General features: G+C 36.3%; 2 protein-coding genes and 1 long non-coding RNA gene across 3 annotated transcripts in view; 2 read left to right on the top strand and 1 right to left on the bottom strand.

Moving 5' to 3' along the window:
• LOC150107331 (uncharacterized) overlaps positions 1-24,549 on the top strand; it is a 27,189-nt gene extending 2,640 nt beyond the window's left edge. Inside the window, exons 2-3 of the long non-coding RNA XR_016548224.1 lie at positions 17,345-17,415; positions 24,489-24,549. This is a non-coding gene — a long non-coding RNA (uncharacterized LOC150107331). The remainder of the gene's footprint in view (positions 1-17,344; positions 17,416-24,488) is intronic.
• A 39-nt stretch (positions 24,550-24,588) lies between these two features.
• On the top strand, positions 24,589-42,555 carry Gycalpha99B (guanylate cyclase 1 soluble subunit alpha 2). The gene is made up of 7 exons (XM_090391795.1): positions 24,589-24,631; positions 28,949-29,640; positions 29,756-30,074; positions 37,797-37,963; positions 38,255-38,398; positions 42,098-42,252; positions 42,363-42,555. The coding sequence occupies exons 2-7, from the start codon at positions 28,999-29,001 to the stop codon at positions 42,553-42,555; spliced, it is 1,620 nt and encodes a 539-aa protein (XP_090247921.1). The 5' UTR covers positions 24,589-24,631; positions 28,949-28,998.
• An 18,513-nt stretch (positions 42,556-61,068) lies between these two features.
• Positions 61,069-128,029, bottom strand: LOC150107329 (guanylate cyclase soluble subunit beta-1-like). Its single transcript, XM_090391794.1, has 8 exons — positions 127,829-128,029; positions 108,156-108,229; positions 103,733-103,836; positions 96,679-97,898; positions 79,535-79,681; positions 78,090-78,244; positions 67,925-68,198; positions 61,069-62,004 (listed from the first exon to the last, which is right to left on the bottom strand). The coding sequence occupies exons 1-8, from the start codon at positions 128,027-128,029 to the stop codon at positions 61,069-61,071; spliced, it is 3,111 nt and encodes a 1,036-aa protein (XP_090247920.1).
• Positions 128,030-130,638: the final 2,609 nt, after the last annotated feature.

Raw genomic sequence — 130,638 nt, 5'->3', positions numbered from 1 at the left:
TGCCAGTCTTCTGACCTGGTCTAGCCAGTTCAGAAGATCCGACTAGATCTCTGAACTGCAAGAATTAACGGCATTGCCATCACTTTTATATAATTTTCAATTATGACTTAGTAGTTGGAATATGTATTTTTTAAATGTATTTGCATACCTGATCTTGCCACAGATTTTTATTTCTAAGTCATAATTTGTACGCTGTATATTGCATAGGTTAGGAGCAACATTATGCCCTTTCATACTTCGTAGTTGATTTAAATATCTTTCGATGGGTATCCTCAAGTATTCGTAATTACTATTTTACCACAGCACAATACTCGTGTAGGCTGTTTCTCCTCTGAAGTAATTCTGTTGGATAACGTTTTGTTTCCTTCATGCCTCGTCGTTTTTGCCAATTTAATCCGTCAGACGTCTTTTTTTTTCTTATAAATATGAATATCTAATATGTTCGTAAGTTAAATTCTCACTTCCTTTATTAAAACTTACTTTAAAAAGATCTGATTTGCAATTTTAATAGCAAGGTGTCAAAATATGAGCAAGATTTTTCCTTATTTATTTTTTCTGCTATTAATTTATGCAGTTAATCGAGTAAGCTAATGTATCTTTCAATGTACTTTTTCTGTTTATTTTCTTCAAAGTAGATCTCCTTCGTTCTCCCATTTTTTTGCCTTCTTTATTTTTTATCGAACTCATATAATGAAATATACAATGTACAAATATTAACATGTATAATTAATCGTGAAAGCATTTACTTGTATTCGCAGCGTTTTTTTTAAATTTTTTATTATAGATAATGCATCCTTTTAACTCTTTCGTATCTATAAGATCTAGTTGCCTGATGCCGGCAGAAAACTGATGTTATGTGTGCCACTTGAGTCCACCAGTGGCAAGTTGTTTTTGAAGCCTTTTTTTGTAAGGCTTAGAAAAAATGTGAATTAAATTTTCGTACATCATTTTATGTTGTTTTATTTCTTCATTTATCTTTGACTATTTCTTATATTAACTGTAAAATAAAAGTCAATTTACAGGCCTGGTGGTCGAAGTGAATGAGGCTTCCACTCTCCAATCGAATGATTGTGTTTTCGAATCCCGCTTTGGGCGTGAATGCCATTTAGTTTGGAGATATGTGTGGAAGAGTGAATCGGCTTGAAAAAAAGTTCCGTGCTTGAACTCGAGTGAAAGGTTTCCGGATTATATCTAATCAGCCCATCCAAAAAATAATAATATTAAAAAAAATAATTTTATAAGAAAAAACTGATTTTTTTCTTAACTTTTCATAAAAATCTTACATTTTCCTCAGTACATTTACCCTAACAAGTATTGGGTAATTCAAATTTAGTGATGTAATTTCTTCAAATGAATTTGTTTATTTGAGCAGCCAAAGGTGTTGCACGTGCGTTCATACCGCTCCTGCCTTCCCCCACCTTTTATACGTTTATTATTATTATTATTATTATTATTACGGGCAACTCCAGGGAGTCATTAGACTCATCGAGGGAGGCCCCAAATCATTTTCATCACAACTATTCGACATTCTTACAGTATCTATCATACCTCGCCTTAAACTCATTCACTGTCACAGCATCCACCACAGACTCAGGGAGCGCATTCCACTCATTCACCACTCTAAGAGTAAAGAACCCAGCTCTAACACCTTTACTAACCACACTTTTGCCCAGTTTCAATGGATGTCCCCTAGTCCTCCCACAACCAGCCCTGTTCTCAAAAATATCTTCTGAATTAATTTTATAGAAACCCTTCAGTAATTTGAATGTCTCAATCATATCTCCCCTCCTCCGCCTATCAACCAATTTTTGCAACCCACAAATCCTCAACCTGTTCTCATACGGTTCATTCCACAGACCTGCTATCATCTTGGTCACTCGCCTCTGGATCCTCTCCACCTCCTCCCCATCAAGAAGAAACCTAGGTGACCAAATCTGAGCACAGTAGTCGAGATGAGGTCTTATCAAGGCTCGATACAGAGGAACAATAACCTGCTTGTCTCTGCTTGTCAACGTATTCTTCAGCAACCAAGTGATTTGATGAGCTGATTTGGCCACTTTTGCAATGTGTCCCCTAAATTTCAATTCCTTATCCACCAACACTCCTAAATCTCGTGCCTCATCAATTTCCTGGAGCACGGTTCCACCAATGCAGTAAACTGCCTCAGATCTTTTCACCCCAAAATGCATAACCTTACATTTTGCCACATTAAATTGACATCCATTCTCCCTAGCCCAGACCTCCAATCTATCCAAATCATCCTGCAAAATTTTGACGTCATCTGCATTCACTATTGCCCTACCCAACTTCGCATCATCCGCAAACAAATGAACTGTTCCTCTCAGATCCTTTCCTATATCATTTATGAACAAATTAAACAGCAGTGGTCCAAGAACAGATCCTTGTGGTACACCACTAGTCACAGGCCGTCTTGTGGACTCTACTCCTGAGTAAACCACTCTCTGATGTCTCTCCGTCAACCACCCTCCTATCCATCTCACCAACCCTATGTCCATTCCCATATGCTGCAATTTACTGATTAGAATTCCATGTGGTATCCTGTCAAAGGCCTTAGCAAGGTCCAGCAGAATCACTGTAAACCCATTACCCTTATCCAGTTCAGCCGTCACTGTGTTATAATACGTGAGCAAGTTACTGAGGCATGACCTACCCTTCACAAAACCATGCTGTCCCCGATACAGTATCCCATTTTCTTCTATCCAATCTTGTATTTTCCTCTTGACTATTTTCTCTAAGACCTTGATAATGATTCCTGTTATGCTGATTGGCCGGTAATTTTCAACAGCAGCCTTGGAACCACCTTTGTGCAGTGGAACTATTTTCCCCTCTTTCCACCCCCTTGGGACTGACCCAGTCCTGAGGCTCAAATTAAACATAATGGTCAAGGGCACTGACAATTCTTTGGCCGCTTCACGTACGACACGAGCTGGTATACCATCCAATCCCACAGATGTATTGACATTGAGGTTCTGTAATAGACTAGTTACCTCTACCTCATTCATCACAATTCCAGTATAAGCTGTTGGTTCCTCCTTTTCCGCAAAGCCACCACCTGGATGATATACTCTTGCAAAGTGCTCGCTCAGTAATTCCACAACATCGACTGATTCAGTTACCTCCCTACCCTCAGCATTTTTTAAGATCATTCTACCATGAGCATTTTTCCTTTTACTTGCAACATATTAAAAAAAATGTTTGGGATTCTCTTTAGCCTGCATGGCCAATTTCCTTTCGTAATCTGCTTTTGCTTTTCTTACCACCCTTGTTACCATCCTGGCCTGAGCTTTATACTGTTCATGCACCTGATGGTCACCCTTCTCCTTAAATTCCCTCCACAATTGTTTCTTTTTTTGCAGCTCAAGCTTAATAGTGTTATTCATCCATTTAACCCCTACCTGATTTATTATTCGGACTCTTGGTATACAGTCAACCATTGCCTCCTGCAAACAGTTCTTAACCACCTCCCATGCACCATCAACATCCAGCCCTTGCAGTTTTACATGCCATGGCATTGAGCCAAGCACACACCTAAGCTTGTCATGCTTACCAGCCCGGTAATTCCACATATACCCTGTCTTAATTGTAAATTCGACTCCTTTAGCCGAAAGGAAGGACTTATTTTTTTATATAGGTATATTCTCCAAGCCGAGAGCTATCTACTCATACTAGTCGTGTACGCGTAAGTGTAGTGATAAGTGATTTATGACAGTTTTCTTCTCCTGCTGTACGAGTTCGTATATATCTTCAATTTGGACGCCATAATTCCTTCTCGGACACCTGCACCCCTCACCTGAGGCTATAGCCGGCGAAGGATTACCCGCCATGGCAACTGCACATTCATGTACTATCAAGGATTTAGCAATTCAAAGACCTCCTACGACTTCGGACCCGGAAGGAAGAGCAAAGTTCACCGGAGCTATGTACATGGAAAACAGGTCAGTCAATTCAAAATCTTATGCTAATGTTGTATCTAATGGAAATATCCTATCGTCCCCCAAAACACTGATCTCACACACGAACGCCTCATCAGCCAGCAATAAACCGATTAACGCAAAAATAACTACCACTGTTACGAACGTCATTTCCCGAGAAAATGGGATTGTTATTTTCGCCACCAAAGAAAACATCCCATTAGAAGATTATCTGACGGCGATCGCCAAAATTGTGTCCGCAAAAAACATTACTGACGCTTCCCGCGTAGCTGGAACTGTGCAGGTATATTTTAGCCATATCTCATGGGCACAAACGGTACTGCAAAATGGAGTCGATATTGGCGATTATCACTTCGAAGCAGCCCCAATAGCACTGGCCCCAACAAAAGTAACAGTATCAAATGTTCCCCCTGAAATTCCTCATCAACTCATCAGATCCATGTTATCAAGATACGGTTCGGTCACAGGAAAAATACGCACATTGTCAGCAGCCACGAAGAAGCCCGAATTTGCCCATGTCAAAAGCTTTCGAAGGCAGGCATTAATGCATTTTCCAAACAACGACGCACTACACGACCTCCCAAAATTAATCAACACGGACATAAACGGAATAACCTATACTTTCTACTTATCTTCCTCATCACAGTGCTTCTTCTGTCATGAAGATGGTCACATTAGGAAACAATGCCCCTATATTACCAACAGTTCATCAACAAACATCCCAGCCCAGAATAGTAAACCAGTTGGTTTACTATTCTGTTTGTTTTTTGTTTATTATTTGTTTCTTTCAGTATTTCGTGAATGGCATGATGGGATGTTCCTGCAGTGCTGTATGCATTCTTGTAGTATTGTAGGATTTCAGAGGTGATTTTTCTTGGATCTTCTGTGATGCTGTCATCTTGAAGTCTGATAGCAGAGATGGAATTTGCTGCCTGGCATTTTTTTTCCAAAGAGAAAAAATATTTTGTGGGGGCGTCTGAAAGATTTATTTGTGTATGCCGCGATCTAAGTAGGGCACCTTTTGCCGATAATTCTGCCTGTCTTTGCATGGCTTGGAAGGCAGAATGATGTTCAGGGCTTTCTTCTGGGAGATACTTGAGCTGTTCTTCAAGTTGTCTGATTCTAATGTTCTTCTGTTGATTTTTCTGGTGACTGTAGATCTGCGTAAAGGATTTTATTCGTGATTTTAGGTGGGGCCACCATGTTTTCATTGGTCACGTTTCCTCTGGAACAAAACTCACTGGACAACATACCCTCAACTCTACAAGCCACTCAGCAAGGGAGGTCAAGGCCTGATTTCCCTTGAAAACAAGATTAGATCCTTCAGGATAATCCTCCTCCTAAAGACACTTCAATGCAATCACACTTATAGTCATATGTAAATAGTCATTGTTGCCTATCGTGTAATGTTTATTTTAACAAGTTAAATAAAAAAAAAAAATAACTATATCTATCTATCTATATCTCTCTCTCTCTCTCAATCAATGGCCTTCCACAATCCGTCACGACCTCAGTAGCACGATTGATACCAAAGAAGGGAAACCACACGGATATCCGAAACTGGCGTCCAATCTCCCTAATTAATACCGATTGCAAAATCATTTCCAAAGTTATAGCAAACCGAATAAAGCCAACACTGCCTGAAGTTACTGGCCAACATCAAACGTACTGTGTCCCAGGAAGCTCAATACATGATAACCTCCATTTAATAAGAGATCTCATCCACATCGCAAACAGCCAACATGAAAACCTAGCACTCGTTAGCCTTGATCAGGAGAAGGCTTTCGACAGGGTAGAGCACGAGTACCTTTATGAAGTTTTAAAGGCATTTGGCTATGGTCCTCTCATCTTTGAAACAGTGCAATTGCTTTACAGAGATGCACACTTCTGTTTAAAAATCAATAACAGGCTCACTCGCACTTTGTCATACTCTCGACGGATCAAGCAAGGCTGTCCCCTCTCCGGTCAATTATACACACTGGCCATAGAACTCTTCTTAAAAAGAGTACACGACACCATCATCTCCAAAGAAACCAGCATAATAGAGCCACATCAAAAAATTACCCTATCAGCATATGCGATGACGTCACTGTAACAGTCCGAAATGAAGAAGACATGACAGTAACCGAGGAAGCACACAGACTATATGCACAAGCCTCAGGGGCCAAATTAAATTCTGCAAAAACCACGGGCTTGTGGTCAGGCAGGTGGAAGTCTAGAAATGATTCTCCGATCGAATGTACCTGGTCAAGCGAAGGACAAAGATACTTAGGTGTGCACCTTGGCAACACCAAAATATATAACACACACTGGACACAGCTGCACGTTTTAAACAGGTGCTAGGTAAATGGAACAGCGTTCGTTTCATGTCTTCACTTAGAGAAAGAGTACTAATAGTTAACCAGATGGCTGCGAGTGTCTTATGGCATACCTTCAAAGTACTCACACCTCCTGTAGAATTTCTCTACCACATTCAAAAGCAGATCAAACGTTTCCTCTGGAACAAAACTCACTGGACAACATACCCTCAACTCTGCAAGCCACTCAGCAAGGGAGGTCAAGGCCTGATTTCCCTTGAAAACAAGATTAGATCCTTCAGGATAATCCTCCTCCTAAAGACACTTCAATGCAATCACACTTATGTAACCACCTTCGATTACATCACGAAATCATCCACCAGAGGACTTACACTTTCCACAATCCTCCGAATGGCCAGTCCTGCACCATCTCCTCCTAAGCTACCTCTTTTTTACAAAGATATTCTACAGCGATGGAAAAACACAGGCCTTCTTTACAGAACCACTATTTTCGAACAGAAACATAACAAGTCCCACAACTGGCCAGCCTTTTTTTTTCCCCTACATGGAACTGGGCAGGAATAAGAGTCATAGGGGACTCCTAACCCGGACCCTAAAGTGGAAAGCATTCACAAGCCTACCAATGAAGAACCACAAAACTGAAAAGCAATATCAACAGCTGCAAGCGTCCATTATAAAAGCCTTTCCAGATATCGCTACACCTCAGGAAATCCGCATTCCTTCTAGAAACTGCTCGGGTCCGATATTTCATCTTGTACAATCTGAAGCATCATCATCATCATCAAATTCTTGCCATGTACCCTCAAGGGGTGTAGAGGATATGACAGTACTACATGAAAAAAATTACATCATTACTAACTTCCTATCTACAATTTTCCTCCAAATCAGTCTGTAACTTGTCAAGACTCCAACATTATCAGATCTTATATTTCTATCGTCTAAGGCACTTTGTATCAATCCACCTATATCTTGGTCTTCCTCTGGGTCGTTTTGCTGCCAACCGGGCAGAACACACTTGTTTTGCTAATCTTTCTTCGCCCATTCTGTTTAAGTGACCATACCACCTGAGATTAGCTCTGCTAACGCATTCCTGGATGTTGACAATGTCAAGTTCTTTCCTAATATCCTGGTTTTTAATATGATATTGCCATTGATGCCATCTGTTCACGCCTATAATCTTTCTCAGGATTCTCATATCTGCGGTCTCTAGTCTTTGGTCAAGTGTTTTACTTCTGATCCAGCTCTCAGATCCATAAGTTAAAACTGGTTTGAACACTGTCTTGTATGCAGCTAATTTAGGTTCCGACTAATTTCTCTCTTATTCCATATGAACTTATTCAATTGACTTCCTACCATACCAGCTTTGCTGATTCTGTTGTCTATTTCTATATTTAAATTACCGTCTTCAGTTAAAATCGTGCCTAAGTAGCTGAAATGTTTCATTTGTTCCACAGGTTCTCCATTCACAACACAGTTGACATTTTCAATGATTCTGCCTATTTTCATTGTCTTTGTCTTTTTATTGCTGACCTTCATACCATATCTATTACAACAGCTATTCAATTTAGTCAGAGAATCTTGCAACCTTGTAGTGGATTTATTTAGAAGTATAACATCATCCGCATAAAGCAAAGAGCTGACATTAACATCTCCAATTTTGATATCATGTTTAATACCACTTTCCTTCATAACGTGATCCATATAGATAATGAATAACAGAGGGAATAATGTACATCCTTGTCTCACACCAGATTTAACATTAAACCATCTTCCTCTACTTCCTTCAATTCTAACTGCTGACTTACAACTCAAATAAAGACTACGTATCGCTTGATATAATGCCCCATTGACACCATATAACTGTAGCGTATTGAATAGCTTCTCTCTTGGCACCTTGTCATATGCCTTTTCCAAATCGACAAAACTTAAATACAGATCTCTGTTATATTCCCGTGATTTCTCGACTATTTGTCGTAAAGTGAAAATCTGATCCTGAAAGCCTCTATTTGGCCTGAATCCAGCTTGTTCTTCACTAAGCTTTTCTTCCACAATTCTTCTCAACTGTTTCTCAAGTATACTTGCATAGATCTTGCCAGGAACACTCAGTAGGGAAATGCCTCTGTAATTCTCACATTCAGTTTTATTTCCCTTTTTATATATGGGTACTATGAGAGCTCTACTCGGGAATTCGTCCCTCTATCCAGGCTTTCTGAACTTTGCAGTGCAGCCACCATAAGACTCTTATACCACCATACTTGAGCATTTCTGGTCGAATATCATCTAATCCTGCTGCCTTTCCACATTTCAAGCAGCCTTTAATGGCTTTTTCTACTTCAAGTATGGATATGTATTCCTGACTGCATGCTTGGTCAGTGTTTTTTACCACTCCACTGTCATCACTGCTTGTTTCATTTAGCAGTTTTTCAAAGTAATTACTCCATACTTCAAGGATATCTTTTTCTCCCGTTTTCATGTGACCTTTATCATCTCTAACTTCTTTTACAATACTCTTTCCTCCATTCCTAAGCTTTTTCAACAACCTCCAGAATATTTGCCCCCTTCTTGATATTTATTTTCTATATTCTTGCCAAAGTCCTCCCATGACTTTTGTTTAGCTAGTTTTACACAGTGTTTAGCATTCTTGCATTTGTCTCTGTATTCTCTAAGAGAACAAGCTGACTTATTGCCAGGAACGTTTGATATGCTTTCTTCTTTTCCTTCACTAATTCTTTTTCTTCTTGTGTCCACCATGGAGTTCTGATTTTTTTATCCTTGTAGATAACCTCACCACATGCCTCTCAGGCTGAATCAATCAGGGTTTTCTATAAGGGTTGCCACTGATCTCCAAGGTTTGGTTCCTGTTCTCAAATTCTTATTTTTTCTTCAATAATCTTTGTGCATTTTAGTCTACAGTTCACATCTGAAAGCTGCTCAACTTTTATTCGGTTTAAAACTCTCTTATATGTTATTCTTTTAAAAATGAAATTTAATTTTATTCTGCTCAAGACTAAATAGTGATCACTTCCAATTTCAAAACCTCTATACACTCTGGTGTCCTGCACCAAGGAGAAAACATCACTATCTACAATAACATAGTCAATGAGACTTTTCTTATTCCTTGCCTCTTCTCTCCATGTGAATTTGTGCACATTTTTATGTTGGAACATGGTGTTAGTAATAGCCAGTCCATGTCCTGAGCAGAAATCCAACAGATATTTGCCATTATTATTAGCTTTGCTCTTTTCTCCAAATTTTCTCAAAATATTTTTTTGTGTGTGTGACAATCATTTCCTACTCTGCTATTTATATCCACAACAAGGACCAACTTTTCCTTTTTCATTGTGTCAGATGCTTTTTCTAAAGCGTCAAAAAATTCCTCCACTTCTACCTTAGTAGAACCTTCTGTGGGACCATAGGCACAAATAAGTCTCATTGTCCAGTTCTCCATTCTCATATTTGCCCACATTACTCTACCTGAGGCTGACTGCCATTCAAGAAGATAGCCTCGTATTTTGTGTTGAATACTATGGCTACTCCTTCCTTTCCTTGATTGTCATTGCCTGAATATAACATTTTGTATTTATTGCTCAGAAAGATCTCACCAGTTTTGGTCTTTTTTGTTTCAGTCACCCCTATTATGTCGATCTGGTACTTATCTAATTCCTCAGCTAGCTCCATTTCTTTGCCATTCAGGCTTCTTACGTTGATAGTACCGATCTTTAATTCTGGTGATGTTGAGTTGGGGTTTGTTTTCAGATTTGTTCCAGTAGCTGACTTTTCGCTGTTCACCCTGGTTCCCTGGCGAAAACAACGGGGGCCTTGTTTAACCGGGCGACGCCCCTGCCGGCATGAAATTTTGTCATGTGGTACCATCATTTTTTATTTTGGTGTGACCAATAAGAATACAATTTGGTCGGCTAAATCCCAAATTGCCAGCCCATCCTCGTTAGTTCAGTATCCAGGTAGATACCCAACAGGGTGCACCCGAGAAGGTAAGGATTGGACATTAGGTCAGAAGCCCTGGTCGGTTCTCCGCATTCCTTTAAAGGTTATGTGGAGGTCTCCTCTCAGTTATACAGCTTTGACCCTTAAGCATCCCACAATCTGAAGCCTCACTTCCAATTCCTCTCTCCAACTACAAGAAAATATACCACTTCCTCGTGTCAGTGTCTCCATCCTCGCCCTTCTTATATTCATCCTTAACCCCTCTCATCTACAAGGCTGCATATGCCACTCAGTTTCCAGTGGGATCTGCCATATAAATCAAAATGTGCCAAACCAGATTCCGACATAGACATACAGTGGAGACTATGGCATAACATCTTGCCAACTCCTTCTAAGCTCTACAAATTTCAGATAAGAGAAACGGATCTGTGTCTATTCTGTGACGTTTCAGGTACCTTGGAACACACATATCCGACCTGTCCCGCAAACAAAGCGATGATCACCTATGCCCTGAATACTGCCTCTAACACCTGTAACTACGCACACAGCCAAGAAGACTACTGGAATTTAGTCCACACAGAAGAAAACAGACACAGAACATGCAATTTCCTCTTCATCTGCGCTAAGGCCGTCATCTACAGCTTCTACCTAAAACAGACAAGAAATAACCAGCACCCATTCATCACTGAAACTGCACAAACCCTCATGTATATCCTCCGTCGGAAACTAAAAAGCAGGCTTTTATTGGAACTTGAATACTTCAAAGAAACAAGAACTGTCGCGAAATTCATAGAGGAGTGGAATCCAACTGGTTCTCTCTTCTGGATTGACGACGACAATACGCTTCATCTGAAAGATAACTCAGACTGAAACTGAACTGTAAATTTTGAATTCATTTATTGCATTCCCTATTGTATACCCGAAAGGAAAATGTTTCTTTCTCTGTAATATATATACTTATATACTTAGAATATGTATATAGTCCTTGTTACCTATCGTCTAATGTATATTTTAACAAGTTGAATTTAAAAAAAAAAAAAATATATATATATATATATATATATATATTTTAATATATATATATATATATATATATATATATATATATATATATATTAATATATATATATATATATATATATATATATATATTTTAATATATATATATATATATATATATATATATATATATATATATATATATTTTAATATATATATATATATATATAAAGTTGTTTGAAATCTGTAGCCATCCTTTTGATATTCTTGGTTTATTTTCTACATCGTTTTGTTAGTTTCTCGTATTTCTTTTATACTTCTAATGATGTCTATTTATAAGCATCACTAGAAGTTCACTATACGATCAACAAAGATGTCAAAGATCCACAAAATGTTATAATTCTTAAAGAAGAATAAGATGATGAAGAACTAAGATGAAGGGGAGAAAGAAATAAAACGGTATAGGAAGATGCGAAAGCCAAACTTGACGAATAGAAATGAACTTTGTACTGATTTTTAGCGAGAAATAAAGAGTCTAGTTCGATGTGTTGAATTGATGAATCTCAGCATTGCAGTTGGGTGCATTGTGAACTTTACGCAAGAATAAATAATTTCAAACTGTATCAAACAAACAAAAGATATCGAACTGTAATACTAGTGTTTAAAGAGAGAGAGAGAGAGGACCTAGTAATTTGCCTTTTGGCTACTGTCTCTGGTGACAGGATAATAATACACGATACAAACTTTGTGTGGCTGCTGAAACTCCTGTTGTCTCGGTGAAAATGACACATTTAAGCGTCATCACATGCTGTTCGATGCATGACAAATTAATATTATGGGACTCCAGTAGATATTTACACCGCATTCGATTCTAATTTTTGTAAAGCAGATATTTTACAAAAATTACCATTAAGTTCCTGCCCTGTTAACCTGACTATTACGTTTCCTTGTTATGGTCCCCCTAAAGGATTAAAATGTGAAGAATTATCATTGCCATCGTAAAATCATATGCTTTCAAATTTTTATATTTTCATTTTTATCCAAAATGATTATAATGCCGAGATAAAAATGCAGAAGATACGTAGCTTGCTCTTTCCTACTCTAATTAGCATCTTCTTTAACTGCGTCCTTCGAAATTTTGCGCACTGCAGTATTCGATTATTATCGGTCAATTAAAACTAAATGCCAACATACATTTGCATAACAGAAGATGTGCGTTCTCACTGAATTCATTTGATTAACTTTAGATTGAAATCAAAAAAGGTTTTCAAAATAAAAGAATTCGTGCTCTTCTCATCCATTAAAACTATATTTGCGTAAGACAGAGAAATAATTTCCCATAATTAGCATAATTATATCAACGTTCCTTTTCAGAAATGCATCGAGCCTAGAGAATAATGGTAAGCTTCTCTGTAAGCTCTCTGGTCAACTTACCTTACGAAATGTTTACATTCATCTTTGAAATAATGCTGGATCTAATATCCATTTGACATATAATTTTACATAGCCGAACTGAAGCCTTTTAGCTCTTTATTTAGTAATAAAAATATGTTTTATCACCGCATTTGTATATTGTGATGCTATTCATTATCTCAACAATTAAACTTGGCTTAAGAACTGTACTCATATTTTTGTTTTGTTTTTTCTTAATTTTAATTTAAATAGTGTAACTCAACTGATATTCAGTTACAGAGAAAAAATATGTCATCATATCAAGTTTTTTAGAAATAAAAATGCAATTATAATGAGGAAAAAATAATCTTTATCGATTTCCAACTACTCTCACATCCGTATTAAACCTACTAACTCACCTTCAGTTGAAGTGTTCCTTATAAAGATTCTTCTAATCCTCAATGAGATTATAACCCATGTCTTTCGAAGTTTCATATTGGGAGTGGGGTTGGCAGGGATTTTTCTCCTGAAAATCGTCATTCTCCTCCTCTGCAAATAATAAATCCGCTAATTTTTTTTATTTCCCAAAGGGAGCAGACGAGATCATTTAGGCCTAACTTTTTCTGAAGACCAGTAGCAGCTAATCGCCGTTCCTTAGCCAATTACAGAATAGGTCTATGATAAAATACCATCGGGATTTTAACAGGAATCTGGGGAGAAGAGTACGGCAGTAACTTCTGCCATTTCGTGGGCCTGAAACATAAAACTATACATTGTTGTCTAAAGTAGTATGAGTTCTACTGTTGATTTTCTTGAGTTGAGAGATTAAAAACCTATATGGCCATGCCAGAGGTCGAATAACTGGAAAAGGGTCAAAGAAAGGCTTAGAAATATTCCTTAGTCGGCAACTAAAATCGAACTTAGTACGGTCTTTCTTCGGGCAGCCTAGTGCTATGGATGGCAACATCATTTTCACAGAGCTACACAGGTCTACTGCAATAATAATAATAATAGACAACTTGACCAAAGTATGCACATACTAACAAGCATAGATCACTCTGTATATTATCATCGCTACAATTAAATTTATAAGAAGAGATCGCTTGGATGTAATATGTAAAAATAAGCTTGATAGTATGGGAATTACTTTCCCAGCAAAAAATCAAACCTATCTAATTGCAAGAAGAATGAACGAAGAATAAAAAAAAAGATTGTTGATCGCAAATAAAATTTTATATAAAATTTACTATAATACACATTCGAAATTTAATTTCTTAAACGACGAATAGACATCAGGACTGCATACTACGTCAGAGGGGGACTTTGGAATGAGATATGTTTTCAAGAGATACCATGAAGGAGTGATGTGAAAGAAGACCGCATGAGCGTTTTGCTTTCTCCTTCCAAGTAATGAATTAATTCGTCATCATTAGCCAAAACAATTCTCCCTCTATACGTATTTATACTTTCTGATCATTTTGATTTGTTTGCTTCTTCAGTAACATTCATTATTTTTCCCTTTCTTAGAATATTCTTTTGGAAATTGTACTGGCAGTCTCCATGGGAGTTGGTTGCCCTTTCAGATGCTCTGGTTTACGAATGCGAAACAGCATGGCAATAATGATGCTGCATGAAAACGGCAAAAGACATTCCTCTTTGTCTCTGGCTGCCCATAAACAAGATGAGGTTGAGCCTCACCAAGATTCCGAAGACGTACCAGAGAGCGAGAGACTCAGCCTCCTTATTCTTAGCAAAGTTGTTTCTTTACTAATTGCCCCATCAGTAAGTACAAAGTAAATAACATTTAAAAAAAATTTAAATGACTTTTGTTAGTTTAAAACATCTCACAAATGTTCATCGAATACTAGATGAGATTCGTGAACATATAAATTGCTGATAGTTCCGATTAAACTTAAGGTTATCCTAATTTTAAACTGCTAAGAATGAAGTCAATTAAACATGGGAAGAGAATATTCTTAACACTTAATCGCTTGAAGTAAGTTCCATGAACACTTTTGTGTCTTAAGTCTTAAATTTCAACACTTTGATTGCCAACAATCCCAATTTTATCTCATTTAGAAATGGATCGTGTTGCGGCTTGATTACCACAACTAAATCAGTCGTTGGTGGTGTACTAGTTTGGTGCTTCAACTGTGCTTAATTTCGGTGTGGAAATTTCTCGCTGTATTTCCTTTCTCTAGTCGGTCGCTTCGTTTGTCATCGGATAAGCAGGTGAACCCACAAAGCTATATCTGTAACGCTTAATGGATTTAGATGTCTCGTTACTGATCGTTCGTCGAGTTTCTGAGTGAATTGTTTCATGGAGAGAGAGATCGCTAGAGGTCTCATAGGAAGCGAGACTGGAGTTATGTGGTTAGCCGACTAAATTAGGTCCGGACGGGAAAATATAATTGCGACGAGCTTAATTCCTGGTCGTTGTATGAGGACTACTTGCTCTAATGATCTTTATTTACGCAGAGATGACTTTCTGGTAGGATTAATGCTTGTGTTTTGCAACCTCTCTATTAACACACTTTCGCACTCTCCACTTATCATGAAAATATCTTCTTGATAATGAATTGTGGTTTGGTAACTTTGTTGAATTGTTAAGTGGTTCTGTGAGAACATATAACGCTAATTATACTCCAATTTACAATAATGAAAGCGTCTACCGCTTTTTCTTGACATGACATTCCAAGAAAATGAACAGTGGAAACAGTCGCCATTTGCTGCGTATTAGAGAACTGTAGACTTCTTTAATCGAATGGGAAATGAGGGATGATTATTTAAGAGAAAAATAATATTTGATTGTTTTAAGAGAGAATCTGCATATTTAATGTATATGGAAAGCGAAAGAAGATATTTGTAGATAAACGTTAAAGAACTGGAATGACCTCATTCCAAGAAGAGTTCGAAGTGAATTGATTTTTTTTTTTTTGGTTTTTTTTTTTTTTTTTTTTTTTTTTGGCGAAGAGAAATGTCGGAGAAATAGCAACATAATAGAAAGCATTTTGATGAAGCATATTCAGTTATTGGGTACTTTATTTTTATGAAATGATGCTTATTATATAATGCTGAATCTTGCCTTTAAGCAAAAGATGGAGTTTAAAATAATTATCTGAAATAAATACGAAAATGACAGCTTTCATATTGTACCGTTACCCACAATCTCCACTTAAGATTTTTTTATTCCTTTGTTCGCAAAATTTGCAGCACTGAAGTTACTTGAATCAGCTCCAAGTCTGTATACTTCTCTAAACATGCATGAGAGAAAGGATTACGTTATCACGACAAGTAAGACGTGTTTTTGCCACTGTTAGTGTCCCATAAGAGCATCTTTTATTTGCCATGCTCACACTACTAATGATGACGTGAGTAGGCGGTGTACGACCTCTAGCCACCTCTGGTTTTGAGCCTATGTACTAAATTTAGCGTCTGCTTCCTTTAAAGTAGTTTTGTGCGTTTTGCTAGAGACTATTTTGGAGTGCATTTAGGTGTGCGTTTCGATTTGGCGTTGCGCAAAGAAGTCACTTCTCTGATATCCTATGAGGGCCAGTTTTATTTTATTTATGTAGTACACATATTCCTGATGTCTATTCGTCATTAAGAAATTTAATTTCGAATGTGTAATATAGTAAATCTCATACAAAATTTCAAATGAAAATGAAAAATTATTCCTCGTTCATTCATCTTATAAGTAGATGGCCATGATGATTTCTTACTGGGAAAGTAATTCCCATACCATCCAGCTTCCTTTACATATTATCAACCTATTTTGCATAGTTCTTGTGACTTAGAGGCATTTAGTGATGATGCCAGAGGAAACGAATTATTCGAATATCCGTCCCTTGACATGAAAATAAAAAGGTCAAATGAGATAAGACGGCGTATCAGAAAATAATCATTCCGCGAATAATGAATTGGTGGATGCATCGTACAGACTGTTGCAAGAAACCATTTTGAAGAGTTAAATGTAGTGCTCAAAGTCATTCTTACCAGCGAGGTAGTACAAATGTGAAGATTCATGTTTTGCAATCTCCGATTTGAATCCAATTGTCGGAAGTGGGACGCCTTTTGAAAACCCATCGGTGTGGAATGAGAGAGACATATTACTAGATTTCCATGGAGTTTTTCATGGAGGACTGAGTGGTATGACTCCAAACTTGTGTTACAAGTACACGCATTTTTATGCGCTGCTAAATATGACGAAGTCACTTCCTGATGCAATTCAAACTGCAAGAAATTCTGCGATACCAAGTGGATATTGCAGGGTTAAACATTTAAATGAAGCCGTTAATTCACGATGTCCAATGTGGATCAAAAGCAGATCCACTTAAAATGACTGAATATGGAAACAGTGAGAATGCAAGAATTCCTGCTAGTTTTATTGAAGAGAGAAAGAGAGAGAGATTGATTGCTTGATTGATTGATTCTTGCTTTCACTGAATACATACTGAATCAGTGTCACTTTTGTCCTAATATATTTGAGGAAATTCATTTGCTGGTAGTGCGGTTCAATGATACAAAATGTTTTGGTGGAATCGTATCAGAAATCGAGAGATTTCGTGATTCACAATTTAAGATGTAATTAAAAATTAACAGGAACAAATTAATATTTAGTTTGTGACGAACATATTAACAAATGCTATTGTTGCTATTTTTTACTACTTAGAATGACAATTCTGTGCATTTATATCACAACAAAATCAACTAACTTTAAACCTTTGTTCATTCCAGACATCTGCGTTGCTAACAGCAGTGAAACACGCTGTAACTGTTGCCAGCGAGGATCTATGGGAGTCTGTTATGTGAGTTGTCTTTTTATTAATAGAAATCATATAAGAACTTTTGCAGGCTAAGTAGTTCTATGATATCATGTACTGTATACTTTTCATCCTTGACAAGATCTTGCCATATAAGGTCGAAATCTTGAAATATACTGTAAGTTAATGGATTACAGTTCTCCATCGTTAACCGATAGCGTAGAATATTCCTCCCGGAAAAAAATGTGCTTTCCCTAACCAAAGATCGCCTAACTAGGAAGCCGACTGAAGAATTGTCAAGTAAAAGTTTCTCAAGTCATCCACTAGGAATGAACCTATAATGGAACTTGAAACTACCTAGCGATATGGAAGCAAACGTCAGTTCCACGGGGCTACACAGACTACCCTTAAAGTTTTGTAACTGTCTACGCTACTTTAAACGAAATTTAGAACGAAAGACTCTTTTAGAAGGAAACATACTGAGATGTGCAATTACTATTGTTACATGTGACTTATATACCTCTCAATTCGACAGCAAACCTGTATGTGGAGAAGAATTTACAGATTTTGAAAGCGGTTTAGTCATAGGATAAGTCATAGAATATGTCATAGAATGGATAGGATACGGTGATTGTAGTGCTCCTATCCATTCCCGGTTCTGACGTTGGTAAAAGACTGCACCACACAAAAACCAATGGGAAAAATATTAGCAGCTAATAGTTGTATGAGGGTGCCACTCCAAGAAATATACAGGATCTATGGGAGTCTGTTAACAACCAAGGAATCAAAGGTTGTTAACAGACTCCCATAGATCCTGTATATTTCTTGGAGTGGCACCCTCATACAACTATTAGCTGCTAATATTTTTCCCATTGGTTTTTGTGTGGTGCAGTCTTTTACCAACGTCAGAACCGGGAATGGATAGGAGCACTACAATCACCGTATCCTATCCATTCTATGACATATTCTATGACTTATCCTATGACTAAACCGCTTTCAAAATCTGTAAATTCTTCTCCACATACAGGTTTGCTGTCGAATTGAGAGGTATATAAGTCACATGTAACAATAGTAATTGCACATCCCAGTATGTTTCCTTCTAAAAGAGAGTCTTTCGTTCTAAATTTCGTTTAAAGTAGTGTAGACAGTTACAAAACTTTAAGGGTAGTCTGTGTAGCCCCGTGCTCGGAAGTATGATACAGATCAATGTGGAAAGGATTAATCGAAATTTCATAGTTTCTACAGGTGTTAAGATTAGTAGAAGAACACAACGCAATGAGCTGAAGCTTCAGTCTCCAGAGAAAGGCAGCTGCATATAAGCCAAACATCAACTATGCAAACCACACAGGTGCAATGAACATTCTGACTTGTCCGATGATCGTTGAAAGTTCGTGACAGTGAAATAAATTTTATCCACTAGAGTGAGGTTATACCCTATGCCCAAATGCATTATTTCAGTTTCCATAGGTGTCAAAGATGTAATGGTCTGGAGATGTTTCTTCTAATATGGATTTGGACTTCTTTGTGGTAACTAGAAAGATAAATGCTGAGAGGCATGCCATATTTTGGACAATACATGTTCCCACATTGTGGTAGTTGAAAGGAACAGATCCCATGTCTCAAAATGCACCATGTCATACTAAAGGCGCTATTACGACATAGTTTCAGGATCCCGATGAGGATAACTTTGATTGGCCATCACAACGTCCAGATTTGAACTCAAGAAAACGTGAGATGTATAGAATATTCGATGAGGACCAGACCATTGCATCCAACAATAGTACGCGGAGTTATGGTCACAATGAACGAAGAATAGTTCAACTTATCTGAACCATAATCGCAAACTTGGGCAGAGTATGTCTAGAAAGGTGAAAAGTTTTTTAATTTTTTTTTATTATGTTGGGCCCATATACGAGAGGTTGGCTGGTCAACCTAGAGAGAGAGAGAGAGAGAGAGAGTGAGTGCTAATGAGGTGTGTGCTATTTAGGTTTTCTGAAATAGGGCTCTCTCTCTCTCTCTCTCTCCATACTTATTTCATCATGATGTTTGCCTTCAGCATAGTTATCACCAATTACTTCAGGATTCTGGAAATAAAAATCTCTGTAGAGTTCGAGAACTTGGGAGCATCTTCAACTCAGTAAATAAGAGAACACACAAAAAATATGAAAACCATTCGTTGCTAATAAAATTACAACGAGTATTTTCTTTTTGGAGAGCCTTTAAAATCAATCACGTGTTTAAGGCCAAGGGCTCCCCACCCTCAAGCCCAAGAGCAAAGGCCTCCCATTTGTTCATAAGTCGAAGTGGACACGTACCTCGAAATAAGAAGTTAAAATAAGCAGGCACAATGAAAGCTTTATAACTTATTTTAATATGTAGCAAACTAAATGAATTTTTATTGCTTTATTCATTTTAATTATGATTTGAAGTGTAAAGGTAATTTGGAAACACATCCGGAGATTTTTTACATTATTTGCTTGTATAAGCAAGAAAGCGATTTCAGTTTTGCCATTTCTTAAAATCTAAATATATTTAAATCTTAAAATTATAAATCAGATTGCTTCATTTTGAATATATTTTAATACAAGACTTTTAAGAAACAACTGTCCGTTCTTATGCTTTAGTTTGCGCACCCCTGCCAGAGAAGGTCAGAATAATAGAGTGAGTGGTAGACGAACTCAATGCTGTCAATTGGCTTTTCCTTTTATCTTTCCTCCTTACCAATTACACGCATTGCCATAGTGTAGCATTAAGCATTAACTCCCTTAACTCCTTCTCAATTATAATACATTAACTATTTAAGTGCCCCGAGATTTTCCACCCGTCACCGCTACAATGTGGTCCATATCGGATCGCACACAACTCACATCCTCATTCATCTGAGTGTTCGAATTATTCCCCACGTTAATGTGTGATGCGGATGGCAGCTGCTTTGTTCTCTCGTTTAATACCGAGATGAAGTGATTTGCTGCTAAAACGAATGCTTTTGTGATTAGTAAGCGCACGTGTGAAGGTTGGCTGCAAGTCCCGTAGTAATTTACCGGATTGCTATGTAATACTGCAGTTCATTCCCGCAGTAAATGATCGGAAAATTACAGCCTAAGGCGCCAAGCTAGTTATTTTCTTTTCCGTTATATATATACGAAATAGCAAGCGAGATATTCACAAAGCGATGACAAGTAGGAAATCTTTGAATTTGTTACAGGCTTGGAAAGATACGCCCCGAAAAATGAAATTCCAATGCGCTCAGCTCAATTTTAAACCAAAACAGCAGTTATTAAGAGTTTGAGACAGTTTAATGCAACCCATACCAGTACTCTGTCGCATCCCTCTAAGGGATAAGTATTTTATGTCAGCAGATATGTTTTCGGAGAGAAAAAAACAACTTTAATTTGAAAAGCCCTGATAAAGGTTCCTCGCATTCGAACCAATGTCTTGCCAACGAAAGGGCTTCGTTGAAATCAACTGAGCTAAGGAGCCTCAGCAGGTATTATCCGGGTTTTAATTTCTGTTTTGTAATTTATAACTGGTCTGAAGATCTCATGATGTTTCGAGGTAAATTCATTATGCTAGAAAGACTAAATAAATATGGAATTCATCAAATGCTAATTATATGATTTAATAGATTTTAAATACAGACAGTCGAAGCAATTGTCTGTGAGGTTAGTATGTTAAGTCTGTTAATTGTGACGGTTCTCTTGCCGATTTGTCGGTTCTGTGGAATGATGCGAGTTTTTGAGAAATATTCTGCCGTCTTCGTCTGTGACTGTAGAAATTTTTCATTTGAAAAGACCTTTATTAAAGTTCTTCGTACGGAATTCGAATTTCAAGACTACATCTGAAGAGATGTGTGTTGAGCGAGAAATGGATATATGGGCATTACTGGAAATCACTGTCGTGACAGAAAAGTAAAATAAGTAGTGACACGACGGTGATAATCTTAAAAAATGCATTTCCTAATGGCATTCATTCACAGTAACGTTATTTATTATCGTAGCAGAACCTCCATAACTGAATCCAGTGACTTTGTCCTTTGGTTGAGAAACCTGAGTTCAAATCCCGTTTCGCACGCGAAGAATCGCTAAGAGTTTTTCAAATGAAGATGAGTTAGCCTGTCATATTTGGAGGCGGAACGCTTTTTCATTCTAGAATCTCTGGTTTTTCATCCCGAAAAAGAAGCATTCCGGTCAGGCTAATGTACACTGTTAACACACAAAATACACTGATCTCATAGCCTTAGCTGTTTCGGCAGCAACTGAATCCATGACTTATTTTGACTTAAGTTCTGCATTGCACTTATTTATTGTCATTTGAAACAGATGCGCTGTCCAATAAACAAATTATGATTACCGGTTCGTAGGTACTTGCTGACAGAATTGCTGCTACGCGGCGTGGCACGAACTCTATAACACCTTTGAATGTTGCAAAAAAAAAAAAATATGCGGTACGAAGTCGTCAGGAATCCACTTCTCTAGATCTGCGAGTGTTCGAAGGAGAAGTGGATTCAAAAGCTAGATCCCTCGATCCGTGTAATCTCAAAAATACTGTACAGGAATCAAATCTGGCAAATTCGGTTCCACGAAAATTCATCGAATGACAATTCGTCGAAAATGCAATTCATCGAAAAAACAATTCACCGAAAATTTTAAATTTTTGAAAATGTTATGATAAAAGTGATCCATTTAGAACAAAAACTGAACCGTGCGGACAGCTTCTTGTAATGGCAACTTCTACTAATTCCGCTAAGTCAAAGAGTTTTTGTAATGCAGTACATAATTTGGAGACGTTATTTCTTTGTCGCCCCGAATATAACTGAACTGAAAACCGGAACGGTTCGACATTTTCTTGTAAAAGTTTCGAATGGCGAATCTGAGTAAAATTCATAATAATTGCTGTATTGAAGTCGCATATTACTACTAATAACAATGATAACAATGGAGCCTGCATAGTTCAGTCGGTATAAATCAAGCCGTTTAGTGAGAAAAACCTGGGTAGTTGGAATCCCATTTACGACACGCATAATTTTTATCAGTCCTGTTCAGCTAAAGATAAGTTATGGGCTTTTCCTCCCGGAAACAGGCAAATCAGTCCCATGAACAGACATGAAACAGTTATCGAACAAGAAAGATAATAAGAAACCATATTGTTCTATAATTCCCTATTAAAGTAGCATTGCTATCTCACTCTGCACGGTTCAGTATTTGTTCTAAATGGATCAATTTTCTCATAACATTTACGAAAAGTTAAAATTTTCGGTGAATTGTTTTTTCGATGAATTGCATTTTCGACGAATTATTGTTCGATGAATTGCCTTTTCGATGAATTGTCTTTCGATGAATTGCCTTTTCGATGAACTCTCCGGATACCGGCAAATTCGGAGGTCATGGGTTGCTCTCCTATTCGGCGAACGAACGATACATGCAAACGGCATGAGCATTATCTTACTGGAACAACTGTATCATCTAAGAAGGCATTCACCATGAAGTACTACAAATACTTTGTAGCATTCACTAGTACGGTCTGTGGATATCGACGCTCCAAGATATTTCCAAGAAACATCCCTTATACAATGATGTTGCCGCCTTCTGCCTATCTGTGCTGGACCACAACATTAAAGTGATTCCTTCCCGGAGGTTTTCATCCCTAGCCCTCCCCACTCGACTGCAGATGCAGAGTCGATGAGACGCAAGCATAAGTATCTTGACCGGGTATCTATACTACTTCAGGGGTCAAAATGGAGAAGGGTACTTTAAATTCCATGCTCAACCGTTCTGCAGTTTTTCTTCAGTGAGCTTGCACAAGGAGAGGAGACCCTGCTCTCGATACGACCATCGATAAGGCGTTTGTGCCTACCATTGGCTGCTGTTCTGCTCAGTATGCTTACACTCTTGATGCCACTTAACTGCAACACTATACAAACGGCCTATAATATTGGCAATTTCCTGGATACTGCCATAAAAATCCCCAACAAGTACCCTACAGCCCTGCCTTCTTCGAAGTCCTTCAGATTGCATCCCTTGCTCAAAGCAGTCAGCAACTTCGAATGCAATCGCACACTTCTAATATCGTCTACTGGCTTTATTGCGATACGAATGCCACCTGACGGAGTGAAATCGTCGATTGTTTGGATTTGATTTTTATGGCACAAAGACATCAAAGGTCATACTGCACGTTTAGACGTCAGGGTTTAAGAAACTATGGTTGAGAAACACAAATCTTTGATGGTAGTTTTAAGATGTCCTTTTTTTATTTTATTTACGATAAACTTTATTTATTTCACCAGTTTCTGTATATTCTCATACTATTTTAATTAATGGAAAGGAGTTTGATAGAAAAACTGTTTTTTAGATGAGAAAATTATTATTTTTCAAGAAGTTCAGAGGATGTGATTTTTGTAATCACTACTACACTATTTTTCTTCTCTGAAATGCGAAAAGAAAAAAATAATAAAAACGTCTGTTAATACAAATAAATTCTTGGATCCTAAGAGCTTTTTCCGCTAAGGACCATTTATTTCTTGGTGTCTTCATTTGCTAGGCGATGAACTTCAAAGCCAGTGGCGTGTTGTTTATTTAGCCAGTTGATGAGAAGCTTTTGTAGAGGATCCTCCCGTTAAGAAAGCTTTCGTCGTTTTGCTTTTTTAAGATCACGTGATCCAATGAAAACATGCTCCAGTATCCTATTCGAGTACATTATTTCGTCTATGACTGTAGCACTATAATGAATATGGGAAACACATTTGATTTTATCTAAAAAAAAGGAACGATAGCAAGTTTTCTTTGCTACTTCCTTTAAAATAACAACGCGCATTTTATTCACTATGGAATTTTTTATAAACATGTCCTCTCTTTTGTGTATTACATAAATGGGAGTGTAAATACAGTTCAGTTAATCTAAGTATAAAAAACAGGTACCTCTTAGAGAATAACAGTTGATGCACTTTATTATCCATAGATGGCGCTAATAACAATGCAATAGTAAAAATCGCTAAAATTTTTAATTTATTCAGAAATTTTCATTTTATTCAAAACATGTAAAATATATATTCTAATAATTGTTTTGTACTTAGGAAAAGATTAATTAATAAGTGGGCATTCTAATTACCGTTCTTCAATTAGCGAGAAATCAGGCCTCAGTATAAATATAAAGGAGATGCTGAATAGAGAAGACTCGATGGATAATAACGCTGCTGATCCTGCGCTAAATGCAGCTTTGGAAGAAGCATTTACTAAAATAATATCGTTATCAGCCAGAGTGTCAGGTAAGTCAAGAAAATTTCGTGGTTTTATTAGAATTCTTATTTTGTAAATTTCATTCTTAACTATTAAAGAAACATTAGGCATCATGCAAGCTTACCATAAGTTAAATCTTTATTTACAAGTCCAACATTGCTCACCTAACTAGTTTAATGTTTTCGGTGGAATTTATTCCCCAAATAGAATGTAATCCTGTTTGACAAACCTTTCGTACAGTTTCACCAATCGATGTGCTATCGACTTTCTCTGGACTTTGGTCCATTGATAACGATCGCTTGAAAACTTCGTAGGACAAAGCAAGCAAGCACTCGGCCTGCACCTGTCGTGGCAGAGACTACAAATGGAGTGCAGAATTCCAAACATGTTTTCATGAGGCGGCATGTGAGAGTTCACACCGATCGCAATGCACAGAATGCATTAGCTGCTTTTAGCTGTTGGTGTCTCTTTTCATTGTTTGCATAGTTGAGTCAGTTTTTTTGCTTCCATAGTTTTTTGTTTCCCCACTTTTCTTTGTGGCAAGAATATAGTCTTAGGAATAAGCACAGTATTTTGACCTACGGATAACCTATATTGTAATATTCCTTGTTCATTCCTTATCCGCCAACTTTTGACTTTCAACTGATTTTACTTGATTTCTATCTACGGAGGGAAATTATCACTAATAAAGACAAATGAAACGAAACTCTGATTTTATTCTTGTGAAATAATCAATTTTAGTGATGTCTGCTATTTAGACTTGGGGAGTTTGAAATTAGCATTGATGGAACATCGAAAATCTTATGCATCAACACATTTGTACATAATATAAGCTCTGTCGCCAATTTTCGCTAGCCAAGTATGCATATACTCGGTTAAAACAAATTGTATGTGTATGTATATAGATATGTACGCCTTTATTTTATCAGTATAATTTTATAGCATACAGCAGAGAATAAAGTTTTAGTTTAAAAGATGGCGAAACGATATTTTTATCAAAATTTTAAAAGTAATATATAAAAAAAGTAAAATAACATTTAATTTTACAATGAAATTAGATGTTTTATATAGAATACGATTGCTTTAAAATGATTTATTGGTTACATTTTAATTTTTAATTTTATTTAAAATAAAAAGTTTTAGGCACTATTTTTACATTAGAATTTTTAATATATAGAATCTATTCATATCACTCATCAAATGGACGTGGTTTCTGGACTTGAGTTATTTTCGTATTTTCTTATGGTCTTTCATGGGTTATTATATTTATATCTTATATTTCTACTGTGGCTGTTTTGCAGGTTATAAATGGTATGTTAATATCTTTATGCACTTTATGCACTCATTGTAATAAATAATAGATGCATAAAGAGAAACTGTCCTTCTGTTCAACATTTATTTATAGTTTTATTCAATCCTAAATGTATCGTTGTGTATCCACCCTCGAACTGACAGGCGGCGGTTTCCTAACTTTGGGCATGGATATTTGTGATTGTCTTTAGGTGTCAGATGAGATTCATCCCCGGTGTGAGACCGCCTTCCCACTTATTGAAAACCTGAAGTAGTTTGCAAAAATTTCATATTTGCTCTCTAGAGCACAGTTTCGGGATTATGAAAAAAGATGCAAAAATATGAAAATAGAAAAATCTCTAGCCCAGCTACGATACTAATGTACGATAGATTTACAACGTTGGTGGACGAGAATCACGTAAAAATAATAACAATATGCTTTTAATCGAATTGCTAACGTTTGATATTTTACTGTACATTTAGCATGCATTTAAGATTTTCACGAAAACTATAGAAAATGAAAATGCGCATGCTTTTCAAAAACGCGATCAAGATAAAGATGAATTCGAGTGCTATTTTTCATTTGGACTTTATCCAGCCTTCTGTGGTATTTTCCAGCTTTAATCAAATGGCAGGTATGAATAGGTCTGTGAACGGTGGATTGAAGATGAGAAGTCTAGAGTGCAGATTATCTGGAATGGACCAAGAAAATTGATTGCTTCTTGGAAGGGAAGGCTTTCTATCTCATCACACACACACTGCAGCTTTTTTTTTCTAAGAGAGAAAGAAACGTTTATTTTTTTGCTACTTTTTCCTCTCCGTTTCAGCCTACTGAAGACGAGAAATCAGAGACTTTTCCCTTACGGAGTACACGTGCGCAAAGAGAAATGTGTGTGTGTGTGTGTGTGATACGTCACCTTCACATTTCCAGTAACCAGAGGTGGGCAGTAATAGCAAGATGAAAATTTTAGACCGTCATATTTTTACTAATGTGCTCTTCCGTCTTCTGTTGGTGTGAATTTGTGATGTATACATAAAATATCATTCATCATTCTCCCGACTCCTTCTCAATCCTATAATATTCTGTATCGCACGATAATATGAATCTGAGCTCAGTTTACTTTGAAATCCTCTGTGATTACTTTGCGAGAACTGTATTATACATCTCTTTATAATCTAATGTACCACTGGGCTTTTGCACGCCTTTCTGATACTCCATTGTTTGGATTCTCTCTTTTGTTTATATAACTGCATTTATTTCTGACATTTTCATCAGCTCTCACGTCTCTATTCTTCATCTTCCTCTCTTGAGAAAGCAGTAGACAGAAAATCCTTTCTTTAGTCATACTAAATTGGCCGATGTTAAGGAGCAAGACAAACACCTAAGTCAATGGGATGTAATCGAACCACAAGCACGTGCTGTGAACCTTCATCAAACTATAAATATTATACTAATATATAATCCAAGAATCTTCGCTCGTTAATTTTTATGAATGTTACTAGTGCATGTTTCTTTTCGGTGAAAATCCTTACGGATGAGTTATTGTTGTTAGTTGCGGTTATTAATATCACTAAATAGTTTGTTAATCAAGCTACCTTCAGTGAAACATATCGTCAGAGTAATTGTTTTAACCTCCTTTGTATTCATGCCAACCAAATTCTGCTTCGCTGAATTTGGTTGGCATGAATGACACTCTTTGCAAATCCAAGAGTAGCAGCACAAAGTGGATGATTATATTATTATGCCAAGAGATATCTACTAAAAGAAGACTTTAGCATACAAATAAATTGCAGATGTGTGTTTACAATAACATCATTTTATGACTTCCTTATGACTTTGCAAGTACATAAGACTGCTAAATTCCGATCTCTGTTTCAGGTTGGACAAATGAAACCTTCGAACTTAATCTAACGGTTAACATATATTTATTTGAATACATTTGCAAAGCATCATGGGATTTATCCATTGTCGCATTATTTTGATCTCTTGTTAAACAAAGAAACTCTTGTGCATATGCAATTTTTACATACTACTATTACAATTTTAATGCTACACTTAACGAATACAAGAAGAGAGGCGAGGAAGATTTTTCCAGGAGTATAATAGAGCCAGGGAACCCAATGTTACACGTTGCTATTATTATTTTTTTAAAAAAAAACAGGCGCCTCACCTCTTTGTCTTCTATTTTACGAGCAGTCTAAACAAAATATAACAATGCTTAAACACAATGTAGGATGTTCCAAAAAGCAAGCAAATTCTGTGTGAAATGATTATTATAATTTAAAATTATAAGGTTAAATAATGGCGCTTTACATATGAATGCGGTTTCATTTGTGCTTCGGGAAAGTTGTTGATGATTTAAATAATGATTACAGTGTACCGACAGGAATAAAAATTGTGAAACTTATTGTGGTAGTTGTGTTCCAGAGAGCCTTCAGAAAAGAATTTTGATGCGGAGATGTTCATTGTTGTGAGACTGTTCTCTTTTAAATTAAAGAAAAATTGAAAAGGGATGTATTCAAGTGTACTTCCCACAGTGAACACAGAGGAAACCATAGTCGTTATAGCTTCAGCAATTGCACGAATTTCTAAGTCGACGCCATCCTTTTTTTTTATTAGAAGATTAACAGAACATGTGTGAGGTTTGCCCTTTATCGCATACTATTATACAAAATGACCATACAAAGGCCACATTATTCTAATTTGAAGGTGATAGTTTTGAATAGCGTACAAAGTTTGTCATTTCTGATAAAGGTAATTTTATTAATTGTTTGTTAAAAAATTCTACGGAATTACTCCAAAGGGAATCCATGTTATAAAAGTTTGGTTTAATATTGCTGGAGGTTGCATCATCATCATCACTCATTTCTTTGGAAGCTGAATGATATTTGGATATATTGTGGAATTGCTTCATCTTCTGCGATTATTATTTTCTTCAGCAAAATGAGTGCAATAGTCGGTAACAATAAAAATACTCAACAAATTCACTATTTATATTAGGATTGCATCACGGATTATCTCCACATCTTCACAGTTTTCTTATTTGTATTTTCAGGTATACATGAGAAGACCGTTCTTGAAGATACAGGCCAACATCTTGCGGCGATGTGTATGAAGACATATAGAAAAGCAGTACTTTTCTTTGGGAGCACTTTTGCCGACTTCTTGATAAATGTGGAGAACATCTATGATCTCCTGGTAAAGTCTAATACTGAAAGAAATATTCTTGAGAGCGAAGCTATTAGGGTTGAAGCCATAGCTGGTGAATTGGAAATCCATTATACCACCAGGAGAAATTTCATGGAACCCGTGTTTCTCGGAGTGATGAAGAAGATAGCGGCTGAAATATTTCTGTTAAGAGTATCGGTTAGCGTGTCCAAATCGGATTACACATTCTTGTTCCGACTTAAAATTGTCGAATCGAAATGTCAAGTGGAAGAATCGGTGCAAAAGTATACGGAGTCTTTGTCTGCATCTCCAGCAGATTTCAAGATGTCAATGAAAGTATTTTGCAGACACTTTCCTTTTCATTTCATCTGCGATCGTCAGTTACGTTTTCTTCAAATTGGTCAAGGATTAAAGAGATTCTTTGGCCATCAGATAGTATCTAAGAGACCGTTAATTAAAACTTTCTTCACCATAAAATATCCAAATGTACGAATTGAGTTTAAAGAAATATTGTCAAGAACTAATGTGCAGTTTCTTCTGATAATTAAACTAGTCGATAAAAGATACGAACATGTAGAGGTAAGAGACAGTGTTTGTTTGTAAGTATTTCCATGGTTTTTAAATATGACTTACTAAACAGTGGATTTTTTTTTAAGTAGAAATACTAAGTAATGTTCTTTGGTTGTTCCTGTAGGGCATGGAACTTAAAGGTCAAATGATTTTTCTGTCTGAATCGAATACTCTTCTGTTTATGGGCTCTCCCGTCATAGATGGACTGATGGCAATGACAAAAAGAAGCCTTTATATATCGGATATTCCAATCCATGACGCTACCAGAGATATTGTTTTAGTAGGAGAGCAAGCTCGAGCTCAAGATGGCCTGAAGAAGAGAATGGATAAATTGAAAACTTCTATACAGGAAGCAAGTTTAGCAGTAGACGAAGAAAGAGAAAAGAATGTGGATTTACTACAGCTTATCTTTCCTGCTCGGATAGCAAGAATGCTATGGCGAGGTGAGTTGTAATTATTGGAACTTTTCATATTTTTTTAGGAGATGTAATAAATGGACTTACTTTAAGAGAGAGAGAGAGAGAGAAAAGAAATATTTGGAAAACCCTTTGAGATAAGATTCGAATTCCGGGCTCTTTTTTCAAAGAAAATTTCGCTAGGCGAGCCTATTGAGTTACGGAGACGTCATGATGACTTTAGTTTGGACTTCTTAGTTTATTAAATAAAAACATACAAATTTTTATTTACAAATTAATCCTCAAGGGCTCACTTTAGTGAGTACGGGCATGGCAAACCCGAGGTACCTGATGCTAGACCATGCCTTACTTCATGTAATATATATCTGTTATATTATTCTGTAGACTGGTCCCTCCTCTTCTTTCTTTGCTTCTTTCTCCTCTCCTTGCTCCTTCCCCCTGATGCTATTAGAGTATTCGAGGGCTAGGGGTGAGTCTTTCCTATCTTGCTAAGTCATTTCGTCTGATGCAGCCACCGAAGGAGGCAAGCTAGCCTCAATATGTGCCGGTCCCAAGCCCGGATAAATGCGAGGGTTGATGTCAGGAAGGGCATCCGGTCGTAAAACTTCAGTGCCAACTCAAACTATGATTATGAGTCGAAGAGAAAATGATATAAGGGCTAGGGCGTACCCCTTAAGCGACGCGCAGCCACATCGCCCTACAGCTGTGAGAAGTGGACGAGGGCTACCGCATCAAGGGCGGGTGCGGTTAAAGATGCGAGCCCAGCAGGTGGAGAGGATGTTGCGAGTGGGAACACTGAATGTTGGAAGCATGACTGGAAGGGGAAGAGAGGTGGCAGACATGATGAGGAAGAGGAAGTTGGACATTTTATGTGTGCAGGAGACAAGGTGGAAAGGGGGAAAGGCAAAGGAACTGGGAGATGGATATAAATTGTTCTACTCTGGAGCGAATAACGAGGGAAGAAATGGTGTAGGAATTGTGGTGTGTGGCAGAATGAAGGGTGAAGTACTGGACGTGGGTAGAAGGAACGACAGGATCATGCGAATGAAATTGGGTCTTGGAGAAGAGCGGGTGGTCGTATTATGTGTATATGCCCCGCAAGTTGGTTGTACAGCAGAGGAAAAAGATGAGTTCTGGAACGTGTTAGATGAAGAAATGAGGGAATTGGAAGAAAATGAGATGGTGATTGTCGGAGGAGACTTGAACGGGCACATAGGAAGACAGAATAGAGACTGTGAAAGGGTGCATGGTGGCCACGGAGTGGGAATGATGAACCAGGAAGGAGAGAGGGTTGTGGACTTTGCAGTAGCGTTTGATCTGGCAATTGTGAACTCGTTTTTCTTCAAGAGGGAAGAACATTTGATAACATTTAGAAGTGGTAACAACAGCTCACAAATTGACTACATTTTGACTAGAAGAAAACATCTTAAGGTTGTGAAAAATTGTGAGGTAATTCCAACAGATCAGGTAGCACAACAACACCGACTGCTGTGCGCAGACTTTAAATTAAGATCGAAGATAAGAACTTCTGGTTGCCATGGGATGAAGACAATTAAGTGGTTTCGCTTAAAAGAAGAGAGTGTGAGGAATCATTTTAGGGAGAGAGTGTTAGAGAGGATTTCGGATGGACTGGAAAGTGTACAAGATTGGTGGAAACATAATTCAAAAGTAATCCTGAGCTGTGCAATCGAGGTGCTTGGTGAGACATCTGGAAAGATTAGAGAGCAGAAGGAGGGTTGGTGGTGGAATAATGATGTACAAGTGGCAGTGACAGCTAAGAGGAAGGCAAAGCAGAAGTGGGATGAGTCAAGAGTGGAAGAGGACAGAGAGGTGTACAAAGAGAGAAAGCAAGAAGCCAAGAGAGTTGTGGCACAGGCGAAGGCCATGGCATATCAAGATCTGTATGATCAATTAGAAACAAAGGAAGGACAGAGAAAAATTTACCAACTAGCGAAATGTAGAAATAAAGCAGCTAAGAACATCTTACATGTGAGGCAGATCAAAGATGCTGAAGGAAGAGTATTATGGAGGGATGTGGACATAAGAAACAGATGGAAAATATACTTTGAGGGACTTCTGAATGAGGAAAATGCAAGGACTCACAGAGGAGATGGGCAGCCTTCTGAGGGGATGGTGCAGAACATCAGTAGAATGGAAGTGACGGAGGCCATGAAGAGGATGAGGAATGGAAAAGCGGTGGGCCCCGACAGAATTCCAGTGGAGGCATGGAAGGCACTGGGGGAAGAGGGAATTGACCTGCTGTGGGACCTGTTCATGAAAGTTTGCCAACAGGAAAATATACCCGAGGAATGGAGGGAGAGTATTCTTGTTCCCATCTACAAGGGTAAAGGGGATGCACAAGACTGTAAAAATTACAGAGGATTAAAGTTGATGTCCCACACAATGAAGATCCTAGAAAGGGTTCTTGATGGTAGATTGAGGGAGGAGGTGGAGATTGCAAAGGAACAATTTGGCTTCATGCCTGGAAGATCAACAACAGATGCTATCTTTGGGTTACGACAGATGATGGAAAAATATCGAGAGAAACAAAGGGAGCTACATCTGGTATTTATTGATCTGGAGAAAGCATACGATAGAGTGCCAAGGCAAGAAGTCTGGAGGTGTCTGAGGGAGAAGAAGGTGCCGGAGAAATATGTCAGGTTGGTGCAGGAAATGTACAGAAATGTGAAGACAAGTGTTCGGACCTGTTTGGGACAGACAGAAAGTTTTCAAGTAACAGTTGGCTTGCATCAAGGGTCAGCATTAAGTCCGTTTCTGTTTAATATTGTGATGGAGGCGGTAACAGAGGAGGTGAGAGAAGATGCACCTTGGACAATGTTGTATGCAGATGACATCTTGCTGTGTGTAGATTCAAGAGAAGAAGCGGAAACTAAACTGGAAAGATGGAGAAAAGTACTGGAAGAGAGAGGTATGAGACTGAGCAGAAGTAAGACAGAGTATATGTGTTGCGCAGTGGGCGGTGGCCAGGAGACAGACCTGGAGCTGGAAGGAAATGTCATCAGGAAGGTGAGAGACTTTAGATACTTAGGTTCGACAGTGGAAGAAGATGGAGGAGGTGAGAAGGAAGTGGGATGCAGGATACAAGCAGGTTGGAGGAACTGGAGGGAGATGGCTGGAGTGTTATGTGATAAGAGGGTGCCGATCAATCTGAAAGGCAAAATTTATAGGACAGTAGTGAGGCCAGCTATGACATATGCTATAGAAACTGTGGCCCTGAGGAAAAATAACATTAGCAGGATGGAAGTAGCAGAGATGAGAATGCTTAGGTGGATGTGCGGTGTGACCAGAAAGGATCATCTGAGAAATGACTATGTCAGGGGAACAGTGAAAGTTACGAACTTAGGAGCGAAAATACAGGAGGCAAGGTTGAGATGGTTTGGTCATGTGATGAGGAGGGAGGACGAATATGTGGGAAGAAGGGTCATGCAGATGGATGTGCAAGGAAGGCGGAAGCGTGGGCGGCCAAAGAAGAGATGGAGGGAGCTGGTAGAAGAGGACTTGAAGATGAAGAACTTGGATGTGGTGACAGCCCAAGACAGGAAGGTGTGGAGGAGACTCATAATAAACAGTGACCCCACTTAAGTGGGAGAAGCTGCTGAAGAAGAAGAAGATACAAATTTTTAATTGCTAAGTTACAAAGTGTGTGCAAAATACTACGAGTGTTTTGTTATTGAATTTTCCTTCATATATCTCCTCGAAAAAAAAAGGTTGCATTTATTTCATTCTGTATTACCAAAGTGAATTTCACAAAATTAATTTTCGTTTTACAGTGTTACCTGCTAACTTATTCTAAAGAATAAGTTAGCAGTTTACTTATTCAAAAGCAAGTGAACACGCTGCTTGGCAGTGATATTATAATACTTGGCAAAAAATAAACTGCAAGAAAGAGAAGATATGCAATCAAATATCTTTTCGTACCTAATTATGGGAAGTGAAAACGTTGTGTTATTATGAGGAGGCTTAAAATTAGAACTTTTCCGAAAGCATTAAGTTTAATAAATAGTATTTACTTAATCGACTAGTTTCGTCGATTAAACAAATACTTCGTTGGTTGATTTCCTCAGGGTATGCCCATTTCGCCTATGATACTTGGACTAATCAGTTTTCCACTACTTTGTTTATAGAATGTGTAGAGTATCTTGAATCACTGGGATTTAAGTTTACTGCAGGCATTTACATCTCACCAGTCTTTGAGATGTAAATTTGGGTCGACTGCGATATCAGATCTTTTCATTAGAAATCAAATCAAATAGTGCTCTTATTCAAAATACACATTGAAAGTTATAACAGTAAACATAACGGAATGCTAAATTCAAATTTATATAAAAGTCAGAACTGATAATTTTAAATGTAATTTTACTTAATCTATCAAACACAGTAACTGTTCAAAGTTTTTATTTCATTTCTGTGATAATCTCAACCACGAACGATTGAATTATTATAACATAATTACTTTGAGTTGATACTTTGAGAGAGTTAAGCTAAGATGATTCTGCTAGACATACCTAACATTATACTTCCCCCCCCCCCCTAAATACCCTTCAGTAAGTAGGGTAGTAATCTCACTCCATAATGCATTGCTTACATTTTAAACACACACATTTTAAACCATTTTCTTGTTTTAAAATATCTTTTAGTTTATTTTGAAACAAACAAATAAATGGTAAACAACGCTCATAATGATTAATCCTATTTAATGACTCGTATGCTCAACTCAGTTCTGTAAATAATTTAAATCCCCCTTTTTAAAAACAGTGCAACTTCGATAATAGCGTTTGTATTATTAAATTATAAATGAAATATCATTTTACTGGAAGAATATTTTATTTTTCTAATCATTTATTTGTACTATTGATTTAATAATTAAAATGAATACATCACTAAAAATAATGATGTCTTTTTTGTGATTTCGAAGTATATTTACTTTGCCTTCTCTGTGCAACAGCGTGCTTTTGGATATTTCTTGACGAAACTCCGTCTGTGGTATAGTATGCACTTCAGGATTTTACTTGACTTTACTTGATACTAATGTATCAAGATTATTTTTGATAGCAGATGATGTCGATAAAATAGAAATAAGACAAATCTTTTGTCACTGCTTGTGCTACGGCAAACTTGATGCTAGAAGTCAGTTTTAGTTCGCGCTGATAAAAACATTTCGGATTAACGGATGTCGATGCCCGAAGTTGTACTGCATATGCTAGAGAAAATAAATAACATCAATCCTCTAATGTCTTTTTATTTTGAAAAGGCAGAGCTCTTTTAGTCCTAACTTTTGGAAATCACCGTGCACCCGGTCTGTCTCCACCCTTAATTGTCACTAAGAGCTGAGCCGATGGCTATTTGATAATTTTTCAAGGCATCGGGGGAAGAGAGTAGTACATTAGACAATACTGCCAAACAAATACTGCTTCTCCTTTAAATGTAAAGATTTATTTTCATGTAAAATAAAAAAAATAATGAAGGACCTTTTAAATACAAAGAATTATTTTTTAAAAAAATATGAGACAGAACAGAAGATTCATGGATAGCCAGGGCTCACAATCAGTGCTGGTTGAGAGATGCAGAACGCTACCCACCGATCTTCAAAAACTTGAGGATTAAATTTAGGAGCTCCATACTTCCTTTGAGAATTAAAGGCGTCGGAGGATTTATTTATTTTGATTTGATTTTATGTAGCAATAAAATATTATGAATGACAATTTGGACTATAAGGGGGTTTTGGGGGGGGGACGAACCAGTTCAATGTGAACTCCATGTAATCGCGACATACACCCAACATGAACTCATCTTTTTTCATGTGCAGTACTCCAACATTTTAGTTACAGATTAAATAATTTTGTCTCGATAAATCTGTTTGGAATTATCAATCATTTGAATTTGTGCCAAGCAAGTACCGAGAAATAGTTCTCAAAGAAAAATATGAATGATAACACTCTGTTATACTATGAAAACTTCTTCTTCCTTTTCCCCTAGCGGTGTCTCGGGTTTTCTATTCATTTAAACGCAACCGTTCACAAGGATAAGGTGGTCAACCCTATGTCTGTAGAAGCATTGAGTTCTCAAGGCCGGTTTGCCTGCTTTAATCCCCAGATAAACTGGGGAGAAAAACCCTGCTGTCTAAGCCCAAGACCGGCTAACTTGACTGTCTGAGGAAGATCCAAAGCTCCTCACGTCAACGACAGGAATCGAACCCAGGACACTCCTTTCCCAGCCATATGGTTGTGAAGCTCCCAGCCACTTGGCTAACCGCGCGAACTAGACTATAGATACTAAATTCATAAAAATGTATATTTGCCATCTTTATTAAAGGATTTTCAAATTTGATTTTTCGTGACTTTAATGCTATAATAACGCATTAAAATAATTTTGTTATAGGTTACTTTAAGATTTTTTTATGTTAAGATGAGCATAAAAGTTGTATCATCTTTGCCATGAGTTGTCCTCCTATTGACCGCTTCAGAATGGTGTATACCAAGAAATTCCTGGGAAAGGAAGTCCAAGCTCCTGCAGGAAGCATTATTTTTTCTTTTGTTCAGTTTCTACATATTGATAATTTTCTACTGTACGCGCGCGAACACACAACACACACACACATAGACACATACACGCACACACACACACACACACACACACACAAAAGATATTGTTTTATGTATTTCGCGTTGATGGAATCTGAACTCATAATTTTGCTGCCAATGAGAAGTTTCACATGTGAAAATATACTGAGGTAATTCAAACCAAATGATGTTTTCATATATTTATTTCTTTATAATTTTTATGTATTTTATATTAGTCTGAAAGACAAACATGAACTAGTATTTTGTCTACCTAAAGTGTAATATTTTATGTATTTTGTTGTAATCTTTGCCTCTAATTAATTAGTCTAATAAAGAACATATTAATAAAAGTTTCGTAATTAGATTTTTTTAAATGTACTTAGGAAGTAGTAAATACTATTCGAAGTAATAAATAACTTCGAATAGTATAAAACATTATTCGAATAATAATCATGTACTGCAATGAAAAAGCAATTTCGCTCTAAAAACGAACATTTTGGCTATGCCTTCATCACATGTTCTTTACCATCTACCTTCTTCGATTCATTAAGTAATTGGGATGTTCTTTTTACAACTGCCAACGAATAATTATTTACATTGAAATTACCAATCACTAATCTGAGGCTTTTGTGGATAACTAATAAACTACAGAGAACTGGAAGCAAAAAAAAAAAAAAAAAATCTGGGAATATGTCCTCCGAAATCGACCCAAATAGCCTTGTCAATCTTGATATCGTCTTACGGTGACCCAAACATCGACGACCTAAAAACGTTTAAAGCACGTATGCAGTCTCAATCAACTCACCTGTCATTTGATAGGTCACTCTTATGGCAAATTGTTCTCTGTTGACACAGCAGACGCCATAAAGTAAAAACAAAGAACTTGTAGTTACATATCCTGCTATTTAAATGGAATATTTCCTCATCGTTCTAACGATCTCGTTTTGACCAGACATATAAAGAGTAATTAATTACATAGCCTTAGTTAAAATTGCCAACGTAGCATATCCAGTTCTGTTATTAACAATGAAACATTTGTGAATTTATATTAAGAATTGTAGTTCTTTTTTTCTCTATTTGCATGTGTGAATGTATTTACTTATATAAATGATGAAATGTGTGTGTATGCGTCTGTTTTTATTTTTTTTTCTTATTTTATTCTTTGCAGGAGAAACAGTGGAAGCTCAACAACACAGTGACGTCACCATGCTGTTTTCAGATATCGTGGGTTTCACATCCATTTGTGCTACTGCAACGCCCATTATGGTTATCAAGTTGTTGACCGAACTGTACACTGAATTTGACAAGTTCTGTGGGGAGCTGGATGTATATAAAGTAAGACCATTAATCATTATTTCTAAATGTATGATATCGAAAAATTCCAGACTTTTCCCATCAGACCACTCAGCTCCATCGTATTCGATCACCTTATTGCAGAATGGTTCCATTTAATGATGTTAAAAATAGAAGAAAAAAAAAACATTTTGGGGCTTTCTAACTTCTTTCACGTTCTTTATTTTTGCTTTTAGAACCGCAAAGTTCATTTAAAACAGTGTGCATGACTGTACATTAACGACACCATCATTTCTTTATCCGACTATTTCCATTTTCTTTTTCTTTCTTCAGACCGAGACGATAGGTGATGCTTACTGTGTTGCCGGAGGACTGCATCGATCCAGTTCTACACACGCCCAACAAACTGCATGGATGGCTTTAAAAATGCGAGCCGCTGCACACATCGTTTTGTCACATGATGGAAAACCACTTCAGGTGAGATTAAAATACTACCTTGGGAATCTCTCTCGGGTTATCCGAGTACACGTATAGGAACTAGTTATGCGGTTTCGTGTTTGATGATATATTTGTGTAGAGTGGAAATCGTCACTGATGTGATGGAGTTTACGCAACTTATCTTCCAGTAATGTTGATTTTAATACGAAGAAAAATAATTTCAGATATATTTAAGGCGATGTATTAGGGACAATGAATTAACCTGAAGGGAAGGTGATGATCTGTTTCATTGTATTTGAAACAGTTTTATTATATATTAATAAATTCCATTTCGAGTTCTTTTAACATAATTAGTTTAAGAATAAGTATTAAGGTAGGGGCAATAAAAACAAATTGAAATTTTACGTACATTTTCAAAGGCTTTCATTTCAAAAATAAATGAAAGCAATTATTTTATCATTTGCGAAAACATTCAGTAGGCCATTTCTTTCCATATAACTCTTTATTTATTTGATATGGCATTAGTTTCTTATCGTTTATTTTATTCTTATTCTGCATTCTGTACTGATGCTTCTTCTGATTGCGATGAAATGCATTTGTACATAATTCTTGGATAAGGTTGTTCATTATTATTACATTTATTTTATCACTGAAATAGCTCGACTATATTTATAACTGGGCTATTCTTGTAGATAAACTTATACGTTGGCGAAACATAACCATATTTATATAAGGAATGGTGATAGATTTAGAGTAGTCCCTGTTATGGAGGGGGACTGAGGTTAATTGGTTTTAATATTTTTTGGATTTTATGGGGGTTGTAGCCATTGGCTACAATGGTGTTAAGAATATGGTTAAGTTCAGTAGTAAGGGCAATGTAACATGACTAAATTAATCAGTTCAAATAACAATGCCCTTACAACTGAACTTAACCATATTCTTAACACCTTTGTAGCCAATGGCTACAACCCCCAAAAAATATTAAAACCATTTAACCTCAAACCCCCCCCTCCATAACAGGGACTACTCTAAATCTATCACCATTCCTTATATTCGGGGTACTTCTGAAAAGCTAACAAAAATCCTAAAAAAATATGACTTGACAACTTGTTACAAACCATATAAAAAATTGGCATCTCTTATCCGCTCCCCCAAGGACTAGTCACTTCCCTTAGACCTACCTGGAGTATACCAGGTCCTTTGTAGTTGCAAACTGTCTTACAATGCCCAAACAGGCAGGACAGCTAATATCAGGATATCTGAATATAAGGATTATATCCTTTTCCACCAATACAGCCATTCAGGACTTGCTGACCATGCTTTGGACACCCTCCACAAAATACGTTGGAAGAACGCTACCTTACTACACCGCAGCAAGTATAAATATGAAAGATTATTCCTGGAATCAGCCTTAGCTCTAAAAAACTCCCCAAACCTCAACAAATTCGGATGCATGAGACTACCCCAAATATGGGAAGCTTGCATTCTTAGAACATCAGCCCAACAGCCAAGGCTACCCAATTTACCCCACATTTTAGGACTCTAGGACCGACTTCAGTTGTGGTCTTCAGCTATATTTGTTTAGTGTTAATGCCTATATTGGTCACAAACAGCATCAGTATGTGTACATGGAGAGGAAACAGGAGAATTCCCGGTGGAGAGAGGAGTTAGACAAGGATGCAGGTTATCACCATTAATGTTTAACCTTTATAGTGAACAAATGCTTACAGAGGCACCCGAGGATGTAGAAGAAGGAATAAAAATAAATGGAAGAATCGTTAATAACTAGATATGCGGATGATGTAGTGGTGATGGCAGAAAGTGACAATGGGTTACAACAAATTGTTCAAAGAATTGAAAACTCTTGTAAAGAGTATGGACTAAGAATTAACACAAAAAAGACCAAGATAATGATAATGTAGAAATAAGATGTGAAGGAAAGATTTTAGAAGTGGAAAGATTTCAATATTTAGGTAGCTGGATCTCAGAGAAAAGAACTTCAGAGTTGGACATTAGAAATAGAATAGGCAAAGCTAAATCGGCATTTATGGAAATGAAGAGAATTTTAATAAACAAGAACACTAAAATAGGCGTTAGAATTAGAATAGTTAAAGCAACAGTTTGGAGTATTGCAAGTTATGGAAGTGAGTCATGGACACTCAGAAAGAGAGATATGGAAAGAATTAATGCATTGAAAATGTGGTGTTATAGAAAGATGGAAAAGATTAGCTATACAGAAAGAATATCAAATCAAGAAGTTTTAAGACGAGTTGGGATGGAAAGAACACTGTTAAAGAATATTATGCAAAGAAAGACTAGATCTGCAGGACATCTTCTGAGAGGTTCTTCGGGACACCTGACAAGAACTATATTACAAGGGAAAGTTGAGGGGAAGAGAAGACATGGAAGACCAACTAGAAAGTGGTTCAATGACATTGTGGAATGGACTGATTTAAGAATGATGGAAGTGACAGACAGAGAGAAATGGAGAAGAGCTGCTCATCTGCTGCAACCCTCTTTTTAGAGGATGCTACCGGACGACGACAACGACGTTAGTGACTGCGTGCAAAAATCATTATTTTTATGTTCCTTGATGGTAATGTAACATTACCGAAATATATGAAGTATTAATTAAAGTTTTTTTAATTAATATTATAGTATACGTTGTCTTTCCCTAAAAATCTGACAGTTATAACTGGGCTAATCCAGTAGCTCCCAGCCTAAGCAGAATTTGTCGTTATTAATAAAAAGGATAAAAGAATTTGGTGAAGAGAGCAGATATTTAATTGGAAAAACTTTACCTTTGTGTGATACATTCCTCCAAAGAGACAAAGAAAAGTCACCTCTAGTAATATATTTAAGAGATAATGGACGGCATTTTGGATTCTTATATTGTTAAATAGTTATTTTGTTAGGTTAATGATATACAAACTTCCTGGAGAAACAACAGAATCTACTAAAGCATCATCACGGATTCCAACTTGGTAACATAGACCTCAGTATTACTAGGAGTAAGATGTCTGTTTGAGGCGAATATATGATGAAAGAAACATTCTTCTGGTTACCTATTTTTTTCCTTCTTTTCGTAGGGGATTAAACGGACTTTTTCGAAAAATATAAAACATCCAATCGCCACTAAGACTATAAAACAAAATAATTAATAATCCTGGTAATTCGGTTGCTCATCTGAACTCTTTTTTTTTTAAAATGACATTTATCTATAGAAGATAGAAGCCATTTAAAATGAATGTTGCACAAAAACACATCCTCCGATGAATGACATTGAGAAAAGAATAGGAATGAAGTTTGAGAATAAAGGCGTAAAGGCGTAAAGCATACTTCCACCATCACTTTAAGAACTTAAGGAACACGAGAAGTGGTTATTTTCAAAACTTATTCTTAGTTCTTAAGTAGATATATGAAATTTGCCAGAAATAGATAAGAGGTTAAGTTGTTCTTTAAACAAATTCACCGTTTTCTGTTTTGTTTTAACTATCATACTGTACTGAAATTGCAGTAAAATATGATATTCAGTTGAAGATTATTATAACTTTAAAACACATCAAAACTTGACGTTTGATATTTATGGCATGAAAACGATTGCGTGCTATTTGAAATGTATTTGTGTATTTATTATTTACTCAAAATACTTAGTTTTTTTATCACGTTATCATTTCCTGTGTATTTTGAATCAACATTTTATTTGGTATGAAATGAAGTGTCGTTGGTATCTTACAGATGAGAATCGGTCTACACACTGGGGCTGTCCTTGCTGGAGTGGTTGGCGTAGCCATGCCACGATACTGCCTGTTTGGTAACAACGTCACTATCGCTAACAAATTCGAATCCGGGAGCGAACCAATGAAGATTAACGTCAGTCCTACAACCTATACGTAAGTTGACCTTTGCATGTAACTTTACCATCTACAAAGAGATAATCAGTGTTGTTGTTCTTTTACTGTGAAATCACCTTTATTACTTAGGTATTGTAATTTCATTATAGGTTACTTAAAGAAACCGAAGGATTCACTTTTACTCCTAGATCGCGAGAATGCTTACCTAATGGATTCCCTGAAGACATTCCAGGAATCTGTTACTTCTTGGATGAATTTAAGCACCCTAAAGTTGATGCTAAAGCTAGTCTTGAAAAGCACATCGAAAGAGTCATAAAAGAACTGAATATTTCCTCCAAATAGCTTTTTGCATAATGGACGCATTTTAATATGAAATATTTCATTATTCTCCATTTGTTTTATTTGATATTGAAAATAACAAAAAATCTAGCTTAGAACAAAATAAAAGAGATTTTAGAAATGTTAAGGGTTGGGAGGCATCTTGAAAAGTTTATCTTTTGAGGCAAAGCAGGCTTTGCCACTGCTTTAAATTGCGATGCGCAAAACCACAAAGAATTTGAAATATCGTTAAGGTTAAATCAAAACAAAAGGCAATAAGTTTTGATGACGTAATAATCTTGAAGTCTGGGTAAAATATTAGAAAGGAAAATTGTAGGAATTCCTTCAGAATTAAATGTTTAAAAGAGTGATAGTTCAATAGAGACAATGAGTTCTTAAGACAAACTGTAGCCTTATAAGCTGACGACATGAAAATACGTACAGTCGTGTAGAAAAAAACGTCAGAAAAGAATTTTCCTTAATGTTTAATCAGCGGAATCTTAACCACGTCTTGTGTTTACTTAGTTTATTCATTAATGTTTCATTCTAGGCTGAAAGCGCATGCCGTTAATATCCTTTATAATTCTGAACGCCACTTGATTCATTTCTTATTTCTCTTGTCTAATTAAGTTTGGTTAAAGTCGATTTATCTGAATATGTAATGTCTGTTTTCTTTTCTTGTTGCATCTTTATTCAATTCTAATTTATTCAGAAGAGTTACAAGCAATTCACTTACTTCAGAAAAGGCATCATGCTTCTTTTAAAACTAACTTTGAATAGTAGTGAAACTACACACATAATCTAATTAGATGGTGTCGCATCACTCTTAATGTCCTTCCTGGTATTCTCGTTAAAACTAACAATTAAGAAAAAAACTGTGGAAACTTTCATGCTCTCAAAAGATACTCTGTATTTAGTAATCCTTTCAGGTTAGACAGTGAGCAGTATTTCTCTAACTACGAAGCTATTTCGATATCTGTTTTGATACTATGGTTTCGTAATGAATAGGGAAAGATCCTTCTTTGAAGTCTTCATTTTCTTCTTTCTTTCATATTGCAATTGATATTTTTCAGCTTTGTAATGTCAAATATGGCCGACTAGAATATTATTCTATATAGATTATAAGCGAAAAATTGTAAGTCTTTCAAAACCAATGCTTTGATAAAAAGATGATTAAACAGCAATAGAATGTATGCTTTTATGTCCTTTTTTCCCTTCAAGTTACACATGTATTCATAAGCTTTTATCGAAAAATTAAATATAAGCAAAAATTGAAATTTATGAAGAAGTAGCAGTTCTGAGAACTGATGATGAACAGCCTATTTTTCTACCCATTGCAGGGTGAAGGCATCTCCCATTGAGGGAGGCTTGGGTCTACTACTCTCATGGTGACCCAGTTCATAATGGGAGAGCGCATCTATACTTGGGTAATGAATGTATGAAGGTGGAAGACAATCACAAACATCCATGCCTACACGGGATTCGAACCCGCAGCCTCTTGAATTGAGAGCGGATACGCTAACCACTCGGCCAACCAGGCCGGCGTTTTGGTAACTAAGAAGTTCAAAAATTAAAGTTGATCAAAATGTTCGTAGCTTTTATGATGAATTTCGATCTAGAGAATAAAAAATTTAAAAAAATAATAAAAATTAGACAAAAAATAAAAATAATATATGTGATGTTTTAAGGATACTTGTGACATAAAGACTGAATAATATAAGCACGTAAACACAAGAAAGATATTTAATTAACCAAATATTTCGGTGACCATCTTCAGTGACACTACAAGAACAGTTTTAAAAAAATACAAGGTGGAATACTAACAATGGATCATTTAAAAATAGAACAAGTCACGTGATGTTATATCACTATGTATTAAAGGGAATATTTTTAAGCAGAGACATGATTGAAATAAAGATATTAATTAATAATATTAAATAACATAAAATTAATATGAATTAATGAGTTATCCTGATTAGATTTTCCCAGATTTTTGATATAGATATACAGTCATTCCGATTCAGGTTAGGACGATGGAGTAAGGCCTCCACGCTTTCCTTGAACAAACGTTCGAATCTATAACGGGATCTATGTAAGAGGCGAGTTTTTGACCAAAGGATGTTGTGGTTAGTTTCTATCCCGTGCTGAGCCAATCCAGATATTTCAGGTTTGTTGTGATGAATGGAGGATTGATGTTCTTGGATTTTTTTTCAAGAGAACGTCCAGTTTGTCCAAAATAGGAGAGATCACAGTTGCTGGGAATTTGATAAACTCCAGGAAGAGACATAGTTGAGCGTTTGTCTTTAGCAGAAGGAAAATGGGAAGATAATTTGTAAATAGGTGAATACGTAGCTGTTAACTCATATTTCTTCAGAATTCTTGCGATAGGTTCTGAAATCCCGGAGATGTATGGAATTGGAATTTTCAATCCCGTACTGGATTGGATCAGCACGGGATTGAAACTAACCACAACATCCTTTGGTCAAAAACTCGCCTCTTACATAGATCCCGTTATAAATTTGAACGTTTATTCAAAGAAAGCGTAGAGGCCTTACTCCGTCGTCCTAACCTGAATCGGAATGACTGTATATCTATATCAAAAATCTGGGAAAGTCTAATCAGGATAACTCATTAATTCATATTAATTTTATGTTATTTAATATTATTAATTAATATCTTCATTTCAATCATGTCTCTGCTTAAAATATTCCCTTTAATACATAGTGATATAACATCACGCGGCTTGTTCTATTTTTAAATGATCCATTGTTAGTATTCTACCTTGTATTTTTTTAAAACTGTTCTTGTAGTGCCACTGAAGATGGTTTGCTATTTCCAGACCGAAATATTTGGTTAATTAAATATCTTTCTTATGTTCATGTGCTTATATTATTCAAAATTAATAGATGGATATCACAGGAAGCCGAATTACGAGAGAAATTAAAGGCTTGACAGCAGTTGGAATGATAGTTGTTACGGACACAATAGTTTTGTATAAATTAATGGTAATCTGCGATTTGGGAAGCAGTAATGCATCATCTTATCTTCTACTTGTTTCATTAAGTGGAAGTTAAGGCGTCTTCAAATTTTAAATGTACAGGGCTTCACCTTTCCTTACGAAATCTGAGATATGATTTTGTGTCTGAAACACTCAGTTCCATTCTCGCTCATAATTACATGATTGAAGGTAATTTGTTCTCCTGCTCCTTAAAACTTTTCTACAAGATTTTAATTTGTCTTATTCTAGTGTACTTTTAATCAAGTAGCATCATTAACAATATCCGTTTACTACCGATATCGCAGATTCATTACTATTATAATTTGTGCTATGGAAGTTTCAGTGTCTTAACAATTATTCCAGTTACTAAACCTAAGTCATCCATAATCGTATCACATGAATTTTTTCCACAGTATCTATGATTATTCTAACTGCTTGCTCCAGTCGAAATTCATCTTCACTGAATTTTTCAGTCATCTTAAGTTGCATAATATAAGAAGAAGGAAATCTATATATACAACTTCTCACTTTAAATTTTGAAAAAAATGACACTACTACATTTAAAGATTTAAACCTGTTAAAAGAATAAATATATTTAAATTATTTAACATAGCTATGAAAAATATTTAATACGAGGACTGATAAAAATATAACTTCTCGTGAGTACTGTCTAAAGTAGGATAATGGGTTGATTATTTGAATGGCAGTCTGTTATGTCCCTTTTATGTCAGGGCCTAACATAAACTTGCTTCCTTGCTTTGGGATATGTGTCAGCCGAACATAAAAACGAAGAGACGATAGAGGATGGCTGTTAATTTTGAGCAGAATCTTCATTTACAACTAGGAAAGGGGAATACTGTAAATATTAGAAAAACTTTTGTTGTCTAGAAGACTTCAGATTTTTCTTTTTCTGGAAAATACTACAAGGAGCTTGCAGCGCATTCTTTTTTGAAGTAGCAGGAGGTAATTTTCTTTTAATTGTCTGCTATGGGAAAGAAATGATGTCAGGAAAAAAGTTTTGTCTTTAGGTGATATTACGGTAGCGCCATATTGTTAAAGAAGAGAGAGAGAGAGAGAGAGATGAACAAAAGTGATCAGAAGGAATGGCAACATTAGATTTACTAGAAGCAAATTTTACATTTGGCCCTTTCAAATAAGATTTCGATCTGCTGATGGTTGTTTTGAAGTTTTCGCGCTTCGGTGTAAGCTGAAAATGCAGTTAGAGTTCTTCTAGAGCACTTACAATATGTTTGAATGGCTTATCTTAGCATTCAAACTTTGTTGTTGTTGTTGCTAAACCAAAGCTTAGAACGTAGGCGAGAAATATATCGGGAAGGACGCTGTTCATTCCAGCAAGAATAATTCTGTAACATGATTTTAGATCAGGAGAATGGAAACAGCATTCCAGCCACGAAAAAGAAGAGTAGAAATCCAGGAGGTCATCCTGCTTGACACCATTATAGGGAGAGTGGATATTACAAAATGAAACCATAAGCCAGAGAAGGTCAAAAAAAGCAAGAATTTCACATTTAGTATTCCCAGGTTATACTGAAAGCACCCTGTGTTTCGACAGCATGCATACATGCTGCTTAGACTCTCTCTTTGGGAAGCAGATGGCAGCAGGTTTATGCATCAGCTGATCGGAAAGCCTCCTTGTCAGTGACCAATAGATTCTGTCCCGTGCACTACAAATGGAGGCCCGTAGAATTTCTTTCCTGCTGAATATAGATTATTGGACATATAATGGATATGAGCGACAGAATTCTGAATCCCTGTAGACCAAAGATATCTGCCAAACTTTAGACTTCCTAATAAGCAAGATGTTTCATGAACGACAATGTCGATAATCTTGAGGTCTGGCAGTTCTCACAACAAGAAGCTATCATTTACAACGATTTATCTAATATTACTATATTTTATTTATACGAGTAGTTATTCAGATAACATTACAGTTATTAAATTAATGTCATGAAAGTGGGACTAAGTATAAATGAATCTTTAATAATATAAATATGACCGAAGGACGGATGAGCAAGGGCTGTTTTCGCCGAAGTGAGTGGAGCAGTGAACGATGGGATTATTCAAATAAAAGTATGCAGAATTCATATTTGATTGCTGTTTGCCGGGGGGGGGTAATATGTAGAGATGCGGCAGGTTGTATAATATTACTCAGTTTTATTCCCACATCAGCTCTTTGAATATCAATTCCTTAAATAACATAGAAATACCTCGAGTTACAACTTTTTTACACTAGGTGTCCCGAGACCTTACTGGCGTTTGTCGTGTTGTCAGTTAATGTTTCGAGGTTGTATTTCTTCTGGAAGTGTACGAATTAGCTCTAATCAAAGTGTTTATAAATATGTGAAGTGAACTAAAATGTTTTCCCATTTGGACGTCAACAATTATTTCTGTCCTTGTCCAAAGGTAGTTCAGGTAGGTGGAAATTCTGTGAAGGATACTTCGAAATAGGAAGCGACAAATAAAAATAAATCACATAATATGAAACGTTAAGGGGCTGTTCGTGCTAATATACTTCAGTATATTAGCAAGATTTCTGTATTAAAATATTATTCAAGTTCAGAGTTTATACTTACTAATACATACGAGTATACTGGATGTCAATTAATTAATGCATGGTACTTTGAAAATTAACCTGTCTTTCTTTTCTTTCTACGGTGCGTCACTTCCTAATGTATCTGATCTTTTATTTGTTTATTATTTAATGTTAATGTACTAAAGGCACTGTTATTCTTACACTCCCCCACCACTTCTAAATAAAGCATGCCCATAGATAGAAACGGAACCGATAGAATTCTGTGGAAGGTTCAAATATTCCGTAAAAGTAGATGCCCAGAACGATTTTTGACGAACACTTGCTGAATATACTGCAACCTTTTTTTTTTTCAGTAGCGAAAGTGTTCGCAGGAACAAACCTGCATTGAGTCATCTACAAGAAACGAATGGATTAACCTATGGTGATCCATTAGTTTCTCCAAGTTGAACACATCCGAGTTCGGCGAAACTTCTGACTTCCGGTTATACGAAATAGTACTGAGATATAAATAGATGTTATTTTTCTTAAAACAAACTGTAGACCTCTCACACTAAGAACTGAAGGTCCTCAACGAGTATATTTGATTTTTAAAGTAATATCAGTCTAAAAAAAATTACCCCATTGGAATGGCTCACAAAAGTCTCACATTTATGAACTGATTTTTTTCATACTATCTACACAAAATAGGAGAAAGAAGGGAACGAAAGAAAATAAGCCTATATCATTACGTTATTTCTGTTTTTTTTAAAGATATTTAAAGATTTATTTTCTTACGCTACTTTCTTCGATGGAATCGTATTCATTATAAGTAGAGGGATGAGTGTCTCCCCTCTTTGCAACGCCTATCAGAATTTCGTATTCCAAGGACAGTGCGTGACCGAAGAGCACAGACATTGAAAAATAGCCTCGTTAGACTGCGAGCACAGAACGTGTTTTCTGCACTCTCGCTACAGGAGGGATGACTGATTGCTCTACTTCTTCCTGTAATCCAAGTTTCTTAGAAGTGTTTCCTTGAGATTTGCCATGATTTTGGAACCCTGGTTATCGCATCACATTAAACTGAAATTTAGTTACTTTGAGAGACATTTTATCCTGAAGTGTTCTAAAATCGCTTATTGCCAAGGAAGTTAAATCTTCTAAACATATTATATGAAATAAGAAATGCTTTTTTTCCCCTTCAAAAGATAAAATGACGTTTTGTATCAGAATATAATTTGAAAAGACCCACGTAGTGCACTAGTCGATTTCCGTGCTCATTACATATTCACTCCACACCAGTTTATTTTGCAGGGAGGGGAAACTGGTAGATTTTAAACCTGTTAGTGGAAAGTGAACAAACCGTTGATGTATTCCTTTGCTCATGAATTTGTTTAATATTTAGGCAAGTTTTAAAACACAGTAATTTGTAATTCTGTAAGATAATTTTGTTAATTTACGTTCAGCTATAATCAATATTAATCAATGTTGCAGAAGGGAAAAAAACAATGGTTGATATCACCTAATGCAGTACGGATTTTGTACACTAATCAAAAGTTTTCAGTAGTAATTTCCCCTATTTATGGTTGGAGAGAAGTTTATTTATACCTTGAACATTTTGTCACAGCTTAAGTTTCCCATTAAATACATTATATATATATACACACACACACACACACACACACACACACACACACACACACACACACTAGGCAGGATAATCGTTAAATAGAAATCGTATTCTAAATCCAATTCTATTCAGTTGGGTGAGGACAACCTTGTCACGTTCAATGCCACCTCAAAAAACAGTCTTGTCTTTTCTTTCTTAAGAGATCTCAGCTCGCCTACTCTTACCCTCAATAATACTCAAATCACCAGACAAGATCAGATTTCTCTCTCTGCTTGGACTAACGTTTACCTCCAGTCTCTCCCGCCGACATGGTTGGCCGAGTGGTTATCATATCCGCTCTCTAGCCAAAAGGCTGTGGATTCGAATCCTGCCGTGGGCTTGGATGGTTGCGATTGTCTGTGAAAATACTAGTGTTAGTGGTGGGCGGTTTATGGCGTCTGTGTAGTTGTGGTTCGTTGTAGTTGGTGGAGATAGAGAGTTGTAGAGTAAATGCCCTCCCTCGATGAGTCTTTGGACTCCCTGGAGATGTCAAGTAATAATAATAAACACATCACATCAATAGCCTCCCCATTATACAGGAAACTTATCATTCTCTTTCATTCAAGAGCCCATTTTACACCAAACCAGCCATTAACTATATATAATCTCAAATCCGTCCATATTTAGAATACTGCTCACATGTTTAGGGTGGTGCACCTAAAACTTCCCTTAAAATCCTTAACACCATCCAGAGGCATGCAGTTAGGCTCATAAATGATCCCTCTCTTGCAGACTCACTTCATTCTTTATCTCACTGGCGCAGTGTTTCAGCACAGTCTCTCTTCTGGGGTCACTGCTCCAGTGAATTGGCAAACATCATTCCTCCACTTTCTGTTGCACCTGTTACTACAAGAGTTGCAGCGGCCCAGCATATGTTTACTGTGCAACTGCAAACACACCGAACCTGCTTCTGTTCATCCTTTTTTATTCCATCCACCTCTGTCTCTGGAACAATCTTCCTCATGAAGTATTCCCAAACAACTACAACCTACAACTCTTCATCTGCACCCTACACAGGACACTAATTTGCTGGTAGGTCCTACGACCTCTCGTATATTGGGTCAACATAAAAAAACTGGAATAACAATAGCACCTTTTTTTAAAAAAAGGTTCACATGAATCTTGATATCAAAGTTGAGTATTTAAGATTTTGATAATTTTTGTAAGTTTAGAAGTTATGAAGACGTAAGTCTGAATTTCGGAATTGGAACTATAGTGGAATAAGTTATTGACAGGCAGATTTTCGGGACTTAAAAAGGAGGATTCTGGAAAAAAAACTATGTTGGAGGTGTAAGATCATTCTAATCACATTAATGAAAGATTTGAATTTTAGAAACACAATTTTTCTCCTCACTACTCAGAAACTATGAGACTAGAGAGAGATTTTATTGTCCCCATGGTTGGATCAACTGCACTCGAAATATGGAACACACGTGAAAGTGGTGTTGAAACTTCAATCTCTATATTTCCTGGAAATATTATTTTTGAAATTTATATTTAAGAATAGTAAATAATCTGCTAGTTACCCAATCAGTGTATTTTTTAATTTTGTGTATTTTTTTCAGTATGGTTTTATGCCCCCCCCCCCCGTGTTCCGGACTGGTAGGCCGGTTCTCCTTGAATTCCGATGACTCGAATTTCGAAGACTCGACACTCAGGGTAGCCCCTGAGTTTCAAAACGTTTCAAATAACTTGACAAAAACGTTACAGCCTACATCCGTTTCAAGCCGACGTCACATCCGTTGCCAATTTGAGCTTATCATTTTATACTATAGAGTAGATTAAACATTACTGCATAAAATACTACGTACTTATAGTATAAATGGGGATTACTGTTTCGATAAAGTTCTGCGAATTTTTACTGCCGAGGAGTTTGTCATTATTTTTCATCGAATTGGGACAGAAATTATGTTGTTCGCCTTTGTGTTGTTTATTTTTTTGAAGAAACATTAATATAGGGAAATTTTTTATTGTTTAAAAATTTCGAAGTATTAATTCTCAACTGTGACGTAGGAATAAAAATAAACAGTTTGCGGAATCAAAATACTAGTTATTTATATTACGACGGAGGCTCTACATTCATAAGGGAAAAAATAAACTATTGTCTATTGTTTAAACATAAATTGGATATTTACTCTTGGATCTATAGAAAGTTTCAGCCCCAGTAACTGCATTGATACTTATAAGTATCCCACAAAGCTCTCTCAAACCATGAACTATTACTTTACCAATATGATCACTTCATTAATTTCTGAATCTGAGGTATGTCATCTAAAAGTTAATATTTGTAGCACGTACGAAAAGGGGAAAAAATGTTTTGTGCACGTATAACTAAACTTGATCAGCAAGCATGCATCGATTCTTTAAAATGCAAAACATCTGAGGTAGAAACATGCAATGCTATTGAGGCCCAGCTTCTCTTTGGATCCAAATCCATGAAGATATTCATTCTAATAAAAACTTTGTACGGCATTATAGCGAGAAGAATCTTAAGGATGATTAAATACAGTGCTTAAAATTAACTAGTTTTGTTGTAAAAGTAACAGCTTTTCTACACATTTGCTGCTTCTATGGAACAAGAAACTTCTATTTTTAAACCTACGAGCCTTACTTATCTGACATTTCTATTGCAAGGAAATATTTAAGAATGTGACAGAGGCTTCTAAAAGGAAGAAAGAAAATGATACTTATTTCAGCATTGAATGATGGTATAAGTATTGAAAAAATAAAATAAACTCATGAGGGTTTGAACACTGTTGTACATTTATGCGCTTCTCTGCGTAAAGAGATGTAATACCACAAAGCATCCTTTACAGGGGACTATATTAAACCGTTACAGTACAGCATAAGGAGAATTTAAAAGCATTCTACTGACACTGCTTCAGAATGACTCTCTGTTCAGGCGTAAAGGAAAAAAATAAAAGTTTAAATATATGAAGAAAAGATTTGTAAAGAAATAAAACATTTAAATTTCTCGTAAAAATCCACCATTTAGGAAATTTTGTACTGTTTTTCAGTGATAGCCTCATAATGCCAATGCTCTTCCAGTTCTCTTCAACTATGCGTCGAATTTGAATGATGAATGAATGCACTGTTGCAACTATGATTTTTATTTGTATTTTTATATACAAACTAGGGGGGCTCCGCCCCCTGACACCTATGGCGCCCAACCCCCGCGTTCCGAACTGGTAGGCCGGTTCTCCTTGAATTCCGATGACTCGAATTTTGAAAACTCGATACTCAGGGTAGCCTCTGAGTTTCAAAACGTTTCAAATAACTTGATAAAAACGTTACAGCCTACATCCGTTTCAAGCTGACGTCACATCCGTTGCCAATTTGAGCTTATCATTTCATAATATAGAGTAGATTAAACGTTACTGCATAAAATACTACGTACTTATAGTGTAAAACAAAAGTAAGAGAAATTAAAAGATGGTTAGTGGTGGTAGTCAAATTGCCAGCGAACATGGCGAAAACAAGACGGGCCATAAGTTTGGAGGGAGAACATGGAGAATGGACTTTAGCCTACGTTTTTAATTATATGCAGTATTTCTATGTTACTAGTTTCTATTTCTTGAACTGAAATGTATTTTAACCCAAGAACATTCCCATTATAAGAGTGTTTTTTTTTTTAATGCTGGTAAATTTTGTTTCAAATCGAGCTACGCCAACATTTCTAAATAAGAAGGAAATGTTTGTTAAACACATTTTTCATAATTTAGGAAATATGTTGGTTTTTGTTCTTAAAACACTTTTGTCATAATTACGGCACTAACGAAGAAAAGCTTTAGGTGGGAGTGAAGATTATTATAGAAACTGAGAGTATTATAGTTAATCCGCGTAATATTTTATATACCTAGACATCAATTCTCTTTAAGTCAGATTTCGAATAGTCAAGTGTCTTTATTTTGAAAGATGAATTTCTCTATATAAATAGAAAATAACGCACACTGTGAATTAATAATAGGTCGCATGTTTTTACCAGTTGCGCATGATCTCATAAATCTTGACGAAAGTTTGCGATATTCAGATGATGGACAATAATGAACCAGCTGTTTAGTTATTTCTATAACAGAACGTGCTATTCAGGTATGCATATTAAAACGCTCCTTATATATTCCTGCCTCTGACGCTATCAACATGTTTAAATAATAAACCTATGCATTAAAAATAGATTTACTGGCATTCCTCGGAAATTTAAGGAGTTCATTTCTTATAAACATATCTTACATAAATTTGGTTTCTTATCATGAACTCTTAATGAGTTAATGCACGTTCAAATGTTTGTAGAAATACGATTAATCCTTCATTAAATATCGTGCTGATGGGAACTCCAGTAGATAAGTATATATAATTAGATATACACACACACATAATGAAAGCATTAATAGGGACAAAATTGAAGGTATGTTTCAATCCGATTAACTGATCAGACAACTGTACCAAAGAGGGGAAACCCAACTTGATAGTTATTACAACCGCTCGCAATTAAGTTTTTTTTTTTGCACGAAAACGAAGAATAAAATATCGCCGTTTATTTAAACACAAATATAAATGATACAGTTCCAAGCTCATCAATCCATTTAAGAACAGGACGAAGAACTAATTAAGCTAAAAACATTTGGGAATAGACTGCTTTTTATAAAAAGTAGGGAATATACTTAACGCGCGTGCGCACACACACACAGTTTACCGTTAAATAATACGAAGAGAAAACGCAACCTTAAACATAATTAGTCTTTTACCAAACTGATATGGATCCTAAACACAACCTAGTTCAGGCACACCGCACACTTCTGTAAATTGAAAAATTCCTTTTAACACTCAGTAAAATATCAGAAAATCCAATGATGTTTGAAATTTTTCTGTAGTGCGTCATTACAGAAAGATTGTCGATGAATGTTGATCTCGGATAACACGCTCAGAAAGCGTCCTTCTCAACAAAAAGTTGAATGATAATCTTAAGCAATCATTTACGTGCCACTTTGGTTATTGTGGAATGATAGTGAACTGTAATCAGATCGACACTGAAATAAGTCGTCTAATTATTGTGACAGTTTTATATTTATGAAATAATATCAACCGATAATTACAAAGTCGAGAGATTTATTGATCCTGAGATTTTTAAGTGAGCCTTGTGAGAAAGTTAACATTTTAGACCGGTCATTAACAGGCACATTTATGCTAATAATATTCTAATTAGTAATGATAAGTGAAGTTCGAGAACTGAAGATGTTTAGCGATTGATCTCAGAACTATTCTCAAACGCTTCAACAGAAGTTGAACTGATCGAGATATGACACGAAGTTTTCGTTCCCTCTCGACTGTCGTAAACCGGTGCTAGCAGAACGATCCGAGACAGCTGTTTCTCGTTCGTTGTCAGGAACAGCTTTTAAAGATGACAATATTGTCACTTTCATTTTCGGCGACACGCATCTAAAGACGGAAGTTGATGTCAGTCATGATGCGGACGCAATTGTTTTACATCATACATCACGACATTGCCAGTACTCCGTGTGACTTTGAAGCTGCATTAACTTGCTCAGGTGGAAGGCTTATTCTTCTGACCGAGTACTGGAGTATTAGGAGAGAAGTAAAGCAAATTACCTGGCGAACGCAAGCACTCCATGTGCAGCTCATAATCCGACAGGAAATTGGAAGCGGAGAGAGCATAGACTGTCATTACTCCTTGAAGCTGGATAATCCAGGATGCGAATGTCTGAGATAAAATACTTCAGAAATACTTAGCGACAGTTCTTATTCAAAATAGAAAAATTAATGTTCTGATGTAACAGAATTAGTTTTGTTTAAATTATTGCCTAAGCGAAATTGTAATTTACTTACGCTATGTCTACTATTAGGACTGTTCAAGTTTTGTCATTCTTGGGTTTGATTTGCTGATTAGAAGAAATGGTGGTGCTTAGTCGCTGCTGTCGTCCCTGTTGGATAGCCTACTTCATGGAATGCAAATACCATAGTTGTTCAGTCATTTATAAGTCACATTGACAAATTACTACGTATCGTTATTAGGTAAATATATGATCGAAGTAGAGAAGTATGACGATTTTTTATACACGTTGCAGTAGAGTTAATCATTTTAGCAGGCGTTGTGCCCTTGTAACTGAGCTTCACTTAAAAGAGAACACCGTTTTCTTAATTATTTTGTAAACTGAAAAACTCGAACACCTAGGTAAGTAAAAATGATTTCAAAGACATTAAAGTGGGAAACTTAAGGCCTAACCGAAAATTAATCTGATAGATGTTTTCCAAATTCGTACAGCAATCAGCAGTCCGTTGAGAAAAGTAATTTCTTTTAAGATTAATTATCGTTACATCTTAATTATGTCACGGAAGTTCTAAGTACATTAGTTGATCATTATAAACACCAGCGTATTTCATCGCTGTAATAATCATTCTCGTTTACACTTTCTATAATAAAAGATACAACGAAGTTATCTACGAAATGCGGTTTTGCTCTAAAATATTTCTTTTAAATTGGTAAGACGCCTTCTCTTACCTGCTTATACCTGTTGTTTGAACTGTGTAATTTCATCGTACACAGGAGAAAAGTGATGTTCGTTTTTAGGGGGGAAAAAGGTTTTCTACATCTCCATAGACAAAATTTGACACTTTTCAATATTTCGCTGTATTATTTATACAATCTAAAACGAATTGAAATTTATAAACATATTTTCAAATTCTTTGAGAATATTAATATTTATGAGTTATTTGGTTCAATAATACATTATTTTATTATTAAACATTGTAATATGACAGATGGGCCCCGATGAATTAATTCAGTTATGCAAACACGAAGCGGTATTGTGTAGAAAGATGTTTGCCATATGGAAATAAATTGGAATTTTGTGTTATGTTGTTCGGGAAAAAATGAAGCTGTTATAAAATATGAACTATCCTGAAGGCAATGAAATTACCCATCTAGAATATTTAGATCGGTTTCCATAGTAACAGTGCACACAGGTGTGTAGGTAAGGATTATTCAGTAGGACGCAGTGAACTTTGTTCTCCGGGCAATTTGTGTATTGACGACACGTCTTCTCTGCAATAGTGATGGCGAATGTTTTTCCGCTAGTCTACCAGTACAATATCAACTACTAGTGGATTTTAGTTGTCGTATTTATTTTAACTTGTATAATAAAATTTATTTCTATTACGAGCAATTTTACGAGAATTAGCAACGAAATTAAGTTGCTAATTCTTTTTATTTACTACAAAAACAAAAATCAACATAATGGAAAATGGCATTAGATTTCAAATTCAATTTTTCTTCGCTTCAAATTTGTATAAGTTGGAAGCGAAGAAAAAGCGTATGAAAATAATAGCATGCATCGCGCACAGAGTATCTCATTTATTGATTGATGAAACATACTTTATCATGTAATCAGATCTTGTTATTGAAATGAAAATGTTACGTCATACTCTTCTGAAGCAAACAAAACGATCTTATGGAATAAACGAAATTTTTTTTTCTATCTTAATCTCACAAGAACTTTGACTTCATATAACTGAACGCAAACCGAATCTTTTGCTGCTTATTCGCTAACAACTCCAAGTGATTCCCTCCATTTACAATGATGCTCACGATATATGCAGATCTGAGGTGCCTTCTTAGCTAATCTAACCACCAACTGGGAGTCTGTGGGTGTTTAGATTAATTTTACGCGGCAGCAATTTAAAAAAATGAGGAAAAATTAATTAGTCAGACTTCACCACGGCTTTGCTATTCTTTTCGCTTCAATAACTTCGAGTCTTTCTGGATGATATTAACAATCCTGTTTAATACATAATTCAATAGAAGAATTTCTGTTCACGTTTAGAATTAATGCACGATTTACTCAGCGTTTGTTATCTTAAAATAGAAAACTACCTACTCAAGGCAATTTCCATTCTGGCGCAGCTCAGTGCACCAAGAAAGATTAATTCTGAGTTCATCTTATCTTTCAGACAGCAGCACTTTTAATATAGGAAACTTTCCAACTCAAAGCCCCGACAAAGAAGGTGGTTTGCATGCATGCAAAAAAGTCAATTACTTTTGACAATCAGACAGCGCCAAAGGAAGATTTTTAATGAGAAAAGCGTAAACGAGTATTCCGATTTCATAACCCCCCCTCCCCCAACGAGTTGCTGTGGTATAATGAACGAAGGAAAATGAAATCCATCCGTTTTAAGGTGGATACGAGCAAGCCACTTTGAATGGGAGGAATTACTCATTGGTGTTAATTTTCTGAATCCCCTACTTCCTCCTCAGACAGTTCAATGAATCAATTAAGGAAATAACATATCAACCTGTCTTGCCGAGCACTTCAGACAAAGAACATCATATTTTAAGTGAATGTTTTGTTCGTTCAGTGATGGCTTATTTGGCTGATTAGTAATTTTTTTGGCATTCATAATTTGCACTTAATCTTTCATCTTTCTTTGTTTTTCCAGTATAAAGCATTTCATTTTGTTCACTCCCATCACAACTGCATGCATTCATTGAAATACGGATACAAATTTATTTCTTGAAATTTATGATAAATAACAATCGACAGATTAATTATTTGAAAATACAGAGGCTTTATTCTGTTAGGAGCTTACATTAGCAAAGTCGTAATCATATTACGGACACTAGGTTCGCCTTCATTCATCCGCTACGAAGGTTCCTGTATCTCTGCAACAGTGATGAACCAGCTGAGTTCGATCCTGTCGCAGAGCTAGAGGAACCTTCAAAAGGGCTTTTTCAATTGCAAACAAGTTACATGATCTCATTGGTAGGTGTTTTCTATCCGTAATCTCTGGTTATTCATCTTGCATATTATGCAACCCAGAGAACGGGCAACTAGAAGTAAGGAACAATGCACTCTCTTTATTCTCGTGTAATTAAAACAAAGATCATATATACATTGCACTGATTAAAGATCATATGCACTTCCCTGCAGGTCAGTTTTCCATGGGTAGTCAGTCATGCTTACCGGGGAAAACTTGCATCTTGATACGCCTATCAGTCAAAAACGTATTTAAACGTGGGACACCCTCAGAGCAATGTTAACTTCACCAGTTTCTATATTAGTGTAGGGTTTTAGATCTGTACTTTTCAATCCACTATCCATCAGCTCCCATCATCTTTCATTACGTTTAAGCAATAGGCCCATAATGTACCACGTGGACTTTTGAAGCAGATTGTCTCTCAGCGGTATATATTTAAATGGATCGTTTTTGTATCAAGAATAACCGAGTTTCTTGGAGGAAAACACCTTGCTACCTACATGAGAGGTTCTCCTCCAAGAAACTCGGTTATTCTTATTCTCGGTCAGTTGAAAAGTCGTTATCAAGATTCGAAACCAGATCTGATTTAGCTTTTAGCATTCTTCCGACTATGAAACCACTAAGTTAATTATCGGAATATCCTTATAATATGTGCGTGAGTGTACATATGTCGATATTTAATTTAAAGATGAATATTTTTTAAATATTTATTTTCCTTTAAAAAATTAACTATTATTATGAACGAGCGTTTTATTACTTTAAATCTGGAATGGAAGAACTTTGTGCTGGCTTCTTTTATTAGTTATATTCTATACTTATGTTTTGGTTATAAAAGTATATAAGAGGTAGTCGCTATTATCTAGATCTTATTTGTTTACAAAATATAGAGAATAAAGAATGGTCATTTTTGATATTCTCATCTTCTACCAATAGTGTACGCAAGTGCGAAGCTTGTCATAAGCATTAATATTTGTGGATATTGTGATGACGTTTCTCTGAATTATACGGAACAAACCAAAGCCAACAAATTCCATAATATGTTTATTCTTCAGAGTGAAAAGGAAATTAACCATTGCTTGAAAAGATAAACTCTGTATCAAATATATCAATTTGGTTTAAAACAGCGAAGAATTATTTTAAACACACTTAGTTTTTATTTTTCCATCTTTGCCATATTTTAACACGATAGATCAACATGGATTTAGTAACATTTTTTGTAACGAACAGGAAGTTCTCGAATCCCGCACTTCCAATCATCAACAATTATGCGAAACCGCAATCCACTGGCTTCCAACACTGCAGGAACAATAAGTGAATTCCTCTAAGGGAAAGGAGTTTGATTTTCACGACGAAGAAGATTCCATTAATACATCCCACTCCGACTGTTTATCTACAATATCAGTAGTGTTAACAGCAAACGACTTGCTAATCGAGCAATGGCTAAACATATATCCAAATATACGGCTTGCGTGAGACTCGAAAATCAGTCTCATTAGTAATCGGAGCCTTTCTGGACATAACTTCCGGTGTAGAAAGGCCAGGATTACTGGAGTATCGTATTCAACATTATCCATCACGAAGTCCCAAGCAGAAAGTAGATGACTGCCATGCGCAAATGCCAAATTAATGTTGTTGGTTTGCAGTTTTTTTTAATTGTTTTTGCGCTTCGTAAATTATCACAAACATTGAATCATTTCTTCCCACTTTCTTCTGTTTGTAAACATGACCATCATATGCTTGCCTCCTACAGCATTTTTTTATTCTTTCAAGAGAAAGTAGAATAGTCTTGAGAATGTATTTAACAAATTCCTTCTATGGTCAAGTTTAAATCAAAATGGAATAGCCTTAAGTATTCTCAATGACAAATCTGCTGTGTTCTTATTCCTAGAACAAGGAAACGCAATCATGGTCAGCATCGCACTTTCTTTCTTTCACTTCTTCCTTCCCCTTTAGAAAAGCACTTGACGATTAATCTTTTGTTTGTCTTACCAGAGTTCAGAACTAATGCATATACCGCATTCGGGCTTCATGGATTTAGTTTAGCATGTTTAAGCCAGAGTTTAGTCCTTTAGGTAAAAGCAGTAACATCCAAATGACTCGGCGCATTAACTTCAGTCGGATTCGATTATAAAGCGTGCCTAATAGCAAATCCAACTACCAAACCTTTCTTCTCTTAAATACACGACATGTTTTGATATTAAGTTCATTTAAAAGGACTTTTGATCCGGTCTAAATAATGTTACTTCTTATAATGCAAACATCGTACGTGGATTCATTGGGAAATTGAAAAAAAAATACAGAAATCACCATATTACACAATAGTTCATCAACCAATACAGACGTAAATCGCCATGCTAAACAGTGTCCAATTAAAATGGCACTTATTTAATGCGTTCAAAGCCACCTATTTAAATATTTGATTACTTTTGTAAGTGCATCTAGAGTATAGTAAAATAATCGTGTGCAAAAATAAAGCAAACATTAAGTGAAAATGACTTATAACGAAACGTCTGGAAGAATATGCAGCATGTGTTCCCTATATACAGTTGCACGGGAGGAAAGAGAATAGGATTAAGGACTGTTCTTTACATTCAGTTTCTTCAGGAGATTCACCGGAATCAACTTCGTGGCACAGGCAGGGGATTGTTCATTACTTTTTAGGTCATGAAGTTTCGGGGAGCTTTCCTCAGTACTGATGGTTAATTGAGGTAGTGTGTAGCTAGTAGTCCTTTGATATTCTTCCTTGGATAGCTTTTCTGTTTTGTCCGAGTCCGTTGTGTGGTTGTTCCACAGTGCGGATTTCTTGGAGGTGAAAAAATCCGCAAAGCCACAGGAACAGAGTTTATCACAGTTAAATCTCTTCGCCTTATTTTTATCCGGAGAGCTGTTTCTCCATTGAATCCCTTTCGAAAGTTCAGAATACGATAAGGCTGAGGTGGGGGGAAGGCGAGAGGAAATATCAGAGGGGACAAGCTTGTTTGAGGTCATTTTACGTCTGCCTAGTAACACCGCTCGCCATTTCCTCATCCTGGGCAGGAAGTGGTGGCCAGAGTTTATGGGTGCCGGGGATTGCTCTTCGCCGTAAAGATCGAACGCCTGGGAAACCTCAGGTGCACATGCGGAGCACGAGGACACGTCGACGCCGGATTCAGGATGGTCGTAAGGGGTGACATCAGCCCTTTTCTCGGCGCTTCTCAGGATGGATTCCTCACTCGATCTGTCCACGTTCATTTGTATGCTACAGACGGCATCTTCCGCTGCCACCTCGCTGTAGCGACGGGGTGCAAAGGCACATGTGAATTGATGCGCTGGACAAACGATCTTCGATTCTCTTGGCGGCGAGGCCGTCACAAATTTGACTGATAACCTGTCTTCACTTTCAGAAGGTGTTTGTAATGTCACCTTGCGAACGCTTTTTTCTCCGGGGGGAAATATGAATACTTTCCCTCTGACCTTTTTTCGGCTGTCTCCCGAGCTGCATTTGGAGAAGGGACTGGTTGGAGTAATCTGGAAGAACAAAAAAAAGTGTTTTAATAATATCAATTATTTCTATAAATTTAGAATTGTGTTTCCGGCTTTAATTTTCTCTCCTAGTAATAGAGAAATACATTTCAAATAGCTTTTTTTGTCAAAATGTTGACAGTAAATAGTTGGCACGCATTCTCTTGCGTGTCATCTTTATGCAATCTCCTTTTGCATTCACTTAGCTGTCAGAGATAGCAAAGAATCAAATGAGTTACTCGTGGCATGCTGTGTGTGATTTATGAAATATAAACTTGACAATATATACTTTTAAGGGGTGGAGAAAATCTGTTTTTGAAAAAAAATCTTGGAGAATTTGTAGTAATTCACTTCCAACACTTCTTGACCACTCGGAAAAACTGTAATATGTTCTTCCTCTACGACAGTATGTTTAAATCATAAATAATACAAATTTTATTTAAAAGTCTGATACTTTTCGTGCCGTTATTACCGATTAAAGTAAAAGCTGGCTATATTAAGAGAAACGTAAGATCTCCAGATTATTTATAATTATTTGCTTAATCACATTCTTATTTGTAATCGTATGTTTTTGAAGTAAATTTTGTTGACTTCATAAGTACTGTGCAAAACTACTACACTCACACGCGCGCATTTTCTTGAGAAATAATCAAAGCATTACATATTTATGTCATGCAATCGTAAAATTTCTGAAACGTAAGTTTGACATTACATCTTCAACCTCTTGAAAAATACTTCGCTCTGTTTATCCCAAAGGTAAACAAACAAAACGGAGAAAGTGTGCTTCGTATGCTACATTAAAAGAAATAGTTTAACGTTTACGGTAAATCGAAGTAGTCACTCAGGAGTGACTGAATAATGAAAATTGTTGAAGCCTCGTTAGCTCTCTTCCTTTCGTTAAGTCGCAAACCAAATAAATGGAAAGATTTAAAAGAAATCAAATGGATGACATTAAACCTTCGCCAGCTAATTTGCTAATCTATAAAGCAAACCGAAATATATTAAACTGGTAGGCCAATTGCAGCACGTTTTAAGCAGTTTCATCTAAATATAATTTAGTAAAAAAATGAAACTGAGTGAAACAGCGGTGAGGAAGGATTAAAAAGTAATATTTCGTCTCGATCACTGCGACATCGTTAAGGAGTACAATTATGAGACTTGTAACACAACAAAGGCAACACAGAACTAAGTAAAAACGCGTGACGAAAGACTACTCCTAACTAGGTAGGACGCCCTCTGTGGACACTTGTTGTTGGCCTCGGATGTAAATTGGGATCTCGAAGTATTAGTGTTCCCATATTTTGGAAAGTTTAATGCAACTAAATTTATTTTAATTAGGTTGATTTCTGAGATCAGCTGCAGATTACACTTAAAAGTTGGCCTGTCTGTCTATAGTGGGCCAATCTGAAGGAACAGGGCACTTGATACAAGTATTTTCCAGGCACATAGAGAGAGGAGAGGGGGGGGGGGATGAGCTTGAATAGAACGTGTATGGGCAGCAAGCTTTCAGTGGAGCTTGAAAGCCGTGCATAGGATTGTATTTTCTTTAAGATTCTAGCGATTTTTTATGAAGTTATTCGGATACAAAGGATGACGACAGCATTACTAAAATCATTTTCTGATTTTAGTAATGAAGGTCATGAATTGGAGGAAGAATGTATTATTATTATTTTGATACTATGGGAACTGTATCCATTGGATAAGAAGGTGTGGTGTATTTGATTAAGTTCTGCTGTAAGAGAGGACTCACTGGAACAAAGGTTATAGTCTTTATTGATCAGTGTTTCTATGATACCATATTGTGATTGTGATATAGTTTCATGATAAACTGGATTCTATGGTGAAGACTATTCAGGTGAGAGAGGAAAGAGTCTAATGTGTCTGAGCCATGAAGCCAAGCGGAGAACATATCATCCACATAAGTTAACCAGATAGAAGCTTTGAGATGGACTGAGTCGAGAGCTTGTTTTTCAAAATATTCCATAAAAATTGGCAAGGGTGGTGATGAGAGGGGGAGAACCCATAGAGATACCTTCTATTTGTTTATGTATATTTTGTGCTTCAAAGAGAAATGTCCAGAATAGATAGCAAAGGAAAACGATCAACAATATCAGTAGGAAGAACTTCCTTTATAAGCGATCATTCAAGGGAATATTGGTGAACAGCGAGGCGATATCAAAGCTAACCAAAGTATCTGTATTAATTAGCGATAAATTCCCAATAAAAGTTTTAAAATGGATAGTTTTTATATAGGAAGTGGTATGACCAATGAGGGGGGGGGATGGGTAAGAGAACTTGCTGTTTTGCTAATTTATAGAATGGAGAATCTCCTATAGGTCTTAGGGATGAATTGGGTTTGTGTATTTTTGTGATTTTGGAGCGATCTCTGACTGACATCCATTTTTTTTTGTTGTATTCATTGGCATTAAATTCAATAAGACTTGTTTTTATACTAAGTTTGTGATTCATGTTTACCGTATTTGTCGGCGTATAAGACGACTCAAATATTACAGAAATCATGGGTCGTCTTATACGATGAGTATAAAAAGGGAAGCTTAATTTCTTGGATGAACATTTTGGTAGTTACAATACATTCTTATATAAGAAATTAGGGTGTTTATAAAAATGTCAGATTAATTTTTTGCTACATACATTTATTTAAAATATTACAATAGATGTCTTAAAAAATAATAATTATTAACCTCAATTTTCATGTTAATTTTCTTCATCTGTTGAAAATAGTTCAGATTCATTGTTTAAATGATCGTCATATGGATCCCAGTTTGAATCGGATGAATTGATTTCATTTCATCGTCATCAGTGTCCCACAACAGATCATCTTCCGTACCATCCATAAGATTAGAGATACCATACTTTTTAAATGATTTTATTACAGTCTAGACTTTTACTTTATTCCATGCTTTGATCACAAAATTGCACAATATATCAAGTGATGCAGCGCGCATAGATCCACCATTTGTAAATGATTTTTCACCAGTCAACATCCAATTATTCCACTCTTCTCGCATGTGATCTTTAAATAGTTTCTTCAAGCAGACGTCTAGTGGTTGCAATTTAGAAGTTAAACCACCTGGTATAACAACGATTTTTGTGTTATTTTTTTCTAGAAGACTGTTAGTATTCTCAGTTAAATGACTACGAAACATATCCCTACTAATAAACTGCGTTTCTTCATTATACCGCTTGGTCGCGTGTTCCACACATTATTTATCCATAATTTCACACTATTTTCGTCCATCCATCCTTTTTTGTGAAAATGTACAAAACCACTTGAAGGAAATTTTATCTTAGGTTTAGTTTTACGTTTGAAGATTATCATTGGTTTTAACTTGGTTCCATCAGCCAAACATGACAACACAACCGTAAATATTGTTTTTTCATGACCTGTACTTCGAACTAGCACACTCTTACTACCTTTAGACTCCACATTTTATTGTTTATCATATCAAAGCTCATAGGAGTTTCATCGATATACTGCCAATATTTGACAATAGAAATTTATGTTCTTGTCTCAACTGAATAATAAATTTATGGAAACTGCTAAGTTTGTGGTCAAGATCTGCTGGTAGTTTATGAGCAATTTTCGTTTTTTGTCGTATTACCAGATTTTGTCTGTTCATAAAACGATTACACCATCCTGAAGTAGCGTGAAATTCTATACTTTCATCCGGATTCAATCTTGACCATTTTAGTGCTTTTAAAATGCATATTTTAGAGCATATGTTCTAATCATATTTCTAGTAACAAGATAACCATTCTGCCTTTGTTCGAATAAATGCCCATTTTGCAACGTGATTTTCAAGTTGAGGCCATCGGGTGATCCCCGTTCTCATCGCACATTTTTTCTTTGGCAATTTTTTTAAAATATCTTCTTTCTTCCTCCATTCTCTTAGCATCTTCTCGTTTATGTCAAACTTTCTTGCAGCAGCACAGTTATTAGTTTGCTTTGCCATTTCAATTACCCTTATTTTAAATCGAGCTTCATGCTTTTTTAGTTTTGTTGCTGATTCCATGATTTTAAATGATAACAGTTTTAATAATCCTAAAATTTAAAACAAAATGCAAAATTAATAATTAAAATTGGGGCTAATCACTTTTAAATAGTGTAATTCGCTTAAATACTAAATCTATGCTATGCAAAAACATAACGGATATGCATAGACATAAAAGTAACGGATATAACAACAATACCTAACGTTGCATTAATACAAGAAAGAAGAAATTGGAGGGGGGGGGGTCGTCTTATACAACCGACATGAGCTTAAAACCTAAAAATAGCCTAAAATTTAGGCCTCGTCCTATACGCCGACATATACGGTAATTGCTAACCAAGGCGGACTGGCATAGATGGCGCTTGTCTTTCGGATTGTGTTTTTGATGCAAAGTGTAAATTTGAAGTTAATAACATCGCAACATGAAACAAAAACAATCTGTTGTCAAAATACAAGTTCATCCATTACTTTAAGTATGTGTATACTATATTTTAAATGCTATAAATTACCAGACATAATTAGTGTTAACAGACTGCACTTAATTAGTACGTAAGCCGTTCATTATTAAAACATTCAACATTAATCTAATTGGACTCTAATTTGAAAGCAGGGACAGATTTGCTTAGCATCAATTATACCATCGCATGTGTTGAATTACTCATTGTTAATTAATCGTTCTAGTTAATTAGGTTTCAGTAATTTTCCATTCTGAGTTACTTGCCTTTGTATATTGAAGGTGGTCGTGTGACGTGACCAAATATTCCAATGCATTGCCTTTATTTTCTATGTCGATTTATCCATTTGAATATTTTAATCTCTTAATTCATCAAAAATATGCTATGCATTATTTTTTGTTATATATTGCTCTTAGTAGTGCAATATTAAAATATATTAATTTATATCGTAGATAAATAAAAACCATATTTTTCATTACTTAAATGTTTCTGCGATCAGCTGGTCGTAAACATCTGTAAAGTCTTCAAAGCACGGGCTGTGTTATCGGAGATCGAACTACACTGATTCTCTCCGTTTCTACAGCAGTTATTGAGAATTTTTGTCACGTGTTAGGCCACGAACATTCAATCTCAAATTATAGACATACTTCCCTATTTCCGTCAACAACCAAAATAGTCGAATAATTTTATCAATTTTACTAAACTCCCGCAGCTTCATGTTCAATTGGTATCGAATGATAACATGAGAGTATTATCAGATTTCGTCACTCACGAATATTACTGGGAGAACCATCCCGGTTCGTCTGCTGTTCCCAGATGTGATTACACCATCCTGAAGTAGCTTGAAATTCTATACTTTCATCCGGATTCAATCTGATAAAGCTGCATTAACTATAGAGCGATGCAACTGGTTACCCTTCAGCAATTCCCCCATGGATCTGTAGATAGTTGTTCCTCTATTCAAACATGTTGTTATTCTAATCCTCATGTACTATATATATGTGTATCGCACAATTAAGCAAATAACTGCAGTTTGTTTCTGTTTGACGTAATGGTAGAAACAATCAAAGCACGTCATCACGAGAGCACGCTGTGCTATAAATTGAATAGTTCGAGAGATAACAATCAAGCGAACATCCTCTGAGCACGAATAACCAATTAATATTCGTAATTATGTGGTTACTTCACCGCCTCTGTTGCGCAGTCTCGCGAGGACCATTCGATTGGAAAGACTTGTGTTTGTATTGCGTCTAGGATGCGAAGAACATTATAAGGATATTTTAAGAGAAAGTGACTTAGCTGGTATTATACTAAAGTAAATGGTTTTCCCCCTTCCAGGAAACGAAGGTTTCTCATCCCGCAGAGGAGTAGAAAATTAAATCAGAATGAGAGTTTACTGCGGATTGTCTCAAATAGGAACGTATTTAAATATAAAAATAACAAAATAAAATTATTTACTTGAGAAGTAAGCAGACTTCCATCTGCCGTCTTCGGTGATATCTGAGGAGACGGACTCTGGACCGAAGGACTTCCCGAATCGTTTGGGGTCACCTGGTCCGAATGTACTGGTGAATTCGTAGGCGACTTGAAGAGGCCTCCGCCTGCAGAAACGGTCAATCCAGAAAGGACGCTCGCATCGGCATCGCTACAAGGTTTCGCCACAAAGTAGCATTTGACGGGCAAGTCGGAGGCATCGGTGTTCTCCTCGTAGTCATAAGGCTGTGTCAAGTGGCTATAAAAGGAAAAATATTTTGAAAGCGCAGCGATAAAACTCGTATTTTATAGCGTTACTGAAAAGATAAATAATTGGGTCCAAATGCCGTTATAAAATTGGAGACACTTAAGATTAATCGAGTGAAAAATACCTCGTGCATGATTATCAGGAATGTTTACTTGCAATTTGGTTTGGCAAATATTCATTTAATTTTCGATAACCACAAGTTTCTAAACATAAAAGGATTCATTAAAATAAACAATATAGTCCGACAAGTTTCGTAAGAGTCTCTGATGATGTAAGGCAGGGGTCGGCAACCGGCGGACCGCATGCGGCCCAAACGTGCATTTTTGGCGATCCATAAAAGGTTAACCATACTTACATGGCACGTGGCCCGTATGCTGAATTATTTAAATAATACATTTTAGAATATGAATAATAAATTTAAAAAAAAATTACACCCATACTTCGTGATATCGCCATGCAAATTTGCGAGTCAACGTGTGAGTCATCATGAGTGGGGATAACAAAGGCGACTTCATCCGACGAAAACCGAGATTTTGGCGCACTTTTTCAGTCGCGTTCCCTGGTCCGTATTTTAATAGAATTCAATAACATCAACTGTTATTTTCAGAGGAGATATATTTCTTAAAAATAATTTCTAAAATGGGTTCAAGAAAACGTAAAATTGCAGATGAAGGAAGAAGGTTTAATGATGAATGGAACAGCAAGTACTTCTTTATTGAAAATGAGAATAATCCCCTTTGTCTTATTTGTCATAAAACTGTTGCTGTTATAAAAGAATATAGTATCAGACGTCATTACGAGAATATCGTACTTTATCTCGTAATCTCAAATTTTAAATATTTCTGTGTTTTTTTAAGATTGATATAATAAAATGGATAACTTAAAAAGTATTTTTTTCACTCGCTATTTTCTCTTAATTAAACGCTTGCAGCCCGATTATTAAAAATAAAAGTTGAATGTCGCTCGCGAGTCTGTGAAAGTTGCCGACCCCTGATATAAGATCTTGGGCTTGCGTCATTAGAAGCGATAAAGTCCAGTGCAATACATCAGTAGAATTTTTATTTCAAACTTCTCAAAGAAGGATGATGAGAATTTTAAAATCTGTAAGAAAGCCTCAACTTCTTATGTACTATTTCTTAAATGCATAAAATAATTGCAAAAATATATACATAAGAGAATTACGTCTTCGTGGCTTTCATTAGACTCCATATCTTGTCCGTTACTTTTTCCTTCTTGCAGGCCGATGAGCCTGTTAGTGTGCGCTGCGTACTGTTTTCGTACAGGTAACCCTTGTTCAACGCGGTACTTATACAACGTGGTTTCGATATAACAGTGTCTACAAATTCCAGTAACCTTTTATCTTTTATGTTTTTCACCACTCGCAACATAAAAATCTAATTTTATCTTCGTTAAATTTGCCTCTGCTCGTATCGCGCATGTAGTTATAAGTAGCGAATTTATATTAGAACAAATAGCCTTTAGCGCACACACGTACGTGAATTGTTTACTGTATAAATGTTTATTGTTATTGAAATTTCTCTTCGTTTTCTGTCAGGAAGGCGCATTAAAAGTCATAAGTGTGTTAATCCCAAGCTGAGCACTTTATTTTCTGGTGAGTTACATACAATATGTAATGCTTTTTTTATGTAAAAAATTATTTTTATAGTAATGGCCACATAGAGGGCTTTTGTGATATGGTTGAAAACGAAATTAGTGAATTAATTGATGAGGAAATTGATTTAAATGAGGAGAAACTGGTACAATTAATATTAGACGTCGAACCAAATGGCGGAGAAAGTTCTGCCGAAGATTCTAATTGTGATGAATCCGTTAAAAAATTCAGTTTAAAGAAATTAACAGAAGGATTGGACTTGGCAAGAAAATTAGGGAGCTATTTTATGGATAATGGTCCCTCAATGGAGCGCTCCAGAAAATTCACGAGACAACTGGATATTTGTTTAGCTCCGTATTTGAACTTAATAAAAATTTGCAGCATAGTGGGAAGCAAGGTCTTATTACTGACTTCTGGATAACTAAACCAGCCGAAGTATGCAATGAGAATTATACAAATACCGCCCAATAGATTTTCAACTGATGATGAGGTCCAGTCACTCGTAAATAAAGAACATCTACGAATCATGTTATTTTTGAAAAGAGTGACGACTATTAAAATATGCACTTTATTTTATTTTTCCTAAAACATTTATGTATTATGTGCAATGAAGTTTACGTACAATTTGTAATTTTTATAAGTTTATATTATGTAGTTGTTTTATAGTTTGTTTTTTTAACTTACATGAATTACCTGAGTTAAATAAAAATATATTTTGTTGGATATATCATTGTTTATATGATTAAAAAAAAACGATTTCGGAACATAACCCTACTTTTTTCTATGTGATCTAAGTCTCGCATAGCGCGATTTATATAACGCGGTATTTCTATGGAACCTAACATCCGCGTTATACGAGGGCTACCTGTATTTTCTTTTTCTCAGACTGGTACATCTCTGAAATTATCATCACACGTGGACAGCTGTTTTGAATTTGCTGCTGAAGTGCATGCCAAAAAGTATGCATGGCTAAAACTTAAGCTTCTTGATTGGAAAGACAAAGATTTGAAGAAAATGTTAACTTACATGCAGGAAGTAGGATTCCTTTCTAGAGAATTTTGATTTTTTTTTCTTTTGAAGAAAAAATATCTGTAGAAGAGATGCAAAAATGTGTGAATACCCATAGTTTGCTCAAGGAAAACTCAAGTTGCCAGTTGAAGGGAACCCTTCCATCTTGGGTAGCGATAACTCCTAATGTAGCCTCAATTTCTTCTTGCTGTACTTAGCTATTTTCTTATGAAGAAAATGCATCTTTGATTAAAAATCATAGAAGGGCTTGACATATTTGAGATGTAATTAATGTACGTTTCCTAGACTTTGTATCTTTAATCTATGGTATGTCCACGAAAAACATACTCGTCACTACAGCGAAGAGAAGGGGATGGTTATCAGTAAATAATAGAAAGTAAGTAGCGTTTCCAATGATGATGAGAAGCGGATAAAATGTGAGATAAAACATTTATTAGCTGCACACACACTTTCCATCTCTGTTAGCAAGTCTTGATGCAGTTGGCAATGCCTGCAGCCAAAATTGTTCTTCAGGATGTTGCAAGGAAGTCATTACCATGGTTTTCCTCTTTCTGTTCGAATTAAGCTCCCATCTTTTTTTTATCATTTATGAATGGGAAAATATAAAACTGAGTGAGTGTTCAGAACTATTTTAGAAACTTCCATTCACGACTGTTGAAAGTTTCCCGTGAACCAGGGAATAGTGTTTCACATGCAACAGAACAACCGTCTTACTCAGATGTTCCAGAAACTCCATGAGCAGGTGATGTTGAAAGTAAAAGAAGGAACAGAATATCAACATCCTTTTTCTTCCTACGTGAGATTTTGATCCTTAATTACAAAGTGAATAATGAAGGATGTTTTACTTATTTCTGCTTTTGGTATGATATGGCGACATGACTTTCATCGGTAAAAATACGATGACTGAAGTCCGTATAGAAAAAAAATTATTAGTTTGACTTCAGACGCTTAAGCAGGATGTCTTACAAAAATTCGCATCCATCGTTAATACACATAAAACGCAACTGTTCTCTGATAACTACAAAAGTAGGAATTATTTCGTTGAATGCCTTTCATTGTAAAAGAAAATTAAAGCGCAAACATGCAATGCGAAATGGCGGGTAGTAATAATAATTTAAAAAACTTGCCTGCAGTACACATTGTGACTTAAATTCTCTTGCTAATGGGATAAGATTTTATGAATTTAACGCGACAAAGAACTCGTGCACTGTAAAATACTTTATTTTGCATGAGAATAATCGCAGCTAGGCACGGAAACACAATCTGTGCGAGTATTCAGGAGAAAGCGAGACTGCATATTGAAGCAGTGTGCTGAATTCAGTTCAAAGAGATTATATTCTTCAGAAAATCTCTGAAGAACTGAAATCTTCAGCGCGTGATAATAGCCTGTCATTTTCATTGGTCTTTAGTACAGTACTCATCTCGTTATGTAGCATTTTTTTCTATTATACAATGGACAACTATTACCCATGATGATAATGATGATGACAGTTACCGCTTTCATAAATAAATGCAAAGTTGTAAACCCCGATGCATGCAAATTTAGGAAATTGATGAACCAACTGAGAAAACGGTTAAGACATATACAAGAAGAAAAAAAAAACGCACAGCTCGCATTTCAAAATGTTGTTTACAGGCTTTCATAGATGAGATTTTCGTCAATGACTGCAAGATGACATTTGAAATTATTTTAATATCCAGGTAAGTAAGCATACACGCTCGATAAATATGTTGTAAAGTGCAGATGCAAAAGTCTTAAGTGTGTTTTGCAAAATATGCACTTAAGTATTGTCAGGTTAAGTGCAAAATATATCAGTCGGGCCATATATATGTCAGTAGCAAACAAGCAAATGTCACGTGTGTGTGTGCGCGCGCGCAGGGATCAGGAGTGCAGTAATCTGTTGATATGCTTCTTGAATTGTTGGAGGTCGTAAATGCTTTATGAGGAGAGTTATTCCTCAGAATTGAGGTGAAAGGAATGAAAGATGACCGAGAGTAGCAGGTTCGCTGAGTGTATAGTTCGACTGTGAAGCAGCTGTTGATCGAGTGTCTGTAGATCGGACAGAAATGAGAAACATAATGGATGCTAGTTCTGCTGAATAATAGTTATAAAAATATCTGTAGAAGAAATGCAGAAACTGCTTTTCTGAACATCCACAAGAATTTTTAGGGAGGGTCTTAGGTGCACCGCCCCAAACATGAAAGCAGTATTTCAATACTGGTCGGATTTGGGATTTATACAAAGTAAATAACTGTTCGGCAGAGAAGTACGTCTTGAGTGGAAAAGGATGCTGTGTTTTGGAAGCTATTCTCACTATAGTGATATGATTGTGCCAGGAAGTAAGAGTCAGCTCGAGAATAGAGATTTGGTCTTGACTGTTGAGCTGAGCATTATTAAAAGTAAGCGGTGAAGATCTTTTGTTTTTCCTGAACACAAGCAAAATTGTGTTTTGGAAGCATTGAAGTTGAGCAGGTTGTTTTGACTCCAATTAAGGATATTGTGGAGATCAGTGTTCAGGAGATATCATTACAGGTGATCTTGAAGCTTGAGAGGTTTGATTCTAAAATTTATGATCTTTCATAAACTTTAGTCATCCGAGAAAGAGCTCAGTTGGTGTAGACGAGAAAAACTCGGATTCGAACAGGCTAATTCACAATTCAATCAAATGGTGAGTTAGCCGGCCTTATACGAAAGTGAGAGGTTTTTGTCACTCAAAAGAGGCAGACTCCGACACACAGACTGATCTAGAGGAATAAATGTTGCCTTTAGAGGATCCAGCAGAGGAGTGGCGTGTCGGCTGCATTAATTCGTTGTGACCCCGAATCAGGGGGACTCTACCCGTCCTGAGGACGGATAGGTTGGAAAAATGTCATCTGAGAAAAGCCATTTTAATAACATTCTTGTATAATAACATCATTATCAGAAACCATTGAATCCAGTGCCATTTTAGCATATGCACTGGAGGTTGTACTGTACTGTACTCCGTACTTTTTATTGATTGTCTCCAATCATTCATACTTAATCGAATTATTTGTATTTAGGAATAAATGGCATAATCCATATGAATTCTAAACTGTCGAACAAAACTAGATTACGTAAGTCAAGTAATTTCTTTATCTGCAGTAGGAATGTAAGAATTCGACAAATCTTTCTGATAAAAAAAAAACTTCAGAAGTGTAATACCTTGTAAACTGTCCATTCCTTAATGCACTTTCCACCAGTTTAATATGAAATTCACCGCGCATGAAATTACTGCATCTTCCAAACAAGCCTTTCCCGAGGGAAAGCACTCTCTTCACACAAGTATCTCCTTCCTATCCAGTTTTACGCATCGCTGATCGAGTTGTCATCCGGGGCATTTTTGCGGTTGTGTACAGGAGGATAACTGCTGCTCATTATTGACATCGCTCGATGTCATTCCTAACAAGTAAAGCACTTTTAAAACAAGAGAATTTTAAATGTCACAAGTGCAGCCGAGTTCTCCACTGATATTCGAAACTGCCGGAAGATAATTATTTGGGGAGGAAGATGGAGGGGGGGGAATAGAAGGGATCTCGATGATTCGTGTAGTTATTATTGGTGGGTTATGTAGGTCATTATGACTGAATGATTAGAGAAAGAGAAATCGATCTGTGCTTCTAAGATGTTCTCAATTCATCGGCATAAGATTTAGTAAATACGTTTCTTTAAATTGTAAGAAAACAGTTGAAGCATGTCTTGGTGATCTTCACCAGACCAAAGAAGAAAAATTCTATAATGTATGGAAGTAAGCCTTTCTCTATCACACCTTGCAATTTAGAAAACACCATTATTTTAATATCCAGGTAAGTAAGAAAGAATGAGAGTACTCTCGTACGATGTACGAGAGTACTCTCATTCACAAGCAATCCCGACAGTGGTGATCATTTGGTATAGAAACATCCCTTGGTTTTAAATGAAGAATTGAAGTCATTTACGTTTATCGTACACGGAGATGGTTTCTCGATAATGCCTTCAATCAGTTCGATTTGTCTGCTAAGAACGAAAGTAAAACCATTCGCTGCAATGTTATATTAATCAACCCATTAACCATTTTGTAATATTATTCGTACTAATTGCGCCTGATTGAAAGCTACAACATACACCAAGGTTTCCCGTATTCTCTCTGTTTTCATGCTACAAGTTACCCTCTCCCTTCAAGGAAAACTAATTTCGAAGCCTGTCTCTTTTGTTCATCGGCCATTACAATTCATTTTCTGAACGTGGTTCGGGAGTTTTTCCCCTGATATTCAATGGTTTGTTTTCATTGCATATTTGAAAAACAATTTTCGTTCGTTAATCCATCAAAATTTCATGACAGGTAATTGAAGTATTTAGTTTCATTCTTTTTTTTCTTCTCCAAGAATACTTTACAGAACTGCAATTTTGTTCAGTGAATTTCCTTGGATCTTATAGATTTAAAATAAGAATTTGAGGAAATTGATAATTAAATTAGTTAAATTTTAGGGAAAGACAGATTTTGTTTTTACTCTTCTTACGTCCAACAAGATAAAAGGCATAATTCATTACGAAAAGAAAAGCCTCGTGCTTCTTTCAAAGATCTTCCCCTCGCAAATATTAAAGACTAGCATGCAGTTTAAAACAATCGACTTTTCTTCACAACCGTTACTAAACCCGTAATGGAATGGAAGAAATCATGAAAAAGGCGCTCTATTTAGTCTGATGCGAGTTGTGTATATGTCTGTTATGTATACGAATCAATCAAAAATAACTCTGCGGACTAACACCAGAATGAACAGTTGCTCACAACATCCATGGAAAGATCATAGGATATTCGGCATTCCTCGCGAGGCCTCAAAAGGATGTAGAAGGTTTCCCCCTCCTCCTGAGAACTTCGTATTTTCAACAAGATAAACACATTCAGTTAGCAAAGATAATACGCTAGTCTAGCAGCTTAGTTGCTTCCATCATAAGCCAAAATTTGTTTTTATCTCTTAGAGAAAGAGGTAAACATCATCGTCTGTCAGTCAATTAACAGTGCGAAACATGATATTTTGTCGAATGTACATTGTCGTATTGATTTCTTCAGAAATATAAATTATCATAACCCAGTAGTTTTACATGACGTTTGTTTGTATAATTTTTTAACATAAACGGAGGCTCAGATTTGCTTTCATAGTGACAAACGCACAAAATTCATTACTTACACGTCTGGACTATTCTAGCGAAATGGATGAAGTATCTAATCGGAGAGAGAAATAGATATTTTAAAAATACTAAGTACGGCAACTTTTATTAAATTAATCCTCTTAAGTTGAGACTCTTTGATTCGTATTCTTGCTATTATACAGAAAACTTAATCCGTTTAAAACTGAGGATTGATTCCCGGTTACTTAGGTCCAACCATAGAAAGAGAATGCGTTAATCACATATATCTTTAAGCTGCGCCCTCGTGTGGATGCAGAATAGTTCAAGAGATGCACAAGTGTGTGTTATGATCAAGATAATATCTTAATCAATATCAAAATAATTGTCAACTGCTATTTGCACAACCAACCAGTGAATACCTTACATTTGTGAAATAAGACGGTGCAAAAATACAACCAAGATTGCAATTGCTGGTTAGAGATCACATTTATTGTTTCCAAATTGTGTTTCGGAAAGCTAACCATCAATAATGTTAATTGCTATTTTTATTGCTTACTTGCTTTATTGAAAGTGGAAGCCGTCCTTCTGTGTAGCAACTCTGAAATGGTCGAACATTGCAAGGCACACACACATTCATCTGGGAAGAATAACCACCGGAAATTCAGTTGAAATCATATATTTTAATCACTGCCGATGGAAGCTTCTCACTTGGAATGCCTTTCCATAAATTTCCATTAAGCCCTCGTCACTCGCAGAAGTCCGACTTTTATAGTCAAGGGAAATCACATACTGGTGAAATATGCAGTTGCCGAAAATCCCCAGACAATGCACGTGACTCTTCCCCATTACAATCACTTAATTGAAATTTATGCCTCAATCATACCACGGTGATCTGTTTTCCGAAAAGATACAGAATTCCCAACCCTATACTGAAGTCCCACTTCTGTACATATTGCGAAGTATCATCGCAAAGTTTCTTCTTTGCATTTATTTTAAGATCGTTGTCCTAAGTAGGTTGAGCAACTAGACTAATCAGTTATCTTAAGTTGTTAAATAATAGATTATATAATTGATGTGAAATATTCGAGAAACTTTCTTGACAAAATAAGAAAGCTTTTTTGCTTCTTGAAAAAAAAAGGGGGGTCGCACCTTCTGAAAGAGAAAAGGTGTGCTCTTTTTAAAGATGTTTTCCCTTCTTACTTCAAAGAAGAAAAATACGCATTTTTTGTCATTTATTTTTAATAATTTTCTTCTTACCGAGACGATGGACAATCTTTTTTGACGCCTCCATTCAACAGGTTTTTGTCGCTGCCGTAACTTTAATTTTCGTCTAACCTTTTTCCATTCTACACAGAATCGGCAGCATCGCCTTACTTTCCGCGAGCTATAAGTACGTCTCGTGTGAACAAAAAAAAAAAAACTGCACAATAAAAAAGTAGCATATTAAGTTTCTGAGGAGCTTTACTCCGTTTATTCTCTTGTGATCCCAAGCGGGATTTTAACCTCTCGGTTGCCGAGCATCAGAGAAAACACCGAGGATGTTTTTTCATCCTATTGTAACCAACACTTTTCGGAGAACAAACAGCACACCAGGTTTGCCAAACAACATCCCGCACCTTCTTCAAGGTAGACGGTATTCTCACGCGGCGTTCACAGATCGCTTTATACAACAGAGTGAACACGGTAAAGTCGTGTATCACGTGTTCCGATCCCAATAGGCAATAACAGCGGCTACGGAAAGAAATTTTGCTATACGATCGTAGAAGATCCTTTCTTTTGTCCAACCAAATATTTGACAAAGGCTGTAACAGTTGACGTTTCGATGCACATAAATGACCTTCCTCGCATTCAAACTGAACTTGACTGTGACAAAAAGTATGAACCGGTAAACTATCAATTGATTTAATAAATATATGAAAACATGGAAATTCTTTGAATTTCATTCTCCACATATCTTATATTAGAATTTTCATTAAAGATGAATTACCATTGACGGGAGATATTGGGCAGCTGAGCAGAATGCTGTCTCCCCCCCCCCCCAATGGTTAAAATTCATTACATTACAGAATAGGATATTTAATGTTTCATTATTAAAATATTACATTCTGATTACCTTTTCGTGTCTTCGCTAATGTTGACTCGACTTGGTTGGCTGAGACTCTCCAGTTTATTGGCTAACGTAACTGTGTTCCCAAAGAGACAATACCTTGGCATCTTCAGGCCCACAACTCCAGCCATTACCGATCCTGAGTGGACTCCAATTCTTATCTGTCAAAGAAATTTCTTCGGTATTAACACTGCAATTTTTGGTTCATTAATAATAATACGCATTCCTAAATAATAAAATAGAAATATGTCAAGAAAGCTATTTTTCTGCGTTGATTTAGAAGGCCGAAAAAAAAAAAAAAACGACGAGGCGATACATGAAGACGTCGTAGTAAGAACAGTATTCCCAGTCCAAGCCAATAGCAACACATTGTGGCATCCTCGGAATTGCAATGACACAAAGATATATTGTAAGGGATAGAATTCTCACTTCTCCCAAACAAAACTGGACTGTTGTAGTAGCTTGCATAACTTTTCTCAAATTTAAGATTTGTTTTGATCCGATGCCGAGAGCGGTGAGCAATGCACCATTGCAAGTGAATTTTCATAAAAAGTTGGACTCTTAGTCCCTTTGAGGCTTACTAGTAGTATGTTTTTCAAAAAAAAAAAATCACGAAAAGACATCTCACTGAATCACCTTCCAAATTTTTAAAGCAACAAATTTCTACATAAATTAAAAAAAAAAAAAACTCTTGGGAAGGTCCTTAGGCTTAAGGCTTTGTAGGCACACACCTCTGTACGTATAAGGTAATTCTGGAACTCAGCTTTACGTTCATTCACTGTAATTGTATTTGCCACAGATTATCAAGCTTCAAACAATGCTGGAAAGCGAATGACTGGTGCCATCTTGTATAGTTACATTATTGTGTTAAATGCAAATTTCAAATCTAGTGTATTGTCAACTATAGAAATAGTATGAACTCAAGTAATCTGATGTTAACCTTGTTGGATTCAAATTCCATGCTTTTAGGATCTTTTTTTTTTTTTACTATATACTTTTGGAACAAATACTGTATGCAAACACACCCAAATAACAATTGAAAGGTTTCAGCGATGTAAAGTGATGCTGTCAGGCAACGTTTGGGATTAAAAAAAAAGTGAAAAACACTTTAATTAATTTTTTGTGCATTAGAACACTTAATTTAGATCTTAGAGCAATTCTTCAGTCTCTGTTAATGGATTGTTAAAAAAATCACCAAAAAAAAAGCAACATGTTATTGAAGACGACATTAATTAATTCGGCTTGTTATGAAGTAGGTGAAGTTACTCATAGAAAAAAAAAATATATTCTGTGAAAAAAAAAAAAAAAAAAGAATGCTGCAGGCTTCATTTTGCATGCGTACGCTAACCTCCATCCCCCTCATAAGATATCACTAATGATATATTATGAAGGGGGAGGGGGTTGAATCAATCACGAAAATTAAAATGAACAGTGAACACAGATGTTGTTACCTGAATCGGAAACCCATTTATGTGGGTTACAACAAGTCGAGTTACTGCTACCATTGCCAGGGCCATCGTCACGGTCCTATCAGCATGATCAGCAACGAAGTTGGGAACACCCCCAACCACTACGTAGGCATCTCCTATTGTCTCGACCTGAAAAAGAAGGGAAATATATTTCGTGCTATTCAAAAGAACAGTGGAGGGAAAAACTATTCTGATAATGAAACTGTACAGTTTCTGAACAGTTCTTAGCGCATGTACTAGAAACACTAATACAAACAATGATTGTTTTGTTCGTAACTTGAACAACAGAGTGCGCTACTGCAGACGTTGCCAAGAGATCACTTAGTTTTGGTACTCAGTTAGGATAACGAACTACTAATTAACATATTAAGAGATACAGGTGATGCTCTTTATTGGGAACGCGAAATCACTTTGGATTAACAAAAAGAAGCATGTTTGTACGTGTTTAGAAATGCATTCTCCGATAATACTTTGACAGCTAAAATTTTATTTTTTCTGATTTTTCGCACGAGTGCAAATCACAAGAAAGCTAACGAAAATGTGTCTATTAGATTAGCAGCATCTCTCAAATAAGAAAATTGCCCTGTTGTTTCATGTGAAGCTCCTACTAAAATCCTAAGGGATTTTAATGCAACTTTAACATCAGACAACAGTCGCAACCTTACGGAAGCATCAGTTTGCACATTAGCGGATATTTTCAGCATCTCAATTTATTATTTAGTACCCAACTGAATATTCATCGTCAAGATGCTACACTTTAAATTGTGTGCTCTGTGAAAGAACCTGGAATTTCTGATTCGAGAATAAATTAAAAGCTTATTTTAATTAGCTTCAGATTCTGTAAACAACAAAAGATTTTCTACTAGTAAAGCGAGATATTCGAGAGTATAAACACGCTCGCTTTGTTATAAATCACAAATAAATGCATATATATTTAAAAAAAAAAAAAAACAATCATTCTCTGTATTTCAAAATTCTCCCATCCGTCAATATTTAATTTATTTCTGCAAGAAATTGAAAAATCAGAACAAGATATTGGTTTTTTTCGGGCAAGTAAGTTGTTAATTTTGTCCATAGTTTCATCTAATTTTACCCTGGATGAATTATGACCTTGTCTATTGAAGGATTCATCTAAGAAAAGGCCCGAGGTTATAAGGCACTTTAGTCTGTAGGTCCAGATCTATTTACGCAGATATTTCATGCGACTGGTATTTTTCATATAAATTCCTACGAAAGATGGAGTTATTCGGTTCTATCAAGTCGTTGAGAGCGAATAGACTACGCATGCGCGAACAAACGGTGGAGTTTGCTTTTGAAAATTGAAGTCGTACAAACTGTTTCAACTAAACTTGCAATTGATACACCACTGCTACTGCAGGAGGACATCAAACTCATATTAACGACAACCTTGACGATATTAAATTCTATATTGTTTGGCGCATAGTAAAGATTCCATTCGGAGGAGTTTTCCTCCCCCCCCTCTCAAATCCCCTCACCCTGTTCCGCTATTTTAAAGTGTGCCCGCTTCATCCTTCCACTTGGATGCCAACCCAAACGCATGACCGATTATTTTGACGCTTCATTACTTTTGGGACTGTGATTGTAGGTCCTGAAAGGAACAGTGGACCATTAAATCGATAAACTGCAGAAAGTATTTCTACCTTGTAACCATGGCAATGAAAAAAATAACCAACAGATAAACCCGAAAAAATGGTGAGAATAATTTTGTCCCATGTGCTTATTTCTACTTTAAGTCTATAATTCGCTTGGACCAGAAAGACCCGCATAGCTTGAAAGAGGCAAATGACGCAGATGATTTAAATTGAGTTGTTTTGCGTGCATTTGCTTTAGTTCATTCCGATTACAATACATATACAAGCAAGTACTACATGACTATTTGAAGAATTCGATACTAGACAGAGAACTTCGTTCCAATGCACTACCTTTCTTAGTAACAGAATCTGTATGAAACGGGATATATTTTTCTTCTCCATGATGTATTACCACACCTTATGGTGAAAAGATGAGCATCGTCACATCTCTTCCTTATATATGATATAGATAAAATTGTCATTTCTTTCCCCTTGACATATGGAATAACTAGAAAGGTATTTTCAAAAATTATTGAGATCGTTAGAAAAAGTTGTCTGTTGAAAAATGCAGTCATTAACCGACTGCCACCATAAATCAGTCTATCGATGAATGTCGTTGTATTGAATCCAGCAGACAAATCACAAATTTTATACACGTGACATTCTCTATTTTGAACAGAGAAAACAAAATATAATTACATCCTGTTGGTATTCGGTATGACTGTAATAATCTGTAGGTTATGTGTTATACTCTGTTTGGAAAGACGTCAACGGACATCCCCAATCGCAAGATACATCGTGTCATGTAAAGAGCCACATGTTTTGTAGTAAATTGGAGGATAAATGCTCCCGAGTCAATACAACTGTGCTCGAGTGAAATGGCTGCCAGAAGGGAACTGAAGAAATTTGAAAGAGATGATAGGATGCCACGTTGCAAATTTATCTGATCGGCAAATAATAATTATTATTATTATTTGACATCTCCAGGGAGTCCAAAGACTCATCGAGGGAGGGCACCTGCTCTACACCTCTGTCTCCACTACTCGATCCACCAACTACAACGAACCGTAATTACACCAACGCCATCTAACGCCCACCACCACTAGTGACAATCATACACATCCATGCCCACGGCGGCATTCGAACCCGTAGCCTTTCCGCTGGAGAGCGGATGCGCTAATCACTCGGCCAACCAGGCTCAGTGATACTATACTCAGATGGAAGCGCACGGAGTCCACTAAGTGCTACCCGCAGTGGTCGACCCACCACACTCGCCCAACGTGACCTTAAGGATGCTACGAAGGATAATATGCAAAAATCGCCATTCGTTGGCAGACAGGTTGAATACGAAGTTCCGGGCAGCGACCGAAGTTCACAACATGCAGCGCCGTCATCGCTGGTGCAAAGAGTGTGTACAATGGGACACAGAAGGTAGGAAAATTGTTAGAGCGACGAATCACGCTACATCCTTGACCTAGCAGATGGATGGGTGTGGCAGATGCCTAATGAACGTCTCTTACCAGAGTGCTAACCCCAGCTATGAAATTCGGAGGTGTGATGATAGTATGGTTATGTTTTTCCAGGTTTTTATTTATTTATTTTTTTATGTTGGGCCCATACACGAGAGGTTGGCTGATCAATTCATAGTACATTACGACCGTATATGGATAGTGGGTTGGGAAAGGAGAAACTGTTGTCATTTGATTTAAAAGACTGTGTATTGTTTTCCTTGGGAAATACATCGGGGGAAGACAGTTCCACAGTGCAGCAGTTGCAGGTATGAAGGAGGAGGAAAAGAAACGTTCGGTGGGTTTCAAGGTGTACTGTGAAAGGATATTGGGCAGCAGCTGTACGTGTTCGAACGGGCTTAGTTCTGAATGAGGAAATTATTAATGCAGTTTCTGATGAACATTTTCTATGGAAATATTTATAGAATACACAAATTGCAGGACCAAACGTCTGTGTGAAAGTGAGGAGAGAGAGTTGGTAAGAGATGGGTCATTTATCAACCTGCTCTCCTCTGCATTTTGAGAGCTTTTATGAGCTCCACTAAATGTGAGAACAGTATTCGATAGCTGAGTGGATCTGTGATAAGGTTAACAGCTGTTTGGAGGTGAAGTAACGTCTTGAGCGAAAGAGAAATCCTAGTTTTTTGGAAGATGAGGATGCAATGGTTGTGATGTGTTTATGCCAGGAGAGGACTGTCAGGGTAATTCCAAGAAGAGAAATCTCATCTTGTCTGGATATTTAGGTGTTATCAAAATAATACTGAGGGAGAGAGTGGTTTTTGTGAGAAATAAGACAGAACTGGCATTAAAGAACTGACATTACTAGAATTGAAGTTGGCGAGGTTATCTGAGCCCCATTGGAGGATGGCTTGAAGATCAGAATTCAGGACTATGGTAGTTGATGTTCTGTAGGTTGAGGTGAGTTATTTAGAGTAAGTTTTGTTAATAGAAAGGGTGGAGTGCATCTGCAAAACTATATTGAGGTCAACTGAAGCAGGTTATTAATATATATATATATATATATATATATATATATATATATATATATATATATATATATATATATATATATATATATATATATAGAAGGAAGAGGGTTGGTGAGAGAACAGAACCTTGTGGAACCCCAGCGTTAGTTGGGTGGTGAGAGGTAGTGAACCTTCTACCATCGCACATAGTGTGCGTCCAGACAGAAAGCTGGCAATCCAACTGCAGAAGTCATGAGACAGTACAAATGATAGAAGTTTACTTAGTAATTGTGCCAGACCCAGTCCAAAGCTTTAGAGATATCAAGTGCAACCACTTGAGATTTGCCAAATTTCTCCATCGCATTTGTCCAGAGATGCCATATGAAAGTAGATCTCCTGTTGATCGGCAGCAACAGAATCCGTACTGGTGGTCGCTTAATAGCGGTGTGGCTTCAAGTAGTACAGGAGTGAGAATTGATGTTTTTTCCATCACTTTAGATAGGACTGAAGTGAGTGAGTGAGATAGGGAGGTAGTTAGATGCCAGTGTTTTGTCGCCATTCTTAGGGATAGGCTAAGAATAGGCAAATTTTCAGGCTTTGGGATATTTGACCTTGGACCTCTGTGGTGCCACGAACACTGAACTCCGAGAGGTATCTGAACATTCTGCACAACAGAATGCTTCCTACTTTGTTTATGGAACTAAACATCGTCTCTTTCAGCAAGACTTTCACCGTGTCATAAGGCTGCTCCTGTAACTACCTGATTTGGTGGCATGAACGTCACCACACTTGACTGGCTTCCAGAGAGTCCCGATCTCAACCCTACTGAACATCTGCGGGATGGACTGGCGCGTCGGGTGAGGTCATGAGACCTCATTACAAGCCTACGGGAAGAATGGTCTAAAATTCCCATTGTACAATCCTACGGGGCACACTTTCCCGCTTGTGGAAAGTATGCCCCGTAGGATTGCTGCAATCATCGCCGCGAAAGGAGGTCATACATCTTATTACGGTGGGCACCATGGTTGTTTGTTCCTCACGCTATGTGTCCATTAACTTCTTTACAAGTAGTATACAATAAATAAGCTTTCTCATCCTGTTCTCCATCATTTATGAGACCTAGAGAAATTGTTAATCTAAGATTAGGGAAAAATTAATATAGGATTTGACATTCATATGCCTTAGAAGCAATTCTACTCTAGTCTAGTCTTAAAAACTGGTCTCAGCTTTTTGGATTCAGTTCACCACAATTCAGGCTCGCATACTTGCCATAAATGTTTAGCCTGCCGATCCAAGCTTAAGATATTTTCCCCCTTAAAGTACTCGTAACTGTTGATTCTTTCGGTAAGCGTATTTTCTCTGCCTGGGTTTGATTCATCACATGAGAATGTCTTGGCGCACTTTCTGCAGATGAGTTTTGTGAAGAACAATCGTATTTAATGATATTAAAGTATTTTGTTATGGGCCAGGTGGCATGATAAGGTCGTGTTGATTGCAATGCTGAAAAAATTGCACGAAATAAGGCGAAGCAGGAAATGGTCTCTGCTTTCAGGATTCCATCGACTACAATTCAGTGGGCAAACCAAACCACACAAACGGTCCGAATAGCCGTCAATCAATCATTGTTACAAATGTCATTTACAAACATCCTTTGCCTGTTTGGGCTAAATCCAGTTCCCTCCATGCAAGGTACTCTTCAGGCGAGTACTCTGGAGCAATGACCTGACTTGTGACTAAGGTCATGATGGCTTCTTTTGTCTTACAAAGGGCCATCCTGATAATTTTCGTGCTGTACAATTTATCTCTTCCTCTCCTTTCTTTCAGCTTACTGGGTGAAATATGTGACTATATTCAAAATAGCATCACGTGCTGTCAGCTCAGTATTTCTAATGGTTCATTTCGAGTGACGTATGTATTGCCAGCGATCGACCGGAATGTGATATCCTGCTAAAACACTTCGCACGTGAGGGTCGAGGTCTTCTGAGTGACTTCCCCCGATTCAAAGTGTTTGTTCGTGTATGTATCGGTAGTTCATTTATATATCCGTTTATCTTTGTGTTGCTGTCGACCCCCCCTCTGCTCCATGAATGCTTCAGTACCCTTACGAGATGGCGTTTAGAAATAAGTATTTACTGTTGAACTGGAAGCATATGTATGAAAGTATTTCGGAAAAATATTTGAACATTTTTTTATTTTAATATTTTGGATTATAAAAAATATTCGAGAAAAAGATATTGCAAGTTGTCGTCACAGAAGATATATTCCGAAAAGGCCACGTTTAAATGTGACGCTGTATAACTTGCCATTCATAATCGAGACATTTCAATTTCAACGGCGAATCCGATGACTTAACTGATCCAATGGCGACTGCAAATATACTTGTACATAAAGCAAAGCACTCTTAAATTGTGGAAGTGTAATCGCTCGTAGTAAAAGCATCTTTTTCGGAATACGAACACCTGCGCATCCATCAATCCACTTCATATTCTTTAAGGATTTCTCTTTAAATGTTGCTAAACAAAGTGTAAAAGCAACATCACTGCAATCCCTCCAGTCGTTCAACAGGCACGAATGGGATATTTAGTGTGGACATAACACGATTAGCGTCTTATGTACTTTAATAAAATGCTATTTTTTCCCTATTAACTAACAATTAAAAAAGTTCAAAAAATCGAGTTAGGATTGCGTGTAGAACCTTATTAGACGTTGTTATAACTTGGCTAGCAGCAGCAGCATAACACAAGAAATTAGTGGAACAGAATGTGGTGCAAACACTGCTGGGTGTATAATTTGCCATTTCGTTTCGGATGCAGCATATTTGTGGCAGCGATCGAGTTATAAAGGTCTGTCAATACTAAAATTGATGACCAATCTTGACAAGGAAGCAAACCCTATTCTAGTATTTTGTAGCCTTCTAAATACGAAGTAATCGAGTAGGTTACAGTTTGATAAGGCACATCATTGAGCTTCGTACTGGTGATCATTTTAATAGAAAGATCGAAATTGTTACACAAATAATAATCAATCGAGACAGGTTATCACCCACACTTCACGTCTTCAAGGATACCATGAATTATCTGAAAAACATCCCCCCTCCCATGTAAGTTTTGATTATACCTCGTACGTTAATCCTAGAATCCTCCTTTTTTCTTCAAAAAAGTCGTAATTCTAGGGGGGGGTCAGTAAAGATCTTGACAACGTTTTTATTTGACATACTGTAGAACTGTGAACATTTTGGAACGCAGCGTTGTTCTTCTCCTGAAGAACAACGCTGCGTTGCCTATTCCGACTTCATTGGTTTTTCCATCTTGCTGCTATCTTACTCTATCTCTCCTTCCGTTTGGTCTATATTTATCCACGTCATTTGGTAGCCAATATCCTAAATAGATACTCTTTCCATTTCTCTCTCTATTCCTTGATCTTTCATTTTTTGTGTCTTCGTTTCTTATATCTTCCATTTCTTATATTCTACTTTCATCTTTCCTTTTAACAGTACATGTTTCCAAACCATATAATAGTGGCAGTTAGCACTACTTGATAAAATTTAAGTCCGTTTTCTCGTCTTGTCCTTCTATTCAGTGTCCTTTTAATTATTTCAACAGATTTTCTGAACTTTCTTTATTTTTTCACCTATCTTTATATTTTAGATGTTATTATACAGCCTAAATAATTAATCTGTGTCACCTGTTCTATTATTTTAATTTCTATAACTATTTTTGATCTAATATGATATCGATCTTTAAATGCCATGACTTTTGTTTCCTGTTATGAAATTTTGAAACTGCATTGTCAATACAATTATCAATACAGGATGGTATTGATAACAGCTCTTCTGGTTAATTTGGATACATTGTTTTTCTGTTTTCCATATTTTATCATTTGATTTATCTATACATATATACTAGGGGGTCCCCGTCTACGCTTCCCAACCCCCCCCCCCCGTGTTCCAGACTGGTAGGCAGATTCTCCTTAAATTCTGATGACACTCAGAGTAGCTCCTGAGTTTCAAAACGTTTCAAATAACTTGACAAAAAACGTGACACAAAAACGTTACATAAAAATGCTTATCATTTTATATATATATATATATATATATATATATATATATTGAATAGAGTTGGAGATAAGCTACATCCCTGTCACCATGACCTTGTTAATCTCTTCTCTTCTGTCAATTTATTACCTAACTGTATTTTTGTATATTTATACAAACTTTGTACCAAATGTAATGGGTATCCTAGTTTTTTAATTATATTTCATAATGTTTCTCTGTATATTATATCAGGCAAATCTCAGACAGAGTTTTAGTGGTAAAGTTGAAAGCAAAACCAAGAAATATTCTACTTATCCAGATATATTTACCTACTTGTGATTATGAGGATGAGAAGGTAGAGAGAGTTTATGGCGATATAGAACAGGGCTTGAAATGTAAAGAAACAAAAGATATAATTATAAAACAGGGCGATATGAATACAAAAATCGGAAGAGGAAGGGAGGAAGATATTGTTGGGATATTTGGATTGGGAGTGAGAAATGAAAGAGGAGATATGTTGTTGGATTTCTGTAGAAAGTATGATTTAGCAATTATGAACACTTGGTTTAAGAAACATCCAAGAAGATTGTACACATGGAAAGCCCCAGGGGAGGATATAAATAGTAGAAGAAATCAGATGGATTATATTTTGATAAACAAAAGATATAGAAACATTAGAAAAGATGTGACAACATATCCAGGAGCAGACTGTGATACAGATCACATATTGTTGTCAACTAAGATAAGGATTAATCTAAAAAAGGTAACTGCAGGGAAACGGAACAAATCATGGAACATGGAGCGGCTGAAGATACCAAGTATGGCGAATGAATTCTCAAAGAAAGTAGAGGAAGAAATGGACGAGAGAAATATACAAGAAAATGATGATGCAAGTGAAAAATGGAAGATTCTGAAGGAAAGCATAATTACTGCTACAGAATTACATTTAGCTAAAAAAGAGGAGAAAAGAAAGAAACCATGGATGACGGAAAATATTTTGAGGAAAATAACACAAAGAAGAACGTTAGTTAATAGTAAAACAGAGGAGGGAAAAAAGGCAGTATAAAGACTCGAGTAGGGAGATACAAAGAGAGATAAGAAGGAAAAAGGAAGAGTGCTTAGATGAAATAAGTAAAGATACAACAGCAAAGGCAGAAAGAAAGGACATAAAAGGTGTTTATAAAAACATTAATATGATGACAGGAAGGAGAAAGATGTTAAGGACTGGAGCAATCAAGAACGAAAGAGGTGAAATTCTGATAGAAAAAGAGAAGATATTACAGAGATGGGAAGAATATGTAAGTAAACTTTACGAAGACAGGGAAAGAGGAGAAAATCAAAGGAAAGAACATAGTGAGCAGAGACTGTGCATCATGAGGGAGGAATTGAATCTAGCAATTCAAAAGATGAAAGAAGGAAAATCCCCTGGAATAGATGGCATGCAGATAGAACTTAGAAGGAATATAGGTGAAAAAAGTATGGAAGTGTTATGGCAAATTATTAACGGAATTTATGAAGGACAAGAATTATCAGAGGAGTTTAGAAGATCAATTTTTATCTCCATTTCAAAAAAGACGGGAGTTTTAGACTGTAACAATTTTATAATGATAAGTCTTATAACTCACACAGCAAAAATTCTGGTGCAAATAATTTTAGAGAGAATTAGGAATAAAATAGAAAAAGAAATGAATGAGGAACAGTTTGGATTCAGAACCAACAGAGGAAGTAGAGAGGCTATAACTTGTCTAAGAATTATTGGGGAGAAAACACTAAACCATGGTGGAAAGTTGTTTTGGGGATTTCTAGATTTTGAAAAGGCATTTGATACAGTGAAACATGAAAGGCTTTTTGACATTTTAGAAAATACTGATATTGACTCTTATGACTTGGAAATTTTAAAGAGATTATATTGGTCACAAATAGCATCAGTATGTGTAAATGGAGAGGAAACAGGAGAATTCCCGGTTTGAGAGAGAAGTCGGACAAGGGATGCAAGTTATCACCATTATTGTTTAACTTTTATAGTGAACAGATGTTTAGAGAGGCACTTGAGGATGTAGAAGGAATAAAAATAAACGGAAGAATCATTAATAACTTAAGATATGCGGATGATGTAGTAGTGATGGCAGAAAGTGAAATTGGGTTACAACAAATTATCCAAAGAATTGAAAACTCTTGTAAAGAGTATGGACTAAGAATTAACACAAAAAAGACCAAGATAATGATAATGGGTAGAAAAATAGGAGATAATGTAAAAATAAGATGTAGAGGAAAGATTTTAGAAGTGGAAAGATTTCAATATTTATGTAGCTGGATCTCAGAGAAAGGAACTTCAGAGTTGGACATTAGAAATAGAATAGGCAAAGCTAAATCGGCATTTATGGAAATGAAGAGAATTTTAATAAACAAGAACACTAAATAGGCGTTAGAATTGGAATAGTTAAAGCAACAGTTTGGAGTATTGCAAGTTATGGAAGTGAGGAGTCATGGACACTAAGAAAGAGAGATATGGAAAGAATTAATGCATTGGAAATGTGGTGTTATAGAAAGATGGAAAAGATTAGCTATACAGAAAGAATATCAAATCAAGAAGTTTTAAGACGAGTTGGGATGGAAAGAACACTGTTAAAGAATATTATGCAAAGAAAGACTAGATTTGCAGGACATCTTCTGAGAGGTTCTTCGGGACACCTGACAAGAACTACATTACAAGGGAAAGTTGAGGGGAAGAGAAGACGTGGAAGACCAACTAGAGAGTGGTTTAATGACATCGTGGAATGGACTGGTTTAAGAATGATGGAAGCGACAGACAGAGAGAAATGGAGAAGAGCTGCTCATCTGCTGCAACCCTATTGTTAGAGGATGCTACCGGACGACGATATTATACCAATAGTTTTCTCGTAATCTATAAAAGTCATATGAGTCAATGAAATTCTTTACTTTTTTCAATTTATTTTAAAGCATAAAATATTGTTTATTGATCTTCATGTTTGAAGCAATTTCGTTCTTCTGAGAGTAGATTGTTTGCGATATTTCTAAGTTTACTGTAAATTTTGTAACCTGTGTTTAATAAACTTATTCCTCTGTAATTTCTACAATCATCTCCATCTCCTTTCTTAAATATCGATATAACCTCACATGTTTTTTTTATTATTATTTTTAGCCCATAGACGATAGATTCATTGATCGACCTATAGTACATTAGTATCGTGTACGGGTTGGGAAAGAATGTACTTGTTCACATTTGATTTAAATGACTCTATATTGTATTCCTTGGGGAACACATCAAGGGGAAGACTGTTCCACAGTACAGCAGTAGCAGGGATGAAGGAGGAGGAAAAGAAACTTGTTCGATGGCTTTCGAGATGTACTGTGAAAGGATCTTGGGCGGCAGCTGTACGTGTTCCAATGGGTTTAGTACAGGGTGGGGGAATTATTGATGCTGTTTCAAATGAACATTTCCCATGGAAATATTTATAGAATACACAAATTGCAGAGACCAAATGTCTATGCTAAAGTGAGGAGAGTGAGTTGGTGAGAGATGGGTCATTTATCAGTCTAATTGCTCTCCTCTGCATCGAGTCGAGCATTTTGGGAGAGCGTTTAGGAGCCCCACTCCAAGTGTGAGAGCAGTATTCGATAGCTGGGCGGATTTGAGATTTGTATAAGGTTAACAGCTGTTCTGGGATGAAGTACCGTCTTCAGCGAAAGAGAAATCCTAGGATTTTATATTTCCTCCAACAGTTATTTATTAATGTTAAGAATCTGATAAAATATTCTCCGCCATATTTCAAAGTTCTGTATTTATGTCATCTAATCGGGTTGATTTTCTATTTTTTTATAATACCCTTTTATTGCTTCTTCTTAGTTCTTCCAGTTTTATTGGTTCTATGTCAGTATTAATTTCTTCGTTATGATTTTCTGTTATTAAATTTGTATCATTCCATAAATTTTTATAATGTTCTATCCATTGTTTCTCTTGTATTATCTTGATTTGTACGTATCTCTTTCTTCGTTATTTAATTTCCTTAATATTTTGTATTCCATGTATTTCTTCTATTTTATTAATAACTCTTTCCCAAGAATCGACCAGCTTTCTGTACTATGGTTTTAGTTGCATTTCCTTTTTGTTCTTGTCTATTTCTTCTGTTTCCTTTTGTATGTTTTTGAAGGAATGATTCGTATGCCACTTGTTTTTCTTTTGTTGCATTTCTGTATGTCCCAAATTTTTAATGTTTTTTTCTCTTTTTAATATTTTATTTTTCTTTCCAAGTACTTCAGACTGCTTTATGAATTAAAGAATTCAACGCATTTCTTATATATGCACACATACTTCTCCCCCCACCGGCAAACACGATTCTGTTAGAGCATTCCAAGAATGGCATCTGTCCGGTGTTGTGAGCCACGTGAGAAAAAGAAATATTGCGATTTTAAAGTTACCAGAATGCCGCATCAAACATTTATCGGCAGGTGACCCCAGTATAATGAAGAGATGCACCTCTTCCCACCCCACCCCTTCTGTTAGATGACCGATTGTCATGTCACAGGAGGACTTCGAAGTGCAGCTAAGATGGCAGCAGCAGCAGCATATGCACATTGCAGTCAGGATGTCTCCCAAAACGCTTCTACGTTATCTGCTCTCTAACGTTTCAGCCGAGCAGATCTTTTGTTCGATGGTATCTATGTTCGAACTGCTCATGTTACTAGTTTACTTTCGTACGTGACACTTTTCTTCCATCTGCCGATAAATGTCACATTGCGAGGTATTTTGGGACTATAAAAATTGCATAACACTTCTTTTTTTGACGTCAACATGTTTGGAATACCACGGAACACAACATATTGTCACTACCTGCAGGGTAAAAAAAGCATCTTTCATTTGTACATTTTGAATGTTCATAACACGAAAATCTGTCCAATAATAAAAAAAACAGTGGAAAATCCGTGTTTATTGATCATCTACATTTTATAAAATCTGTATTTTAAGTATAAGCACAAGTACTTCATTACAGATGTAATTCGGACAATTCGACAACTCAGTTTCGCTTCTGAAGACTTTTTTTAATGGATTTTGGTAACTGACTACGTAACGCAATCGACTGTCTTAGATTTTGTGGTTGTTTCTATTTTTCAAAAGCTCAGAGTAAAGTAATTTCTTATTTCTATTCTTGCGATTCTTTACGCTCTTCAATATCCTTCTTGCCTTCACCTAACTTTTCTTTTTAAAAAATCAAAGGTTAATTATACGGGTAGTTTTTCATGACGTGTGAGCTACGGAAGGCTCTGCATGAAACAGAACAGTTTGTCGCTAGACAGCAGGGGATTCGTTTGCTAAGATATGTCATTAGTATCCGACATCTTTATAGACCATTGCTGTTAAATAGGAAATCATAAAAACAGCCAAACCACAGAAACCTTGACGTGGTTAATGTGGCATGCAATTTTTTATTAACGTTCGAAATAGTTTTCAGGGCTTCTTATTAAAAATAAACGACAAAAAGCTTCAGATGAGCAGATCATTATAATAGCGCATGCTCAAAGTAACTGGAAAGTCTGCAACTTCAAGTTAAAAAAAAATTAAAATGCGCCTTTGGCTTAACATAGATCGTTAATCCTGGTCACCTTTTAAAGTCCGACAAACGATTAGCAATAGTGAAGAAAATGATACTTTAATAGACAAGCTTAAGACTCAGTAATAGTATAAAGTGGGATTAATTTACGGCAGTTGTGTGCTTATTAATAATTTTATTAAACTTCACCTAGAATTTCCATAATTTTTCGATGTCTGTTCCCTCATTTTCTCGCTCAGTAATGAAATGCATTACTCAGATTACAAAAGGGATTAAACAGTGGATATAACGCAACTGTCACTTCCATTAAATATGTTAGAACTAGGATGAAGTTGTCACTTGTCCTCAGTGTGGGTCCATTTAAATGTTGATTTATCTGCAATAGAATTCGGACATCATTCTTAGATATCGTTCAGTCTTAATCCTCCACTTACGAACTCTACTCGGTAATGGGATCCGAAGACGGAAAATGTCAGTCAATTAAAGAAACGTTTCCATTGAAAGGAAACGAATGTTTTAAAGTAATCTCATAAGCGGTGTTGTCATCGCTAAAAATGAAAATCTCTTAAACATGGTACAATTTTCTAAATCCCTCTTGAGGAGTTAACCACATTCCTTCCGTAGGAAATAGAACGGTGGTTCTTACGTAAACTTTTTTTTGTCAATGGATCATATGGACAAAAAGGAATTCGGTTGATTAATCTGTTAATTTATATTGTGCTAATATTGCTGATGTGCAAATCTGGTTGTTTAGATTACGCCAAAACAACCAGAGTTGAGGCCAATGTACGATATCTGACAACTTTGTGGGTTTTCAGAATTGGTTTGTATGAAGGAAAGGAAAACATCCATTCCTCCGTGTTACACCAGTTAACTCTTAGTTTAAAAGCCCTTCTAAGATTTGTCGAAGCCTTTGTGAAAGGAATGGAACTTTGGATATTTACAACCAAAGAGCATTCGTCGCCACAGACTGTGCTGCAATGAGGCCATTTGGGCTGTAAGAAAGATAAGAAATACAAAAGTGCAACTTAATTTTGATCCGACATATGGATATGCTACTGAAAGTGACCCTGCTCACATTCATTTTCACGATCGTAAGGGTTCTGTATTGATGATCACTAACAGTAAGTCCATTTAAATAAACTCATTAGCTCTAATAAAGGGAGCAGTTCTTTGTGAGTGCTCTACCTTTTAATGAAAGATGCGATGCTTTAAAAAGTAAATGTAATAAATGATGCGATCGACCTGTCATTTATTCTTAATCTTGGGAAAACTGTCCTGTCCCTGCTGCTTTGACTCCGTATTCGATTCAACTGGAGATTCAAATATCTAAGAAATATGGATGCACGAGGAGAATGGATTAACCATTGATGGTGTTTGAACTTTCTCTTAAACCGATGACTTCCTCTGCGTTATCAATTCACTCAGAAGGTCTCTTAGATCAGTATTATTGAAATGATTATTTCAAACTCTTTCTGAATGAGCGTTTTTGAAATGTCACTTAGGCAACTTTTGTTTTTCTCAGTACATTAATAACAAATTAGAAATCTTCCAATGTGAAATCTTCAAAACTCAATTTCCTCCTCGTGCCTCGGCTGTTGGTTTCTTCGTGCAGCATTACAATTACACGAAGTACCGTTTATTTTACGTTCAGGACGACATCCCACGTCAGACAATGTCTTATTCAACGTATCTTTTGATGACCTTCCTTGACACCTTATTTTCCGTCAAATTCATTTGATAAATAAAAAGTTCATGTATTTTTTCCTTTGCTGCAAATCACTCTAAACCGCTGACATTTCTTCATTATAACCTACCTAACAAGGACGTTGTGAATTTGATATTCAAATACATGCTGTACTATAATAGCAAACGAATGGTTTGCTAAATTGAGTATTTTTACTCTACAAAAATTCTATCTAGTCAATTTTGATATCGGGGGGGGGGGGAAACCATTAAGGGACGCAGAACGGTGGAAATATTTATGGATTGCACCAACTTCTACCTGGCTGCATGCAGTTCAATAAAATTTGGGATCCAGGATAAACGCATGATGTCGGAGTAGGATTCGTTTTTGATTTCAATCGCCAAAATGATTCAAACTGATAGTAATAATTTTCGGGCTGGCTTGGATGGGATTTAACGAGGTTTTGAGTTTCAGGTCGCCTCTTATAAAAACACGTCGCATCATTTCGATTCCATCCATTTGTAGTGAGAAAACAAAATGATACATTTACAGTATTACATAAAAAAATTAAAAAAAAACGGGTCGAAATTTCAAGTTCTTTGAATAATGTACTAACACTGCAATCACAAATTGTTCTCGAGAAAACAAAGCAAATGTAGACAATTGAACAGTAAAATGAATTCAAATCAATATGATCAACACATCTTGTAAATGCTTTAAGTGCAATATATATGGATAATAACAACATGGATTAATCATAGCTATACTGGACAGCAATTTTTATTGTTTTAACTGCTCTTTAATTCAAGGTCACTTAAAGATTTTTTGTATTTATCGTTCTCTCGCTGATTATTTATTTTTATTTTCTGGTAATTTAAAGATGAATCCTTGTTATATTTTACGCCGATTGGATAAAGTAAGATACTTGAAACTACTGTTACAATAGCAATGGGTGGTGGTGACTCTTACGAATTTCTAACTACGTGTAAATAAAAAATGCAAATCCTTGATTACAAAACTGAAACCGCATTCGATGCAGTATATAAAAAAGAAACGATTCATAAGGGAAACAATTAATGTCCTCACTTTACAGGAAAATTCTTCCAAATATATTGACGTAGTAATGCTAGGACATAACAAAAACTAAACTAAAGGGCATAACGTAACTTTTAAAAACAGAAAGCTATAGAAGCGGTTATCTAGAAGCTGCTGAACTTGTTTAAGTCCTGCAGCGAATACTAAAAAAATATGGCAATGAATCTTATTTGATGTAATCTTTACTGTAGAAATAATTTCCTTAATAAGTACTTCCAAATATTGGCATCTTTATCAAATTCTGTTATTGGGAAGGTGTCTACTAAGTAATAAACAAAGTAATCAACCAGTCATGTTCACATAATCAGAACTAACACTGTTCTAAAGAATATATTATTTCTTTTTTCTTTTTTTTCGAAACTGTAATTTCCTACAGCAGCTAGATTTTTCTTAACAAAAATATTGATTGATCGTCCAGCGCATTCTGAAAGCACTTTCACCAGCACGAAATTGAATTTTACTATTTTCAGATAATTTAATGAAAACACCAAATTATTTAAATACTAATTAAAGCAATAGAAATTAAACTTTTATCGTAGCGTTGTAATTTATTCATATAATTACATTTATTTAATGATTTTTAATTAGCTTTCACGTTTTTTTTTAAAGAAAATTACTTTTAAGGAAAAAGAAAGATGATAGCACTTGGATAACTGAGACTTGTGTTATTTACCTTGTATACTTCGTGAATGCCCGACAGGGTGTCGAAATGGAGATACAGCCGATTCAGTAACCTCACCACATCCATCGGTGCCACGTTCTCTTTCCCACACATCGCAGTGAAGCCGACGATGTCCGAGAACAGGCACGTGACAATGTCGTATCTCTCGGCTTCCACAGGAAGATTTTGGCACAATCTCACGGCCACATTCGGCGGGAAGATGGACTGAAGGACCTCCTCTGTTCTCTTCTTGTCGTCTCTTAGCTTGGTGTCGAGTACCTTAAGATGGTTGGATGCCTCGTCCAGTTTCTCCACCAACTCCCTCTCCCCTTTTCGGTGGTACGAAAACAACACCATATCCCTGGATCGGTCGTGGATCGGAAGGTCACTGAAGTACACTCCGAGGTCGGCCATTTCTTCGAGGTTCCTGACGCGAGGCGAACAAAGAAACAAAATGCTGTCTGCTTCGGGAACGGACACCATTTGACCCTTCAGCCGCAGAAACAGATCGCTACTCTTCTTGGCTGAAGACAACACGCCGTCTTTAGTCCTGACCGCGAACACCGTGTTGCAATAGTGGAGAATGCTTTCGAAGGAACACTCGATCACTGGACGGTTGATTATGAATAAGTCCGTGAACTTTACGGTCCTCTGGAGTTTCCAGATGACTTTCGTTAACCTTAAGATGCTCTTTCCCGCTTGGGTTAACGTAAAGGTCCGATCGAATATCACATGAAAGGGAAACGCTTTGCAGAACGTTTTCATCCCAATCGGCAAGTCGTTCGGCAAAACACTCGACCTTTCCGACAACATCGGGGTGAAGGACGCTCTCCTACCTTGATGTTCGTCTTGAGCATTCGTTCGACAGATCTCCAGCACGACGTGATGTTTGTGTCCGTTGTCGCACACCTCCGCTGTGTTGACCGTGACCTCCGTGTTGAAGAATTCTTTCGCCACCACTTTAACCAGTCCGCGAACAATGGCGTGAAGACCCTTACGTTCGCTGTAGTAATGGAGCATCAGAGTGCCCCGCGGTCCTGGGGTGACCCTGAACGATGGTGCTCTCATACCGGGATATATGGAACCCAAGTGGTCGTGGAGATTGTCCAAGTTGGTCAGGAAATCCGAGAGATTGCTCCCCAGGACTCGAAGTATTTGGTCGAACCCATTCTGCTGGCAGTAAGTGAGGAAATGTTGGCCGAAAGCTTCCAGACAAGTGTCGATGTCTAGGCCTAAATAAATAGAAACAGCAGTTAAAAACAAGTGAGGTTTACGTAGCGGACCTCTCTTCCTAAAATGTAAGCTCAGTTTGAACCTACTTCCGTTTAAGAAAAGAGAATTTTATTTTCGTTTCTTAAACGAAAGACAAGAGAATGAATTCTCTTTAAGAAAAGAAAATATTTGCACCTTATTAAATCTTAATCGTACTGATGTTATTGTTTTTCTTAAATATTTTTCAATTATTAATTTTTTTTTCTATTTACGTAACTTTTTATAAATATTAATAAACTAACCTGTAAGTGCATTTGGCAGGTTTTATGGTTTATCAAAAGAGCTTAAAAAGTGCATTAAATTTTGTGGGCTTCATCTGGCAGCGATCGTTAATATAGATCATAAACGCAAAAGTCTGTTTCTGCATTTATAAAATCCATGAAAAAGTATTTGCAGCAGTCAGCATGTGCGTGCTGTTTAGCTCAATACTGAACTTGAAGAGAAGAAATAATATTGAAAGACAAACAGAAAACATGAGAATCTGTCAGGGAGTTCTATCAGACAGTTTTCACGGTGACTAAAGTCTAGCCAACAGATAGTGATAAATTAACCCACGCATGTCTGACGTCCGGTATTTATTATAATTGAAGCTTTTAATGCAGTTCGGAAAACAGTTCAAATAATATTAGAAAAAACATTAACTCACTTTGTTATTGAACTGTCTTGAAGGCGAAAATGGGCCTCTTTATTGTGCCCACCCATATTTCCCAACAAGCGTTATTTATATTTATTTCCTTCTTTCAAAGATTTCCTATGGTTTTATGTTCAAGATTTGCATGTAAAAATGGAGCTTTATTTCGATGGGAAATCAAATATTTAGTGAGAGAGAAGATACTTTAATTTCAGAGGTCAGAATTAACGCTTGAGATGATAAAAAAAACATTTAAAAAATAATGAAATCTGACATACTTTCAGATAATTACATATTATACGTGAATAGGTAACTAGTTTTGGTATGTTTTTTAATTCAGCGGTTATGGTGTTATATACTATTTCCGTTTTTCCATACAACGATGTGTCCTGAAGCGATAGCCTGTGTTGGCATGTAGGCTTTGGATGCTCCATTCTTCTCATCTTACAGGCTACAGAATAACTGATTTGGGTATCTCACGTGTGCTTCCGTATTGAGGATAGATATATCCTTGATGGCATCCTATTATAACTCTTACAGTAACTGCAAACTTGGAATTGTGTGAGACTATGCATATATCGCAGTACACTCTCATATTATCAATTTCTGCCAAGGCTATTCGGTTTTCCCATTTGCTCTAAAGTTAAAGTTGTACCAAATACACGTTGGATGCGCTAGTGTAGATTGCACTTCATCCAACAACAGTGGGTTTCCTTCTTATACGTTTTAATGGCAACTCGAAGTTTTCAGCTTCCTGTTGTAGCAAATTCAGTGCATCAGGACATCGATTTTTACCACAAGTGCATTTCAATTTGTTTTTGTCTATTCAGCTTTGTAAAACCAACAGCGTTTCTAAATTAGCCTTGCATGTTTTCCGTGCGGGCTATTTCCTACAGGACACATTCCATAAGCGACTGTACGGAAAACACGGCAAGAGTAACTTGTCTTTGCTTATTTTTCATACAGCTGAATTCACTACAGTTTCTCTCCTGCCTGGGGAATGTTTGCTCCGTTTTCCAAAACCTGAACCCCAATAATAAAAGTCCCATTCATTATTGCAGGCATATTTTAATAGTGATCACACAGCAAGCAGATGTTTGACTAGAATTAAAGTAGCCTCGGGATACGATGACTCCTTAGTAATAATGTTAAGTATCCATGAACGTGAATTTAATAAGACAAATGAAACTTCTCAGTGGAAGCGGAAGTGCAGCACACGATGTGCAAGTAATTTTGGCTTTTAATTGCGCTAATTGGAATGTACACTCTTTTTCCAAAAGTCAGAGTTTGACTTTTGGAATGTTTTGCCATGCATTTGAAAAAATGCATGGCAAAACTCCAAAAGTGGAGTTTTTTCATGCATGGACCTTATGTTCATTCTCCACGCAAAGGGAACATCATTAAACACTAGGGCTTCATCGTTTTGGATTTGTCATAAGTATTCTAATAGAAGTATTTATGCCAGAAGACCTCGTGTGTTTTATAAGCATTTACGACAAGAGACCGATGTTAGTAAAGCCTTCATTGTATAAACACACGGGGTCTTCTGGCATAAATACGACACACACACGAGATGTTGAAAACATACAACGTGTAAAGACAATTTTCAGTATATAAAGAAAGCTTTCTATTTGTAAAAAAAAAATCTTCCTTTCACATGGAATTATTTAAATGTTGGCTTTAAATAAACTTCAGTTCTTAATTTGTCAGATATAATTAACGTTGCTCTTTCAAGTTAATGAAATGAATTTCAGATAACAAACCATTTATTAAGTCCGTTATTTACAAAAGTGCGTTGATTGAAATCGTACTTGCTAATTCCCCGATGGAAACTCCAGTTGTTATTATGGAAATCGTGATGTTTTTCTTACGCCAAAGACGTATCAGATCTTTCGTTTCTCTTATTATTAATCAGAGATGTTTTCCCTTAATCAACAGATTGAATGTTAGAAAGCTCATTCGTTCTCATGTGGATTTTGCGAACTTGTAAAGGTATCGATATTTTATCATCAAGCGGTGTAGACAAATGTTTGTTCATTCTTTTTGTTTAAAAGAACGAACAAAGAAAAGTTCCGTACTGTGTACGGAGAGTTTATTGATGGCGATATTATACGTCTTAGAATTCTCCGCACTACCCCACAAAGTGATGCAATCCTGTAAAGCGAAGAGGTTAAGCAAACCATAGTAAATTTGCTGTCATATTCGTTCAACCTCAAATGGATGCGTTTTCAACGTGAAAAGAATACCTCCCCCCGCATCAGAATGATATTAAGGGATGGAGTTATTATTCGGATAAGTTGCTCAAGCAAATGGCCTCGGTGATCACCTTGTCACGGATTATAAAATGTGTTCTCACCCTATTCCGTATCTATCAAACCACCTACAAATGATCTCGTCTGTCTGAGGGGGAGGGGGATAAAAACCGTCCCGATTATTCTCCTTATTTCGGCTCAATGGTGCCAACTTCATTCGTTATTCACAATGCGTGATTCGCTTACGGACTTCTCGGTCGGAGAAATGGAATGACCTTTTCCGTCTGTCCCAAATAGCTTCGACGATATTCTCGCAAAGGTTTCCTAGAAATTTATTCTAAATTTGTGCTCAGATTCCAATTTCGCTGGATTAATTAAGTGCTGCAGTAACTATCTACTTGAATAACACTTGACTACGGCATTTGGATGATATTTGCGAGGCAGTCGAGACTAGCCTCGAGCTTTGACGGTCCAAACAAACGTAGTGTTGTGGTTACGTGCGGTTTGGTACAATCGTTAAAGAAATTGATGCAGTGGATTTCTTTTATCTGATCCTGGACGAGTTGAAAAGCTGCTCTCAATTCAACACCTACTTGTTCGAGTTCTTTAAGCTATGAATTGTATTTTGAAGACTCGTTTGTCTGAAATTAGCCAAATAAACAACCATAGAAGCTGTGGCAAACAAGATCCATCTAAGAACTTTCTGATCATATGCTAATAAAGAAAAAAGCATAGGAGAAATCTAACAATGAATTCTTATGTTATCACAATGTTGAATCCTGCGCAGTATTCTAATTATATTTCAGTGATATAATGCTTCGCTAAAAGAGCACATTCTTCCTGAACTTGTAAGCGGGTTAAATCCTTAATCAATTTAAATACGGATGGGGATTTGTACGCATCTGTTCTCTGATGTGTTGCAGTGCCTTCAGTAAATGTGTGTCGGGCAGACACATTTACCTCCCGACAGACAAAGTTTTATGATGAAAGGCGATATTTGTGTAACGAGAAATCTTGTGTAATTAAAAATACCGCACTCAAGATTTTGAAAAATAATTTAAATGAAAATCGCAGATGTTTTAAGTCATTTTTGGGGCATTTTTCGTTTCGGCATTTATTTGATGATTTCAAATTTTAAGAAAGCAAAACTGTTAAGTACGTTACGCAAAATAAGATTTTGAAAACTACAGAAGATGCTTAAGTGACTCATTTTTTTTAAAGTTTTTTTTAATTCATTATCGACCAAAAAGTGGAAACAATTATCCCATCTTCTCAATGCAGAATTGAAAAGCCACGCGCAATTGAGTGGTTGAAATATTCAGATATGCTGGCCTCGGTTTATTTATTTTTGTTATATTATCAGACATTCAGATATTTCAACCTTTGACTACCCGGTGTTGTTTTAAGACATTCTATTTTTTCTTCGGATAAATTTATTTAATTGAAGAGCGTTGATCGAAGTTTAAACATGGTTGGAAAAAAAAATCATTCATTTTTATATTCCGATTTTAATGCCGCTCTGCCTTCCCCACATTCCTCGGGGATTAGAAAACGCTCGTATTATTTAGTCTAATGCGGAATACTTTTCGCTGTTGCAAACAGGTAGCCATTCCACTAGTGGGTGGAGGGGGCGGGGGAGGAACGAGCATTCGTTCTCGCATCACGTACACTTTAGGTGGCGTGAAAAATTCTTCGCAAGATTTGAAATTCTTCAAAAGATGAAATTCTGAACAGAACATTTTAAATGTAGAAAAAAGATGAATTTCGCTTACTTCAGTGTTTGTTGTTGTTGTGAGCGGATTTCTTTCTCGACTTTATACGCTACGGTGTTCACAAGAGAGGTTTAAACCGAATAAAAAAACCTTAAGTCTTTCTAGAAACAAAACTCTTGCATACGCAATGCAACAACTCTTATCCGTTGGATGCTTTTCGGTGTAAAAATATTCCCCCCCCCAGAGGGTACATGAAATAATAAAGTTTAGTTTCTTATATATTTTTGCAACAAGTAAATGGCAAAAACGTTTTCTTTGTAAGGGAATGTTCCAGAAAAAAAGGATTGAGAGAAAAAAAATGCGTTTGTGTAAACACCCGACGGAGTAGAGTCGCTTGAATTCGGTGGGAGGAGCGATGCTATTCGTAAGCATATGACAAACTGCGAGAGATGACAGGAGAAGAAGCTCTGAAATACGGAGTAATAAGAACAATGCCTCCGTCTTAAATGCGAAGGTTTATAGACCACTTTGCGGTTCTTAAAGGAAACTCTTTTTTTTTTTTTTTTCTCGTCGCCGTGCTGGAAAATGTATAAATACAAAAACATCGTACTTTGAGAAGTGCAGCAAACCTTGTCTAAATAAAACCCATTAAATTACGAATAATAAAACAAATGATGCTGAAAATGCCAAAGGGTAATTCAGGAAAAAAATTGTTCATTTGTCTCTTTAACAACAGCCTGGAAGCAGCATTTCCCTTCTTTCACACGAAATCTTTAATTTCTGATTCAACTGTAATTTAAAGCCTCCTGTGAGATCTCACGTGTGAAATAAAAATGCTTAAAAACAGGCAATTGTTCGCCAAGTAGCTGTTATCTTTTGTTTGTACCTTTTTTAAACTCGGTTTTATCGCAATACTTTTCGGATTTGTGTTATTAGCGAAGCAACATCGTTTTTTTTTTTATGATCATCAGCGCGCTCCAACATGTCATTAAGATCTTAAAATTAGCGTGTATTGGAAAAGATTGCACTTAATGCAAAAGTTTGATCATTGTTGGAGTGTAAATTGTAACAAACGTATTACATCACGTGATATTGAAACCATTGTTTGATTCTTCAACAAGCATTCTAGTTGAAATAAAGCAAATTGAATAGTATCGAAGACAATAATTGAGGAACAAATGACCAGTAGCATTTATTACCTAGAACTTCTGTTGTGGCCTTGACCAGTTTCATAGTGAGATCATCACTGTATACTCGGTGCATAAGAAAAGAACCTCCTCGTAAGCGGATTCCCGATTTCTTTCTGCAACGAATAATATAAATTAATTGTAATGTAATATCACATCAATGGAAATTCAATGCAAAGTGCGTGTGGACACTTAATTGAAAACGAGAAAATGGACGTCACTCGTGCATTCAGCCATCAAAATGGTACCTTCGAAGGTCTTAAGTCGGTTAGGAAATCTGGTTTTGAGTTCATAACATGACCAGCTCATTTGGTCATGTTATGAACTCAAAATTATATCCGGCACATAAAGATAGAGCATTCAATAGTTAATGGGAAATCTATAATAAATAATCAACTATGAATATAATTAAATATGGATTACTTTGTCGATTCAGATGGATAAAAACTTTATTTTCTCGCCGAACCTTATTAAAAGTAAGGATAATTAAATAGACATTAGTTGTTAAAATAGTAACTTTCAGACATTATAAGTGAACGTTTAGAAGAAAAAAAAGAACTAATTGTATAAAATATTAGATCAAAATGATGTTATCATTCTTGAGGATCTCTTAAATCGACAGGGCTCTAATGCAAGTCAAAATGTTTTCGTAAACATCCCACAGTTATATTATTTTTCTGCATTTATATGTCATGCATCAGTGACGTATTTCCTTTGATTGCAATTTGTCGAATTTTGTAGATAAAAAATCCTCTTGTTCGAGGAAATAATCACTTTACAAAATGATTTAGATCAATTCTAACCCTGCAGTTAAAACCCAAATTCATTACAATTATCGCAGTGTATATTCATATACACTCAGTACTTAGTTCATTTAGCAATGCCTTCCCAATGGTATGTGGGACACCCGACCCTGCAAGCATTACGATATTCTAGGGTCGAGCCCAAAAAGTACCAGAAGCACTTGGATACCTCACCTCAGGTGGACATGACGAAATGAATTCCTCTATTTCCATCAGATTTGCTGGTGGCCAGTCAATCTCAAGAACACCTCATACACTTCTCATAGAAAAATGGGTTCTGGGAAGTAACAATGTTCTGGGAAGATCGTACCATCAGTCCTTGGGGAAAAAGCTGACTTTATTTCCAATAAAACCTGTCCCAGACTATCATTCCGAATCTTTATAGTTATGTCAACAAGCTTTTTAGGTTCCTCCATGGTTCGGTATCGTCATGCTGAAGGAAGGGATAATTAATACCCTATCCCTTCAGTCAGCATGAAGTAACAGGAGCCTGAATTCAATCATCCATACCATCCCTACCCAATTTTCTAGTGTTATTTCGCACATTATAGTAGTACTGTTTTCTTACCTTTTTTTTGAGAAGGGGGGGACGTCACCACCACCTATAGTTTGCTTGCTGTTACACCTCATTCGAAAGTGTCCGACTCATGATGCGTTCAGATTGTACTTCATCTGCAGGACCTCACACCTCCTATCAATCCTTCAGTCTCTCGCCTGGATCAGTTGCTTTCTGTTCCATGCCGACGGTGTCCTGTTAATCCTACAATTATTCCTGGTATGCCCGAGACACTACCGTACGTAGCCTAGCAGGGAAAACGAGTTCTACCCCAGTTATCTTCTATTATTATGCCTTTTTAAAGTCGTTATTTTTTTTTAATTTTTAGTCACGACCTTTTCCAGTTATTCCGCCCATTTGAACGCATACATTGCTCTCTCTCTCTCTCTCTCTCTCTCTCTCTCTCTCTCTCTCTCTCTCTCTCTCTCTCTCTCTCTCTCTCTCTAAGTAACCCACACCTTATTTATGGTCGATGCATAAACAGCTTACTGATGGATTCGTTTATGCATGGAGTGAATCAGATGGCATCATTGTAGACTTAATCCAATAGAATTCCTAGAAAATAAAGAATGCCCACGCTTGTGTTTTCTTTGTATATTTTACATCGTAAAATGTAACTTTCCGAAGATGTCCTACGAAGTGTGTAAAGTGCGATGGAAGAATCGGCTGATATTTTAGGCGTGATTCGGTAGTTGTGAGACGGAATAAGTTGGCGATTTGAATGTATTCGTTTTAAGCACTGCGCGATGCAATCCTTCGAATTTATTTTAAAGTAGAAGTTTTTCTTTATTCATTTGTCCAAATAAAGGAAGAAAGAAAGAAATACTTTCGTCCTTTTATAAAGGATTGTAAAAAAATTGGAGCTTTTTTGGGGCGGATAGTATAGGACACGGGTTCTCCTAGTAGAAGAATCGGTGTTCTCTCCACTGAATCAACTCCACTCTCCAATGAGGAAACTCGGCAGGCTTTCGACTGCAAAAATGAGAAATGGCAAACAGAAATACGCGCGAGTGTGCTGTACTTAAAGGAATTGCCTAATTTTAAATTCTCCTTTCATACGAGCAGTCAAGTAATTCCACCTTCGAACGATGTAACATTTAGCACGGCATTCGGCGAAAAGAATCGCTTTTTAGGCTTATAAGTGGATTAACCTCTCTGAAAATGGAAAAAGCGTCGGTTATTGCCTTTCGTACTGAATCGCATTCGGCGTAGGTTTGTTCCTTAGCGAGAGAGAGGCGGCTCCTTAGCGCAGTGGTGGTAGGAGAAGATGACCTTTGCCCTCTTAGCTTTAGTTGGTTTGGCCATATTTTTTTTTTTATAAGGAAAAGAAAAATGAGCACTTTTAGGGCATTGCTGCACGGGAAATGATTACTATCAGTAGACTACTTATCTAATTAAAGAAGTCGCTTCCTTTTATTTGTTTTCTGAAGAGAAAAAAAAAATCACCATTGAGAATGTTTTTTTTTTTTTTAATCTGCGAAGGTTACATGTGAATGATTCCTCTTGATTGGGTGAAAATTCGGAGCAGACAGTTATCCTAATCCAATTTTCTCTTACTGTCAGTGAATGCGACAAGAAAACAAAACGGTGCAATCAAGAATGCAATCGTTACTGAACCTGAAAGAAAAGTCCAATTCTCTTTCTCCCTCCCATTTTTGTTAACAGAGTTAGTTAGCAAGGCTAACTAGACCTCTTCTTACGGGAATCTCTTTTCGTTCTCCCATCACGAGTTTACTTTTCACCACTTGTTACTTTTCCCCGCTGCAAAACTTGGAAACAAAGCCGCCAATTAACGAGGTACGGAAAAGCAGGTAAGTGATGCGTTTTGATGCCAGAGGAAACAAGCATCCTCGTGATGAGGGCATCGAAGTGTGACACAAAAAGTAATCCTAACAACAGCGAAAAAAACGACAGAATACGTCACAGTAAAGGACACCGGAAAGAGAAAGCCAAAGAAAAAATAATGACAACGTCCAACTTTTATCCCTTTGTTTCCATATTTCGTTTATTCTGCTTTGATATTCATGTGTTCCTCGGCCGATTGATTAGTCTTTTTTTTTTATTTTAGAAGAGAAAATCCTTGCTAATTTTGTATTAGGCTGACGAATTCCCTTTAGGGTGAAAATTTAATATATTTTTTTTTCTTCTTTTTTTTTTTGGAAAAATTTTGCCTTTTTATTTCTCCCAACACCTGTTTCACCCCCATTGTAGCTCGTCAGATTACCATATTCTGTACGTTCAACGTTTATTTTGAAAACTCACGAGACTTCAACAAATGGTGTTTTACAGAATATTTTGAATTCGCATTTATACTATTCCACAGCTGTGATCTACCTGTCTGGATATCAATTAGTTTGAGATTTCTCAGTTTACATCAAATTCTAATGGAATACCTGAACTTCTACGAGCGGAGAATGCCAATTCAATTTAACGCCTCTCTCTATTGATCTCCTTTCTACCTGAGTTAGCCTCCCACTAGTTATCTCTGCCCTATACGGTTATTTGAATTCCATTTTCTCTGATTTCAGTTCACCGTGTGTGCAGGTGTTGTCAAAGTTTGAGAACGTTTGCCTATTCTCTTTTCACATAATTTTTTTTATCCACTTTTCTCTTGAAATTACATCCAAAGGAGGAATTTTCGTTTTATTGTTAGAACCATCATGAAGGTATTCTTGATAAGCGATACGTACACTTTCTGACATAATAGTGTTAAAACTCGAGTTAGTTTTGAATATATTGACGAGTACATGCAATGTTCGTCTGCTGAAAACTGTCTTGTGTTCAACAATTGAAAAACAAGTTTTTTTTTAACTTGTTACAAATGTCAATTGTTGCGTCGATCTAGTGCTGTAGCTGATTGTGTAAAAGTATTCGTCGTTGTATGGAATAAAATAGCACCAAGTTTAAACTGAGTTGTGATAAATAAACTATACAAAGAAATGAAGTCTTCTTTTCTTTTCTAGATCCCTAGCAGACTTCCACCCTCTCTGTTCACTTTATATTTACAATAGAAATGGAAAAGAAAATCGATTAGCTTTTAGTTCATTTTGTTACTATCAGGAAACAATCCACTTACAATATCCGCTCCCAGTTGTCTGTTCCAAACCGCTGCACCACCAGATCTTCTAAGGCGCAGTGTACGAAGCCATACTGTGGAGAACATCAGAAGGAAAGAAAATATTAGCATTAATTAAAGCATTTGTGGGTTTTCTTAGTCTCTTATTGACAATACAGTTAAAAAAAAGAAAAAAAATTGAATCTCAAGTGTTATTTCAACGCTAAAAGCAACGCAATGTTTTAGTGAATACGAATCGCATACCTAAAAGCAGAAAACTTTTTAATATTTCTGTTTTTCACTCGATTTAATTGGTCATTTAGGTCTCAATTAATTTATAGCAACATCATTCATATCTAAACAATTGAACCGAGACCTATTCATGGCTTATGTTTATTCGTTGTCATTTCTAACATAATTTTCTGTCGTTTCGAAAAGTTTCCCACTGAAAATGGTCTTAAGAAATCTCGGAGGCGATTTAACAAATATTAAAAAATGCTCTAAATATCCAAGATAATGTGTCCACTCCGAACTCGTTAGGAGTGGGATTTTACAAACGTCCCTGACTTGTGAGAAATTGCAGTCTAACGAGCCATCCAACTGCGGATTTCAATCCCTATAAATCATCGGGAATCCATCTTCTGGGTTTTTATATTCGGAAATATTTGTCAAAGAATTTATTTCATAAATTCTTTGGATTTCCACAGCATAGTCGGAAGCGACGATCTCTTATGGCTCGAAAGATATGAGTTTGCTTTTCATCTAAGATTCGCTTTTATAAGGAGTTTTAAGTGAATGAAGTGGTTTAATATCCCCAGAAAAGATAAAAAAAAAAGGTTTCTCAACACACGCATCTACAGACAATACATTCGCTTCATAGTCTAATCCAAATAACTACGCAGCCATGTTTATTTTCCACACAAATGTAATTTTGCTGAGCAATTTCGGTCAATTTTTGGGTAACTACATTCTAATCTGTTTAATTCAACAGTAGGACCTCGTTAAGGACGAAGTTTGGTGTTAGTCAAAATACATTTCAGACGTATTAGGACAGTTTCTGTTATAGCGTAGGCAAGCATAACCTTGTTATACACAGCCGCTGATGTGTTTCACTGATGCTACAGAAATGCATCATGCGTGCAATGGACTTTTATGTCTCCACGTGAACTAGATTAGGGAAGAGTTTTACTGCTTGAACCGAACTTTGAACTTCTTCATATGCTGAGTAGCACAACATTCCAAGTTTTTTAGAATGCGTTTAGCCAAATGCTCCGAAGTCTTCAATATTGGGTTTAAATGACGTATTCACCAATCCAGGGGACTATTTTCTTGAAGGAAGTCTAATTAAATATCGGACACTTGCCATACGGAAAAACATACTACAAAAGATAATACGATTATTATTTTAAGCATAAAAAATAATCGCAAAAAAGTCTAAGGGCACGTCTCTGTGATCTTAATGGAGTGCGTCATAAAGAAAGATCAGAACAGAGCATTAAAGGATTAACGAACACGGCAAAAACATGCGTGAGAAACCCTAATCAGAATTAGCCCATTAAACCAACCGCATTAATGATTCGGTGTCTCTAATTATTTAAGGGTGTGTTTTAATTGAATTTTTTTGTTCTCGTGGGTGTTTGTTTTTGCTCTTAACGTATATACTTGGGGGAGAACAAAGTCGTTCTCGTTAGAAAGAATTAAAAATGACAAACTTTTTTCCGACTGGATGAACTAAGCTTAATTAGCAACATAAAGAACATTTTTGCCACGCGCTTATTATGGATGTAGGTTTTGGTTGGTTGCAGTGATCCAAATGCTGCATCGTCATGCCAGATGTTTTCTTTCTCAAAGTCGTTTGGTGTCTTCCAAGATATGTGACGAACCTCAGGCTTTTCCCTAATTCAGCTATAATTGAATATATTAACCATTGCACCAGAATTTTGCGATTCTTCCATCTATTTAAGCTGGTTTTGAGTTCTTTACATTCTCTAATTTACTTCTAGATTCTTATATGGAAGAATGAAGAAGAAGAAAAATTAAACATTTCCTCCCTTCTTATATCATAAACGGGGGGTTTCAAAATAAACTTGTAGCTTAAAGGAATTGTAAGGGATAGATAAATTACGAAAAGTACTTGGGCTCAGATAATTGCGGTTTTATGATAGTGTGATAGTAGAAAGAAAGGGGATATATCAACGTTACTAAACATTTTTCTATGATATAATTTTCACCATCCCCCCCCCCCACTAACATCTGCACCTGAGCTGATGAAGAGCGTACGCAGTTCTTTTTTGTTTTTCTCCCAAAAAATATCTTCGTGTAATTTATGGATGGTCCCCTAAGATGCTTTCGACGAATGAACATAGCGTTATAAAGTTTATTTCTAAATATTTCACATCTTCCAAATGTTAATTCCAGTTATGAAGCTGGAGGAACATGTGGGATGTTCACTACTGATTGGTTCTATATTTAGGTGACTGAAACTTCGTGGTTCGTAATATTACAAAAGAGAAACTGCTGTTTTAATAAAGTGTACATCACTGCACCTACGGGATTTTGATTTCGGAATTCATTCCACCGTAGCTTCCGTTTGCTTGCATTATTCTCGAAGATGAAGTCATCTTTGATCCAAGTCTTCATGCAGCGAGTATTGGGGTTACCGAGAAGCGCACTTGCTCGAAGCATTTATCTCTTATATTAGGCCAAGAAATGCAATATTGACGAACAAGACTACTTCCGTTTATTCAAGAATAAGTCGGGGGAGAATGAAAATTTAAATATTACTAAGATAGGCTTGAGTTCTAAATTTAGAAATAATGTGTAAGTTAATTTTTAAATGTAATAAATTCAGTAAAAGGTTCGTTTTAATTTTAAGGTGCATTTCGCAAAATACAAGGCTCCAAATGCGTTATAAAGCGACTCAGGCTTGACAAATTTTAATGAAATTTATTATTTAGGAGATCTTATTTCGGTTTTGGTTACGGTTAGATAATTTTAAGTAGAAAATAATTCTGATACGAAGCAAGAACTCTGTGACCGGACGAAATCGAATGATATCTTGTATTTAGAATCTTTATTAAAACTGATACAGGTTTAGTTGTATCAACGAATGATCTCTCTATATAAGAATGCCATTGAGAAACGCACTTTTTTAGGCTGTCTTGGTTGTTTTCCATACGTGTTTTTAACTGCAATCTTCTTTGTTTTGATATATAAGAACTGCATTGATAACAGCCAGTCTTTCTTTAAGAATTATATAATTCGTAAGTCACACCAGACCTCCAATAAGCAAGGCGGTGGTGGTCTCCCATCAGACAGTGAGTCATCTACCGTCTTAAGACACTGACAAAGCATTCATGTGCACCGCTGGAATTCGAATCCACGATCTCTTAGTTGGAGAGCTGAGACGCTATTCCCCCTACTATACTGAGAATCCTTCTTTAACTATATTAGTCATAAAGAAAGAGAATTTATGATCACATTTAGTTAACACGAGGTTCCATTATCATTTTGATAGATTTTCAACACCGACATTTTTATTCATAGTTTAATTATGTAAAGACACGGTTTTAAGTGTGGGGAAGTCTCTTGACTAGCCATCGTGATTAGCACACAACTTAATATGGCAATTAATACAATAATAAGACGGCTCTTCTAGCCGATGTACTGATGCAGTTGCAATAATGTGGGCTGTTTGAATCTTAACAAAGACATAATTCAGTAAGATTCCACTTGTTACTAAATTTCACCAAAATCCAGCTCAGTAATAGCAAAATCCACTGACATTTGAGGGTATCTAAGTTTTTATTCAAATATTTCCTTCCTTCCACCCCGATTTCAATAAGGATTTCTTAAGAACAGATCTGAAGACGTTATGAAGTTGTAGTTGACAAATTCTGACGTTCTTTATGACTTTAATCCTCATTGATTTTTCCATTTCGCAGAATGACACCGACAAGAACTGAATGTCTTGCGACAAATTAAGACATTTCCACAATGTACAGCAACCTCGTGCATGAGTAATGTTAGAATACTTATTGAGGTGCTACACAATGCGTCGTAATTACCGAGGGAGTGCTTTACCGCTAATGGAATCTGACACCGCAATAATTTATTTTATTTTTTTTAGCGGTTCGAAAAATTCTCACATTAAATGTGACACTAGAAGTAGCGGATGGGCAAAATGCCATACGTTGACAACTAATTAACAACGGCAAATGATCGTAATTAGTTTTGAGGGATTGAATCGTGGGTAGTTAAAGGACAAATTAAAGAAATCAGAAGACACAGGTTTAAAAGCAATTGCTTTCGTTATTTAAATATGGTAGAATTGATTCTTTTAATTACAGGTAAACTACAAGCCAATATTTTACTTCGTATTAGTTGCTAAGGTAACAATTGTTTGACATTTTCAGTGAATGTTACATATAACAATTATGTATCGCATGGTAGTGAGATAGCGTGAAATATACTTTAGCGCGCTCGTGACTTGCGTTGCTGTGAGCACTGTCAATATGACAGATGGAAGACCTCGCGCAGATGTTGCCAAGTGCAGTATGTCGTAGTAAGCTGCAGATAGAATATACAGAGCATCTTGTTGCTTGATAATGTCAATATTAACTTCAAAGAAAGAATGCGATTTCTGATAGAAGCAGACGGCTCGTGTATGGGGAAAATATGTTGGTGTCGTAAGAAAGTTATGACAGATTATCTTCTGGCTAATAAAACAAGATAGATAACACTTAAGGGAATTTCGATCCTTCTAGGCTTGCAAGCGGAGACTTATATTTATGGACATCCTGGTCTTCATAAATGTATGGATATAAGCAAGTTTTAAATGATGCTGTGATATGTGGGGATCGGGCTCAGAGCGCAGATTTATTATATAATTAGATCTGGTTGATATAAATAATCATTTAAATAAATGTCATGTATTATGTAACCTTCCCGTGTAGCCTTATAGCAACGCTTCTGACACAGTAATACGATATTATCAAAAGACTGTTGTAGGTTCGATTCTAGTCGCCGACTAAAGAACTTTTTTTTTTCTATGCATTTCTTTGGTCGTTTTCTGACAGAAGAATTTAGGGTCATTTCTACCGGAAACCAAAGATTTTAACCCAGCATCAGAAAAAATCAACCGTAGAACACGCACTATTTCAGATGATAATATTAGTTAGGATTTAGAATCACAAGGTGGCAGAAGTTGCCTATCGTCCTTTCGCCCCGATGCCCTAAAATCTTCTCGATAGCCGTTCAGCTTTCGATGATGGCAAAGATTGACACTGACTTCCTCCGTCCGTCATTAAAGAAGACAAAACTCCAACTACACCTTTTGTAGGTGGAGTTTCATTCTCCCAAATGTAGCGATGGATGTTTCGATTTGTGGCCGAAATACCCAAGACTATGAGACTGAGTTATGTTAGTAAATTGCGTGGTTTTTTCTGATAATTCGCCTTCAGTTGAAAAGTCCTTATAAAAGGTTCTTTGCATCCTAGGGATTCGACCTAGGTATTTCCATCCTAGGAAAATCTGGGTTCGAAAGGACAGGCGATCCTAAAAATTGTGGGATGCAGAACAGACGAACTGGCCAGAACATACCGAAGTGACAGACATAACGATTGCTGGTTTGATATCTTAAGCTGCCTTGATGTAAATTCCAACGAACCTAGCCCGCCATACTCGATCAGCGCAACGATGTGAACGCTCAAAAGTTAGCTCTGAACCTAGACGAATAGAATGAAATGAAGGCATGCAGAGACAAACAGGAGTATTGAAATCAATTAGGTATTACAAATTCTATTCGAAAAATTTTGTCTAAAATAAAACATAGGACATGTCTATTGTGAGTTGTTTATTTGTTGACATGATAATTGGGATAGTTCCACACGGATTTGTGGTACAGTGATCAACTGATGAAGTGATATTCACATTTTGACTTTATTATTAAAAATATATTTATTAATAATTTATTTTATTAACTGTAGCATCATTAGTTTGTGCAAAAAATATGCCCACACTAAATACACACGCACAATTAGAAAAGACATCCAAAGGCACTTTTTATTTATTTATTTTTTCATAAATATTATTTGAAATATTTATGAAAAATATTATAAAAAAAAACCGGTTTTTGTGACACTAAGTGTCACAAAATTTTTTTTTTTTTCAGTATCAGACACGGACGGTTGCGAAACCCCCAGCACCATTACTGCCTTGTGTGAGAAAGAAGAAATCTGCCGGATTTCTTAAAGAGCTGAATGTGGTCTTTTGAGAAAGGGAAGCTGTTTCAAAGAACGGATACATAATGAATGAAAGAGGCGGAACACTTAAGTTTGAATCTGGACAGAAAATGGATGTGGACCAGTAGCTTCTCGTGTTTCTACTCACTTGGAAGAATGGTGGCCACCAGTTCAGCAGAGCTGGAAACACACACGGAAAACATAAGGCAGAAAAATTACGCCTGTAAGAAAGTGATTGGAGGTAATCAATGAGGAAGAGGGGGGGGTCATAAAGCAATCTTAGGGAAGTTTTAGGTGCACCTCCTCAACTGTATGAGCACTATTAGAAGGTTGGGAAGACTTGTATTTACACAAATCCTCCAAATTAGGGAGAAAATTGTTTCTAGTGGAGAAGCGCACGGTTTTTGGCGATTGCAGAATACGTTCGTGACAGGAAAGATTTGAAGTTTGTTAATAGATATCCGGGGTATTATCGAAAGTTAAGGGGAGTGAAGTGAGATATTTGTTGTAATAAATGAAGTAGAACTGCGTTAAGATTAGCCAAGTTATTTTTCCTTCACTGAAGGATAGCAAGGAGATCAAAGTCATGGGTTATGGAAGATCTTGAAGTCTCTAATGTTTGACCCTTCATATGACAAATCCTGATTTGACACATAAAAAGGAGGAATGAAGTGTACTGTCAAGCCTTGAATACAATATGAAGTCAATGAGAGATCATTTATGTAAAGAAGAAACAGAGTGGGGGGGGGGGGGAGTATAGTGTACTGAGATTCTCTTGCGTCGATGGTGGATCGGTGGGGATTTTGAGGAGAAGAAACCATCTATCATGACTGATGCTGAGCGGAAGCTGGCGATCCACTTGCAAAGAACTAAGGGCATATAAGATGGTACTTTGTTGAACAGCTTTCTGTGCAAAAAAAAAAAAAAAATCAAATGCTTCCTCGTTGGTCTTTCCAAACCATACAAAAAAAGGTTTTGTGCAATTCCTATGTATTTAGCTCAGATGCAGTCCGCCTCTTGATACAGGATAAAGGTGTATTCATAAACCACGCTTAGGTATTAGGGCATTGCTGCACATCGAAACTGCACCCAAATCTAATGGGAGAAAGTTGATCTACGAAAGTGTTTGTTTGTAAATTGAATAGGATAAATAATACTAAGTTTATATATCCATAAATACTTTCATCTAATAAGAATTGATCAGAAGCTCTTCTATCAATTATAACTATTTCTTTATAAAGGTTTCTATGAGTGTCAAGTATTGCAACATGACGAGTTAACAACGTGCTCAATCACGTACTCATTTTGTTATGCACCGTTCGTGTGTAATTTAAATATTTTCTTGATTATTGCTGTCATAAATTGAGTGTTGTGGTTGGTGGTAAATAAATGACAAAGCAAGATTCTTTATGTTCAATCAGGCACAGCTTTTATTGCTTATCAAAACGGAACTAAAATAAATTATTCCACCGATCCAAAATTATCGTTCTCTTAAAAGGAAAGAATTTCACTCGAGGGGTAGAATTTTTTTGTTTTCTTCGAGGTACAATTAAACAGAACATAAAAGGATTTGTACTTTGCATGAAACTATTTTTATGTATATTTGTATACTTATTATGCATGAGGTATTATTATTTTTAATTTATTACCCGCCATTTCAGAAAAATTCGTAAACCCATCACTAAATCTTTTCATGATTTGAAATAATTTCAGGGTCAAAACAGTCATTTAAAGTTGTTCAGTTGGCTACTTCAATTTAATGTCCGAAGAAGCCTCAAATTGATCAAAAAAAAAAAAAAATGCAACCACATCACATGAAAAAGAAAAAAAATCGGAATGTTTTTAGCCTACATTTAAGTTGCTTTGTTTCGAAGTTCCTTGGCAATGTCAAGTCTGGAGATGATGTTAATACTGCGAAAAATGCTATAAATCCACGAGTTTATAGCACTTTTCAGATACATTTTCTTGATTCCTTCCTGACTAATTTGGATGCATTAAGTAAAGAATGGAGTAAAAGGTTTCATCAAGACCTAGTCACCACGGAAGAGCTGTTTCAGAAGAGATGAACTTTAAGCAGAGTATCGATTATGGATACTTCAAGAGATTCTTATAAGTGAAAAACATCAACAAAAATGTAACATTTTATCTGTATGTAAAGTTCTGCTTCTATTGAAACAGCGGATGATACAGAACTTATAAAAGCCTATGAAGGATAAGTTTATAAAATTTGCAGTGTAGTAAACAAAAAATGGTCTCATAATTTTTATGGGTTTTGAAGATAGCCAATTTTTTTAGGATTTCTTTAGTGTCGCTTTATTTGTGTGATTGTGTCGGGTTTATATTATTACTATTGAACTATCCTTTTAGGGTCAAATATTTCTTACTGACGTTATTCACCAGGGATATCCTAAAGCTTCACGTTCTGTCATTTTCATTTTTTTTTCAATCTTTTTGTAATGTTTTATTACTATGACTGTGTTGCATTTGTAGCTTTATACTAAATAATAAATTTCAACAATAGGATAATACATTTATTCATAAAGAATCTTCCGAAGATTGTTCAATAACTGAAGACTTATTGCCGGAAGGGGGAAATACTTGCCTTACGAAAAATTCACGATATTCGATTAAGAAAGCCCTTTCCTACCATTGGCGCGTTTTCTCTTTCCGTTTCTGTTTAGATCCTCTTCGAGATCCGATAAAATGTGTTATTTGATACATACATGCATTATTGGGTTTTATTTATTTATTTTTCATTATGTGCATATCTGCGCGGTTTAATTTGTATTCAATGCATTGATTAAAAACTGGAACGGATGTCAAAAGAAAATATTCTGTTTATACAGCAGATTTTAAGGATTACTCTATGATATTTTATAATATCTTAGTCGCGGTTGGTACAGATAAGGCTTAAGTAAATATGAAATAAGAAGATATTGCTGAAAGTATTGGAAGATAAATTTATTCATAACACGTAATTACGACACTTCAACATAAAGCCAATTTCCCATGTACAGCAACGATGGAGGTCTAAATTTGACTAAAACCTGAGTGTGAAGTGGAATTGTCAGAATTTGAAACATTGGTAACAATGTCCCAGTGCAATCGGAGAAAGTTTGCATCGTTAATTTCAGGTATCGTTAGTTAAACAATGAAGTCAGCAGGTCCTACTTTTCAAAGTTTATTGTAAATAAAATTTCTAAACTTGCTGTTACAAAAAAAAAAAATCCAGACAACTTTATTGAATTGATTTGAGATCAGGGTAGCCATTGAATACCAGGATTCACTGAATTCCTTACTTGAAACATTTTATTTATTTCACATTTATGTATATATTATTCCTCTAAGTGGGTGTTTCTTGACGCAAATACTTCATTGTTATGGAATATATAATTTCTATGAATTTTCTATTACTCCAAAACTTTTATATCAGCAATTTCAGCTCGTAAATTGTCAGATAAGTACTTTAATACCACAGAAAAGACTTCCTCGACCAGAAGAAAGAACATTTTCCTGCACCCGGAAACTCAGTTATGTATGTGTAGAAATATTTTCTCTTCAACTATAACGAGCGCAGTTTTATAATACAAACTGCAGAAGAATCTAACTCTTAATAAAAATGAATTCTTCGGTACTGAACACAATTCTTAGAAAGACCGTTAGACGTTTCTACTTTTCTGTCATAGAAGGATTATTTCTTCCAGAAGGGATAAGCCAAGTCTTAAGTTGCATTATGGTTCCTGAAAAGAAGTCGCGAAAGTCAGTTATGACCACAGTAATGCTTTCTGGTTGCCAAGGTTACTGGATCATGAAACGAATTAAGGTTTCTGTCTGCATCCGTAGAGAAAAGGGGAGGTGCGAAAGGGTACTCTACATCGACGTATTCTATAGATGTAGCGATGGAACACAAGAGTAGCGGGGGAGGAGAAGATGGCCATCAGATGCTGTCTTACGATACACCGGGGAGATTGCTTCTTCTACAAGCACTGGGATTTTTTTGTGCACTGTTTCAGTAGGGCCAAGTTCAGTAGGAACAAACGTAGGCAGTTTGAGAGGCATTGGCATCGTAACCTTGGTTTATATGGCATCATAGCAACCAAGATTACGGACATTTTCTAAAGATAAAAATTTAGTATAATTAAAGGATCACCTTGTTGCTTGCTTTATAATATTAAAGCTTCTCATTGTTCCTACTACTCAGTCATGCATATTTAACGTAACTAGTCCCTTTCCAGCAAATGTTGACGGATGTCGACTACTCAGCTAGGCACCACTTAATGGGCGTTAGTACGTAGTTTGCTTGCATGACAATAATTACGTCATATCTGTTTAATGACGTAAGATATAAAAAACGATCTACGAAGAGTATGTTACTGAATAATGTATTTATAACATTGAAGCGATAATAGAAATACCAACTAATACTTAATAAAAAAATCACTCATTGCAGGATAGTTTTTAAAGAAAAATATATCCCCCCCCACTCCCATCGAGGCTAGCAAAACATTACATGAAAAATACGAGACATTTTAAGAAAATGTCTGTCGGCATTTTCTTAAGATATTCGGATTTCTTTGTTCGTTCTGTGTAGCGAACCAGTAACAAAAAACGGCTGAAAGAGAAGTCAGGGTTTCATCATTATTTATCTTATTCTCTCTCCTCTTCTTTTTATCCGATGGTTCTTAAGAGTGCATAAGACATCGAATAAAAGACACCTGCATGTGTAAGTGTTTACTGGAGATGTTACTACGAACGCTGATGTCAAAACAAGAAATAGTTTGCAGGGTTTTTTTTTCATTTTTTTAAGAAAATTATTTGATACCATGCGATGGATAGCTGGTAAAAATCAATATGAAGATTTTTTTCCCCAAAATGCAATTCCCCTCTCCCCTTAAAAAGTAGTAATATTTGCAATGCATAATTCAAGTACTTAACGAAAATTAACTTAAAATTCTAAGATTGAGCGTTCCTTGTGGATTTTTATGCGTTCAAGATTAAGATTCTCACGAACGGTGTGTGCATCTAATTTTCCCATTCGGGGATTACCTTAAGTAGCGAAGGTGTAATTTAGTTTCTCATGAAGTCAGAAATTATTTTTATTTATGGAGATCCGGGCCCATCACAGATGCTGCATTCCCTTAGCGGGTAACACTTTAATGGCCTTAAACTTTTTTTCCCCTTATTTTTAAGGGAGATATAAATGTGCATACTTGATGTAACTATTTTTAAAGCGTCGAATCACTCTTTCCGATGTCCTCTAGGATGTCATAAGCTCATTAGTACTTCAGTTTTCCCTGAATCCAAAGTTATCGCATCATACGTGAGCGCCATCTGTGTAAACGCTAATTGCAAGTAATAGTCCGATTGTGTGTATAATTTTTATTTATTTTTTTGTTTCAATTATACCTAAGAGGTCTGCACAATTTAGCGATTGCAGTTGAAACGTAATTGCTGAGACACGTGACCCACACAACTAGTAAACAGCAATGAGAAAAGGATATTCAAGAATCATAAATAATATTCTAATAGCATTGTTGTATAACTGATATTCTTTATTACAAATGATGAGTCGTATTGGTATATAGGTAAATAAATGTTTCAGTTATAGTGAAGGAAGCAAAATATAATTTGAAATTATATTGCACATAATTAACTCAAACGATATTTTATTTTATTTTATTAATCACTCTCAAACGTAGAATTAGTTCAACAGTGACAATTACTTGCACTGCAGTGAACACATGATGAAAGGCACATCACGCGAGCATGCTATTAATTGTTTATATACAATACACTTTGAAACGTTCAAATTTAAATTTTCGATTGTTGATTTTTTTCTGGCTGTTTTTGAGAATTATCACTAACAAAACTTGCGTTATTTAAAAAAAAAAAAAAAAAAAAAAAAAAAAACCCTCTCCTTCGAGTGTTTGGTACTCGCATAAAAATATGTGTGCGCGCGCGTGTGTGTCAAACGTCTGTACATTTAGGAAAAATGCCGACCCATTTTTTGGCTAATTCACACAGCACACAGTATATACAGTATATATTGGACCACCTTTTGCCTTCATTACAGCCTGAATTCTTCTTGGAATAGACTCAAGTTTTGAATAGTTTCTGGTGGAATTTTGTACCATTCTTCTTGAAGAACATCTTCAAGTTGTTTTTAAAATGTTGAAGGCATTTCTGTTCAAATAATTTCAAATCTGGTAATTGGCCAGGGAAGATGAAGTTCGCCTTCATGCTTTTCAAACCGCAACTAGTCCAAACTGTGTGAATGGGGCATTGTCGTCATCGAATACTGGACTGTTGTTTGGAAATAACGTTTAGATCACGATGCACTTGATTATCCAAAATGTCCAAATAATCCCTGATAGTAATCCTGTGAAAAGTAATAATAGGACCAACAGAATACCGAAATATTGCTCCGGACCATCACAGAACTGCCCTCATGTTTTACTGTTGGAACGACGCATTCCAGATTGTAGGGTTCCTGGGGTGGTCTCCAAACGTAACTCGTCATGATGTACGAAACAGTGTGAAAGTCGATTACGTCGTTTACGCATCTGAACACTGTTTTCAGTAATCAGAGGTTTAGTAATTGGTTTTGTGACACAATCTTTCTCAATGTTAGACGATCTCTTTCTTTCATTTTCGCCCACTTTTGTTCGATGATATTGTCTTGCCATGATTTGTTTATGCCAACATAACCTTAGAAACTCAATCTAGATACACCTAATAATGTGGCTGTTTTTTTCCCTGATGCTACAGCTAAACGCACATCAACGATTTGTCCTCCTCCAAAATCGGACGAGTCTCCCATCACTCAGTACAATTACAAATGCACTTGCATGAGTATTATAGTGTAAACAAAAGAATATTCAGCGACGCCACTACAAGTTTTTTCCAATGCAACCAACACAAACAAATTCTACTCTCAAATATTTTAGTGTTTTCATTATTTTGTTCAACCCCTACATGTATGCTGTGTATCGTGTCTTGAGAAATCGTACAATTATTCTTAAGATATTTTGATATCAGTTGTTTTTCTTTTTTTGAAAGTAACGTATATTTTGACATACAAATCTTACATATTATCATAATTAGTATTTCCCTTTGCCCTTTTTAAAAGCAAATGCTTTGATTTTATTGAGCTAGCTAACATGAAGCATCTTTGATTTTAAAGACAAGCATTGATTAATTCTCATATGTCGAAAATATCTGCCCCGAATATTTTATTGACGGAGCCGCTTTCACCAGATTGAAAAGCAGCAATAAAAGGGGATTGCTAGCAAACCGATTCATTAATTCTTACTTGCGGTTACTATGGTAACATATCTGTCTGGAAATGCATGCATGCTTCTCTCTCTCTCGAACAAGAACATCTTTACATTTCTTGCACGTACTCGTTTGGTGATTTGAATTCCTTCTTGGCCATGAAACGAACGTACAAACAAATCTTTATTCAATATTATTCCCAGATGATCACATTTAATCGCGAATCCCGCATGTTAATCGGTAACCAACTAATCCATGAAAATTCCCGATGAACCACCGAAGTGAACAATATTAGTTTGGGTGGTTCAGGATAATTAACCGCACATTGCAGGCAATCATCTTGAAGTAGAACTGTTAATTAATTACCACGTGGATATTTTACTGATTATAAGCTGCCTAATTAGTAAACCATTTTGCATTATGATAAACTTCGTGGTTTTCATCGTTCAACTTTATTAAGTGTTTGTGTTAGGTAATTCAGAAACTGCAACGTCTTTTATTGTAAAAGATTTCATTTAGCTGGAAATGAATCTCATTGAATAATCTTTTCGTGTTCCTCTTAACATGTTAGGACTCAATTGCTTATCAACAGTCATTAACTTGACTTCATAGAAGCTTAATTCTATGGTAGAAACGGTCAATCCTATTAACATCCTCTGCAATGTTGATAACATGAAGAAAGTGTTAACTATTCGAAACTAAAATATGATGAAAATAAAAAGTAATATAAGTGATCGATTCTGCAGAACAGAGAATATTATAAAAATGAGAACAAAACACCGCTTTGCTGTTTGTTAAATGAGAAGATGATAATAATGTACGCATTGTTAATGTTCCACGTTCAGAGGATCAGCCAAGAAGCATTGAGCATGACGATACGTTTATTCCCTTGGAAGAAACTATCGCAAAATTTGAAATTTATACGGAGTACAAATATCGGTAGCGAATAATACAATTGAACATTATTTCGGGGATAAAATGTAAAATCAAATAATGATAGCATGTGCAATGAATTAAATCATTTTTGAATAAGGTACGAAATGTTAAATATTACTGAATTATTTTGGATACAATCCTTTATGTACGTCGCGTGGAACAGACATTTCCGAAATATAAATATATTTATAAGTGAACAATTTGGGGAGGATTTTGTCCAATAGATGACACGATTAGAGAAGCATTATACAGTTTTAGTAGACGTTCAAACTGAATGTAGACAAAAAATAATTTGAAGAGCCAGGGAGCCACTAAATCGAAAATATGAGTGGGAAAAAAGTAACGAATTGCAACAGAAATGCTCAAACTTTTTTAGGATATTCGGCATTCCTTCGCATTTTTAGATTTCAGTGAGAGATGCTGAAAAAAATCTCCTGACACCCTGAATTTTCTTATATCAAAGATCTAAATACCTACTTTTCGGCTTCGACCAAACGTTGGAGTGCGTTGTATCTGTGACCTAGTTATTAGTGTATCCGCTCTCCATTCAACAGGATGGAGGTTTGAATCCCGCCATGAGCATGGATATTTGTGATTGCCGGTAGGTGGAAGATGTGTTTAATCGCACGTGTGAGACCACTACCTTCCTTATTTGGAGGACTTGAATGGGTTCAAAAAGCTCCATGTTTAATCTCTAGAGCGGGATTTCCCGATTGTGTAAAAAAATTCAATATATGTAATTGTTAAAAACACAAAGAATGTTAGATCATCAAATGGTACTAAAGTACTACAAGTTTACAACCTTTGAGTGAGTTGGGAGTCACAAAAAAAAAAACAAAAAAAAATGAAACCTTCCACTTGACCTTTCCCATCGAGTATTCGACATTATGCGACTAAAACGCAGAGGCAGAGACATACAATTTTCTTTTAATACTTAATGATGATAAAGAAATTGATTAGGAATTGCAAGTTGTTATCCATAATAACCAACCACGATCAAAAGTTAAATTTCAAGTTAATTTTTTCTTCTCTCTGTGACTGCAACGTCATCTTTGAAAAGAAAGGTGTACAATACTAATTATTTATTCAACGTGTGGGTAAAAATACAAGAAACTGTGTGTAAAACTGTAGACCGATTGGCAGTTCAGTTAACCAGTTGATAGCACTGTTTGAGAGTAAGTATTGAGGCCTCCAGGGAAAGAGTGTGTGTCTGTGTGGAGCAGTCATCAGTGATATGAAACGTTGTGTGCACAGCGCCACACAACCAAAATGGAGACTGTAAAATTTTCCACCTCACAGGTGTTGTACTAAGTGGACACATCACCCTTGTGTGGTCCTAAGTTTTTTTGGCGCTCCAGAGGTGTCGCCTTTGGAGCCAGGTTGATGCCTGGAGGGTTGACAGTTAGATCTGTGATTCAACTGTCAAACCAGGTACTTGTTTTGTAGTTCCTTCTGAAGTCTTCTCCATTGAGTCCTGGAGATCATTTGGTATCCACAAACAAGATAGCGATATAGAGTTGAAAAGGTATCTTGAATTATGAAAAGATTGATGCTATTTCTGAGTTATTTATTTGATAGGAGCGTCTTCTCTTCTGAAGATGAAGTGGGAGAGGACAAACAGCCTAGGGAGAAGAGTATACACTTTAAGGTTTCAGAGATGCTTCTCATTGCTATGTTGCGCTGCGTGCCCACGAGCATTGTATGGTGACTCCAAACTGACGAGCAATATTCTGCAAATGGGAAGACCAGAACCATTTCTGCTAAGGGTCGAAGCATTATCACCCCAAGTTGTGCCTGTGAGCTTAAGATATTTTCCACTGCAGATATCTTGAACTTAGTTTTTTCCAAATGCAGTTGGTATGTGAAGCTGCACTCAGGTGTGACACAAGGTAGAATCGTGGATTAGAGTTTTGTTACAGAAGTTTAGTTTTAAGTGGAAAACTGAAACAACTGTTTTGGTGGGGGTTAGAGGGGAGTTCCCACGTTTCGAAGTATTTTTGGAATGAACCCATGAACCCAGATCTTTATTCAGTGTTTCCTTGAGCGGCCTGGAAAGTATTATCCTCGATGGCGATCGCAATATTGTCAGCTTAAACCCTCGACTGCCTATCAGAGGGATTTCACTTGTATAAAAGCTGAACACTCTAGCTGGTGCGAAGATCCCTTTATCCTACCGTCTATCCTGTAGGATAAATGTGCTTTTTGTGTGATTTCGGATGAACCTTTATTTTCTTGTTAGAGAGCTTTTATTTAGTTCTATTTTATTAGTTCCGGTTTATCTGTTACATGCCTGGGTTGTAGTAATCATTGTACTTTCCCCCATAATGTACCGTGCGAGTTGAAATTCTCGTGGTCGATGCCAGGATGGACTAGCTGAGGAAGTGCAAGACTTGGCCAGTCGAGTAGAGGAGGCCTGTATGCATTGTAGATTGAGAAGTTGTGCAGGTGGACTCCAATGGAAAAGTTGCTTTGTGAGTGTACAGAGGTTTAGAGATGCTGTCCTCATTTCCTTTTGCATAGATCGCTAGGCTATATCTTTTATCAGCGAGAACGCTGCAGACAGAAATGTCCATGTTTTCTTAGGAGGTGTAGTGAGTTTCTGTGGAGCAACAATGGCCCGATTGTTCCTGATAAGGATATTGTTTAGTACCTTTCATTTTGATCTAGTAAATCACTCGATTTTCAGCTGTAGGATAGTCGGTCAATTCCCAATGTTATTGGTTTAATTAATTTTCAAGGCGATTAAAATAATTTGGAAACAGTAATGGACTTTTCGACCATAGCTCTCTGCCTAAGCTATGAACGCGAACCTTGTTGGCCCCGGCGAGGTTCGAGCCAGTAGCTCTGTTTTGATCGTGTGTGATCGTTTCTTTTGTCCAGGATACCATCACTGAAATAAAGACTCCAAGGTGAGGTATTAGACAGAAGTTCCTATTTCCTAGTTGGGCAGTATTGGCTACCATCATTCCCCGAAGAAGTGGCCGTTTCTAACATGGAGCAGATTCGTTTGCAGCTGAGGAGGTATATTCCGATACCTCCCCAGGGGCATAATTCTTTAATGACAGCACGCAGCGCAATATCATATTGCCGTCTTAGAAGCGTCTTGATTTGAGAGGACTTGTCGAGGGTTGCTCCATCACGCCGATGACAATGCTGCTGTTTGTCCTGATGTATGGTTAACTTGCCTAACACACATTTGCCTTCCATATCTTGGGGGGGGGGGGGAGTTGATCCACTATTGGTTAAATATGGATCCGTCCAGTTGTGGTCATGTACGCCACACGGAGTGTACGATACCGAAAGAATATCACGACCTTTTCAGTGTTTTAAATGGCATATAATTTGAAGGATTATGATGAAAGTGAATTACACGAACTAAATAAATAAATAAAAATTGCAGTAGGAATTGAACATAATACGGAATGTGATTCATGGGGCATCGATGTATAGGAAACAAAAAAAAACCCTTAAGCTGTTGCCTAAAATGTGGCATGTCTCCCGTTGTGATATTGCGCAATATATTTGCAGCAATAATTACTGGATATATCTGTGAATCCTTTTGCGGCTATCAGGATATATGTGACTCTGCCAATATCAACCGTCAGTGGACAACGTATCTTTTCAGAATTAAAATTTATTTAAAACTAATTAAGTTCAACGGCGTCGCAATATCAAGAAATCTCGAAACTGTCACAAAAAATCTCGTTTCCATGAAAGCAAGACTTGTAACTATTTTCTAGTAGACCGTTATATCTTAGTAATGACGTGGAGTCCTTGAAGAGCCGTTTTTTTTCCAATTCTAGTCCATACACAAATTCGCTGTATGGACTAGCTATTGGTGGAAAGTAATTGAACCTGCTGAATTAAATTTTATGAAAAGAAACTTCTTCGATTAAGATTACAGAACTCGGAAAATTAAGGATGGAGGTGCAATGTGTGCCTTGAATTCTTTAATTCGAACATATTTTGCATAAAATGCATTGAAACGAATAATGGAGGGGTGTCAACGTTTAGAATGTCAAAATAATAAACGCTTTAAATGAGTTCAAAGAGTGGATATTATGCTGGGAAAGTAATTAATGGTAATGTCTCGCCATTAATTTTAATTATGTAGACTTAGAATATTGACCTGTTAGTAAGTAAACTGAGGGGGGTGGAGATTAACACTTAATTATCAAATCATATGCATGCTCTTGGGACAAAGTGTTACCACGTAACTCGAAACCATTATTCTTTTTTGGATAAATTCTTCTTTGGATAAATATTTGTTTATTGGACTATCGCAACGAATGAAGACATTCCTAATTACAGCTGTTGTTAGTCACGAGGTCTTTTCAAAAAAGTATGCCGACCAGATCTATATTTTGATATGAACGCCTCACTCATTGTGTAACCAAACATAATTTTGTTGTCAATTTGGCCAACGAACCAAGTCGGACAACATCCTCAAAACAAGTTTACGTGTAAGATAACAAAAACAGACAAAGATCAACAACATCAGATAGTATGCTGTTTTTAGTATGAAGTGTTATAAACGTCCGCGCGGTTAGCCTAGTGGCTGTGCGCTTCGCAACCATATGCCTGGGGAAGGAGTGTCCTAGGTTCGATTCTCGTCGGTGACGTGAGGAACTGAAGGATCTTCCTCAGCCAATAGCAAGTCTTGGGCATGGACAGTAAGGTTTTTCCCGCCACTTTATCTGGGGTTTTTCTTCTTGAAAGCAGGCAAACTTGCCTTGAGAACTCAACACTACAGGACATTGGATACGTAGGGCTGACCACCTTATCCTGGGAACGGTTTGAGGTCCGATGATTAATAAACCCTCGACACCGCAAGATAAAAGGAAAATGAGATGAGATGTATTATAAACATGTTTGTTTTTCGCTACGAATAGCATCCAGGGGAAAAGAAGAAATTTTGAATGTTTACTTGAATAAATTTTCAAGTAAACATTCAAAATTTTCGCAAAACCGATGCTTCATCATGACAATGTGCCCGCTCATTTGCTACCCAACTTATTCTGAATTTTTTTTGGCCAAAAACCACGATTGTAATTTTACAGAATTCACATATTCCCCGGATTTGGTAGTCCATTTTTATTGTTCTCAAATTCAACAACAAAAAAAAATAATAAAACAATTTATTTTCAAGATGTTCAAATTATGTTGGTATGTTGCCAAAAAAAGTGAATTTTCAAGGAAACTCCAAAATCCTCGTTCAAAATTTTTCGTATCCCTTCATACCTGAAAATCTTCTGGAAGATCTATTATAATACTATGTAATCTAGTAGTATTTATTAGTTTTGTCGGAGAAATTGCTCTTTTTTTGCTAAAAGTATTCTTGAAAGATTTGACGCAACCTTTTGTGGTATCATGAACATAATCTTTGAGTGACAGTTCTCTTTTCACTTTAGTTTTGTTTTTGATGTTCTCCATTCCACGCATGCTATCGTGTAGATGAGAATGATCTTTGCGCCATGATTACCATAACATATTAAGAGATTCCCCTATTATATTAATACACGGTACACTTAATCCTTTCCAAAAACAACTGCGGGGTAAACAGTCTTTGTATGCGTTAGTTGGGGGAAGAGTTGTTATCGAAGTATGACAACCCAGTAACAAGAGATTTATCCTGTTAAAGTTTTTATATCCTTACAGCTACAATCGAAAGTTAAACTTTTGTATTAAAGCCTAGGGATTATAAAAATGGAACACACAAAAAAGTTCAAATCTATTTTACAAGTTTACCGTGAATTTATTCATCTACGAAGAGTACTCACGTTGGCGACAAAAACCTTCATGTTATTGTGTGCAAGTAAACAGGTCAAAGAGTGAGGTAACGTGACACGAAACGCAAGCATTTATTAAGCTTTATTAGGAAACTGGCAACAACAATGTAGAGCGTTCTTCCTCTGTAATCCTCTTCATTGTTGACGTGACTGGGAACAACAAAGACTGGTATTATCGGGTAACGGTTAATTGTTATCTATACACGCTCGTGTTAGCTGAAAGTTAATCTCATATAAAATACTTATCGAACAGAAGCTGGTAAAGCCAATGTGGATTTCTCAAGAATTTTGCGTTGATGCGTGCTTGGCATTAACTACGAAGCTACTAGGGATATTTTTTTTTTACTGGATCGGGTTCTTTCACATAAATGTTATGTTGATGAAATATGGCTTTTACGTGACCTTAAATTGTACATTTTTGACATCTCAAAATTACGATACGATTTTGGTGTCAAGGAGCAACTAGCACATTAATTAACGCTTTAATTATAATTCTCATTCGTCCGTGTAGTAATAAGTCATGTTAAACATTGTCTTGTAGTAATTCTTGTTAGTTTCGACTGACGCTATTTAATTAAAGGACTTCTCGCATTTCTCAAGTGTGTTGACCAACATTTTCTTGGTTCTACTTAAGACACTGTTGAGATAATGAACTTCATTAAGTAAGTGCTCTCAAAGTGAAGTGTTTAAACATCAACAAAAGTTCAGACTTTGTAGAACATTCCAAACACGAAATATTAAATACGATATTTGAGAATCTGTTCAACTAACCCACCATTTCATGCTCTAGGAGAGGAGGAGGAGTTGATGAACATTCTTAACTCTTATCAGTTCGTAATCTTTGTATGAAGTCATTTCTGTTGTTAAAATGCACGTGGATCAAGATGGAAATATCTATCAAAGCCTTTATGCGTTTGACTGAACGCCCAGAGAGAAAATGTCTTCGGTTTTTGCTGTTTGCATCTATCACTCTGTTCTATTGACGACGCCGATGCGGTTTATTTGACCAACAAATCCTGATAACGACGTCGAAAGCCTTAAAGAAGGAGCGTAAATGGTCTGCTATTTGGAAATAAGCCTCAGAGATATTTGCTTCATGCGTGCTTGAGGTTGTCACTGACAAAATTGCATGCATAGCCGTAGAAAATGAGGTGGTCCATTCCGTGGGATAAAAGAGGACAATCTTTTACTGGAGAATAGAAAACTCGCTATAGAAACAAGTATGGAAATGTACGGAGAAAATCATGCAAAAAAAGTGCACGCTTCAATACCGTCGCTGTCGATTGACATTCTTCTTCGCAACAGTTGAATGAGCTGGTTCGAGCTCGCTTCTGCACTACAATTATTCATTACGGTTTATGAAATTTTGCGTAGTAGGTCTGAGTGTGTGATTTTTTTCTTTTTTCGCATTCATAATTTTGATTCAAGAAAAAAAATGTCAACTTAGACACATTCTAATAAACAAACGAAATTTCATTAAAATTAGTCTAATTAGATCGGGTTTTCCTTTGTATCCTTTCGAAACATTTTAAGCAAGAATCGAAATCTCTGCCATGATCAGGTTTTCGTAAATATTCCAATTGCCAATCATCATTAAAATTTGAACTTCTAGAGAGGCGATATTATTTGCATACGGACAGACAAAACTAATAAAAGGTATTTTATAATGTAGAGTATTTCGCTTTGATGGTACGTTTTTCACTTTGAAATAGGCACAATATTTGTTTAGTATACTCGAATAATATTTCAATAAAATCCTGCAGGTCAGTTGAACCATCGCCTATCAGATAAGCAAAGTTTTGCAATCCTCTCTCTCTCTCTCTGACCTTTCACTTTGCAAATTTCTTTCCTTTTCTTCGTGTCCCTACACTCGTTATCCCGCTCAAGAACAGTCTGTAGATCCAGAAGGAAAATATCCATCTCCCTAACACGTGACAAGCATCATAAAGAATCCATTGACCCGTTCATAATGACACCGCAGTTTCACAGAATGCGATGTCATTATGTACCCTTTTGTAGTCATTTTTGGTTTCCCTTGCTTCGACGTCTGATGCGTTTGTCGTTTCCAGGGAAAAATCTTTCTTGGTGAGATGTTTTTTCCGGATGTGTGTTATAAAACACTTCGATATCGCAGCTGTTTCGGGCAGCAACTTCAGAGGTTCACGTCCGATAGTTTATTTTTCTATTGCATGATTGACTGCACCATCGTCTGCAAGGCGACATTTTTATTCATCCTGTAGTAGTATGTGCTAGCAGCTAAAT

This window comes from Typopeltis vanoorti, chromosome 4 (assembly GCF_054136105.1).
Source record: "Typopeltis vanoorti isolate ZY-2024b chromosome 4, IOZ_Tvanoo_1.0, whole genome shotgun sequence".
In the NCBI taxonomy this organism is placed as follows: domain Eukaryota; kingdom Metazoa; phylum Arthropoda; class Arachnida; order Uropygi; family Thelyphonidae; genus Typopeltis; species Typopeltis vanoorti.
This window is presented reverse-complemented; position numbering and strand designations above follow the sequence as displayed.

Excerpts from the sequence above, each read along its gene's own strand:
- LOC150107329 (XM_090391794.1), bottom strand. The coding sequence starts at position 128,029 with ATGCGTGGAATGGAGAACATCAAAAACAAAACTAAAGTGAAAAGAGAA. Across the intron at positions 78,245-79,534 it reads TAAATGGGTTTCCGATTCAG|ATAAGAATTGGAGTCCACTC; the intron begins GTAACAACATCT and ends TTTCTTTGACAG. Across the intron at positions 68,199-78,089 it reads ATTAGCGAAGACACGAAAAG|CCACTTGACACAGCCTTATG; the intron begins GTAATCAGAATG and ends TTCCTTTTATAG.
- Gycalpha99B (XM_090391795.1), top strand. The coding sequence starts at position 28,999 with ATGTGTATGAAGACATATAGAAAAGCAGTACTTTTCTTTGGGAGCACT. Across the intron at positions 29,641-29,755 it reads AAAGATACGAACATGTAGAG|GGCATGGAACTTAAAGGTCA; the intron begins GTAAGAGACAGT and ends TTGTTCCTGTAG. Across the intron at positions 38,399-42,097 it reads ATGATGGAAAACCACTTCAG|ATGAGAATCGGTCTACACAC; the intron begins GTGAGATTAAAA and ends GGTATCTTACAG.